Raw genomic sequence first — 144,179 nt, 5'->3', positions numbered from 1 at the left:
TTCACCGCCTGTAGCTAAAAGGAATGTATATTTAGGTACGTACGAAATTAAACAGTTCTTTTCAGCAGGAAAGAAGATAATCCATCCATTTGTAAAGTTTATGCCAGAATGTGACCTACAACTTTGTAAAAGCAAATGAGAGAGACATGAATGAATTTATGAAGTTTTTTCAAGTTTTTTTTACAACATTTAGTTTGCTTTACATCAAAAAGAAAACCTAAATGTGGAATATTATGTCCACGAATAATATGTTGTTTATGATCTGTTAAATTCGAAAAGGTGGACTCTGACTTTTCTCCTTTGAAAACGGCCAACAAAGCGCTAAGCCAGAATTTAATTAAATGAAATTCATATAAACGGTGAAAGTCTTGTGGTAGATGAAATTTGTAATTCAAATGAAGTGCAACAAAAATGAAGACGTGATAATATGGAAACCATACCTTGGTATATGAGTCAAGTCACATCCGCAAATGTAGTTGGAAGTAGTAGATTAGGTGATTCTTTCGAACATTTTAAATTGTTACATAAAAGGCAAAATAAATTTTCAAACGTAAGGTATTTTACCACTAAGCGAATTTTGTACGAAAACGTTTTCACGAGGTTCAAAAATTCATACAATGTGGGTTATCTGAAAAGCTTCCCGTACAATCGATTTTTTTTTAAATCAGAAAATGATCGCGTTTCCGCCCCATATCCAAAACAGTCAGAACATTTCGGGTACATCAACTTTCAACTAAATTTTATTTTAAGTTCATCGTGTTACAGCAAATAAAGTGAAAGATTTTGTTGTAAACAATAGCCGATAAACAAAAGGAGTAGTAGTTTGAATTGCGATGCATCTGCCGTTTGCAAGAGATTAACAGTAGGCTGTATCGATTTTCAAAAACATATGCATATCTTTGCAAAACATTGGTTTTTCTCGTATAAAACACACCTTATGGTCGTCAGAGTTCACATACAATCCATATAACTACATGACATTTAAATACATATGCAGTGGAATCGACCGTGTGGATTTTGTGGATTGGCACATCGTGAGCCTAATAAAGTACTTTGAAGTTGAAGTTGAATACAACCTTTAAAAAAAATCTTTTCTAGTGCCTGTCATTAGAGTGCGTTGCTGCATGAGAAAGTTGCCACATATCTGATTAATACTTTTTCATGGAAACAAATTTTTAAAAACTTTACAACAGAAACACGGTTCAATAAAAATAACTGAAAATTTCTCGGAAAACTTACATCATTTCATTCCACCGGGCTTAAGCTATACGAACACAGAATTTATAAAACATAACTAGCGGGAAATTTGCAGAATTGACAGATGATTTTGGCATTTGCTTCAATCGGTAAAAAAAATATGGAATAAGTCAAAGGTCAAAAGCATTCCTTGTGTTGAACGTTCAACAAACTGAATTCACGTACGTACATAAAGTGCTTTTATTTCAGGCCTTTTTCCAGAATACTTGTTATTTTGGATTGCATAGAGAATAAGCATAACATGGCGACGGTACTCATCATATGATTGTGTGAGTCATGCCGAAAAACTTTTTTTCATTCTTTAACCTTTTAGAAACGGCAATCGTATAGTGTAATAGAATCTGTTACTTCATTTATGTGTGATACAAAATCTGTTACTTCAATATTTTGTTGTACTATCCGCTTTAAAAGAGTACACTTGCCGAAGCTTATAGCTTATTCTGATCGTAATTGTCGATAACAGCTGACTAGAAGTTTCTGTACGGATATGTTGTTTCCCGCAGTGTCGCATCATCCGCATGTAAAACAAATGACACCCGATAATAGTTCTTTTTGCTGATCAAATTATCCGAAAAAATAGTTTGAGGAGTTTCACTTTCACTATGCTATAAGTTCAGTCTAAGATTCTTAAAGGCAGCTTAAATCACGATGACTGAAAAATGAATTCATAAACGGACCTCATAATAAGTTTTTACTTGGATAGCATTTTAATTGTTCCACATTGAACCACATGTTGTCAACAAATGAAACGTACGTGTGGAATTGAAGAGACGTAAAGACAAGCGCTATTTCTGCGTGGAAAAAATAAAACGAAAGAAACAAACGAAGCCCAACAAAATTAAATTCTTATAATGAGGTTTGAAATTTGAAAAAACTTTCTAACTCACTAGATCTCATGCTGTTCCACATACAAACTCAATTAAATAAGGTGTGTCTGATTTTGACATCATACTTAAAAACATCGCTAAAATTTATTGTTATCATGTGCATCCACACCAAGTACTGTTGACTTTCAAAAGTTCATTTTTTTCTTCTTGTTTAATTACGTCCGTAATTCACACTCCGTATAAATAAGAATTTAATCAACATAAATTATGCGCATCAATTTTTCGTACTATAAAAATCCGGCCAAGGAAAAAACAGAGATATCAACACAGGGCCGTAGCCAGACCTCCAAATGGGAGGGGGCGCGAGCCCCAAACATATGGTCTGCGAAAAAATCGTTTAGTTTTTTATTTTACAATGAGCAGTACATCCACGTCTACTACGAGTTCTAGTTTCGGTGATGGGTACACTCTACCTACAGACTTTTTTGTGAATCTGTGTAAATGTTACAAAATACGCGAGCGCAGCGAGTGAAATTTTTGTTATAATCTGTTGTTCGGCTGATGAAATTGGTTATTAGAGAAAATCTAATGGCTGCTCTGCGCCGCTTTTAAGTAAAACAGTACCAATCAGCGTAGCACTTAGGATTTTCAGGTTCACTGAATACCTTGACTGAAAAACAGGGTTCTTCAGCAAAAAATAGTGAAAAATGTGTGTCCACCGCTCCCCCAGTAGAGTATCAAAAATCAAAATCAAATTAAAGTTTTAATTCATGTTTCCGAACATGATCTTCAAATCAAATGTTATAATCAATTTTGGTACATAATGCTCAAATTACAAATTGAAGATCAAATTTTGATACCAGAAGATTTGAAGTTCACAATTTTACTACTTGATGATCAAACCCGGAAGTTTAAAATTTTCGGATCAAACCAAAAACGTGGACATCAATAATGTATAGTGGGAAAGACGTTTTAATGTAATTGATCACTGTATCGAAATTGCTGGGCTCATTTTTCCCCATCCAAGGTTCTTTTTTGAATGAAGTATTTCATAGAAAAGTGCCATCTTGCCAACTCTCGAGTGTAACTCTATGTTATTTTGTGTGTGCTAAGCATACGCAAAATTGGTTTACTTTAGTTGCAGTTTTACGATTATTGTCAGCCTAGTCTATCTCTGTTTCGTCTAAGAGACCACAAATGAAATCTTTGAAAAATTGACAATAAAAATTTGATTGATTGATGAATGGAAATCATTTTGATTATCAAATTTACGATAAGATCATCAATCTATTTTTTGATATTCAATTTTTTTTCAGGTTCAAACTTTGTTGAAGTTCAATTCTAAAGGTTAAGTTTGACCAAGCAGGTCTCTTTAATTGTTGCAATTTGCAATTTCTCTGACGAGATAAGATTATTGCCATAAAAATATCAGAGTTTTCATCGAAACATTTTTCCATTTACGCCGTGAATTTTCAGTCAAATTTTGATATGTCGATTGATTCCGTGCATTATTCGTTTGAGGACCAATCCGATCAGCAATAATAAGGTCGCTAAATTTGGTTGCTAAATTATTTAAAAGGTGTACTAATGTTATGTCAATAGCTTCAGCAGAAGTAATATTTTGATATTCTGTTCTTGTAACGTGTCTTTGTCGATTATACTATCTCCCTGTATTTTTTTATTTAATGAAAAGCTGGGAGGGGGCTCACGAAATGTGGGAGGGGGCTGAGCCCCCAATAGCCCCCCCATAGCTACGGGCCTGTATCAACAACAATACGACCGTACTTACATCTAGGTATATTACTTACGTACCTCGGTCTCAAGGAATGTTTTATATGATAAATCAAGTGTATTGTGTGAATGATAAAGTTTTTATGGCTCATTATAAATTTTCCTTTTTTTTTGAAAAATTGGCAAAAGAAAAATAATAAAAATCAAAACACCAATAAACCATTAAAAATTCATTTTTTTTTCTTATTTCACATTCTCATCGAAACTTTAACTTTCTTTATGCGTTCATCCGAAGATATGAACATGATGAGAGACAACCATTAAATTCCTCGTCAGAGTCGGTAAATATCGCAATATGGAAAACTTGGTAATTTTCGAAAATGTGTTTCGCATTCGAAAGTTTAATGTAAAGTTTGTGTAGATCGGAAATTTTGAGAAAATGCACTTAAGCTTTGATGTTGACCTACAAGTTGTTTCCGCGAGGTATGCTGGAGACGAAATTTGTAATTTTCAATTTATAAGTTTACTTCCTTATATATCCCCCCCATATACATTTTTACCGAAGCTACTGAACCATTCTCTTTTTTCGTCAAACGAACGAGTCGTAATAACTTAAAATTGTTAATTTCTAGAGTTTTACCAATTTCCTATTTACATTCGTAAATTCGATATTAAGAAGTCGGGTGCGGGATCCATGATCCATTTACTGAAGTTTAAATAGACAGACAAATCTATTTCTTTATTACTTCAGGTCGTGCGGTTTGACTCATTTCAGCCTCCTTACTTACTTGGTTGGTTATGTTTAGTAATAGGATGTCTTCTATGTTGATGTGCTTCAGGTGTCGTTTCTCTCGTGTTTAATGGCGCTATATCAAACGATAAGCATTAACGATTACATGATTGACATGGCTTTCAGAAACGGCTAATCATGTATTATCAACATCAATGAGAAAAATAAGCGACGATCTCCGGTTAATGTGATCTTATGTAGTGAAATATGTAAACGAATGAAGTAATTTTTTAATTCATTTTCTTAAACCTAAATTTGTATCAGAATATGAAGCAAATTCTACCCATGTAGTGGCTTCTATTCTTAACAAACGTTACCCCGATTTATTTATGCAGAACCATGGAAACTGACCTGATTCAGGAGAAACAGTAGAAAGATAACTTAGCTTAGCAAACTTAAACTAAATTAATCTCACACAAATACATTGAAGTAATAGATTTTCTTAGTGTATGCTTTGAACAAGAGATGTTGTTACAGTATAGGTTAATGATCTACATGTGGTAAATTCAATTTTTTTATGCAATCAAAATTTGCATATATTTTAGGCATCATAAAACTCAGAAACTGAAACTTCCTCATAACTCATTAGTGTCACTCGAAAAGTCTAACAGATTCACTGATATGATTTTTCTAAAGAATTGACGTGTAATGATTAATGGTATGTCATTTGTTCTCGACAAAAACGATATAAATAATTAGAATCTATTACTTCATTTATTTACGTTTGATAGAAAATCTAAAACTTCAATATTTTGTCACACTTTCCGCTTACACTTGAGAACACTTGCTGAAGCTTATAGCTTATTCGATAACATGACTAGCGGATAGGTTGTGTATCCTTAGCTGCAGACTCTATGAATATATTGGTGATATGGATGTTGAAACCATCTTCAAAAATAGGAATTAATGAAAATAGCAATCACAGTTCATTTATGTAGAATCGGTGGAAGTAGTTTAATATTCCAACAAGATTCCAGTTTTGCTCTGTCACATTCTGGAAACAGAATTTTTATCTAGAGCGGCAGTGTAGTGAGGCGCGAGGGGCAGATATTTGTAGATTTTGTTGACAAAGGATTTTCAAAACGATAATCCTGTATTAATTCTGAATGGGTTTTTAAAGGTTATTCTTCAATTTTCATAGTTTTTATCTTTTTTTGATTTTCTTCATTGAATGATTTTATAGGATTTTCTATGAATTTGAGGATTCTCTTTCGTAAAATTTTGAAGGATTTTCGTTTGTCTGACAAAGGAATTTCTATGAACATTTGCCCGAGGCCCAGACAGAAACTTTTTACGTTCCTAACTTTCTGCAGTTCTACTCGTTTCCACATCGTTTTCACTTGTACATGAGGAATGGATGAAATATAGAGAGTCAGTTGGTGCTTTCGTATGATAAAATACATGTGATGATGATCATTTTAAAGTCGGCGCTGAATACTGTCCGGAACTAATTTAATTATTAATACTGAACCGAAACCACTGTTACTTACTTAGATAATACTTTTTGTTATTTTTGAATATTATGGGTTGTGATGATGGGTACTCTCTTTGAATAGGTCGTAATTTAAAAAAAATATTTTTTCCGTTGTTTTATCTTCTTCCCAGACCCGTTATTCGTACAATAGAAATGTTAATTCCCATTCGGAGCACTACTGGCTGGCAGAAAGTAATAATAAAATGAAAATTAAATATTTTTTGTAGTTCAATTAAGACGAAGCATACTGTAACAACTATGCATAAGATTATTTTTTTGTAAAATTGAATTTTAAATGTGTCCTCTTAAAATCATAAAAAAAAATTATATTTCACTTGATGAATACAATAAAGGACCGAAAAACACAATGTAAAGTACACAACCTTCAGGTTAGTAGAGGAAATGAAATGTTCGAATAAAAATTTTATTTCCTTAAAAGCATTTTATGGTAAGATATTTTGTTCGAAAGAGAGATTAAAATTTTATATCCATCCCGTTGCTATAATGTATTATGGTAAGAAAGGAAGTTTGAATGAAAAACAGAATTACAGAAATTGAGTGAAACGATGAAATTCATTCATTTGTGAGTATATATTGAAACTTATTGCGGAAATGTTATTCAATTATAATAATTATCATAAATAAACTAAGGGAAACTTTTTAATCGCCCGATGGATATAAATGTATTTTCGATACATATAGGTCTATTTATATAAAATAATAAAAGAACCATCATCTACAACAAATGACAAAGTCGAAACAAAGTAACAAAATAACATTAAAAAATGACAACAAAAATGAGCACAATTTGAAAATTATCAGAGTAAAACTTGAGATTTATATAAATATATTTATGCAACAATAACTCAATAAATAAAGTTAGAAATAAAAACACAGAACTTCTACCAAAGTTAGAACATTAATGCAGTTTTAAAGGTCTTTGGTTTTAACATTGTACAGTCGATGTTTCACTCTTTTTCCTTTCTTCGACTGTACAATCCAAAGCTTTATCAATAGTTATTTACATGTTACTTGCGTCGAAAACGATTCTTTTCACAGTTCAAGCACTTCTTTCACAGTCTTCAGCATGCAGTAGAATATTATATATATCTTTACCCTAAAAATGCAGTTTATAGTGGAGTAAGCGAACGTGCAGTACCTAGACAAAAAACTATGATACTAAAACTGTAAAACGGTGTCTCGGTTCTCGATGAAGTAAACAAGGTTCTCGATTTCGCCTCGAGCCGTTTCCTACAACTCCAACGAGTGTCAAATTTAATATTCTGCAAAGGCGCATTTAATTTTCCTTTATCTATGATTCGCTAAACTTTTTGCAAAAAGGCATGACCTACCTACATCGTAGAGGCTGCTCAATTCTCATGACCTATTTAACAGGTCCTGTTGAGATGTGGTATTTTTGAACGGCATTATTAAATGCAAGGCATCGAAAGATGTTATTTTCGTTGCACAGGCCGAAACAGCACGTACACTACATTTGGTTTGGTTTTTATTGGAAAACATCGATTTGTCGTTTACAATCATATTACAATTAAATTTTCAAATACTGAAGAGCAAAATTGAACATTGATCGTATGAATAAACTATACAAATCAAAAACACTGAGGCCAGTCCTTGTTGGGCCCATTGTGTTATTTCTCCGTTTAAAAATTTTCAGATTAGCGAGTAGGCACTTGCTTCCTGTAATAAAAGAAAGCACGTTAGCCAGGCCTAGTTTTAACTGTTATTCAGGAGAGTCCTTAAACTCTTTCGAGCCGGGCAAGTGCATATATAATGTCTTGCTGCTTCCGGTTCTAGTCCACATCCTCCGCAAGTTGGATCATTTACGATACCCATCTTATTGAGGTGATAACACAAGCTGTTGTGTCCTGTTAGGATTCCAACCAGTCATCGCAACTTTTCTCTACCGAGATTTAACAGAAATTTGGTGTTATTTGCGTTGCACTATACAGTCATTTAGGGATAAAACATGAATAAAGTTCATGCTATAACTTGGAGCTTACGGCATCGAAATCTGTAATACCATTTTAGAATTCTTGTCTACATCACAAACAGGCTCGACATGTTACTGAAAGTTCGTCATCTCAAAACAACGAATTTCCAAGCAAGCACGTAATCTACCATAACTCGCTAAGCGCCTAGAACTATGAACTATAAGAAGTACCATTTCCGACGTACGTATCATGCAAAGGGATAATTCAAATACTGCGCACGCTGTCTTGGGAGGAATTTTAAATTGTTTCCTATGTACTTTAGCGTAGGGGTAAAAAAATTGTTTAGGTGTGCACATTTGAATGTCCCCTTATAGCCATTTACACGACAAGGGATAAAAATGTGATAAGGCCAGTTTTTGTGAGAATTTTGTTGATCCGATGCAAATCCCAGGTTGATAAATATGGGAAACCCATACTTTTCATTTTTATCCCGAGTTATGCAATGGATTTTACATGCTTTTGTTTTCCCTACGGTCGAAAGTGGCTTATTACACACCTAAGGAAAACAAGAAATTTGATTTAGGTTTCAAAAGCATGTAATAGTATTTTACATGAATAGGGATAAAAAGCTGAAAAATAGAGTTTTCGTGTGGATTTTGTTGATCTGAGGCGTAGCCGAGGTCAATAAACAAACACTCGAAATCGAGACTTTTCATTTTTATACCGAGTTATGTAATTGACTTTTCATGCTGATGGCGTCGAAAGTGGTGCTTGAAACATGAAAAGTACGGTTTTCGGCGCATGTGGCATGTAAAATATATTTTTTATTATAATGTAAGAATGTAAGCAAAAATAATTTCGTTAACTTAAAACATCGATTCTATGAATAACTAGTTTTTTTAAGCTTAAATATAAAATTTACGTAGCGCAGCGATATTAAAATTTAAAAATTTAAAAAATTTGGGCTTAGTAAACGTTTTCCCTTTTTTAACAGAATTCTTCTGATCCTTTTTAGCTAAAATGGTTCATGCAATTTAAATGTGTTTAATAAATATCCACATAGATTTTGAATTAATTATGTAAAGACTTCTTAGTAAGAAGTGACATACATATTGAGGACAGCATTTAAATGTTTCAATAAAATATTCAAAATGATTAAATGGATTTTGTTTTGATTTTTCATCGTACTTACTCAAGTTCATCCAACACTAGCATCTTCTTCCGCCTTTCCAGTCATGGGTCAAATTTACTCACTGCTAATTAAATACCTAAATCTGGTGACCATAGCTCAAAGCTCTTTATTTTCGTCTGCAATAAAAGCGAACAGTCTCACCTTTCCCAATTACATTCAACATTCAGCACTTTGATGAAATTAGAAATACTAGCGCTTTGTCTATGTAAATCTGACCCAGAACAGAACCTTTAATTTCATAGATTTTATTCCAATCTCTCCATTCCATAAAGTCACTTAAAGTTTCGTCGTTTTTCAGTTTTTGCTTCCATGAAATTTATCTCTTTGTAATTCGATTCGTAACTTGCCAATGTTTGACAAAGAGATAGCATTGAAAGACTAAAATTCAAACAGCCAGCGTTCAGCTTTTTGTTTACTTACTTAATTTGTATGTGACTGGATAACCGATGGCTAAACAAATCTATGCCTGAATTCTCTTTAACTCTGTAGACTTTGTTGATCAAATTATCAAAATTATCAAATTTCTAAAGCGATGGATTATATTTTTAGAAGTCCAGCACTGGTAATGATCAGAGTCAACAGTATTCGACCCGAGTTGCTATTTTATACTCGAGTATATAAATCATGTATATCCTGTAGAAGATAATATCCATCATATGGTGTATAAACAGAACGTTTCTTTAATTACATAAAAATTTTAGTTGATTGTAAACCCCATAGTGGTGTTTCACCTACACATTCTCATTCGAATCTGTAAATTTGATTATTGTTGAGCTAGCGGGAAACACTTTCTAGTTTTTTTTTTACTTATTTTTAAGTGTAATTCACTTAGCTGCAAGTGTTTTGAAGCTGGATATACATATTTTGCAGAAAAAGTCACTCTTGATAAGTTTTTCAGCTGATACCTTCGTAAAAATCTACCGATTCGAATGAACTACCATTAATTGATGAAATCATTGTGCTGGTTTCTTATATATAGTAAAACAAAGCCATGGCCACCGCAGTGTTAAAAAACGCGGGGTAATAGATTTCGTATCGAAAATTAATAAACTGTGTAAACAGTGGAAGTAATAGATTGAATGATAATGTCATGAGATAATTGATGTGTCGATAAGGGATAGAATGCTATGTAAACTTCAGTGCCGCTTAAAATAAAAGAGAAGAATATCGTCCATCAAGAAAAAACTTTATTTTTTGTTAGAGAGGAAATGCATCCCTTTGTTTAAAATATATATTTTTTATCATCATTTATTTATGTAGTTATAGGTGTTTGTATATTGTTTTACTATTATTTTCCATTTTTAGCTTTAAATTCTCTTTTCTAATATTTAATTTAACGTAGAATAAAACTTCTAAAAACTCGAAACATGGAAGATACAGTCAGAATAGTCTTCAACATGAGTTAATTTTTTATACTTTTTCTGGTTTTTGATTTGTACATTTAACATTTAAACTTACCATTACCAATTTTTGTCAAACATTAAATATTTTCATTTTTTTTTAATATACTGGCAAACATAGAATTTATTATTATTTTAAATGGTGTTACCTTATTTGGCTTCTTATTTTCTTTAAATTATTTTTCATTTAATTTTTTAAGTTTTTCTTAATTTAATTTCTACTGCTAAAATTTCACTCCATTTTCTTATTTGATTCAGCCAATTTATTGATTTTTTTTTGATAAATATTTATACGAGAGAATGTTCAAGCTTTTGATTTGAGTAACCAACGCATGATATACCAGTCTGGTGCGTACGAACGAAATTAGCTCGCTAATAACATTTTGAAATCTGATTGTAATGGTTTGGAGACAGCAAAAAGAGCTTTCACTACTTTCTAATACGATTATAAACGCCTATGGTAGAGCTCGGTCAAACCAGCTTGACCTGAAAATCCAAGCCAGGTCAGACAATAATTTCAGGAAATTTTTCGAGAATTTTAAAGATTTTTCAGGAGTTTTCCGTAACTTCAAGAGATTTAAATAACTTCTGGCATTTCGAGAATTTTCAAGAATTTTGAAAATTCTCAAAGTAAGTAAGTAAGGTAAGTGTAGAAAATGATCTGACCTAAAAATAACCAGCTCAAGGCAATGTCAAAAATACAAATTTTCCAGTCTCTCAAATCTAAAATTTCATTCGAACTGTGGTCAGTTCCAAATTTCTCAAAAGAAGCTCTGACCTAAACAGATTCAGTTATTCGGGTCAGGTTCAGATAAAGATAAATTTTACGATCTTGCAAGGTTTCTCAGTTTTTTACTGCAGATGTACCTAACAACACATCTGACCTGAAACCTGAAGTTACCTAAAGGATTTGAATGGAAATTTGGGGTCAAAAGGGTAGGGCTTGATTAGGGCTTGATTGACAGTTAATATTGAAAATTTCCATACATTTTGGGTGACAGGGGCAGAAAATCTTAAAAATCCTGAATTTCTCACTTATTTATGAACAGCGAGGTTCAGGGCCAGGTTCAGATCGGAGCAGATTTTTTAAGTGAACAGATTTTCGACGAAGTCTTGCCTATTATCACGTAGCTTATTTTTACTGAACAGAATAGCGATCACAATCAGCTTTCATAACATTATTTAATCGTTGATCACTGCAGATGCTAGGTCCCCGAACGCACTAGACTTTTGTTAGCGTTGTCTATGAATTCTCTCCATTAATTTTCTATTAAATAGATTGAGTGACGCGATTAACAAACGAAAAATGAAATCAACCGAAAAATTCAATTACCAGGAAAATGGATTTTCATATTTCATCAAAAAAGAAGATTTTCTATTTTTTTTTGTAGTAGAGAAACCATATAGTGTGCGTGAGGTAGGTATATTATACAATATTCTGTAATGATTATAAAATGCTAATTAAGAGCAAACGTCATAAGAACTGTAAAATTTATGTTGAAATGATTCTGTGTCACTAATTCTAACTAATTTTAATAATCTTCTACCCAGTATGTCCTTGTTTTTCATTATCTATTTTGGAGAAATGAGAAACTACGATCGCATGCTGTCATCAATGGGGTGTATAATGTTGATGGGTTTTTGAGGAAATTAGTTTGGTAACAGAGGATTCACATATTCGAATTAGCACCAACGAAATATCCGTATACTATACACACACTCAGTTCAATTATAGCAAAGAAAGGGGTTGTCCATAAATGTCGTAAGTTAGTTAGTTTGAGTGGCAGATCTCAAAAAATCCCGAAAAGCTGAACGTTATATTGAAAGCATTTCTAGAATCGGCGCACCCTTCTTATTCCGAGACAATGTAACTCTCTTGGTAAGCGATTTGAAAAGTAATCTCATTATAATTTGAGTCGCCCTTTGCATAAAAGTCGTTTATGGACATAGGGTTCAAAGTAAATTAACAGCATAGCACTCTAGCTGCAAGCATGAACACGTGATATGCCGAATTCGTAGAGTACACAATTGCATGTGTTGTGTGTTCAAACACCCACAAAGAAAACTTGCCTCCTGTTTACACGAATACGTTTGCACTAGACTCCAAATTGTTCTATGTTAGTATCTGGAAGCTAAAAGGTTTTCTTTGGAGATTTTTTTTTTCGTTCACGTATCGCCCCTTAATTAAACCTGTAAATAATGTATCACCCAACGTGCATCCAGTCAACGGATATATTTCCTGATAAAATGCTTTGCCTTCAATTTCATTTATCATTCAAGTTACAGAACCACTGATTCATTGTTGATGGCATCTTTTATTGAGAACAGGTCCGCACTGGCAAGAGGTCTTACTGGGCTACTGGGCATCACCCGATGGGCTTTTTCAATTTTTGTGAGAAAGTTTCAATTTGTCTCCCTTGTCCATTTTTGTGTGTGAAGACATCGCCCGGAGGGCCTTTTAGTAGCCAGTTCGGTCCTGAATAGGAATATTGTTTGCCTACTTTCTTAAACCAAATTTTGGACCATATACAAAGAAGTTTTGCTTCTACTTCAACTTTAGTTTTGATATTTTTACGGTCTTTGCTTTCAATAATTATTTTGTTCATAACACATTGCTGAGAAGTACAAGAAATCTGTTGTTAATGGGAACGACAAAATAAGCTATAGCAGCGTTGGCTAGAGGTCGGAACAGATCAGATTAATCTGAAAATCTTCAGATCAGATTGAGAAATTTTCAGATCAGATCTGAACTGAATCTGAAAAATTGTATCTGAAATTTTCAGATTCAGATCAGATTACTATTGAATTGAATCTGATCTGAATCTGAAATTTCAGATCGCGTGATTTCAGATTCAGCTCGGATAAAAACTGATTTGATCTTATTATCTGAAAAATTTGTATGAAAATTTCAGGAAATTGCAAAAGTTTTCAGATCAGATTGCAAAAATTTAGATTTTCAGATTTCAGTTTGAATTCAGATTTGATCTGAAATTGTCAGATTCAGACCAGATAAAAGTGATCTGTTCCGAACTTTAGCGTTGGCCTTTTCGGTTTTATATATCAAAGGAAGTAACAGATTTGATAAAAATAATACTCGTGAAAGTGTACGTACACTATTTTCCGTGGCGTTGTTTGTTATAAGAAACCTGTGGCCTATTGGCCAAGCAAGTATTGCAGTTTTTGCGTTCGATTTCTTTGATGGTAAATCACGGTGGTTGTCAAAACAGCTCAGATATAGTGGAACGGTTTTTCTGAGTCCTCTGAGGTCCCATCACTCCTACCAATACCAATTTAAAAAAAATGTTTTTTGCTTGAAAATCCATACAAAATTCGGAAAAAAGTCGAAATTCAAAAAATGCTGTATGAGAACGGATCAGCTCAGACATTGCAATGTGTTTTTTTTGTATACTCTAGGGTCCCTTTACTACTAGCAATGCTAATATTTTTGAGTAGCCTTTCATAAAACTTTTTCTCACTTGAGAGCCATCGTGACATATCCATGGAATGTCATTAGCAGTGACGTTCCCACAAAAACTGTAACTTTATGACAAAATGTACTAGCTGTACTAGAAGTACACACAAATCTATTACAATTAGGCTTTATTTTCCGAATGGCATTTCCATATTGATCTTCAGGTAAACCCACGATACCAATGCATAGGGATTTCATCGAATGGAAATACAATTTTTTAAGGTGTACAGGAAATGTACTAGATCTTTTAGAAATCATAAGTGGAATCAATCCCTATGGGTGTGAAATGTATGTACTAGATTTATTCGGTACATTTGTGGAATCCCATATACAGTAGACTTACCACAAATTCAAAGCCCTCAAACTAGGGTTCCGTGTGTATTTTTGTGGATTTGGATAACCTTAAGTGTTTACATAATTTGAGTCAATTGCCATCCACATAAGTCAGTACAACTACGGTAGTAGACCAGAATTATCAAAATAGGCCTCTTCGACGCATGGACATAAACAAAACAGAACAAAAGAAAAATCTCTTCTAGTGCCTCAGCTCACGATTTTGAGGTTGAATTTTGCACAATATTGTGCCCATTATAATAGGTAACATTCACCCCACAACATTCCAAACAAATTCCGAAATGGAACGTTAATTTAATGACGGTAATAAAATTGTTATGGACTTGAAAACGAAATGGGATACTGGATGGAAATGAATTAACGACCGTCGTCGACGACTTTGCATTACTTTTTAGCTGTTATCCCGGATTTTGTATCAATTCAATTTTGTTTTTAAATTTGAAATAAAAAATGAGAAAATAAAGAAAAAAAGAAAACTTTTCATTTCTCGATCACAATAATAATTAATTGTTTTAAGTTCAATACAAATTTTTTTATAGTCTTTGATTTTTTTTAAACACACGTTTCCTTCCTATAAATTTGCTAAATATAAAAATATTCACAGATGATTTGTTGCCCGTTCTATCCGGCAATGATTTATAAAGTTTCTTGCAAAATGTATTTTTTTTATTAATTTATTTAACTTAACTTAAGCCTAGTTTGATTCTTATGAATGAATGATTATCCGTTTCCAACTTTTATTTTATTTATTCTTAGTATCATCTTCTGCTTCTTAAATTTTCTCCTTCTTTTCAATATTAATTACATTTACTCTACGGTAAATTTAGGTGTCATATTAGACAGTTGTTTGTCATGTAGAATTAATAATTAAGAACCTGAACGAAAAGGTTTACATTATCTACTTAGTACACGGTTTGATTATTATTTTATATACCACACAAGTTCCCACACCAATCCTATACACGCAGTCTAATTTTTTTTTAAATAATTTTTTCTTTAAAAACGTTCAGATCCACAGCGAAATTCTATTCTCGATTTATTAAGAGAGAATGCAAGAATTCCGCTTGCCGCCAATACTTCGCTCCTGGATTTGTTGAAGATGTTGCAACTGAGCGGCTGATGGTACATGGGATGTGGATGGCGGTGCGCTAGATGGTGGAGCAGGTGAGCCTCCGCCTTGATTCGGCGGTAATGATTGTCGACGGCGTCGTCTTAATGCAGGACTTAGATTGTATGTGATTTTGGCTTGGACGAGAAGCTCCTTGAAAATCTATTCGAATAATACCAACGATATGAGCTACTCATACACCAAAACGTTTGCTCAATTTTACCTGGGTTACATTCTCATTGTTTTTGGCTGAAGCTTCCACGAAACCGTTTTCCCAGTCAACGTTTACCAGTGATTCGGTGGTATCGAAATCAAGCTTTACGAAAACGGTGCAAAAGAGGAAACGATAAACATAAAATCGAATAGGGAAGTCTGTTATACGAAAATTGTATTAGCTTAAAGCTTTCAGGATAAAAGCTTTCGAAACTTTGTCGGTTCGATAAACTTTACCATGAAATCTACGATGATGTTATTGGTAAATGACGATCCGTGTATTTATTTATCATTACCATATAGTGACGAAATGTGTAAAATACATCGTATACACAGTGTACATACATTTAGGGTTAAGTGTAGTAAATCATGACTGAATCAATATCTAATGTTCATAAAGCTTAATGTAACGAGTAATTGGTAGTTCGTATTTGGATAAACTGTTGAGAAGATTGGGATTATAAGCCACGTTCTTCGTGCATTTGAGTATAATGGGAATAAACGATGTACTTGGTGCTGTACGAAAGTCAGTAAAGGAATTAAGATTCCCTTTTTATTGCTTGGCTGGAGCGATATTTTCTTTTAATTAGTTCGATGCGTTTCATGGTGAAAAGATACGAAACGCGGAGGGTGATTCATTGTAGACGTGTTGAGATAGCATACAATGATTATTTCGAATTATGGTATTTACGATGTTAGTTTTAATTAAATAATTTCAAGCGTAAATGAACTCAGACCATGATGAATAGACAGTGCTTATTAAGCACATCCGTGAATTTTATCTTTTACCCACCAAATAGAATATTATTACAATTCGAATTGTCACTTTTTTTTAGTGCTGCTCGTCTAACTGATTGATTTGAAGTATTTGCCCCCGTTTTTCATCAATCAACAAATCAAAGAATTCCGAAATATATTTCTACGGTAAAATTACACGTTGAATATTTAACCCTCCGAACGATAATTGATTTATTCCGAATATTAAAGAGCAAAACAAACCTGTTGCAGGAATTGTTTGATTTCATTAAGTGCCGAAGAAAAAAATGTTTTCCACATTCCTTTGAATAGATAAGCCTCAATTTGTGGAAGTTTGTTCATCAATTATGAGAAAACAAATCATGAAGTAAAACGAAATTGGTAAAATAAAGTCATGGCAAAGCAGGGTAGTAGTTTGGCTTAGGTGCTAGGGGATAACATCCTTTAAATAATTCAGACGAGAAAAAAAATAGAAGAGAAAAAATATGGACGAACGATGCAAAATAAAGGTGTTAATGTCACATCAAAATAATGAAAGGGGAAGAATTTCGGGCATGTGGAATTTATAGATGATAAACCATTGAGAATATCATCAATCCATCAGGTCAATGAGAAGTGGGAGGTTCAAGTTATATCCATTTCAACATATCTTGACGAGTTCTTTCTAACGAACAAAAATCTGAACACTTTAAGATGAAATTTGAGGAAATTGTCATTCAAATTATTCATTTTTTGTAGTAGTTTACGCAGCGCTGCAGCGCAATTAAAATGATCGAATTTCATTTCAATGTTTAGAACTCATCGAAACCACCCTAACGAGCTATCTCATGTTACAATCGGTCAAGATGATGGTATGTTTTGAAAGAAATCGTGATTTTAGGAAATTTCCCTTTCCAACATAAGACATCCGACCGCCGTTTCGATCTGAGAGAAAATTTAAATACGTCCATCGACGTTTTGCATTAATATGCAGTTCAAAAATACCATTTATCATCAGGCCATGGTGACAGTGGTACTCAAGTGCTCTAAGAACACTATACCGATTTGCGCACCAACAAGTCTAGCGAATCATAGTCGAAATGAAATTTCAACTCATCACTAAATTTTCTAACTCGTGGCCAGTCCGTGGTTTCTTTTACCAAAAGCCACCACTTGAGTGAATCCAAGCAAAGGTTTGCATATATGTTTGAATGTGAAAAAATGAAAGAAGTTTTTTCGTATATGCCATGTCGCATAAGTCGCATATGTGTGGCTTATGATGGTTTGAAAAAACTTTCATTTGTTCACATTCAAACATATGTGCAAACCTTTACCTTTCCAACTTTCTACAACTTTCTTTCCTAGGACGCGATTAAAACTAAGAAATAGTATGATATTCAACCATTTTATAAAACGTTACAGAAAATGTTAAAGAGCGAAAATTTCCACATCTTAAAGTGGTCCGCTTTCAATAAATAGGGAAAGGTCTCGACGAGCTCTAGGAAATAGGATAAAATTTGCGGAAACTTGAAATCAGTGAAGACAAATATTTGCAAAAACAGCTAAAAATGACAGATATGTGGAAAAATATCCTAAAAGTGTTCGTCTATAAGTGATCACTTTTTTGTGTGTCAATGTTCGTTAGGGCTCGTTAGATTCGTCACGACATTGTGAAAATGGATAAAGCTAGAAGCGAAGCTAAATCGGAAATACAGTTTGTTCATTTCATTTTTACACAGTTTCTAAAGATTGTCGATATGTCAGAGTTTTTAATGTACCCAGTCAATTAAGTTCTTCCCAAATTGCGCAATATTTGAATTCGCGATAGAAATTTTAAATTTTGCGCCAAAAATTCATAATTTGGGAATAACTTAATTGACTGGGTACATTTAAAACTCTGACATATCTAAAACTGTGTAAAAATGAAATGAATTATGAAATTCACCAAGATATAGAATTTCATAAATAATAGGCTCTGGTGAAAGCCTACATAAGAAGATATTCAAATTCTCGTATAAGAATAGTCATTGAACCCTATGCATTCTTTTTTAGAAGGAGGAGCACCACATTCAAATAAAATATCCACTAAGGATTCTCCAGGCTTCAAATTGAAGAAACTATAATAAATTACGAATAATGGTCTAAAAGATAGTTTTCTTGGTCCATTCCCGCAGCTTCCATAAACCTAAAATCTAACTCATTGCGTGGCCCATGTATTATTGTCTTACTGTCTTATTGAGTTCTATCCGAAATCGCAATACACATTTCATTAATAAATTATTATTGAACAACATCCGTTAGCGACAACGACAATAATAAGCAATGAGGTCAGCCAAGGATTGACTTTTATAGACTGTAATGCTGTATGGTAAAACAAATGAAGTAAAAGATTTTCTTTTTGCTAATATTCAAACACTGAAAAATGTTTAATCAACAGAAGTGATAGATTGAATGACAGTGTCAGCATCATAGCAGTAAATGGGTGTGTACAGGTGATAAAATAGGTGGCCGAAATTGTAAAATGTATGACATGTCTGTGCCAAATCCCTTCACATAGAATTAATCTATTCGTAGCTGTACGTTGGTGGTACGTTTATTGTTTGACAAACAAAGGTTAAAGACAGACAAGAAAATTTTCAAGGAAAAAAGTTTTAAAAAAATTCACCGTTGAAACAACGTCGTATAAAAGTTCCCTGTGGTGCGTCGTGCTATAAACAATGCTAAATTGATTACAACGGGATCTGTTTCGAGCCTTAACATTGCTAGAAATTTCGACCAGAATACGGCCCTGTAGCCAAGCAAATAAATGTTTTCTATAGTTTAATTAGGTGGATAAAAGAATGGATGGTATGTAACTCAATCATGAATGAACTTAAAATACTCGAACGAAGCTTAGCAACGACTAATTTCATCCAAAGTAATAAAAAGGAAAATATTTTCCAAATTACCTCTCTTGCATCCGGTTTGTCTTCCAGTAAATCGATTTTATTACCAACAACGACAATGGGAACAGCAGTGGTAGCCTGTTATAGTTTTTGCTGAATCAATTAGCATTGAGGTCGAAAATTTCCAAACTTTTCCTTACCTTCGTTTCATGGATTTGATCTCTAATTACCCTGGCCTCATCAAACGTGGAAGAATCGGTAACGTCATAGACAAGAATAAACGCATCGGCGGAGGACATAGACAATGCTCTCATAGCTGGAAACTGCAATTACATATGGTAAATTAACTTAATTACAACAACAGATGCACGAACACTTTTGCTATAAGACGAGAGCGATATTTGAGATTCTGTGCACTGCGTCTCAACTGCAATTTACATGCGTTCAAACAACAAATCCAAATGTGTATATGATGCATCGTCAAGACCAGTTAAGTCCCAGCATTGTATACCTACTTGTTCATTCCGTATCTCATTTAAAATTTATGATATTCGAAATACAATACACAGACAACATAGCAGTCTCAACTGAATTGATGTATAATGTGGAAAAGGTTCTCCATCCATAAAGGGAATGCATTTGCCATTCGACTCGGAGATAGACGTTTTTTCCTCCAATTTTCTTGTTTTGCTGCAAGGGACATTTTTCCATAGAACGTTATAATGTGCATCATGTTCGTTCATGGTTTTGAAAAATAAATGGAGATGGAGATTTGAACACGAGATGCACATTTTGATTGGAGTCATCTGCACATGCACTATAAACGGAATACCACATAACGTGCTGATGCACTTTAAGCGGATTATATCACTGAATCACTCTTACGATGGCATACAAGGGAATTGTAATTTCTAAAATTTTGCTACATTTTCGATCAATTCGGTGTGATTGCAACGGATATCTAAAAAGGCCATATAAACCCCAATAGCATTTTCCACTTGTATCGCTGTAATTTACCTCATTCGCTCCAGATGTATCAAGAATGTCCAATGTTAGATTGACGCCTGATATGGAAAAAGCTCCCTGGTGCATTTCTTCGACTGTGCGTTTATATTTTGGCGAAAATCGGCTATACAAAAACTGGGTGATCAACGATGTTTTTCCCGTTCTGGCAGCTCCCATTACAACAATTTTATGGCGCACATTTGATGATGATAATGAGTCTTCGGTGTCGTGACGATGAACTCTGGATGGAAGAAACAAAAAGTTACATTTCTGTTGGTCTGAGGTCTCGCTGAGACCTTAAGTTCTAGCAGACAAAGAGAGACATTGCTTTCACGACGCTTTTTTGAGAATTAGTCCCGCAGACACGTTGACTTCTGTTTGAGTGCAGGGCATTCGAGACCAAAGTCCCTATTTTCTTTTACAAAGTGAAAATCTCGTTGGACTGTTGAAATACTTAAATGGAAAACAGGCATAGACTTCATGGTAGTATATGCTTTACGTCTGCAAAAGATTCAATGTGAGGGATTTTTGTTGAAAAACAAGCTTCCAAAATCGGACGCATTTTCCAGTGGACTTTTTTATCTGTGCCCAGAAGGTATTCGACCCTAGAAGCCAAAACCACTTTCAAATAAATACTTCGAAGCTTGTGTGGCTGGTGAAGGTGATCAAAAATCAAAAACTTGTACAGTAGAAAGGTAATCACATTTTCGGTTTTTGATCACCTTTCACCAGCCACACGAGTCCGATTTCTGTCTTTCAATGACTCTCTAAAATTCCCAAACTGCTAGTCATCTGTTTTCGACAGCAGTGACAAAATTATGCGATGAGCTTTGGGTAATGTTGACTTATATACTAAAATGAATGGTTCAACAAATGAAGTAAAAGATTTTGTATCAAATGCTAAAGAAAATCTTAAAACAGAAGACGCAGTAGAGTTATTGATTATGTCGAGATTCGCTTACAGTTTGGAAATGTTCAAAACACAGTTAAATGAAAAGACTGTATTTCGATTAAAAGGACCTCCAGTTTTCGCTTTTTGTGGATGCGATTTCAGCTTAATTTTCCCAATTTATTTTTTCAAACGAACTCATTTCACATTGTAATGATCGATCTTCGGATTTCCTTGCCTCTTTCAATACAAAATACGTTCAAATCCACACTTCATCATTTTCGCTACAGTACAAGCAAACTGAGAGGCCCTTTGTTCGTGATTTTAATTTCTTTCTGCGTTGATTGTACCAATTTTGCATATATTCGATCTGGTGGATACAAGTCCCTAAAGAGAAAGAAAGAAAAAAACCTTCTCCACCACACTTAAGGATTGAGGCTGTTATACAGTAAACAAGAGCCGTCTTTTGTAGCAACTGACTCGTATAAAATTGCTTTTAAAAGTGAGGAAATCCTTTCTTCACAACTGATATGGTTATACACACAAAGCTATCCATCCACTCTTCGTCTCTCTATTGCGACGATTTAATCCATAAAAGGTGTACTCATATAGGTATATACCACAAGACGAAGAGATATATTTGCACCATAATGGGCTGTTTCAATTCAATGTATTTGCCTAAGCAAAAGATTTTTTTTGCGGAATCGCTCACCTATAAATAAAAAATCAGGATAAATGGATGTGGCTGGCATTGTCAGTCACGTATCACACTCGATAACAGCAGAGATTTTCTTTCGACATACTTTGAGTGTGTTTGAATTAATTATTCGTTGTCTAGCTGGTTTGTTTATGCGATTTTTAAGTTATAAGGGATGGTAAAACTTCTTGTAAGTGCAAAGCAATAAGCAATAATGAATTTGGAAAACGGTAATGTGGACGGAGCTATTCGGTCCCCTTTGTAAGGTTAAGTTTTTTCTTTCACAGTTCTCACCCGGTTTGAATTAAATCGTATGGGCTAGAATGGACTCTTATTGCTTCATCTATCACTTCATCGTACTTCTTATCATACATTTCACTAGTGAAAACTTCCGTTGGCCTGTGAGGCGCCATAATTTTTTGTCGGTACTTCAATCTTTCCGTGCTTTTTTCTGGTGAAATATGATTTGAAATATGATATGAATTTTTGGGAATTTAATTCCTCTAAAGTAAGTCCTGATAAAATGTTATGTAAAATCTAAAATACTAGGTTCCACCTTATGGCTGGGTCAGGTCCCTCGTCTGATGAAGTTAGCAAAAGGCAAAAGAATAGAAAAATAATTGTAGTTTTAACCTTTTCACAGACTATAGGCTATTAATGCACTGGGCCTACTGATGTGAATTTTATTGCTCCACAAAGCGCTTCACAAAGCTTCAAACGCGCCAAAAAGAGTTAAAAACGACTGCAAAAAACAATAAAATTGAAGGCATAGATTAGGAGATTAGTACCAAAGGAAGTTTGGCACACTGTGCTAAAACAATGCATTTTTCAAATACGGAAAAGGTGAACTCGCACACGATTTTTCGATACCAAATGCGTTCTTTTGACACCGTGTGCCAGATTCCCCGATACCAATAATTCATAAATGATTTACCTTTGTAACTCTATCTTTAAACAGAAAAGTTGTGCGTTGTGGCTATGGATGTGCATTTGACGAAGTAAAATGTCGAAATTGATAACTAATTTAAAATCACTATTCAAGCAAGGTGAGGCCTAGGCATAGTCTGATTAGGTTTGGAAAGTTTCTGCTACAATCATTTTTGTCAGTGAGTTGTTTGGCAGATGTTATCGGTCCAAAAGTCTTCGAAAATCAGTACAGAATTATACGAACGTTACCCCAAAGGTTTTATTTCCCGTCGATTAAACCAAAAGTTTTCAAAATCGGTTCAGAATTGCTCAAGTTATCGGGCCATCAAAAAACCAGTCAAAAAATCTTTTGGGAATAACTGAGATTATATGAGAAAACTGAGAAATTTTACTTTTTAAAATCGGTTTTAGAAGTTTCATTAAATCGATAATAATGTTACTAACGTCATCATCATCATCATCTGCTATCGACAAAATCAAGTGATGAGTTCTAGTTAATGTTGGCTTATATAGCCAAATATGTGTTGAAACAAATGAAGTAAAAGATTTCAATTTGTATCGGATACATTTAGATCGAAAGAACTACCAGATTCTATTCAATTGAACTGGCTTGCCGTTTCGTAAATGGTATATATGAACAAATGTTCCCGAATAACCACTTGACTTCACTATATGTTCGAATACCGTGTCGTAGCTGTACTGGTAAGGGAACAAGAAAATATATATAATCAGCAGAAAATTTTGGGGCTCGGAGATTTATTATGTGATTTTTCTCTATTCTTCTTTTGTTGGCAGAAAAACAAAGCGCCTTTCCCGATCGTCGAAGTTGTATTATTAAAATGAGATTATGATTATGATGGTTGGTGGTGTGCTATCGTTGATTCTTTTTCTTTACGATTTTTTTTTCTCCTTTATTTATAAGTTGACATTTTATACCCCCTGTTTAAATTCGCATATCACCTGGATTTCAATTTTTTACGGCGCTTTTTCTACTCTCTCTCAATCTATACAATTACGACACAAACATGTTGATTCAGAGTAAATTTACGTCACGTAAATTTGACTTTCAAATCAATATTTAAATTAATTTTTTTTCCTACTCTTGCTCGTCGTACCAATAATATACAATTTTCATCTTGAATGAGTAATTCAAATCGAAATTCAAATTTCGCGAAACGAATTATCTAACATTTGCACAAAATATTTTTCGATTATTATCGAAACTCTCTGATGTAACTCATTCCGTGTGTACACTCTGTGTTACAATGCGTATTGTACACGGTTTATATATAGCCAGAGCAAAAAGATGTTTTCAAATTTAACATTGTTTTCAAAACAAAGACGAAGAAAAGAAAAAAAAAAGTTTACGATCGAGTTAGCAGCTTTGGAATAATACTGTTAAGCGTGAAAATAAATTGAAAGCGAAAATATCCGACGAAGAGATATACAATAGAATCTAAGGGCGTATATGAATAGTATAGAAAAGAAAACTGTTGCCTACAATTCTTCGAAACGAATCACATTTTACTTCCGAGAAAGGCATTCAACAAACCAAAGTACAACAAAAACAACAACAAAAAATCTCCCTTGTGATTTACCCGAAGCCAAGCCCAAAACTTTTGATGAAACCTCAAAAGATAAACGTTGGTCAAAATTAACCCTTATTTACCTGAAATTATTTAATAAGGCAATTCAATTGCCAACACAGGTGGACGTAGGAGTTACACGAGCTCGAACAAACATTTCAGTTTTTTTCTTTCTTTAATTCTTTGATTTCCATTTGTGAATGATAACCGTACATTGTATACACAGACCGTACAACGAAGGTATGAATCTTTGAAATTCGAATTTTTGTCCATTTAATTTGCCACAATGTTCAACAAACTTTAACATCATTTTCATTATAGACTAACTCAAACCCACAAAATACACAATGGACAGCACGCTGTTCAGCAGACAGAGAATGTAAACCGGGTATGTATATCTGTACTGTTAAGTTTACCGTACCTAAGCACAAAAAGCTGCTGAGAACAACATCAAAATTAATTCTGCGAAATAAATGCGAGCTAATTATCAGGGCCGTTTTATAGTGGTCCGTCCAGGATAATATGAAACTTTCGATATCATAAATTTTTGTAAGAGCCGCCGAAAATCGGTCGCAATTTCAAACGGTCTTTTACATGCGGCAAGCATATTATTAAATGGATTTAAATCGATTACTTGATTTGATAAACCTATTTTGAAAATATTGAATTAAGATCTCTTACTTCATTTGTTATATACAAGTAATTTGTTATATAAAAGAACGTTAGCTAGAGGTCTTTATCTATGTATGGTGTTGTTGTCGATAACAAATGATATAGCCGTCCATAAGAGACTTGACAGCGTCGTTTGATCTCGCACGTCCCTGGCCCACGTTGTCAATAGGCTGAGAATACACTGGTTGATGTGGTTAACGTTCCAACGATTGGCTGTTGGAAATGTAATAAATTCCACAAAATTTTAGCTCAGGCTTCTAATTATGTAAGTGTGGTTACATTGTGTAAATAGAGTATTTCGAATAAATTTTCTCTAATTCATATAGTGACCAAAGTGTCGCAGCGTTCCGTTTCACCCGTTTTTTACCTCAATTAATCATAATTATTGTACTACTTCCTTTCATTCTCTTTTTCTCGTTGAAATATGTCTGATTTTAAATTTAATTTGTTCATAAGTAAAGCCACAAATTAACTTTCCAAAAACGACAAGTGCTTCACCAAATATCGTTCAATCTGTTACTTCTTTTGTTGACTCAGTTGATTCTCTAACCGATCATAAAAATGTATCTCTAAGCTTTCGAGACTTCAAAATCTTTTACTCGAGTTTTTGGGGTAGGTACAATGGAATTTTTGAAAAAAAGAAATGGCATTTTTGGAATTGTATGAAATTTTTATAAATTTTTGAAATTTAGTGGAATTTGTGGAATGTAGTGGAATTTGTGGAATTTGTCGAATGTAGTGGAATTTGTGGATTGTAGTGGAATTTGTAGATTGTAGTGGATTTTTGCAATTTTTATTAGTGGAATTGAAATTGTTAGGACAGATTTTTTGTCACTGGTTACTTTATGAGCTTCTCAATAAAAGATAACATTGACCAGAGCTCATCGCTTATTTTCGTTGACGCTATCGATATCAGATGACAAACAGGTTTCTAATTCCGTTTTTTCCTAACTTGAAGGCATTTTAACTAACCAGCATTATATACCAGTCAGTAGGCGTAATGAGTACGCCTGAATAAATTATAAACCGAAATACGTTTGCACTTTTTAATATGTTTACACAGGATCTCAATTAGAAGATAAATTAAACTTTTTTTTTCTCGTAAAACCACATTTAAGCCGTGACCATACTGTAAATTAACATTCCGTCGGGAAATTTGTGGTCGGTTAGAGCCACTCGAAGTAATTAAGGCAAATAACACAAGACCATTACACTATCGTTAAGTTCCTCTAATTAAATTGTCGCTTTGAAATTTGAATATATCTGAAAATAACATGCAAACCAAATGAAATTTGTATGGACTTTGTGGACGCCGTTCCGATGCGGCATAGTTCATAAAATGTATTACACCTGGTTGATTATTTGCATCATTTTCCTTTTCATTATTCCCATCTGAAGTACACCAATCAGGAAACCTTTTCTGTAATCAATCCCTTTCTCGGTAGCCGAATCCAAACATGCGGAAATTATACAAAGCTTTTCTCTCGGTGACATGTTTTTCTATTATTATTTAAATGAAAAATCCCTAACATATTAAAGTCAAAGTTACAAGTATAATAAATAATAAAAAATCCTTCTTCATCCTCAAACAACAATAAAAAAAAATCCTTCCCCTCTTTCGTCGCCGTATAATATTATTGTAGGTTATACAGTAGCTCGAAAACGAGAGGTTTATTAATATTTCTTCGTCTTCTTTTTCACGTTTATTTTCTATGCATAAAACCCTAGAATAATGTGTGATATGCTATATAGCCCAACAAATACTTACTTATCTCTTTTATGTTTGTCCTCTGGACTGTCGTCCTTCATAAAAGAAGGCTGAAGGCTAAACCGTCTTCTTAGATTATGTCTTCCCTTCATATTTTTTTAGAGGTTCGTTTTCTTTTCCCTTTTTTTTGCTCTCTCTTCACTTGTCGGAGCAAAGGTCTATGCAAAGTCGATTGATTTTCTTATATGTGGTGATGATGTGATGACACCAGAGATAAAGGATGTGCGACCCAATATCTGGAAGTATAAAAAAAAAACTTTATTTAATAAATTGTGAATTGATTGACTTTGCCATTACTAGGCGGAAGCGCATAATAAGATATAAATTTGATTTTGGTATATATATTCAAATGCCAAAAGATCGAAAACGGTTTTTCCACTTTTCTTGGTACTCAATGTATCATTTTATCATCCAACAAAAACACATATTCCGCTGAAGACACTGAATTGGAAATATATCTCGCTTTCGAGACGGAAATCAGCAACGGGTTGATAATTTCCCATTAATCCCGAACAGTCATTTTTGCGTTTTACTCAATCAATATATATCTCTTGATGAAATGGATTTTCGTTCCGAGAATAGTGTTCATGTCATCAGTATCCTCTTCTTTACGCGCAGTAGAACGTCAATGATAAAATTTTTATTAGCAAAAAAATATTCGATTCCATTCTCGGAACGTGTATAAAATTTGAACTTTATTTCATCCGCTGTCAGTAGCTCATTTAGAGATAAGTTTTAGAGTAACGACACGATCATTATACTGGTCAATGGTTTCGATATCTTGTCGTGTTATAGCTGTGCTGTATCATTTGACTTATTTTAAGTCTTTTCAAATCAGTAAACTGTATTTTCATGGAAACCATTACTTTATTGGATAAGAGATATTTAATAACGATATTTCGGAGAAGTATGTCTCTGTGAGTAATGGAAAATAGTGTCGGTTTTCGTAAACGAAGTTTATAAATAGATTGTAGAAATTGTTATCGTCACTACCGCAAATATCAACGATGGCACAGCCTGAAAGTTGGTCTTTTAAGCTCCAAAATTCAAAAAACATGAAAATATTGACCGACTTTCCGACAGCGCCAACCATTCATAGTCCTGTGAAATTTTCTTCGAAAAAGTTTATTGAGAACGTTCTCAGTTCTTGAGTCGCTTAAAAAACCAATGGCCTAACGCTTACGTTTCCTATTTTTTAATACACTCCAGGGTCTCAAAGAACTTATGCAACGCGAGATTGGTTTGAAGAAATGAAGTTCAAAAGATATAAAGAGGAAAAGTCCAGTTCTCGTCTAAATAATTACACGAAACAAACGATTTTCGTCCATTGTTCCAAATGATATAGACCGACCTGTCAAAATAAAAATTTGGAACAACGTACGTACTGTGCTTTACGTGATTACTTACAAAATGACTGATATCGCTGAGGGTGACGCATTGTGCGCCGTACGCAAAAGTTTTATCAACAAAAAATTGACTAAAAAAAATTGTGAAAGAAAATTTTACAAAAATTAATTCTCGTCACAAATGGCAGATGATTCGGTTTTCTTCCGTTTACATTCTTCCAGTACATTTTTTAACCATTTTCCTAACAATAGGTTCCTCAACATCTGCCACTATCTCGGCCAATTTTGAAGCTGCAGTAACGTGTGATAGCTCGTTGAATTCGTACGGATTGGAGCCAAGAGTGAGATTCAAAAAGTTATTGTAAATACGCTCCGCCGTCCCCATTTTTTTAAACTTTTCTAGTAGTGGACTTGCGTCACGCCCGCTTACTAACGTGCGGGCATGATAATCTCTTACTTCATTTAGTTTCATAGTACAGTCCCTTGTGTCAAAGAAATTGGCTCCGATGGCGTTTCTTTTCGTTATCTTATATGATTGAGCATGATAAAATGCGGATTTTTTTTGAAAATGAAAAATTGTTTGAAAAATGTTGGTTCTCGATTAGAGTACGAGATATGTGGCGCTTAAATTTTTCATACACGGGACAGGATTCTCAACGTACATTTTGTGTAAAGGGCAGTTTTTGTCAGATTTCTAGGATTCGAGAAGCTTCCAAAACAATAATTTAGTTACAAACATGTGTTCTCGGAAGGAAAATTTAATTTAGAATGAATATTTGACGACCACTAAATTATAGAACTGTGGCTGGGAACTATTTTCATTTCAAATTGATATTTTAATCGGTTTTGTCTCTCACGTCGATAACAGATGACAACTGCTTCTGGAACGTTTTATCTTAACGACCCTTTGGTTCCATTTCATATGCCTTAAAATCAAAAAATTAAAAAAAAGTTTAAAAAGAAAGTTTTCCAAGAAGCGTAACAAAACAGTGAAGGGCAATCAAATTTCAGTCGAAATTCGCTTCAGCTGATTTTCCGCTGATTCACTAATACAAACAAAACTGACTATGCTTGTTTATTTGGTACTACCACTACCAAGCGCGTGTGTGTACTGTTAAATTCGTATAAACCCTTATAACCAGTTTGGTTTGGATGAGTGAATCAGCTGAAAATCAGCTGAAGCAAATTTCGACTGAAATTTGATTGCCCTTCACTGTATTGTTACGCTTCTTGGAAAACTTTATTTTTTAACTTTTTTTAAAACTTTTTTGCCGTTAATTGGTTCTCAAACGGCTTCTTTTAATTACTCAAATTTGCTGCCCATTTCCATTAAAGCAAATTTTATCTGAAACTTTGCAATTTGTTTAAAATCTCAGTTTAATATCTGGTCTTCACCTCTCCAATTTCGATAGGAATATCTACGGTGTGCACGTGAAAGTTTTGTAAATCAATCTATCTAAAAATGAGTCGTTTTCGGTTAATTTATAGGTAAGTGGTCGGGTACACCAGCACAAATAACTTTTATCGGACAAATTCAGTTAGAAAATTTTGAAAATTTATAGCAAAACACAAAGTTAATTACAACCTGACTCGGTGAACTGTATCTAAATCGATTTTACTTGATACTTGAAATGTTATACTTTAACGTATAAAATTTCCCGTTCACCACCTCATCCAATGTAACAATAACCAAAAATGATATATAATCTGATACAGTTCCATCAATTTAACACAATTTCCTTATAATATTATTTATTGTCTGTTCATTTTCCACATTAAAATCTGTATCTCTATATATAAACGCGCTTCATCTGCAACCCGACCAATCTTCCATTCATGGATGATTTTCATAAGAAAATGTGGAGAAACGATAACAAATCACTAAGCCGAAAACAAAATGCAGAGAGTAATAAAAATAGGTTTTCGTTTCTCGTCCTAAAAAGGATATTATTCTTGGGTTGCTGTCGGGTGGCTGTGTGCGTGTGTGTCCGGCACGGTATTATTATCCTTAGCTTACAGAAAAAGAAAATCACGGTCTGCGAAAAATCATCTCCTTCGTGTACGCACTCAGAAAATGTATTGGATAAGAATGGATGGGTAAGGGAAAATATATTTTTATTATCACGAAATGAGTAATGGGCGGATGGGGCGTAGAAGGGTAAAAATGTATAATATTGAATTGGCTTGACGTGTACATAACGTTGTTTAGGCGAAAATTAATGTAATTGTATATTACATTGCTGTGTGTTATTAGAGATGCTTTCAAATTATTGTTGTGGTGTAAGTAATTCGCTTGTTCATTCATTAAGTTGAATTCTGAATTATAAATTAATTTAAAATGCCAGCAGCGCGCAAGGAAATGGAATCCTTTTGAGAAATAAATTGTAACGGCATTACTTTACAAAAAGCATTCCGAATAGGTATACTCTAAAGGCATTTGTAATTTGCATTTAAAATAGGTTTACACTTAAAATAGACTCATTAATTATTGACAATTTTTCGGCAATTGTTGAAAATGAAGCAAGCACGGTAAAGCGGGTATTATGTACGGTGCACATAATATAGGGTTTCTTTTGAAGCTTGCAGAAATTGCGAATGAAATGAATGCATCGTCGCACTTAAGCTGATGTCTACATTACTCGTTTCCTTGTTCTTTAGTAAAGGCATTTTCGGAAACAAAGAAACCAATTCTTGTGGCATCACATCCCTGAATGAAATGAAGGTATAATTTTTCAGCCTATACCAGGGGCGCCAACTTCCCGTACATTCATAAATATATTAGTGAGCTCCTCTGGTTAAGAGGGAAACTTTTTTTATGAAGTAATACATATAGAAACAGGTGTGGTACAGCTAGGCTTAGTCTTTGAATATTTCAGGCGAGCTGGTAGTAATTACACATGTTTACTTGAGTAGTTTTTATCTGACTTTCAAGATTTTTACTTGAGTCAACAAGTGTCGATTTGTCCATTTAACATAACAACCGGATTTAAAAATGTTAAGAGGTTCCGAGTCTTCAGTTTTGATACAAACCAAATACTATGTCGCCATCTCGTTTCATTCGAATGAAACGCTTGTGATTATTCTTAATAATATTATGGGTTATCCTATGACAATAAAAATTCGAACATTTGTTTTGTGGCTCCCAGTTCCATCTATGTATTTCGAAGTTTAAAACTTTGCGCGGATAGTTTCGAATAATAAGCCATTGAAAGGAATTTAAAAAATTATTAGATTAATTACAATGCGTTCAATCTATATAACAATGCTAGTTAGATTATTACGAAAATGAATAGGTATTTCGAGCCTCACTTTATATACGGGACAACTGACTAAAATAAAATTGGTAACATGGCCTTCATGGATTGATTAATATATCCATGCTAAAGAACAATTTAGCAATTTTGGATAATTATGGACTTAAGATGGTTAGACCACGCTAACCTCTGTCCGTGACTGTATCCGGAGGTCGAAACAGCATTATATCTCCACTCTCGCTTCACGCGATCCATGGGAAAGGGAAGAGTAACTATGCTCTTTACTCTGTTTGTTTGGCTTGGTTTATTCGTTTTAACTTAATTTTTGCTGCATGTTAGATAACACCACCTCTGGAATTAGTATGTTTTCCAGGTAAAATAAAGTTCTGTATCTTCGGAATATTGTAGTAATGTTAGTTACGAACGAAGAATCGGTAACATGGCCTTCATGCAAGTGAATAGGGAAGAAGAAAATAGTTGATTGCAAGTAGACTAATGCGAGTTCATTCTCTGAACCTCGCCCAATATATGGTTCAGATCAACAATATATGCGGACCGGAAATTGTAAACGAGGAATATTCTGTGTCGTGCTCATATGTCTTTATTGTCTTTATTAGGATTTCTAGAAATTTTAACAATTTTTACGGTTGTTTAAGCGAAAACTCGGAAGCATAAATTAATATCACCGCACATTCATCCGTCGTACGTTTGAAACATGAGATTTTATGTATTTCTTTGTTGTCATTTTCAAATTTTTATTTTTCCGTTTTTCTTCTTAAAAGTACGGTTAGTTTTCACGTTTCGAAGTTTTAATATGTCATCAAGCATTCACGAAATTTTTCGAAGTGAACAAGGACGCGGTGTCGAAATTGAAAAATGGCTGATTTTAACACAATAAACAGTTTTTAAATTTAATAGTGACGGTAAATGCTCAAATTTTAAGAATGTCGAACCAAATTTCAGTGAAAAATGTGTGCAACAACGTATTAGTGTTACTAGTTTGTGAATTTTTTAATTAAATGCATAGAAGTGTGTACCTAAAGTTTAAATTCTGTACTCTTGCAGAGGTGATTTAAATAGCAAAATTAATTGAATAGAACTCTAAAAAGTGATAATGTGAGACCACATTTCGGTAAAGTAATGCCAAATTAAGTATTTCCCCTCATCAGAATGTGTTTTCCTACTTTAGTCGTACAGATTGATGTTCCTAAATATTGCTATTTTTTCTTCAATTTTTGGTTTGTGTCTGAGCTGAACGCTCGGAGCCTCTTAAACTCTAAGGACTCAATTCAGAAAATGAAGTGGATGGGATTAAATGTAAAGATAGTTGCTACTCCTATGTATGTGGTACGAATGGAAAAACAAAACTCACGTTTTACAGTCCCTTTACTGTTAAATATTCAAATACATTTTGAAAAATTTTGTGTCAAGGGACCTGACCAGCCCAATTCTTGTGGACCAGACATGTATGTCATCCTTTTTCAGATAGCTACTATGTCATCTGTTATCGACAGCGATATCAACAGCAAGCTATGAAGTCTTTAATCTTTATATAAGAAAATGTGTTTCAGAAAAGAAGTAATAGATTTTGTCTATCAAAAAATTGATAGAATATGGAGTCTGGTCTTGGTAACAGATTGCAACCTGGTAGTTTGCTTTTTAAGAATTGCTTCCCCTCATACCGTGATCTCTTGATCATCCCGTGAATACATTCAATTAAAAAAATAAAATGAAAACCAATCCACTAAATGTTCGTTTATCAGCATAAAACGTTTGGTAGATAAAACTTTCACTCTCATAAAAATAAATTGCTTACAATTTGTATGCGAAAAGTTTACAGTAAACGATCACGAAATGAAAGTTTATTGAATTGCTCAACTATAATCGGAATAAAATGATGATAAGAAACAACGAAGTGCGTTGTAAGAAAGTATAATACGACAACTGTTCCATCCTATGTGAATCAAAGTTTAGTTTCTATCCGATATTATATTGCTCATACTATTCAGGACTCAGTCCATTTAGCCTTATCCAGTTCACTAATCCGTCTCTGCCGCATTTAAAATATTGTATTTTAAACTAGACTGCCTCGTCTATGTGAAGACTTACGAAGGTCGTATACCTTTTTAGGCAGACAAAGAAAATCCAACGTTGCTCATTTTACATTAAGTCATTTTGTCGATACCAGCAACAAAATATTTCTTCATATTTTCAATAAACTTGTGATAAGCACGTACGTCTGGAGCACGTTAGCCCCCGTTATCATCATCATGAGGAAAGGCATTTGAAAGTCGTGTGGAGTGGCAACTTTTTTTTTGTGATACATACAGGTCGGATACATGTGTATCGCTTAAAAAAATTTGACGGTCCAGCATTTTATTTTATGCGTCTACAATAGACGAACAAACATTCGTTTTAGTTTTTGCTAACGTCTTAAAGTCATATCGAAACACCCATGAATTTAACGATGAATTTAACGTACTACTATAACAATGAAAAATGGTGGATTTTGACTATATTTTCTGTACAATTTTTAATTTTGGATCAGGCAATCAACGTTCGCTCAACTGTACATTTATACAGCTGTGCTGTAAATATTACTGCTACGTTAACATAATGTACTTGTCGCGAATTTGTACAGTACATTCGTACAAAGACTACAGTTGAGCTGGACAAGATTTTTTTAGGTGTATGTTTGAGACTAGTGGACAGTACTGACGTAGAATTATAGTGTCAATCACCGTGTGCAAATTCACTCCACATGAGATATCAATGTTAATGCGTGATGCGGTGGTAATACCACACGTGAAATTAATAGCAACAATTGGATCGATGGAACTCTCTAAACATTAAACACCTCATTCAGATTGTTTCGGTATATTAGAATAGTGTGTTCAAACAAACAAACGCACGCAAACACGTTACATACAGGTTCCACACATGATTAATATCGATCTATAAAATCGAAGGTGCATTTTCGAGGTATAGTGTCGAACCATTTTTGGCTTAAAATATCATTCTGAATCGACTAAACGTATTTCCGAGAGTATGCTATTGGTGCCATACCGTAATACGTAATGGATATTTGCACATAGAACTTCAAGACTCTTTCGAGTGGTTCAAATCTTCCCCAACCTTTGAGGTTACGATTGGTCAAGTCTCTATTCTCTCCTTATTTACAAGTTTCTTGGCTCGATATTCTCGGTGTTATAGTTGAATATGAATAGGGAAGAAAAGATATGCTACCGACGACTGGATCACCTGTTATCGACAGCTGCAAAAAAAGTGCAATGAGCTGTGGTTCGAATTGTCTTATTATAGTAAAATGTATGTTACTAATGAAGTACAAGATTGTAGATCGATTCACATGGATTCGATAACTATGAATTTTATATTTGTCGTCTTTAGAAGGTTATTTTTCTTTCGTTAAAATTTGAGGTCCGTGTGGGATTACATTAGATTTTTTAGGGATTAAAATGCATATTAAAGTCTTAGTACGATTTTTTTTTCTTGGTAATAACTGTTCGAAATGAACTCCAACGAAATAAAGAACACAAAATAGATCAGTGGTAAGATTCTCGGCTGGTTTGCAACTTCCGTGTGCAACTGACAAAAAAGATTTGAAAATCTCACCTGTTTTGGATAACTCTGACTCCAGGTAATCTAGAATGACTACCCCAGATGTAGGGTCTCATAAGAAAAGTACAGCTGTGACAGTCATTGTAGATAATCTTGGAAACAAAGTTACGCAAAACAGGAGAGGGATTACGACAACAGTTCTCTTTTCTCTATTCAATCAAAACTCTACCGATAGAGAACTATTCACCATTTCACTGAAAGATGTCGCTGTAACAAAAACAATGTCAACAGAAAAATAATTAATTTCTTGCTCGACGGATTTTAGTCAAATAAAATGCCATCGTGTATCACATGATCTCAGGACTCCGGAATCAGTTTTTCAACCGGTCCTATATCGGCTTGGGTATGAAGAAACGTTTGCTGCCGTTTCATTACATCCTTTTTTAAGACTCTTATCGCCAAGCCGATATAGGACCGATTTAAAAAATAATTGCTGTTCCAGAGTCCTGAGGTCATGTGCTACACGATGGCATTTTATTTGACAAAAATCCGTCGAGCAAAAAATTAATTATTTTTCTGATGACATTGGTTTTGTTGCAGCGACATCTTTTAATGAGATAGTGAATTGTTCTCTATCGGTAGAGTTTTAATTGAAAAGAGAAAAGAGAACTGATGTCGTAATCCCTCTCCAGGTGAGACTTTCAAGCGTTTTTTGTCAGTGTAACTCTTTTTTTCTGCATGCAATTAGATCGATTAGTTCTAACGGATATTTTGTGGAGCTGACTTTTTAACTAGAACGAAAATGCCTCAATATTGCCATATTCTAGCTAAAACAAGAGAGTATACTCTCGTCAACTTTAATATAAGGGATGATGGAGTTTCCAAAACCAAACCAAACCACAATATTTTCACATTCTTTCCACCTAAATTCTCTATAATCTTCCGTTTTTGAGTGGCAAACCTGCAGGATATCTATTGAACGTGAAAAAGAATAAGAAAATCCGTCTAGAAAACTTCCGCACCAACTGTTTATGCTTTTCCTTTTAAACGTTTGCTCGAAATCCTTGCATCATGCTCAAAGAATTCTCACCGGGGTGTCACAGCTTGACTGAAAAATATGATAAGCACTAGGTAAATCATGATTCGAATGCCACATACTCCTTGAAAAAAAAATATCGCCTTTCCCGAGCCCTTCCCACTGCGACTATTTAATATAATTACGCGTTCAGCGAAAACATTCAAAATGGTTAGTAAACAAAACATTTAACATTGTCTACGTGTAAAATTGAATCGATTTTGGAAAATGTTCATGAATCATCTATACCCGGTATACCGCATACACGACACGAATAAATAACGAAATTATTTTACCTTTCATCAAGTTGTGCGTATTTGAGTAAAACGTTTACACTATTTACAATTTTGGTTGCTTATCAAATGAATGAACCCCCCACATAAACACATAGATACAATTTTTCCACTGTGCTTACCTATTTGCTGATTAATTTGTATTTTGTTTGCTTTATTAATATTGTAATTTATGTAAATTTGCATGAAAACTGTTACACTGAATATTAGATAAGGACGTCGCGCGATGGTTGATTGTGTTCAACGGAATACACACAATTTAATTAGACTTTCGGGTTAATGAAAAATGTTGTGCGAACGAACCAACAAACCATTTTCATTTTCAAAAAAAAGATAACGGGTGTGTCACTAAATCAATTAAAATCCTATTCCCCTGCAGTAAGCGTTCACACACCGATAATCTTTCGGTGAAAATGCAATACAAAATACAACGAATGATGAATGGAAAACTGAACTGGAAAATTCTATTAAATCTTTGAATAATGAACGCATTTCCAGTATTTCAAAAGGTATTTTAACAACCATTTGCGAGTGAACATGCAATTTAAATTCCATTGGGATTGAGTATTTTGATGTTATACAAATTTTTGTGTTGAAAATGTAAATAATTCTGGATATTGCATGATTGCAAACAATAAAAAATTGATATTTTTAATTAAAAAGCTCGTTAAAGGCAACGCTGTTTATTAACAGAATTGACCGAAGTTACGTTTCAATATATAGGTACTAATCAATTGTAAATTGTTTCAATTGTCTGTTGTGTTAATTATTTAATGAAAGATGCTATTTTGTAGGATGGATCCGAGGTGTGTGAACAATTAGAGCTCCGCCAAAATTAAATAAAAATTCCCCTGAAATTATGGTTAAACTGAATTCAAAATTATTTGTTTTTACTCCTCATGAATCAACAGTTTTCTAAGTTGAATTTCAAAGCTTTCAAAACTGCACAAACTTCAAGTGTTGGTTGTAACATAGCACTAGCTCCTAGCAGTAACACTGAATTAACTAACGTCAAAGTTGAATTGTATGATTGCAATTTCAGTGCTATAATGTCAGAGGAACCGAGTTTATACCGAAATGTTGGAGAATTTGGAGGTTTGCTTGTAGAAGAAAGAGGTTCATTTATGCGTTGAAATTATAAAATTATTGGAATAAATAGAATTTCAGAGACTATTTTTGGGAAAACATTTTCCCAAATTTTATAGAATTTTTCCACATTTTCCATAATTTTCCCAAAAATTATTTTCGGAAAAGTTTGGAAAAATATAGAAAAATTCGGGAAAATGCGGGAAAAATTGGAAACTATGGGAAAACGTTTTATCAAAAAAGTGATAGAAATAATACGCAACACGCAAGAGAAAGTGAACTCAACTTACTACTACTACTTTCTCGGTTTCAAGCGATCTTGTGACTTCCATATCGACTTTTATATCTAAGACCAGAGCACTACGCATACCAATAACATAGAAAATATTTGAAGACTGATGGTATCAGAATAGCCTTTGCATTTCTTTCGTTAAGACAGTAGTTATCCTTTCTTTTTGACGTTTCACATACGAGTGTTATTGCTAGGTGTGTCTGTATTAGTACCTCGAACTATCCATTTATTAAGCTTAAGTATGCTTAGAAATGTAATTTTCATAAAATACGTTGAAGAAAAATCCTGGTCCTAGACGCAATAAGTCCACATCAAGGTACGACCTCAGGCACTTTTTAGTGAGACGTGCGTAATCGCATAGTTAACCCGTTCCATTGTGCAGTGATGATACAGTTTCAAATTTGATTCCTTTGTGCATAGCTAGAGCTAGAGTTCCAAGCATTAACTTAAAAAAACGGCCTGTGATGTCATTAGACTGGAAACGTTTTTTTTATGTTAGTGCTTGGAATCTAGAGTGCTATAGTTTGGTGCTGTGTAAAATAATATCGGACTCGTAGCGCAACAAGTTCCAACCAATGGTTTTATTCATGTCCTATCGCATAATGTAATATTTCCACAGAATACGTGAGATTTTCACGTTTAATTTAAGTTTTCAAGTGAAAATAGAATGTGGCTTGTGATGTGAACATGAAACTTATATCTATACGCTAAATACATCCGACGGGAAAACCTACTGCCAACCATCACCACACCATGAAAGAGAATTTGACTGAAAATTGACGGAAAAAAAAAGTTTATGGAAAATGGATTTTATGCTCCGGCACTATGCGGGCTGCACCAATTTTAATGCTGTCGGTATAGCGAAATGCATAACTTTTAACTTTAATAAAAATCAAAATGCGAAGAGCCGCACTCGATTTTTACTTCATTTTCGACACTAAATGTCGAGCAACGTTTCGTATGGAAACTTAATAGTACATAGAGAGGGAGCCGAAGGCAAGGGCTATAATCCCTCGTGACAAAATAACAATCGCCAAACAATCAATCAAACCTGTCACATATGGCTATTCATCTGTTATCGATAACGACGACAAAAAAAAATGACATGCTCAGGGCAATATGGTGCTTTATAGAGTAAAATACATGTTAAAAAAATTGAAGTACAAGATTTTAACAGATTAAAAATACTTTGATCGATGGAAGTAATAGACCAAAATCATAATACTGGTCATATGCTTGCCGTCTGTAACAGGTTCACGGAAAACTCATATATGCACCCCAGACGAAGAAATCGGGAACAGCTTCACGATTATAGAACATTAGTTGTGTGCTGCATATTGATCTGAGGATCATACAATGCCCGCCTAATGAATATTGTTGTTGTGTGCTGGATATTATTTTTCAACGTGCAGGTCTTAGCTGTATGCCTGTTTTATAATATAAAATGACGCCATTTTTTTCAATTCAATAAACAACCTAATTTATCGTTTAATAGAAGAAATTGATTTAATTAACTTTATCAATTTTATTTGCGTTAGCAAAAAAAAACAAAAAAACTTTTTCAAATTTTTTTTTTATTTTCAATTTTATTATTATTATTTGTTATTAGCCGTAGATTTATATTTAAATTCATCATATTAAATTGCTAACAGAATTTTTTTTTGCTTACGTTTTTTCCGGTCACCCACCCAAGTACGGACCGCGACCATCGATGCTTAACCTCAGTTTCTGACTGCCAACGACTTTACCACTGCTGCTATACTGCTTGCATATAGTGACAGTCTTATTTCGAACCGTTGTTACTTTGCTTTATGCAGCACACAGGCATATTTATACCTGCATGCTGAATATTGACTAAATGAATAAAGTCGTCCGTATTTGGAATGGGTTATGCAACAACATTTAATTGAATTTATTTTCTATGAAATGTAGTACTTCTCCCCACTAAGCAATGTCAGCGGATATTATTATTTTAATTCTGAGCCTGGTTCTGAATTAGAGGTTTTTTCAATCATTCTACAAAAAAACTGTTCACATTAATAGTGAGCATCTATTACGCGAATTAATAAATTAAGATTGGCTCACCTAGTTTGTGTATATTACGTAGGTGGAAGCACGGGGTTTCGAACATTTAGTTTTTTCATGTTGCAGATATTGCAGTGTCAAATTCTGTCCAAGATGTGACATATTTGCAAGGTATTGGCCTTTTTCACAAAGTATAATCAGCGTAACCTTCGTAAAAATAATCTTGAATCTGACAAGAGCACGTGTGCCAACGTGTAAAAAACAAATGTTCAAAACCCCCTGCTGAACCGTGGCGATCCTCTTGTCAAACGGACAGTACATAAACAAATTCCATCATTTATTGCTGAATACAACCAACTATTTCTGTTAACATTTCAAAAGCCTTTAACACCGAAAATGGATTTAAAAGTTCGTTCGTCAAAATTTCTATTGAAATACATAAATGTAACATTATCATTGCATATTAATTCGGTAAAAATAGAAATAACTTTAAATGAAGGAATAAAATTAGATTTGATAATCATCTTTATGCGTATGTTCTTGAGATCTTCCTTTTATTTTATTAAAACAATAAATTTATTGTTGCATAGTCCATTCTAAATACAGACGACTTTATTCATTTAGTCAATATTCAGCATGCAGGTATAGTTCGATAGTACCATTTAGTCAATATTCGGCATGCAGGTAAAGTTAAGTAATACATCCCACAACTAATTTGAAGATATAATTCAGCACACAGCAAATATATACCTGGGAACCTCACAATATTCCTACGAGCTGAATAATATTGTTGCCGGAACTATATTTTGAAAATATTCATATTACATGTTTATTGTAATACAACACACGGGAACATTATTCAGTCTGCAGCAAATATATGCAGCACACAACAAATGTCGAATTTGCCGAATTTTCCGTGTTGAGTAAGGTAAAATGAAAATTATCGCAAGTGTCAACAATGTGCCCAGCCCATTGTGAAAAATTTCATTTTTGCAGAGTGCTGCAAGTAAACTTCCTTTACGATCAAATTATAAAGCTGAAAAAAATGTCACCAAATGAAATTGATTTTTTTCACACCAACTACGTTCTCATGAATGGAATTTTCACATTTCGAGAAATTTATGCGGCAGGTATCATCTAGTATTACGTAAACAAACCAGACCGGCTTTACTGTAAAATTGGGGATTATTTCCAGAAACCAAATCTTAAATTTCATAATCTTCTTTTCCCTTTTCTTTTCTCCTTTTTTATTAAATCTTAAATCGCCTGTTGAGTGGAGAAGTTTATGATGTTGGCATCGTAGAGGTAAGAAAAAACGGAAAGTATCTTTCGCTGGTGTATGATGTTAGAAATGTATAGCGAGTGAAACAAGTTCGTTTGTTTTGGTTTTATATTACAAAGTTGCACAAAGAGATTGTTAACATGCAAAATGTTGTGCAATAATATTAAAACAAAAATCTGACTCTTTGTTTTATGCAACATCCACTCATTGCAGGATTTTCATTTGTTTTAAACTAGATGAAACGTTGTGCAATGTGTTTGTACTAAAACCAGTTTTTATAGTCAGTCAAAGTGCATTTTAATGACACATTGTTATGGAACGAAAATACTGAAGGGAAAAAAAGTTTCGTTTTATGATTGCAGTGCTGCAAGATTATATTACCCAATCAAAACTTGAAATAAAAATGTTCTCGTTGTTGTAAATGTTATACTGTTATAAACAGAGTTTTAGTTTGCAGAGAACATTGCATTTGATACATTTCTAGTCTAGTCTAGTCTGTAACAATAGCAAAGTTGTGATATCTGATTATAATAGCTTGTGAGGAATACAGTGAGGAATGAAGTAGTTCTTTCATAGAAAACTAAATCTGCTAACGATGCGACAGCGACAATATGAATTAAACTAACATCAGATTTTAATCAAGTTTCGGGCTCTAATCTGTTAACAACAATTCTATCCAAAGAAATAATAAACTAAAAGAATTGTGCCTTTGGGAAAATATTTTCTTGAAATTTCACAATTTTAATGACATTTCTCGAGTTATCTTCAACTTGAAAGTGCTTTTCAAGAAATTTCGAGAAAATCAATATAAAAAAAAATAAAAGTGTCGATGAAGTCGGCGGACCCCGCGGAAAACAAAACGTAATGGCCTTCTGATAAAAAATTTTATATAGGGCCGGTGAGGTAATAGAGGTTTGTTTTACACGGGGTCTGCCAACTTCATAGACACTTTTATTTTCCCATACGAATTTGGACTCCCCAGCTCTGGTGTAGTAGATTTCCACTAAGCCTTATGAAAATAAGTTGCAGAGTATGAAGTACTACAACCACACAAAGTTGACTCACCACGAGTAGCCTTTTGCAAACCACGAGATCTGTTATCGATAGCGACGACAAAAAAAGTGTGATGGGCACTGCTTATTGTAATTTTGTATAGCGAATTGTGCGCTAAAACTAATGAAGTAAAAGATTTTTTATGAAACATCAGGTGATGCTTTTAACAACAGAAGTAACAGATCTAGTAATTATATCTCAAATGTCATTTACTAGGCCACACCTTTTGGGTGGTTCTGTGGTTCAGGTCCCTTGTAACAAATTGTAACAAAAATATCATCTTGCTCAAAGCAGCTCTTGTCTTATTTTGTCACAGATTGTTCACTCCTTTTATTTTATTGAAAATCAATTTTCGTACCTAGGACCGAAAGGTCCAACATGAAAAATACTATTCGTAACCACGGACTAAAAGCCTTAGCGTATTCGATTCAAGAACTCGCCTTCGGCTCGCCCTGGATGCCTCTCACACGCTAAGAAAGACTTTTAGTCCTAGGTACAAAATGTACTATTTCAGAATAGATAAATGGAACTTATTTCTACATTTTCAAACAAAAGATGTTTTAGTATATTGTCTGCAAAAAGACGCTGTAAAGACGTATTTCTTGCCCTCCTCTTGAATAAAATTAAACTCGTGTGAATACGGGCATCACTTCGCTCTGACCGTTCAAAAGAAAAATTTCGCGTCTGTCACTTTCGCATCGCTTTGTGAACGTACAGACAGTCTTTTTTAGCAAATAAATCTACTGAAAATTGGCCCTATTTGTTCATGAATAGGGTATGCAACTCGTGTGATTACAGCCCTCGCTTCACACGAGTTGATTTTTTTTCTAGCACAGACATACAAGAAATCACATAAAAGTCTTTTCGGATTAAATCACAGATTATTACCCCGGTATTTTCCGTTTTGGGAAAGCTGTCACAAATTACTCCGTATTATAAGGAGACTATTATATAGACAAATAATCTGGCTATTTTTTGGACATCTGTTGAGGAACACTCAAGTTATCAAGTAATGAACAAAGTGTGACATTCATGCATTTTCCATCATAGTAGTGAACATTGTGTGTCAAACACTTTAGAGTGTTTATCATCCGTTAGACCCATGACTTTCAGTCAAGGAAACAAAAAGTAGAGTAAATGAACTAGGTTCCAAACATGTACATTGAATTTCGTGTTGAATTTTATTCAATTTGTCACTTTGTCATTTTTTGAAATGTGACTGAGCTATGTAGAGGTACAGACTTATCAAAGAGAAGTTGTAGGTTTGAATGCCAGTACGAGTACACCGAAATTGTTTTATTTCATTCATTCACATTCGTTCAGCAATCCATACAAAATAACTTTTTTCATATCATGAATTCGAAAATCATATTGGAAGACAAGGAGCGTATCCTCTCAAAAGAGTTGACGATATTTTAATTTAAAACTAAAACGGAAAGTTTGTGCTGTTGAAAGTTTTCCTAGCTGATGTGTTTGTTATTAGTTTCTTACCTTACAATTCCGCACGAAAGATCGGTCTTTGTATTTGTTTATGACATAACTTTCCAGCGACGAGACTACTTGTTATTGGAAAACTTATTTATTGTTTACCGCTCTTGATGAATACTCTCAACGGTCGTCCAAAGAACCCATAGCTCATTACACAAATTTAATAGTTTCTGTTTTACTAATAATAATTAATTCATAAAAACTTGCCAACATAAAAGTTAACTTGCATCTAATAAATAGTTTCTCCAATTAAAATTTGATTACCACGTTAAAAGTGGCGATGTCAAACTCTATAGCCTCCGCTCTATACACTAAAACTTTCCCCATAAAACTTGTAAAATCTCTTTTTTACGCGTTACAGATGATAAAAAAAACCTTATACCGTGATTATACCCACAGTGTGGAATGAGAACTAATTCGATTTATACAACCAGTCCATTTACGTTTTTTTTTATATCATGAAATAGCTTTAACACATGGTATCAAGGACGTTTATGTGGCTATAAATGGAACTACGGATTCAGAAATCGTCAGCTGCATATAACTATGACCTTGATGGATGTAGGAAATGGTTTCATGTGCAGCAGTTATATCAATTGTCTTGCCGATGCAACAGTAAAACTAATTTTGCAACTTTACCACAGTACCGTTTTTCATTAGACAATATTGAACGGATTCGTTGTTTTATTCGGATTTACCATTATATTTAATGGAGGTACCGTTATATTTTCCCGATATTAGTGGTCGTCAGGTTAGATATTCGTCGAAATTGAGTGAAACACCGTCAGTGTCCAAAAATATTTGCAAAAGAAAATTCAATTCGGAAACCCAGAAATTTGATTGCTGCAATCTATTTTTGAGGAAGTCGGACCATGGAGCTCCCGAATGAGAAACCGTATTTTTAATGGACGCTTTTCAAGCTAATTCATTTGTGACAAATGGTCTTTGACAATGGGCTTTACCTGCTGATTATTGCAAAAATCTCGTACGGAAAACTGAGTTCAACCGGGGAAAATAGCAGCGCCTATCGGAAACGATGGAGTGCGAAAAGCTTTGGAAGAAATCCTGTTGCATACGTTGTTAAATGTTGATAGCGGGAAAAGAATGCAATATTATTCCAAGGCAGTACACAACAGTTTGAGGCTTTTTAGACGAAAGATCTGACTAGAGCCTAACAATACTTTCTCGAATGTCGAGTTTTCAGTCAAATAGATTTGTATCTTGCGAGAAAAACCCCTTGAAAAATATAAAAGTTCAGTTTTTGGAGTGTGAATGCATTTATTTGTAGTTTAGTTCCTTAATACTCGAACAGAAATAATATGAAACAAAATTCTAAGGGTGTTACACAAGACATACAGAGAACAAATAGTTGACCCTTTTCCAGACGTAAAACTTAATGAGGTAAAGTTTGGTTCTTTGACCAAATTCACGTATACGTAACACAAAATCTCGTTAAATTTGCTAAATAATTTTGTTTTTGGGTTGAGATAGCCGACAAAATTCCATTTTGTTGCCATTTCGAAATCTTTAATTCGATCGACCAATAAATTTGCAAAAGGGTCAACCAAACCTTTAAAGTCTTGTTTTGTGCCACATGCTTGTCCGTTTCCATTCATACATTCTTTTCATGGCGAAATTCGATGATAAGTTGCAGTGGTTGGACTGGGTATATATGTTATTTTTCCATGAAAAATAAAGGACGGAAATTTGAAATGGAAATTTCGAAGGAATTTATGGAAAAGTTTGTTTTTATAATTCACTTGTACAACGTTTAACGTTTCTTTTCCCCACCAATTGGTAGATTGGAATGCTGAACATGAAACATGGTTTTGTGTTACATTTTTTGAATTGTAAGTAGCGATTGCATGTTAAATGTCGAGATTGTATGGACTACATTTTTGTTGACTGGTTTAAAAAAAAATCGGAAAATAGTAAAGATATTGTCGTTAATCACGAGGCTAATCATCAAATCTGTTAAATCTTTTATTAAGAGATTAGCTACCGTATCAAACACTATACAAAATCTCCTACTTCACACATTTTAACATTTACTTTTTTCCAATAAAAGGCACCACAAACCTGAGGTCATGGTTTATTTTACATTGTCAATAACAGATGATGATTTACAATACCAATCTGTATCGATCTTTATATTTCTTCTAGTCTCTTCTCTAACTTGGTACATCATCTATGAACAAGATATTTTTCGACACATCTTTCGAATTCCGAAAATTTTCATGAAACTGTTGAGTTTCATTGTCATTTCACTGTCAATTGGTGACAATTTTTATACTTTTATACTGGAAAAAATTGTTGTCTTCTTGGCTTCATTTTAGAACTCACGGGTTGAACCTTAGAGCCAGAGAAATGGTAAATTGGTACGGTGACCCGTAGCGAGATAGAGCGAACAATCAATGACAGCTTGTACATATGATAGAGAATAGATGCAATTTTATATTCAATTCTTTCGCGTTCTCTCCAATAGGTGCCAGCTGTAATTCACTTGTTCTATCTACACACAGTTAAGTCATGCCAACTTATCATTTCTCTGCTTCAGAGAGATTATAACAGAAGCCGATACATTTGTTATCAACTCTCTGCTCTGCTTAGAGTCTTTTAACCGCTCGCAGATTATTCATTACTTTTACATAAATGTGATGGCCACAGGGCTTTTCGATTTTTGTGTGAATGAAGGACTTTTTCTTCATAAAACGCCGAAGAGCTTTTTCGAGCCAGGGTGGCACTGCCTATTACTCAGGACTGTTTTTTTTGTGCTTTAAGTTCCACAATTTAGAAAAACTTTGCGCAACCTTGGCATTTTATCTAATAGTATGCTCTTAGAGTTCTAGAAGAAGTTCCATCCGAGAATATTAAATACTTATTTGCATTATAAACCATCCAAATTTTTTGAAAAGGGAAAAAGTTCAATTTCCTATTCAAAAAACAGAGTAAATTGAATTGTGCAAATTATGTGTACCGAGAATGTTCAAATAAAAAACTTCAATGGACTTTCTTTCCAACTTTCTCCCCCTCACAATGGAAACATTGCCTTTGCTGCATAACATAATTTTTGTTAGAAAAAACAGGGATATCGGTCATGAATCTTTGGTTGATTAAAGTTCCGTATCTAAATTGTTCATTACGCTGTGTAACTTTATATATACAACAATTATACGTGACCCCTTTTGTCCAAATTAATTGTTTGACCGAAAAACTCTCCAACTCTCCGATGGATTGTCTATCCCATACTTAAAATTGTCTCATAATTCGACTTAATGATCAAAGTTTTCGAAAGAATATTTATTCCTGCAAACTGGTCCCGAAGAAGCGCAATAAATCGACAAATGTGTATAAATGTACAGCAACGAACAGTTATCTGTGTTGTAATATAACATTTTTTAGATGAATATAATTGTTCGTCTGTTTGTTGAACGGATAAAATAATAAAGAAAGAAAATATATTGAAGAAACTTTGCGGATACTTTGTGTGTTATCCTGCTTTTATTGTACAAGAACTCCGTACAGCACGTAACCAATTCGCATCGCACAATTTTTTTTTTAAATATATAAATCTCGCCTCCAAAATAGATTTACATTCAGCTAAACAATCAAAATAACATTTCCACATTTTATTTGTTTTGCTTTCCTTTTCGTATTTACATACTTTATATTCATAATTCTTGGGGATATATATACCTACGTGTTGAATATGGAATGAGCTAATAATCCAATTGTGTTTTTATTCTGTGTCGTCTTTCGTATCTAGTCTGATGTTGTTTGGCGACTAATAAAATTTCCAAATTGATTTAATATTATATTTTGTACACTTTACACACGGTCACATAAAATTTCTCACACGTTCGTCAACATTCTAAAAATAAATTTGCTTTATGGAAAGGATTTTCTTTTAATTAAAAATTGAACACCAATCACCATAATCGAATAAAAAATGGGAAAGAAGATACAATTTCATAATTTTTCCATTTTTTTTTGCTCTCTTCTTTTTCTATTATGTTCCACTGGCAAAAAGATGTACAATATTGTATCTCGACGAGCGCCCGGGGAAAACTGTTGAAGCCTTAAATTCAATGCCACAGCAAGTTGTTGTATTACCGAACGGAGTATACTTTTTCATATGTTTTCTCCAATCATGCGTACTGTTTATTCGTTGTGTATATATTTAATGCTGTATAGGGGGGTATAACAGGCAGCATGTAAGTTCGTTAGAATATATACGAAGCGAAGCAGCAACACAAAAAACGTGTATACCATTTTGATGTTAAGAAGAATAATATGGGGAAAAAAATGCTCCCAGAGTGAATGGCTACATGTGGTTGTTTCTGTTATATTATACTTACTGTAACAGCGTGTGTAAACAAATTGTGGTTTTTACTATCGCAAAAATATTTATGTTTTGCTCGTCAAAAATGTTCCTAAGGAATACCTATGCTATATTCCGTTGAGAGAGCACACTTTGGATATTGCCACGGTTAATTGTTGTTGGAAAAAGTTTTGTGGTGTTTTTTCTTACTCTGGGAAACATGAAAGAAAAAACAGTAAGTTCAAGTAGCATATAGAAGACAACTCTGTTCTCGTCTCTGTTCATGTTAAATTGTTAGAATTAAACTTGAAATTTATCACACAGAACCAACGTACTCGAAACGTGTATTCATCCGTAAATTGAAAAAGAGTTCCGTCCGACCATTAAATCTCGCTCAAGTTAATATGAGTGATAAAAGTAATGGGAAAATGAATGAACGGTAAGTGAATTGAAGAATTAACGTAGATTGAGATTTCCTGTAGTGGAGCGAACCCTACACCTAATCCTCCTCTTGGCCTTTTGTCCTTTTACAAACGACAACCGTAATAGGTACAATCAGTAAACCTACTACTTCAATTGTTTATAGAACATTACTCATCAATGGAACAAATGATGGAAATGGCTCGGCTACGCCTCGATCGGTAAATTTCACACAAGAAGTACCATTTCCATCATTTGCCTTATTGCCAAGTAAGGTATTTTATTCAAAAACTTGAGGTAAAGTTTTGGCTCCGTGAAGTAAAGTTTACGTTACCTCACGTTTTTGAATAAATGTTTTTAACATAATTAACAAAATCTTTACAAAAACATTTCTTTAATGACATACTGTCAAATCCAGAGGGTGTGCATCCTAATATGTGAACAAAGTATTATAATCGTCATCAAGGATCTCAAGCTTCTCTACTCTTTTCCCATTATGATAACGCGTACTATCGAACTCTTTCGGCCTGAAGTTTTTGTAGTGGCCGTAGGTCTACAACAACTTCGCAATACAAAGCGGCAGGCACACCATTTTCCAATTTCTTTCAAAATGTCCCTCGACATTTTCCAACAGGAAACAAGTTTGGGAAAATTAATAAAATGTTCGAGAAAAGTGTGAAAAGTATGGAAACGTTAGAAAACGTTTTTTCAAATATAGTCCATGCAAAGTAGTGTTGTCTCATCATGAGAGGGCCTGCCCTTAAAGAATTTTTTCAAAAATCCGCACACAAAAAAGTGTAACCGAAAACTAAAGGCTATTACAAAGATTCTCTTTACACACCATGATTGGGCCGATAAATACATCTTGCTTCTTGAAACTTTGAAAATTTAAAATCTTTGATAATCGTGAAACAAACGTTTTAAAGTTTTTTCAAGCAAATCTTTTACTTCGTTTGTTTGAACAATCATTTTGCTATAAAGGGAATTCTTGCTGGAGTGCATCGCTTATTTTTGTCATCGTTGTGCATAGCCGATGGTGAACCGTTTCTGATATCGCTTCATACACTTCCCTTTTTAATTCGTTTGATTCAATAATCCTAAGTCCTACAACATACAAATCTCATTTTCTGCATTATATAAACAATAAATCATATAAACCTTGTAACTTGTGATAATAAATTCTACTTAACTGCTAACACACATGAAGTGATTAAAATATTTGAAATTTATACAAAACTCGGGCCGATAGAACACCTCCAATAATTCGGGTATACCCTCAGAATAAAATCTGCGAAAAACCCTAAATTGTACACAACGGAATATCCTAAATCACTTAATACGTACAAGGATGTGCTGTAAAACGCTTTTCGACCGAAAAGAGAAAACGATGTGCCTTTGAGCGGTATACGGAAAAATGCTAAATTTACGCACAGAATTTTGTATAGAAATACGAGGATTACCAACGACTATAAGTTGAGTATTCAAAAGTTAAAAACAAATCACAAGCGAAGAGTATAGGTAGACGATATCTACAGTTTCTTTGCTAGACAATATCCGCCAATGGGGTAAATGGGCATCGGAGTAGTATGTGAAAATAAAAGTTCTGAAAATTCCATATCATTGCCAATGTTTTGCCAACTTAACCTTTCACATTTCACTACGACTACAGCCTACAGCTTATGTAAAACAGTACACTCATTGAATCTGTTACTTCTTTTGTTAACAGATCTTGAACAAAATCTTTTAGTTCATTTAGTTTTAACATATTTTTGTTTATAAAGAGATGGCTCATTCGCTCATTGCTTACTTATGTCGCCGATTTTGATAACAGATGAATAATATTTTTGTTATTCGCATTTCAACAAATTCCCCTAGAATTTCATAGAAAAGAAAAGTTTTCAATTCAAAGGGCATACGAACAAATGCCAGACTGGCTTTACGGATATTCACATAACATCCGCTATAAATTTCAAACAGAGAGCAATATTGAGAAAAATAGGGTCTTGTGAATGTGAGGCAGCCAATTTTTCTTCCCTTTTTCATTATAATATACACTCTTTGAGTATTTTGCAACAAGAAAATGTTCCAAGCGGACCACTAAACTGTATTAGCATTTTATTCAACAAAAATTGCAGGCTTGTATAATGTAGAAGCTTATGATAAAATCCTTGGCATTCCTCAAGTGTTTGTGTATATAAGGGTTGTGTCAGCGTCTGCATATTTATTCATTCATTCATCTATCCATTCATTCATTTGGCTCGGCTTGAAACGATGTATAAAGAAGCCTCTTTTTTAATTAACTTCGCCTTGAAACATTTCGGAATTCCGGAATAATGTCGGAAAAACTGTTTTTATTAACATATTTTCGGTGCGTATGCTAAGGTAGGCGTTTGATTACATAGTTACTTCATATTTACCGCGTTACGTCAGCAATTCTGTACATTTATATTGAAGAGAAGAATTTTGCCCCATGGCCAGTTTATTTCGCATGCGGTGGTCAAAATAGCTGTTACAGAGGGCAAGCATATGACCAGTATTATTGTCGGGTATATGACTTCCATCGATCAAAGTATTTTCAATCGGTTGATTTCAAATCTTCTACTTCAATTTTTTAAAATGCATTTATAATAAACCCAGAGCTTGCATTATTTTTGTCGTCGTTATTGATAACTGATGAATAGCATTCAGCTCAAAGCTTGGAACAGCCCAGCTCAGATTTAACATACTGAGGACCTGTGACCTGAAATTGAATTTTCCTTCCAAATTTAAAAAAAGTTTTTTGCGGAAATTAGGAAAAATATGGGCAAATCTAGGAAAATATTTGCCCAGAAATATTCCCTGGCTCTGATTCTGGTCAGATTCAGATTAAGAGAGCAATCATCTCTTTGCAAACTCCACGTTGAGTAACTTTCACGTCCTTTCAATTTTTCGATCCAGGAAAGTAAATTATTTCCACCTCCTCCCACTCCCATTCGTAAGATGAAAACTCAATATTTTCCAAACAATAAAATTTTCTTCTATTTTCACACAGAGTTTTCGCACAACAAGTTTTTCCACGCAATAATGATTCCAATTTAATAAATTCCGTTATTCCTTTGTGAATTCTGGGCCCATAACCTCTTGAAATACCAGAACTAGGTCAGTAGAAATGATGAGACGTCTTTACAGATTAAGGCATAGGTTATTTGGATCTTGGATGGGATAATCTAACATTACTGAAGCAGATAATGCCCTGAATTTCCCTGGATTGGAATTTTTGTTTAACAACTTTACACCTTACGCTAGACTACACATTACAAAGTACATACTGAATATATTTGCATAAAATATTCATGTATGCACATTTGCAACGCTATAAATCTGCTATCATTGTGTAGTGAATGTAAGTCAATTTCAGCTAGACGAGAGGCGACAAAAAATAGAAAAAAGTTTAGCTTAAAGGCAAACGAATAACAGATATAATATACAACATGTTTACAGACAAGCAATTAATTCCTTGTTCCCATTCATTGAAAACACTTCTAGTCTATTGTAGTATATACAATACATCCACCGAACACTCAGTCGCTTATATTATAAGGAAGGAACAAGTTTTGTATGTCTCACTCGTATATTATATGGAAAAAATATTGCTCCGAAAGCTGTCATCTGCACCAGGTACATAGAGCCCTCCACCGAATACAGTTACATGAATAAATGAAACATTTATCTAAAATTTATGAATAAACTTTTATTTGTCATAAAGTGTATGAGTGAACAGATTTTGCTTCGTTTTTTTTATCGCGAACTGGTAAAAATATTATGAACAAAAAAAGGAAAGATTCGCTTTGTGTACACCAGAAACGGAACAACAAAAAAAATATCGCTTAATATATCCAACGATGCTGTACCCTCCACAACCAATTCCCTGAAGCGTGAATATATGGAAGAGCCGGTGTGCGTTATACCGTACGGATATAATAGAACTGTGTGTAATATATGGCCCAATGAGAATATTAGGTATAATAGCAACATTAAATTTGAATTTCCAAAATTTCATTTCTCTTATCGGCAGTTAAGTTGGGGCTTTTTGTTTTTGTGAGGGTTTTCTATGTCTATATGTCTTAATGACTCTAAGCACATTTTTCGACCCAGGGATTACACAAAAACGGAGGAGACATGGTTTGAGGTAATTTATGATTTTTTAATATAATTTAAAGGACCAGATAAGAGAATTCCGTTATGTTTGTTCTGTCATTGTTTTATTTTCGTTTCGTTCATATTTTTCCTTCGTGTGTTATATATTCGGAGTGTTCGCAAAAAAAAAACGGCTCCTTAAGATAATATCCACTTGAAATGAGATGTAGATGTCTTGATGTCTATAATTTAGATTTATTATTAGAATGAAATCTAATTACCATAATGTATAAAGAGAGCTACTTGGGATTGTTCAGTTCGTTTGCTGATTAATTAATATTTACGTTTTGATGTTTTAAATAAAACGTTCCATTGTATAATTTCCATCCGAAAGAGACGAAAGAGAAACGTAAACAGAATTAAATTTTTTAACCGTGGTGCTTCATAAATTAATCATGATTTCACAGTAGAATATCATATACTACAGTGTTGTAGACAGCCCACTATACTGTGTTGTAGACAACCTAATACAGTGTTGTGGCAAGATCACTATACACACAGTGTTGTAGACAACCCACAGTATACAGTGTTGTAGACAGCCCACAGTATACAGTGTTGTAGACAACCCACAGTATACAGCGTTGTAGACAACCCACAGTATACAGTGTTGTAGACAACGTACTACAATTGTAGACAGCATACTACAGTTGTACAATGCAGTGGTGTTGTGTACCGGAATATCTGGTGGAACAGACAGGAAGAATGGTGAAATGCATGGAAGAAACCTACGCGGCAGAAACGACTTCAGACTTTCAACAGTAAACAAAAAAGCGACTAGAAATATGATGTTGTACGTTGGTCTGAAACAATTTAACAAGATGCCTTTTGAAATAAAAAGTGAAAAAATATCGAAACGATTCGAAATAAAATTAAGTGAATTTGTGATCGATAAGATTGAATTAAGATATTTAGAACGACGATTAAAACAAATGTAAATAAATAAAGAACTTAAAGTTAAAGTGTGACTATGATAAATGGATAAACAAATGATCGCAGAGATAGGAAATTGTAAATGAAAGGGAAAAATGGTTGTAAAGAATTGAAGTGAAAATAGACACGGCTAAATAAACGAATTATTATTATACTGTATAAGGTTCACAGTATCAGTACTTTAAATTTTGGTGAGGCCACGCAGATCGCCATTTTATTAAATAAGCCGTAGCACAAGACTTTTCATACAAAAAGCACCCGTGAAGTCACTTGATAGATCAAACACTTTACACAAATGAAGTAGCAGATTTAATGATTTTGTCGTACCGGACTTAAAGGCCGATTATTGCAAGGATTCTTCTCAGCACTTTTAACATTTCAAAATAAATTGCGTTTTTAATCGCTTTCCGCAAACTGAAATAACTAAAATTATGAAGATTATATGGAAAGTGGTACTTATACCCATTTTCCATTGTAATGTCATAAGCGTAAGACACTATGATTAGATTACGTATCGTGTCAAGAGGTTTTTATATCAAAACAAATTATTAATTTATCGATTTATGACTCGGTCATCAGGTTTATTAAGCTTTGAGGAAGATGAAACGGAAATGATTTTATTATCATAAGAATTCAATGTCTTGATTTTTCCGCAGATTATTGAAAATCAAACAAATTTAAATTTCAGATAATGGTTTGTTTTGAGTTAAATGGGTTAACTGACGCCTTAAGTACGGAGAGAATTCTAAACTAAAAGTTTCAAAACTATTACACTTAAAATTACAAAATCATAAAGATAATGCATGACGAAAAGCGCCATTATGTGTTGATGCATTGATAATTACGAAAAATCAGTCGAGAAAATGAAACAGAAGCTACGAAAATAATGTTTGTTTTAGTACTGAATTTGAACGTTTATTGACTTGAAGTCTATGGTTTTACAAACAAATAGCTATTTTCATAATAAGGTAGTAAATGGGATTGTTTTGCGCACATCGTGTGCGCAAAACAATCCCATTTACTACCGTGTTAGGAACAAGGTTTTATCTCCTGTAATGTCATAATCACCATAAAAAACAAATTTCAAAAATCTAACTGAAACATAAACACGCCATGACTCTGTCACTCATTCATATTCCCCACAAATAAAACACACATCTAGTATACTGTCAAGAATTTGTCAATTTTCAGTGAATAAATGACAAATTATCGAAATTTTCCGTGAATAAATGTGAAATTATCGAAGTTAGCCGTGCGCAAATAACCATTTATCGAAATTTTCAGTTAAGAAGGCAGACTAGGTGACAAAGAGCCCTCTGTTGAAAGCTTCATGTAAACACTCACTTTTGTATGAAAAATATTTGGAAAACAACTCATTTTGGGAATCCATTTTTACATGTAATTTACGTTGGGGCACTTGGCGGCTTAAATAGTCTTAAAGTTTGGACCTTTATCTACAAAATTGCAAAATCTAATAATAAAAAGTTGAAGGCAGTGTTGTTAGATGTGTAAATAAAGTGAAATTCTTCATGTTTTGTGTCCAGTGAAGCGATGTTTTAAAACCGTAATGTCTTTCGTTTGATGCAATTTTTAAAACATTTTTTTCAGCAATTTTGTAGATAAAGGTCCAAACTTTAAGACTATTTAAGCCGCCAAGTGCCCCAACGTAAATTACACGTAAAAATGGATTCCCAAAATGAGTTATTTTCCAAATATTTTTCATACGAAAGTGAGTGTTTACATGAAGCTTTCAACAGAGGGCTCTTTGTAACCTAGTCTGCCCTCTTAATAAACGTACGTTCTGTGAATGACGTGTTTAAATCTAGCCCATTTTGATTCTAAAAGTGACACTCAAATTGTGAATATTATGACATTACAGGAGATAAAAGTTAGAATTGTTGTCCTCGCCATGTGTATCTCCACATAAAGTAGTGTAGTATCCCTTTTCTGTATCAGGACAGTGTGGGAAAGGATCACGACAGAAACTGTTACTTATTGTCTGGTGTAGCTGGTCGTAAAATTCCTGTTGATAACCTTGATTGTATCTACTGCAGCAGTGCGGCTGACCCCTATATGTACAAGTGTGAGAAATATTGTTCTTTGAACATGTAATAGTAAATGTTCTTTTGCCGGGACCAATATCGGCTATCTCTAATCCTCTACATTCGCAGATGTTATTCGGATTGTAATCAGTATGGATGCATCTCCTCCTTGTAGGAATGCGAGCTCCTTCGGCTTCACAAGACTCTGGAATACCGCACTCTTGGGCCAAACAATGTTCAAAAAAGTAACCTGATAAAATGACTATTGTAAAGTGACATTCAACTAGAACTACTATACTATTGATGTTTTGTACCATTCTACTGCAGACACTCGGTGTTAAATGTCTCCATTCTCATACTCATCTTCAACAGTTGAGTGAGTATGAAGATTATTTAACATCGAGTCCGATGATTCGTTTATATCGTCGAGGAACAACAATTTTTTCGACAAGTATTTGAATATCGGTGCTCAAAACGGACGCTTTTTTATTATTTTTTTTTGTTCTTAAGAAATTTACTTACACGCCACAAGTATTACCACGGCGACGAAATATATTCTTCCCATTCTGAGGTTTTTTGTAAAACTAACATTAAATCCTTTACAACTGACCGTATTTTATATATCTGTTCGATTGGCGAAATTGACTCATTTCATTGCGTTTATCACTTCAGTCTTATCAATTCAATTAAACTTATTGTAACAATCGAATCCTAATCAGGGCATCCAGGAAATGTTTTATCACGCCCAGTAGCGATATCTGCTCTAAAATACAAATATATCAAAAATTTCACAAATTATGTAGTATATGTACCGATTACTTAAATTAATGTACCTAATGTAATTGGAGTGAGACGATTATTTAGGTTTCTTGCTGGCGAAAGATGAAAATTATTTTACAGTGGTACTATATCACCGACAATCGAGAAATGCTTTTATTGCATGAATTCTCATTAACAATTGTCAGATCGTATAGTATACGTCGCATACCTACCTAATTTTCATAATCTCATCACGAAATTACATTTTTCAAACCACTATTACTTCCATTAATTTACCTCAGTGCTGCCAGTGAGTTCCATTTCATAAGGAAAGGTTTTGGGATTTTTTTTCTTTAGAAATCACTAGAAATCACAAATCATCGCTCGCAACAACTCATGTTATCACGAAATATTGTTATTGGCGGCGACGATAAACTTAAGCGATGATTCTTACGTATAAAGACAATGAAGTAATAGATTTTGTATGAAACGCTAAACGATGCTTTGAACAAAAGACGTAACGTATTATAGTGACTTTACTCATGCGCTTGAAAAGAATGCAACGTCTGACTGAACATAGTCTCTCATTCACTTTCAATGGAACCAAGTTCATTTTCTAACTGTAATGTTACAAGCGTGAATTAATGAATCTTTGTCAAACTAAGAAACTTATTCATCTTTTTCAGCCTGTTTGTATCCACTGCTGGATGTAGGTGTATCTGCTTCCATTTCGTACAGACCATATTGCCACTTGTTGCGAAGAAACACTTTGCTAAAAGGCCAGAAGAGGCTTGCAGATAATGTTAGAGCGTTTCATTTTCTCTTTTGTGTTTCCTTTTGTCAAGATATTAACAAAGATCCTTGCACCTTGCATATCATTCAACTTCAACCCTTCATTTTGATTAAACCAAATCTTTGTTTTAGTAAATGTAAATTCTGTGTCATTATAACTTATCCCGCTCTCAGTCTTAATCTGTTACAGACGGCTGTCATCTGTTATCGACAACGGCAGCAAAAATAAACGACACGCTCTGACTCATTAGGGGTTATATAGCCAAAATTATGTTCAAAACAAACGAAGTAAAAGATTTCTGAAAATCTTCGATCAAATGAAGTAGTAGTTTGCTTTGTAAAACTCTTAATATACTTTCCGTGTGTGACAGGTTAAACTACGACTAGCTGAAGCACTAGCTGAAGTACCAACCCTCTACGTTGTATTTCTAATGTAATGACCGTTATATCGTTTTCAAACTTTGTGGTGAGAGGTGTGTTTTGCAAGAAAATAACAGTGTAGTGGCAGTAAAGAAGTTTGACACATTCTTCCTACAGATCCCACCACCACAAATGTATTCCTATTGGAATAGGACAGCGCAAACGCAACAGATGAAGCAAAACATAACCTAAGGCACGTAAAACAAATGTTTTGTTTTGGATTTTCGATCCTCTTAAATCAGTGAAACAATGTCGTTTCCTTACACTTAAATCCGTGCCACCGGCACTATACGAATTTTGTGATATACTCATAGAGTGGACCAAAGAATAAACAGGAGAAAAAAAAACATGGCGAAAATATTGATTATCGAAGCGTTTTACGGGGGCTCGCACAAACAGCTCTTGGATACAATTTTAGAAAGTAAATGACTTCGCTGAGTGGATGTGATATACAACAGTCCCCATGTTCACAGTCACACTTTTTACAGATATCAACAGCATGGAATATGAACTGTTTACGTTGCCAGCAAAAAAGTGGCACTGGAGAGCACGAATGAGTGCTCTACATTTCGCACAAACGATACCAACGGATCATCAGTACAATATTCTCTTCACTTCCTCCGTTTTGAATTTAGCTGAACTGTTAGGTGTACGTCCCGACCTAGCAAAATGTCGGAAAATCGTTTACTTCCATGAAAATCAATTGGTTTATCCGGTCAGGGAGATCAAAGACCGTGACTGTCAGTATGGATTGAATCAAGTGATGACCTGGTTTGTATCGGAACTCTTTTCGGTTCACGAGCAAAAAATTAATGATTTGTCCAATTGCTTGTAGTCTCTCAGCTGATGTACTGATTTTCAACTCCAATTTCAATCGAACGTCATTCCTCAACAGCATAAATCCCTTTCTGAACATTCAGCCGGACTTTAAATTGAAACAAATTCGGGAAAAAATCGAACCAAAATGTGAGGTGCTCTACTTCCCCATCAAATTTCAACAGATGGCCAAACGCATGGAAGAAAACTACAATACCGTGCTGCATCTGATCTGGCCCCATCGTTGGGAACATGACAAAAATCCTCAACTGCTGACCGAAACATTGCTGGAGCTGGACAAAAGAAAAGTTCCGTTTAAGGCTTCGATAATTGGCGAGAGTTTCCAGACCCGGCCTGAGTGTTTCGATGGCATTCAAGAGAAGCTCGGCGATAAATTGATCAATTTCGGTTTTCTCAGCCGTGAGGATTACATTCGGTGTTTATTGAATGGAGACGTTGTGATTAGCACTGCTGGTCATGAATTTTACGGAGTTTCAATGTGAGAAGAATTTTTGGATCGCCGAGACATTGAGAGATGAAAAATTCTAATTTTCTCTTTTACACACAGGCTTGAAGCAACGTATTGCGGCTGTATGCCAATAGCTCCGAATAAACTCGTCTATCCCGAAATCTATCCGGCTGACAATTTGTACAACACATCAAATCAACTCATCAAAACGCTGTACAATTGGTGCAGAAATCCGTCGGTGTTCCGGAAGCATCGGGAAAAGTTTTTCGAATGTTTCTCGTTTGAGCGTTTCAGTGCGTCGAATTTGATACCGAATTATTTGGACAAGTTCAAAATTCAATAAGTCAATTCGAACGGAACGCTAGACCACAAAATGTTTTCAATTTTTTGTCGAGATGTTTCGTACATTCGATTCCAACTGCCATTGATTGTTTTGTAAAGGAAGTTGTTTTTGTTTGACTTTCGATCTGTGTTTTACTGATTTGGTTCTTCCGTTTCAAATTTGTTTTTTAATGATAAAAATCAACGTGCAATGGGACAGCCAATGTAAATTTTAGTGTTTCAAGAGTAAAAATATTCAATTAGTCAAAAAAAATGTTCGTTTAATTTGACAAATTTCCCTAAAAAATCCCTAAAGTGTCCAGTAGAAACAAATCCTTTCAATACTTACAAGCAGAGCGATCGAATCACTGAGCAACACGGGTTTTATGCACAAAGGGTGTGGTGGCATAGTGCGTTGGATAGATGATAGGTCTCGGTGCTTTGAGTATGGAACACGCATCCGTTGGTCTCATCTACGTCTGTGGTTCTACTGCAGCCGCTTCACAAAAAAGGTAATGGGAACGGGACAGTTATTGGTGCAGTATGTATCTATGGTGCCGTGAGTTCATTGAACTCCACCACTTATCGTTAGTACAATATCGAAGGCATATATACGTACTGCACCAGTAACCGTGTCGTTTTCATTACTTTTTTTTTAGTGAAGCGGCTGCAGTAGAACCACATACGTCATTAGAACCAATGGATTCGTGTTCCGTAATCAGGGCACCGAAACCTATCTCACGCACAAAGTCACCATTGGTGCACATTCCGAAAGTATCAAATTGTTGCCTATCTTAATCCATTGAACAATTGAATTGAAACCCTGCGCCATCTTAGTACCATCGAATAAAATTCATCGCTTCCAGTGTTGGCTATTTTATTCAATAAAATCGTGTCGACCAAGCGATTCAAGCGATTAAAAAACAAACTCAATAACCCAAGCAGGTGCATTGACACACGCCAAACAAAAGCCATTGCTGACGAGAAAGGTCTGTTCGCCGTTTTGCTGATTCCATAATAATAATCGTTGTCTTTCATTGAGCGTCATTTCACACCAATCTGCAAACGATGAATCAATTTCATTTCTGTGTTAGACTATTAAGGGTACGAACTCAAGTCCCCCCCAAACAAATGTACGGACCCTTACTCCTTACTCTGACGAATATTCAATGTTACGAATGGTGCAGTATGCCAAAGTTTACGGATTTAAGAGACTTACCACTGCAATTCTAACTGTATCTCTTCACACACTTCAAAGAACACAGTGTTCCATCGGCAAAGGCTGTCACTAGACTTGTTTTAACGGTGCTGCTGGAATTTATTGGCGCTTCACGCCATCGCTCAATGATCGGTGTTGCAAAGCAAATGGTTCCACACGAACAAAGTGGCGTTTCATCCAGTACATCTATTAAACTACGTGGTAGTGTGGCTGAGGTGTATGGTAATCTTTTCCGGGAATCATTTGCAAATTAATCGCCAGACCGGATTCACCTCATTTTATATCCAACTTACCTGCATTCGACGACACGCCGCAAACAGATTTCAGTCAAATTAATGTTTTGTCTAACACAGATACGATTCACCATTTCTTCCCTCGACACCACGTTGATGCCTTGAAACGGATTGTCCGAAATGTCCACGACATCGAAGAATATCCAACGTAGCGCGTCTGGAAGGGATGCCAATTTATTTCGGTTGATGTGGAGCTCTCTGTATGGAGGTAACAACATAAATTAGAACGTTGGGTCGATTATCGTTATGAGAAACAGAGATTCACTCTACCTAAGGTTCTTTAACGCCCTGATTGCGAACGGAACCCGTTCTATTTCATTGTTGCTTAGTTTGATCACTTTTAGTTTCGGGAGTTTAAGAAAGCACCTAGGGAAATGACGAATCTGTAACGATCACAAAGCAATAGAATTATCATCAACGAGGTCGTGTACCCATTGGATGTACCTTGTTCTCGCTCAGGTTAATCGATGTCAGCGACTTCCGAATTGTGTCCTGCTTCAACCAAGCGAAATTTGAGTTTTCCAGTTTATTTTGGGCGAAATTAATGTCTCGCAATGGCAACGATCCGAAACCAGCAGGGAGTTCCGTTAAACTATTTTCGCTCAAATTTATCGCCGACAAATTTTGAAGCCGCAAAATGTTCGATGGAAAACGGTGCAGTCCCAAATCCGATATCTGCAATGGAAAATGTGTACTCGATTAGTCAGTCCAGTAGCTGCCCGCATCCAAGCATACAGTCAAATCCTCAACAGTTCGTGGTATCCCTTTGTCTAATTCACTTCGCTTTTTTATGGCCATTTTACGCGTCACATGGTTCTTCAACGTAAACGGAGTGTCCTTCAGCAGAGGTAACTTCTTACCATGTAATTTAGGCTGTGCCAACGATTGAGTCGTCTGTGACTTGTTGAAATTCGGATCACCACTCAAGCCCATCCGCAGTGAACTCATGAAAGCCATTAACCGGACTTTGTCGCACTGAATGAGCAGATCATGTGACGGTTCCTTGAACGAAATGGTTGCCTTTCCTTCATTCAGGAATTTTGTGAACACTTTGTCTATGTTCAGTGCCACTCTGTACCGTTGACCAGACTTTTTCAGTTGATTTTCGTGAAGCAAAAACATTTCGGTATTTTGTTGGTCACTTGAGTGATATCCTAGGCTGATTATAGATTTGATTAAACGACACTTTGGTTGAGGCTGCACAGTCCGATCGATCACGGCTGCTTCACAGGTTACTCTCATTTTTGAATTGGTATTTTACTTCGATCCGGATGAAACACATTCGTAATGTCGTTTTATTTGTTGTTATTGTTGTGTTTTGTCCCGGCGCCAATGTCACATTATTCACCAAACAGATACTGAGGTGAATTGTCACAGTTTTTACGCGGAAACTTTCGAAAATTCGGTGTAATAAGGAAAATGGTTCGGTTTTGCGGTTCGGTTCTTTATGTCAAAAATCTCGAAGTTCATGGGTTCGGTTCGGTCTTGCAGTAGTGACGAAATAATCCGCTTCTGTGATCGCTGCAAAGTAGAATTTTACAATTTTTTTTTTTTTTTCTTTCATATGCATTTATTTCGAACATTTATTTAAATCAAAGATTATTGATTGCTTCGAACGTGCCAATAGATCTCAGCAAAGAATTCTTCTTCTTCTAGATTTTCAATATTTTCCCTGAAACCACGGAGGTTGTTACATTCTAGGAGATGTTCCGAAGTTTGCTCTGAATGATTACATAATCTGCACAGAGGTGAATCTTTCACTCCAATTCTTGCAAGGTGTTTATATAACAGATCGTGCCCCGTTTGTTTTCTGAAGTTGGCTACGTAGATTTTTCGACTTACTGATCGGATAGATGATGGGTTTATGTCCTGCCAGGTTTTACCGTTTGAATCATTTTGCTGTTCCAATTGTAGTTCTTTTATAATCGATGTTTGGATATTTTGTTTAGTTAAACGGAACTTTCTTACTCTTGAAAATTTCTTTCTGTAACAGAACCTTCGTACTTTTTCGTTTAGTGGTATAGAGTGTTTGTCGTATAGTGCTCGTACTCGGTGAACAAACGATATTTTAGATTTGAGGCGATTTTCTATACAATTGTGATTTTTCCAGATACTATTCGGTGTTCTCAGGATACGTTCTCTTTCTCTAGAATACTTGAGCGGTCTGATACCAGAAAACATTTCCATCGCCATTATCGGTGTTGATTTCGTTCCGCCGGTGATGATTCTCAGTGCTTGGTTTTGTACGACATCAAGTTTGTTGCAATTTGATTTGCTGGCACATATTAACAACTCTTCGCCAAAACGTAATATCGGTAGGATGTAAGTTGTATAAGTTAACTTAAGTGTATCCATCGACGCTCCCCAAGCTGTGCCAGTGAACCGTTTTAAGATTTTTATACGATTGCTTGCTTTTTCGCATGTTTCAATTATATGAGGTCGAAATGTGAGTCTCTGATCTAAGATGACTCCCAGATATCTTTGAGCTGTTGTTTCTTTAACGTCGATGTTTTTATAGAATAATCTTGGTTTCCTCAAATTGTTTTTCATTTTGAACAGTTGATAATTTGTTTTTTGAAGATTGACAGTCATTTTACAGAATTTTACAATAAATTTTTTCCTTCATACAGGATGCTTCGAGTAGAGGAACTGAGCGTCATATTAACAGGAAAACAAAAGAAAAAATTGAATAAGGTACAAGACAGATTCGACATCCTACATAGAAGGAATGTGAGGTCAAAAACTGTGTGTGGCATGGAAGAGAATTGCATATAAATTCTCTCAAGAGAGAGGCAGTGAGGGTCTAAAAAAACCGTCCACAACAGATGCGTATATAACTTTTCATGCTGAGGGCCTAAATTACGAGAAAAATGGGCATAAGGCATGATAAAGGATTATTTTTGTCAATCGTATCAATTGTATCTGTAAAACAATGAGAGAAAAGTTTTTCTTACTACGCAAAAGTAACCATATGATGCGGGCTTGCGGGCATCAACTCTCGCACACGGTTGATTGTTTTATTTGCGCCCCTTGTCATGCAAATAACTATTTATCGAACAAATAATATAATGTTGAGGAAAAACTCGTTTTACCACGTCTATAAAACTAAAAGGGAAAAACTAAACATAGAATTCGTTGCAAAATTTTTCATTCAATATAATTGTAACGAAAGAAAAATTCACTTTGATTTTCACTCTTAGGTAGTATCTAGTCGAAGGAGAGTCTCGCTGACTGGAATAAGGAAAATTCGTCATCTACAATTTCTAGTCCATTTTTATATTTTTGTAGGATCCAGAGAAGGATCAGAGAGAATTCAGATCAGTTTAATTCAGCGAAATCGGTACCAAATTGGATTTCATAGAGCCCTAACAAATTTTCAGCGGCATCGTGTCTAAAGACCAAACTACCGCGTTTTAGGCTGAGCAACCTAGAGAACTGAATTCTACGTATTAACAACAATAATGAACAATAAAATCGTTTTTCAAATCTAATAGGTCTGTTCCAAGGCCAAACGAATTGTCAAATTTCATCCATAGACAACATAACCTAAACAATTTCTCATGAAAAATGAGCTGCCGAAATTAGCGCGAAGCTGCTTCAATACGTAAAATTTTTTGAAAGCTGTCACTATAAGTATACGGCGCCTCAAAATTTTTGCAAAAAACATAGGTTATGTCGTCTGTGGATGAGATCGTCGTGGTTCGGGTTGTCAAAGTTCGCGTTTACAGTTATTTGGAACAAACCTATATGAGCGTAACGGTTTTTTTTGGACAATTCGCAACTGACTACATATGAAATACTTCCGGGATATAGACATTCTCAGGTTAAGGTGGCTTATTTTCAGGAAAGCGGTAACTTTGATTGGTAACGGTTATTGTAATGTTCTGATTGGATTTTTGAGGCGATGGACAACGTCATTGTATTTTATCTCTTGTTATTTTTTTTCGAAAAATTGATTTATTATAATAATGGACTAGTCTAAAACAGCTCAAGCTTTAACATGACTAGCACTGTATCTACACTCTGACTCAGTAAAGGAAAAACGGCTAAAAATTTCAATTCAGTTTTGATTGCGACACCGAAACGAAAACTGAACCTATTAACCGTATCCGAATCAGGTTTCATTTAAAGTCGATCGATTTACAACATTTTATATAAAGTGATCGTTTACTTATAGCGACTATAAAATATCAGTGGCGTCATCATCACCACATTTTTATGTAATATCATGTCCGGAGCGATAGCGGAAGACTTGACGCAGTCAGGGTATGTTGGGCAGCTGGAAAAATTTGGTAACTTTCAGGGTATGTTCGACAGCTGGAAATATTTGGTCACTTTCAGGGTAGCTGATTTTCGTCAAATTTTCGATTTTCGTCAAATTTTCAATTTTTGTTAAATTTTCAATTTTTGTTAAATTTTCAATTTTTGTTAAATTTTCAATTTTTGTTAAATTTTCAATTTTTGTTAAATTTTCAATTTTTGTTAAATTTTCAATTTTTGTTAAATTTTCAATTTTTGTTAAATTTTCAATTTTTGTTAAATTTTCAATTTTTGTTAAATTTTCAATTTTTGTTAAATTTTCAATTTTTGTTAAATTTTCAATTTTTGTTAAATTTTCAAATTTTGTCACTGACCTGACACTATTTACGCTATTCTTAATTTTTTAAATGCATAGAGTGTCCAGCCCGTGAATTTCGCCAAATTTTCGTTTTTTCGTAAAATTTTCTAATTTCGTCAAATTTTCAAATTTCGTTAAATTTTCAAATTTTGTCAAATTTTGCATGTTCTTTTTCTTGCAGGTCTGTTCCTGAACATCTTCCACTTTGCGACTCAGATTTTTTTGGTAAAATTTTTGTTGTTTCCAGTCAAATTTTTGTTAAAAATTATTTGGCAGATGATGAGATAAAACTAAGCCAGCTTGTTTGAACTAATTGGGTGTAAAATTTAATTTTTGCGTAACGAAGCTGAAAGCGTCAACTCTAGCGTTATCATTCATTTTAGAAATTGTACTTCATAGACTGCGTCACACTTTTCTCGAAGAGATTTTTGTTGGGATGTTATTTAAAAGACATTCGATGTTATGTTCCACAAACCCACTCAGAACTCTATAGTATCGTCTTCAGTTTCTTTTTTTTACATTCGTCATTGGGCTATCGGTGTTGGTGGTTTTAGTGATTTTGTTAGAAAAATTTATTCGTCAAAACGTGAATTTGTGACCCTAACAATGAGATACGTTATTGCTTCAATGATATGCCTCGGCTGTGTTTTAAACAACGTTCTCCGGGGTAATATGACAATCAATATTTTAGCGATGACTGAACCACTTTACAACACTACAACGAAGGCGCCGCCAGATGTAAATAAAATTCCAAAATAAACAGTAGAATGAATGCGTGTGAAACATATGGTCGTAAATATAAATTCTCAAAATATACTCAGGGAGTTGCGGGAAGAAGAACAACTACGCGAATAGTAAGACTTAAATTGTTTGCCGCAGCATTTACGTGTACCGATTGTTCAATATTCAATTATAACCAAATCCATACAATAGTACCGAATTGGCAATATACTCACCGAAATTCGTTATTTTACTATATTTCAGCCAAAATAAGAAACATTTTTTTCACGATCCTGAATACAGCGCGTAACTCGATTTTAAACACATTTTGGTTAAAACCTAAGTACTATGAGTGCCATTCAAGAATGTTAAGAACTTCCTGAATTCATTGTTTTCCCAGCAATTTGTTACTGATCGATCGATCGATCCGAAAGAAGACAAATTTTGTTGGGATAAAACATGGAAAACGCGGAAATAATGATTATAAAAAACACACTCCACTACAATGAATGTCGGATAATTTCTTTTAAAAACGCCTTTTTTTATTAAATATGACCCGACCTGACAGTATTTCAAATTTGTTGAATCACAAATTTGCATCTGACAAAAGCATCTACAAATTTACAGAACAGCAAAACAAAATCAAATTCATCGTATGCGAAATCCGAAATAAAATATGAAAACTAGTAATTGGTGTATCCGAACATCACAACAATAAAATTCATCACTTAGGAATTTAAAACATTGAGCACCACCCGATAATTACTTTCAGAAGAAAAGAAAATTCTTTGATTTTAATTTCGCACAAAAACCATTCGCTCATGCTCATTCAATACCATCAATTACCACAAGTTTTTGATTTACACTTAACTGAACTTAAGGAAAAATGCCGAAAAAACGAGACATTTGAGCGAAAAGATTTGAAACAAATTTGCTTTTTTTTACTTATAATGTCGTAGAACAAATGGCTTTGCCACCGAATGGTTAAGTGGCAAATTTAAGGAAAATAGGAAATGATTCAATATTTTCTGGGCAAATCTCCATATTTCAAGGATGCGAGAATACAAATCCACCATCAGATTAAGCAAATCATTGTGGGAAGTCCGCAAATTTGCCGAGCAAAGGTTGGCAAATTTGTCTTTTTCAGTACAAATTTGCAATATTTGATCGGCAAATTTGCGTAATTTCTGAATTAACTTGATCACTTTCTTTGCAAATCTCGGCAATTTTCCAAACACACTTCACAGATTTGAACACTTTTATAAAGAAAAACACTGATAAGTTCGCAAATTTGCGTTTTTAAAATTTTCAGAGCAAATCTTTGAAACAAATAATTTGTTTTCAACTTGATAAATCAAAACAACTTCGACATGATTTATACACGCATTTGACGGTTTACGTTGGCAACTTTGATGTCATTATGTACTAAATTTGCGTATTTTTGTCAGTACGGCGCGGCGGGCTGGATTCGAATATTTGATTATTGACTGTGCGAAATTAATGTTAAAGAATTTTTGTTTTCTTTCGAAAATAATTATCGGGTGGTGCTCAATGTTATAAATTCCAATGTGATGAATTATTGTTGTGATGTTACGATACACCAATTACTAGTTTTCATATTTTATTTCGGATTTCGCATACGATGAATTTGATTTTGTTTTTCTGTTCTGTAAATTTTTACATTCTCAGATGCAAATTTCTGATTCAACAAATTTGAATTGATACTGTCAGGTCGGGTCATACTTAATAAAAAAAAGGCGTTTTTAAAAGAAATTATCCGACATTCATTGTAGTGGAGTGTATTTTTTATAATCATTATTTCCGCGTTTTCCATGTTTTATCCCAACAAAATTTGTCTTCTTTCGGAACGATCGATCGATCAGTAACAAATTGCTGGGAAAACAATGAATTCAGGAAGTTCTTAACATTCTTGAATGGCACTCATAGTGCTTACGTTTTAAGCAAAATGAGTTTAAAATCGAGTTACGCGCTGTATTCAGGATCGTGAAAAAAGGTTTCTTATTTTGGCTGAAATATAGTAAAATAACGAATTTCGGTGATTATATTGCCAATTCGGTACTATTGTATGGATTTGGTTATAATTGAATATTGAACAATCGGTACACGTAAATGCTACGGCAAATAATTTAAGTCTTACTACTCATGTAGTTGTTCTTCTTCCCGCAACTCCCAGTACGGTCCCCGATATGCGTGGTCAGCCTATGAGCAAAGTTTAGTAATTGGATCGTATTTTTGGGGAGTTGTCGTAACCACGTTCATTGCTGGAGTACTTGCTGAACGTTATGGTGCGCGAAAAGTGGTTGGCGTTGGTTTAACAGCTGCCGCAATACTATCTGGAGTAACACCAGTAGCAGCAAATTATCTATGGCTCTCGATTGGTGTTCGTTTTGGCAGTGGAATGGCAATGGCAACGATTTCCCCGTCAATGCAATCTCTAATTTCGAACTGGGCACCACCAAACGAAAAGGGCAAGTTTCTGTCTGCGTATATGGCCAATGGTCTTGGTACAGTCATAGATTGGTCCATGTCTGGTTTCATAATCGAATACTATGGATGGCATTACGGATTTTATGTGGTCGTTCTCATACTCGGTGTATATGCAGCAGCATGGCACTATATTGTCTACGATTCGCCAAAGGTTCACCCTCGGATATCAACAGAAGAGAAGGAATTTATTTTAAGCAAAGTGATCGTCGCACCAACGAAGGTATACAAAGCCGTACATCGGGAAAATAATTTAGTAAATTTCGAAATTTTCATACAGAAACCCTGGCCGCCAATTAAGTCTATGATGCTCTCAGTACCATTTTGGGCTCTGACCATATTCCATTTTGGGCTTTTATTTTCACTGTACGTCTTCCTCACAGCAGCACCGAAATACTTGAGTGACGTATGCAATTTTCGCTATTTAACGAGTTCAAATTTCATTTTCGCGCCAATTCAAGGTTCATCATTTCGATATAGCAGCAACGGGCGTTTTAAGTAGCATTCCGTACATCGCAAGATTCATCTTCGCGATTGGCTTCGGATTTCTTGGGGACTTTATGTTTAAAAGGAAATTGATGAGTGCAAATTTCATACGGAAGGGTTTCGCAGTGTGCTGTAAGCCCCCAAACGTTTATCGGTCTTTATTACGCATAAATCTTCGCAAAATTTTCAGCTCATATTATACCGGCATGCTTCCTCATTGGTCTTATGTTTGTTGGCAATCGACCATATGTCTGCATTACGTTTATATCATTGGCACTCGGTTTTTCTGGCGCAATATCCATCACTTCGTTGCAAAATCCTCATGATCTTTCACCTAACTTTGCTACAACCATTTTTGCCTTCATTCACACATTCGGATCGACACAGGGGTGCGTATAGTTTTTGCTCTTACTTAAAACTTGATAAAGCTATAATTCATAATCATTATCAGCTTCATCGCTCCGTTGGTCATCGCTCATTTTACGAAGACAAAGGTAAAAAAGGTGGATGACAAACGTGCGACAAAGTAGAATATTCGTAGGGCAAAAAAGCGTCAGTTGGTCAAACGGGTCACACTGCTTTTGAACTAGTAATGCCAAAATTTTATTAATCGATGCAGCGTTTACAGTACTACAACGCAACGCTACATCATCGTCCCATAGACTGTTATGATCAGAGCGAGAAAACCAAAGACTAGTTATTATAACTTGCCTTGGGGTACTTGTCAAAGTATTTACTTCTCTTTCACGACCGAAGACCAGTTTATTATAACTGGCCTTGCGATACTTGTCAAAATATCTCTTTCTCTTTCATCATAACACTCTAAAATAGGATTTCGCCATACCAATAGTTCGAAATCAGTGTGACCAACTGAGGTTTTTTATGTCCCACCAATATTCTACTTTGTCAGAACTGAGCGTTGGATGTTTTAGTTTTCAATATGATAAAATTTTAGAGTTCCGACGAAGAGTGGCAATACGTTTTTCTGATTGGGGCCGCTATGCTCATAGCCAGTGCCATAATTTTTATTGTGTTTGGTAGTGTCGAAATACAGAAATGGAACAAAATCCATGGTGAAAAGACGGAGATGAAACTACTAAATGTATCCGCGCCATTGGCTGAATTCGAAAAGGCTGAACTGTAGTTCAGTCGTATGGGATTCAGTTTCCAGTCCGAAAGGCTGTATACATAATAGAAAATGTAAGATTAGCGTTATACCCTCAAAAGTAGTTATCTTACTTATGTCGAAATAAAAGAGAGAAGAAACAGGAAACGTTCGTCTTAATTTTTATATAAAAATGTTTTAAATCTTCTTTCGTTCGAAGCTCAACCGACAAGTTCACACGCCATTTTAAAATTAATAGATTAGATCCACCCTAAGTGTAACTTGTTCACGTACACACGTTGATAAGGCCAACAATAATATTTATTAAGCCGAGTGTCGTCATACATATTTAAATCGGAAAGGGTTTGATAATTGAAAAATGCGCGCCTTCCTACTGGAGTTAAACAAAATCGATTCTGAATCTGAGCACCGAATTCTCTCACCAAGGGAATCGATAGTGCGGAAAACGAACGGGTTTCAGCAAACACATAATTCAGACTGATGCCGCGAAACGACTGTAACAAGTTATCGAGAAACTCGTTTTAAGAAATTATTTTGTTTTTATTTGAAACATACACCATTGAATTGATATCCGGACTCCGCACAAACCCATCTACTACACTCAGTTGCTGTTCGTAAATAAAGCAAGAGAATGTGGAAAATTACCATAATACGACACCTCAGAATACTCGTTTAGAATTTACTATAATCTTCAGTTCTCTTCTGCAGAATTTTTAATGTAGAAATTTTGCCAAGTTTCAAATTATAACGAACCACCAAACCAGACTCACAGCCAAGTTGCTAATGTTTCGTTTCAAGATATTTGCTGTTCTGAATCATAGTGTATTGTGATCATTATGAGACTCTAATTTACAGCAAGTAATTAGCAACATGGCTTCTACTGTCCCTCCATCATTACCTGGTGATTTTCCATTACTGCTGCCTTGACCTCTTCCGAAGTTACATCAGGTAGTTGGTAGTTCTTCGGATCCCGCATTCGTAATTTCGCATTCGTCTATCCGGTTGTATTCCGTCGGTCGTTGTAATTGGCTTCGGTCGTCTTGATGAAAACCAATCTTCATAAAATTCCTTTGCAACATTTAGTATTGCATTCCGGTCCGATTGCATCGCTCCATTTTTGTACTGTAGTTTGAAGATTGCCGTAATGGAAAGGATAGCATCTCTGAAGTAGAATTGGGCAGGACACGACTTATGGGCAGACCGCCAGAACGATGGACGAACAGCATCAAACGCACAACACTAACGAATTGGCAACAAGTGGTAATGGATCGATCGAGATGGAAGGAGCTAGGGGAGGCCTACATCCACCAGTGGATAACATAAAGGCTGAAAAAGAAGAATGACAAATGGTTTTGTTAAACTGATATTTGTTCATCAGAACAATGAATTTTGGATAGGGTGTACTACCAATGGTAGTTTACCATCTATCGATATTAAAGTTGAGTGAGTTTGTAACAAAAGTTTGCTGGTAATCAAATAACATTTATGCAGTTTAGTGATATTTGCAACTCATGCCGCCTGTGTACAATGTCGTATGAACGTATTTTTCCACACCAGTGCAATAAAGGATTTGCAGGGGTTTTTATCGCACTAGTTCGTAAAAACCAGTAAAACGTCACACTACTCGACTTTCGATTTTTATTCTATTTTCCTTGTTGCTCAAAACGTTGAATGTAACACGAATCATATACTGGTATATTATCGCACACTATGCCTTGCCAACCTCGGCTTCGCCTCGTCTGACGTCTAACCCGAAAATAAGTCTTTGGCTGTTTCCAAAATAATGTCAAAAAGAAGCGTGGTGGATAGTCTTTTAAAGCAAAGTGTAGGTTTTAAATAATGAAGTAGAAGATTTTACGTCGAAGAATTTACTCAGATCAAACGAAGTAATATACCAGATAATAAACCCTAATGACGCTAATGACATAGTGTTAAAATGTACTTGTTTTCGGTGTTACGTTGAACTAACGCCAATTTCTATTTGTTTCTGATGCATGTCATAATGGCATAACACTCATAGTAGAAGTTTTGGTTAGATTTTCACCATAAAAACGCATTTCACCTTTATGTGTGCATGAGAATATTTTTCGTTCTTGTTACTGTCCATTCGTTAGAGTCTTCAAGATTCGTGGCTATCGGCATTATTATTCAGACCTCAGATGATCAGATTATCTGAATCTGATTGGAACTGAACCTGGATTTTACCTGACTTGAATTTACCTGAAATCTGAAAATTAGTGAAAGTTGAGGTAAATAATCAGGCCAGGTTTCAGTTTGTATGGAACTTTTATTGATTTTCAGATTACAGAAAAATTCAGGTCAGTTCACTCATATATGTTCAGGTCGATTTCAGGCTCAGGTAAAGGGAGTTACGATTTTATCTAAAGTTATTGGAAGTTGTGAAACAGGTGAAAATCTATGTGTGACAGGATGAATTTATGCAGAGGATTGATTCTGATTTTCCATGCAGGGATTTCCAAGTGTAGTTTACCCCTCCGACGGCATAATTATCTGCCATAATAAATAACCTCCACACACAAATGAAACACACTCCCAGAAGTGTGAGTTATCTGGACATGAATGGAGGCTATTTAACCGACAGCGATATCGCGATGTAAACAAACTTGGAATGTCCACACTGCGATCGCTCTTGGTGTTATTACTTCATTTGTGATTAAACAATCACTTTATTATTGTAAATTATCGGGCAGCTATGAAAATGAAATTTATCAGATACTTGAATTCATTGCGTCCACCAATGTAATCCAATTTCTTGATGATATACTCGATAGATTCGACAGTCTATTGATTTAGTAGAATTTTATCTCATGGAATATTATAAATGAAACTGGTAAGATGATTAAACAATAGAAAAACGTTCCACTATCGAAATTACAAAGTGTTTACCGGTAATAACGTGACTGCTTTGTGTACGTGTAGAGAATAAAAATATTCAGTCAGAATTGGCAGTTGTAAAAATTAGAGAAATTATGCCGCCGTGGTGACACAGATATCGATTGTGAAGACGTAACTCGACTGTCAGGACTTAGGACGAACATTTCTTTAAAAAAAATTCAGCATTAAGATTGCAACTGAAGGATGCTGTAACGAGAAAGGATTCTCCAGCAAGAAAGAATTCTTTGACGGGAAAGGATTCTCTAACCAGGATGCATTCTTTAATGAGAATGGATTCTCTAACGAGAATGGATTCTCTAACAAGAAATGATTCTTCAACAAGAATCACTCAGACTTCATTCTTTTCGTGAGAGAGAAGCCGACGCCAGCTGAAACTAAATGATTGATCCGCTTTCATTTTATTGCAATTTATTGCTTGATTACCACAATTTCAATGAGATAACACCGAGATAGTGTTAATCAAATGATGAATGATCTATCATGCGTCTGTGTCTCAACAAGACAGTGATAGGCTTTCGTTCCAATCAATGGATGTCGTAAGTGTCTTTGATAAGGATAACGAGAATCAGCTCCAGCGATACCAAAATTCAGATATTTTCATCAGTTCCACTTCTTCATTGGTAATGAAAAGTCGACCTGCGTAAAATGTGCGACCAATTACCTTGCCTTCCTGACGGGACGGAAATCGTTGTCGATTTTTCCAAAACGCTCGACTGGTATGAGTATCTGATTTTCGGTGGTGTTTTAGCTCTGTCGATGGCAATAGGAATTTATTATGGCTGCTTCGGTACAAAGAGTAAAACCAATGAAGAGTTTCTTATGGCTGGTCGGTCAATGTCAATTTTACCAGTAAGTGTTTCGCATCCAACAGCAATTACGATTTGACTCGATTCAACCCATTTTTTTTGCAGGTGACATTATCTTTGGTGTGCAGTTTTGTCTCAGCGAGTATAGAGTGCTTCATTTCTAGCTGTTGAATCAATTTAATTAATTCCCATTTGTAGTAACACTACTCGGCAATCCTGTTGAGGTCTATTTCTATGGTCAGCAATACACTGTGATTTTCATCTCATTCATACCAATGACTCTGGTCTTGGCTTATCTTTATGTCCCCGTGTACTTTGATTTACAGCTCACGTCTGCCTATCAGGTAAGGAATCACCATAAAAATGCTCTCAATCTTTTCAAGGTTTTAACTTCACTCTTAGTATTTCGAGTGGAGATTCAGTCGACCGGTTCGGACGATGTGCAGTGTTTTTGCGATAATACATTTGGTATGTGTGATGATACTGTCGCGATAAGATGAAACCCAAGATGAATATATCTAAATTGACATAGGTCGTTTACATGCCGATCACTGTTCTTGGTCCCTCATTAGCGTTGGATCAAGTTGCTGGTTTTAGTTACATAGCTTCGTCTGCTGCAATATTTCTAGTCTGCATTGCCTATTCATCTCTCGTAAGTAAAGGTTTCGCTACATAAACAGTTACAAAAATCCATTCGGCGTGACTATTTAGGGTGGACTTAAAGCGGTTTTATGGACTGATGCATTACAAGCTGGCGTAATGATCGTGGCTTTGGCGGCGTTAGCAATTTGTGGTATTATAGAAGTAGGTGGACTGCCTGAGGCGTGGGAACGATCACTGGAATCCGGCAGGATAAACTTTTTCAAGTAAAAATTGTCGTGTTAACATTTTGAAATGGTTCTGTGACCACAAACTTTTCTACTCCATAGCTTTGACCCAGATCCCAGGGGCAGACATACTTTTTGGTAATTTACGAAATGAAGTTCATTTCAGTTACAGAACAAGACGAACATTTACGGTCTTCTCTCTCATAGGTCGGGTACAATAGGTGGATTCTTTGTCTGGTTGCCATTGTTTGGTGCGACGCAAGCTCAAATTCAGAGATATAATTCCGTGCCGACACTAAGACAATCTAGAAAGTATGTTCGATTAAGTTTTCAATTTTACCATCAGACGATTGTTTAACACAATTTTCCCAATTAAGATGCCTGGTATTCAATATGTTTGGCATGATTCTCATTATATTTGTGTGCTCACTGATGGGTATGTTGATATTCGGCAAATATCATGATTGTGATCCCGTTGGAGCAAAGATAGTTAGTTCAGGTATTACCGAAAAATCAAACTGAAATTTCTTTGTAATTCAATCCTTTCTATCTACCATCTGATTAGCTGATCAACTATTGCCATTGTTTGTGGTTGACGCATTACGTAATTATCCCACACTACCTGGTAAACGATAACAATATTGCCGTTTGTTGAAAGCTTGTTGAACAATAAATTTTTTTATTTATTTTCATTGTAGGTCTTCTAGTGGCTGGCTTAACGTGTGGTACATTGAGGTAATAAAATTCTTATCTTTTTATGACACGTGAAAATTATTATCGGTAATTTCAGCACTGTGTCGAGTGCACTTAATTCGCTAACGGCTCTGATCACTGAAGATTTCGTGAAACGTTATCGGCCAGAATGGGACGAAATAAAACTCGGCTACACATCAAAAATAATATCAACAGTCACGGGTAAATATAAATGCTGTTTATTGTGGATGCACAATGCCCATAAGGGGAAAAAAAATAATTCCAACTCTGGATTTTTGTTGGAATTTCCTATTTTGATCACTCCATTGGCAAGATAACTATTTTTGACCGTTACCAACGCATAAACAGGCAGCAGACCAGATTTTTTAACGGTCAAAAACCACTTATCTTCGGCCCCACAGTGGCTTTGGCGCCAGAGCTCTCGACTCATAATCGAGAGGTCTCGTGTTCAAATCCGCGGCTGGGCAAGATAAATTTTCTTTCATTTGTGTCTATGTAATACATTCGTCCACTTCTCAATTATGGGTAGAGAGCCTTTTCAGATTACAAAAAGTACGTAAATAGTTTATTACGCACTTGCTTGGACATTTTCTGTTTTGGCTAGTGGGAGATTTGTAGCCCGAGTGGAAGACAAGTTTTAAGAGCCAATAGTCAAAGGGACAACATCCAAGCAGGAACGTGAGTAAGGTTGACTTCACGACGCTAAAACTTTATCTCAAGTTTTTGAGTACTTGGTCAGGGGGAAAATGATACTTCTTGTGTGTTTACTCCATTCCATCCTTTGCCCATTCGTAAGAAATGTAAATAAGAATTACCATTCAGGTTGGCCTGACAGGCTTGAAGTAACAACCTGAATTCCAGTTGTGTCAGGTAAAGTTTCTTATCAGGTCGACCTGACCTGACGTGATCTATAAAGCTATACATCTGACCTATTACGGCTCTTTCAATTACATTCTTTCAATTACCACCTTTAAGTCGACAAATTTTGTATATAAATTGTCTCCGTACCACTAGTGTCGGACCATCAAAGTGAATTAATATTCAGATGTAAGAAAATTGATTTAAAGAAATTCAAAGATGAGTCTCGAGTCCCATTCCCATTCCGAACGTGCGTGTACATGGCAAACTTTTAATTTGATCAAAGGCTCTATACCTATATATAGAGCCTTTGATTTGATACATATCAGGTTAACCATGCCGTCTGTAACAGGAAATCATATGACCAGTATTATTATCAGGTCTATTACTTCCATCGATCAAAGTATCTTTAATCTGTAGATTTCAAATCTTGTACTTCAATTTTTTTAACATGCATTTTACTTTATAAAGGACCATATTACCCAGAGCTTGTCATTATTTTTGTCGTCGTTATCGATAACAGATACATAGCCATATGTGACAGGTCAAACATTTCGGGGAAATTCGGCTTCGGGGAAATTGGCAAACGGCGTAAAAATAGACAAATTTCGAAATCTTTCTTGCAGAGTAGCACGTGAATTGTTGATGTAACAAATACCTTTTGGCATAGTTCTGTACTTAAAGTTTCTCCTTTTACAAAATGTGACGTGATGAAATGTGTCCGAATTATCTTTTTAAGAAGTTTGATCAATGTTGACGCCGTGTGCCAGATTACCATACGCCTAGTTAATATGTAACCGATATTGTAATCTTTCAACAGGACTGATATCCTTCGCATTGGTATTCGTTGTTCGCATTCTAAATCGCACCATTAATATTTCACCCGTAAGTAGCATCCAGGTTTTATAAAAAATCGAGTTTTTCGAGCAAACGAATGAATATTTTTCAACATTGGTAATGTGATTTCAATCTGGTCAAAGCACCTAGCAGGGTAATAGAAAAAAATAAAGTAGTACTTTAATCGAAGTATGCGAATATTTCCATACCTTTTTTTTCATAATGTCATTGCAAAATTACCATTAAGGCTGCTAATCTTATTATTGGTAACAAAAAACTACTCTATTTGACGTGTAAAAACCTCTATTACCCTGCTAGGTGCATTGATCTGGTTCATTCAAAACATACATTATGGTGGCAGTACCGGGTGCAGTGCCACTGGTCAGACTGGGAATTCGGGCTATTCCCGAAGAGCCCTTTGCATTTCTATCTAAAGTAAGGGCCTTCTTCGAATTTTACGGGTTTTCTTACGATTTCCCCGAAGGGCCTTTTGGTAGCCAGCTCAGCACTGAATGGCCGTATCAATGATACGAATATGATTGAAATCAGATGCAATGATGGAAATTTGTTTGCTGTATTTCGAATTTAAAAATTCTTTCAGTTTTCAACGTTGATTCATGGTTCGCTAATCGGGCCGATTTTAGGCGCATTTACTTTAGGTATGTTTCTGCCTTGGGTAAATAATATGGTAAGTTCCTCACACTTCGTCCCCTCCGTCAAAATTCAATCAATTTCTGTTCCATCCAGGGCATTTTGTTAGGAATGTTCGCCTCAATTTTGTTCTCGGGATTTATTGGTCTCGGAAATATTGTAGCCGGTATACAGGATCTATTGCCGAATCAACGGTTAAATTTGACAGTGCAGGGCTGTACCTGCAGTAATGGAGTGGAAGAGCAATTTTGCAGAGATTTTCCGGACAACCAATATCTCGATTTAGCCGACAACAGTCACTGGAAAGAAAACGATGACTCAGTTCTCGTTCGTATGTTCAGCATTTCGTACATATGGCAGCCAGGTGTTGGTACACTGTCTACAATAGTATTTGGTATCTTCTTCAGTGCTCTCATAATTCTTATCGATAAGAGCAAAAGGAAGAAGGTACATGCCAAACTTCTCAGTAAACCGTTCATTAGATTATGGAATAAAATCTTTGGGAAATCACGAATGGACAAGTGGATCGATTACGACGACAAAATTCTATTCGTAGCGGGCAAATCAGATTAAAGTCATTGTTAATTGTTCCATCCGTTCCACCCACGACGTGTGAAAAAATTGATTTGTTAAATCATGACCCTAGGAACTAATTTTTAATTATTATTATGCTAGAGTTAAGTGTTTATAATGAAGGCTTTACGACACAAATAAAGAATATGATCAAAGCGTCTACGTCATATTTCATACATACCTACTTATGGTTGGCTGACCTCGAGCATCTGGAAGACTTTTGTCTAGAATTTTTACTTTTACTTTATTCGTTTTCTCAGAGATCATTCTTGAGACAAAACATTGGAATTGTATACGAAGATCTTCTTTTGTCTCATGTTTTTGAGACCTCTGTGCTACGATTTCGGGGAATGAATCTATAGAGATGTAGACCTTCTCATATGAAAATAGTGTGTTTGGTAGAAGAGGAGATACTTCCTTGCACCAGTATTCCAAGTGGCAAAATTAGAAATGTCATCAATACATTGTAATGTACTCAGCTTTTGTTGAACACTATTTCACTCCTAAGAAGCTTTTCTCTACTTAGCCTGTCACAGACGGCATTTGATCGAAGATTTTCAGAAATTATTTTCAGAAATCTTCTACTTCATTTGTTTTGAACATGCTTTTTGCTATATAAGACTTTATTAGTCAGAACGCGTCGTTTATTATTTCTGTCGTTGTCGATAACAGATGACATCCGTCTGTAACAGGGTATTGACCTTTTATGTTTCATGCAAAAGCAACACAGTTTACAGTCATACGACAACCAACGCCACGATACACAGGCAAATTCAACCAACGGTTTTTTTTGACATAGGAATTTTAAAGCATATTATACGCTTTGCGAGCTTTGTTCTTCTTCTCAATGAGAGTAAACTCTATAGGGGTTTGTATTTCATTGCTTCTTCTGTAACACTTGTCATTGTTATAAGAAAAATCTAACCTGACAAAAACACATAATTTTCGTCAAGTTAGATTTTCTTGTAAAAAACCAAAGCACTCTCAAGCACCGAAGCTATAAAAAAAACCATTCGTCCCAGAAGTTGATAGTTCCACGAAATGCCTTATATCAGTCTTTGCTTAGAAAAATAGTCTAACGATTTTCGAGAGCTGTTTATTTCTTTTTACTCTTCAATGAATTTCATTGTATTTTCAACACATTGAAATAAAATCTTTCACTTCGTTTGTTTTAACATTCATTTTGCATTGCTATAAGTGAACGTCGTCAGCTCATCATTTATTTATGTCATCGTTGATAATTGATTCCACTCATGATCAACTCAGAGTTGTCTTAACCTGTTCTTTCAGAACCTAAGGTGGTCAATGAAAGTAGATAAGTAGGTATGGCCAGTCCATACAAGTCGGAGCACATACGAATTTGCATGGCGCCCCCTCAAACGAACTCATTTCTAGTGGAAATTTGCACTAGAAATGAATTCGTTTGAGGTGGCGCCATGCAAATCCGTATGTGCTCCGGCTAGAACAAATTTGAACGTTTGGCCATACCTATCTATTTACTTTCATTGAAGGTGGTCACCGTCAGAACTTTTTTCCAAGGTTGTGAAAGAACAGGTTAAGATAAAAACTATTTTTTTCTTCAACAAAATGTATCAATTTGTAAAAATTTCTGTATCTACAGCCTTCGTGTCGTAACATGGTCTTAGACGAACTATATAATTCGTCTAAGAACCTAGTCTTCCAGAACCTTGTTTTTTTTCAAGGTTCTGAAAGAACAGGTTAAGACACTTACGAAGACGGGTGAAACACAAATCTTGACAATTCAAGCATGTATATTGTTTGAAAAGTCAACTTGAAAACAAAATTGCTTTTTGTTAAGTTGGAATCGTCATATAAAATTTTCCAAACCTAGTTAGCGCTACAGAAAAATTTTGATGACACCGCCTTCGTGATCAACTCGAAAGTGTCTTAACCTGTTCTTTCAGAACCTTGGTTTTTTTCCTTTGGTTTGGTTGGCTATATGGAATAGGAATATGGTTACGTTTCTGTGCAAACTCAAGTAAGAAGCAATCGAATGTCAAAAGTGGTCGTCAAAATAACATATTTTGATCGGTCTGTTGTAAACAACATTAACATTGCAAAATGCAGTCAGTTGACTGTAAGGAAAAGGATACGCAATTCCCGTAGTGTCAGTTAGGTGTCCATTCTCTGTTAACCGAAAATGTGTTTACGAGCAATTTTTCCTCGCTTCAAACAAATGTGTTACATAAACAGAACGTCTTTGCTCGCCGGAGTGAGGAACTCCAGCTCCAGACTCACATCAGGTTACAGATCCAAATATGAAAAACGTTTGTCTATGGAGCGTTTACCGAATCACAAATTACCGCAAGACTTCATCGAATACGAGTCTGGCCGAAGTACGTCGATTGAACTCCAAGGAGAAATTGAGTGAGCAGAACATTGAAATTAAGATTTTCTGAACATTGGAGCTTACGTTTCGTTGTTTCGAATGTCATAGCAAATGGAAGAACGATAAGGAATCGATGAGAGCTTCCGAAGCGAATTATATCGATTCGTCGCGATTGATGATCCATTTGGAGGAGGCCAGCGAGGAGGCCCGAGTGCAAAAATGCAATCAGTACAATGTGAAGCTGCATCCTGTCAGTGGCAGCGAAAGTGAATTCTTCTTTTTCGTGGAGGTAATGGAAGTATTTCAGTTGGCAGTAGGTGTTCCTTAAGCTCAGGAACGTAGCCAGACAGGATATTCAAGGCGTTGAATCCGAAGGAAAAAAATCGGTGGACATTTTGATGTCTCAAGAACTCCACTTTCTGTGAGACATGTCTTGGGCATCAGTCATGAAATATGTCATGCGTGAAGACTATTTCACTCTCCTTCTACCACGTTCTCAACAACATCTTGCATCTCCATCTGAATGATCCGTTGTTGATCGTTGACCCTTGTTGAAAGGTACGATTAATTGAGAATGACCTACTGAAGCTCTGACTACTCTTGATCGTAAGGAATACTCATACCATTAAGAGTTGCTTCGATCCCATCAGAGACTAATGTTCTGAGAACGAACGCAATTCTCGAAAGATTTCTGTTAACTCCAATTTCATCACAATCATAGACACAGAGTGTGAACATTTCCGAAACTTTCTATTTTCAGTCGGCTGAAATGAAGGACCTCTACGCAACGGTCAAACAATTCACCGAATTTACTCTCGTATCGAAACAAGGAAAACGTACCAGTGATGGCCAGATCATTTTCAAAGAAGACAACAAAATTTTTGTCGAACTGAACACCGTGGACGATTGGCATCCCGACCATCTATACGACATAGTGTTCCGATATAATCGAAACTATTATTTGGTGCAACACCAAGCCCTAGATTTCGTGCGACGCCACAAACTTTTCGATCTTCTGATAAATAATCCAAAATATTATTCAGCCACAGTGGAAAGTCGTACCGATGATGATCGGAAGTACCATCTGCCGGACGTACTAGATAATTTCTATTTGAACGAAGAGCAGAACGACGCAATAGTGAATATGATCCGAGGCGACTACTTCCCTCTACCGTATCTGTTGTACGGTCCCGCTGGAACTGGCAAGACTAAGACACTTGTCGCGGCAATCTTAAGCATTTTGGAGACTAGTGATGACAACATTTTAGTCTGTACACAGTCCAATGATGCATGTGACGAAATTACTGTTCGCCTAATGGAGTACACAAAGGCTGACATATTTCGGATGTACACACCGTCGAGAGAGACAGATGAGATACCAAAGTCCGTGTTAACATGCGCCAATTACTATGATGGAGAGTTAAAGTTACCGCCATTGCATTACATACGCAGACATCGTGTAGTTATTTGTACACTAGCCATGGCTGGTTGTTTGACTAGAGCCCATTGCAGTCCCAATCACTTCAGTTATGTGATGATCGACGAATGTGCCAGTGCTCTGGAAACAATGGCTTTGGTGCCCATCGCTGGATTATGTACGACAGAGAATAACCTGTGCGCAAAGATTATCTTAGCTGGGGATCCCAAGCAACTTGATGCTCTAGCGATATCTCAAACAGCTGAAGAGCTGGGATACAGCACGTCGTTTCTGGAACATTTATTCAATTGTCCACTGTACAGACGTGATGCTGCGAGTGGGAAATTTAATGCGAGATTCATAACTCAATTGGTAAAAAATTATCGTTCTCATCCAGCGATATTGCACGTTCCGAATCAATTGTTTTATGAAGGTGCCTTAGTAGCAGAAGTAACACCGCAGATATCCGATTTGGATGTCGATCTACCTGAGTTGAATCCAGATTTTCCAGTTATTTTCAAGTCGGTTCAAGGACAATGCATTCAGCCAGATGATGATACCAGGTTTTCTCTCAAATTTTGCCAATTTTACCAGCGAAAATGAAAACCTACAATTTTCACTTGACTTCAGTTCGTACAACATCGAAGAAATCACGGAAGTCATGGCGTACATACGAGCCATCCTGCATAACAACGACCAACTGGATCAATCGGATGTTGGAGTGATATCACCTTACCGATTACAATGCGAATTTATTCGAGCTCTGTGCAAACGGAACGGCTATCCGGAGATTACAGTTGGTACTGCGGAAAGATTTCAAGGTCAGGAGAGAAAAATCGTTATTGCATCGACAGTGTGTTCACGTAATGACACCGTTGGCAGTTTTGTGAGCGATCCGCAGGTAAATTTTTTGTTAATATTATTAACTCAGGTTGGGGACAGGGACTGTTTTTGGGAAAACATTTTTCCGAATTTTCCTAAATATTCTCAAAAATCACCTAAATGAACCTGAACCCGAAATGTTTTGTTTGTGGTCAACTTCGGGTCCGGTCCAAATCAGGTTCAGGTTAACCGTTAACCAGAAATTATCAGGTTACCCTGAGCCTGAAATGACAAAGCCTAGTCCAGGTCGACTGGGGTCTTATGTGAACGACGTACACCATGGAATTTATCGGAGAGATTGAAAGTTTTCTTACTCACCCTATTTCAGAGACTAAACGTTATGCTAACGCGAGCGCAGTATCTTTTAATCGTTATCGGTGACCCGCATACGTTAAATACGAATCCACATTGGCATGAGTTCATCAAATATTGTTACTCAAATGGGAGTTTAATTCAAGGCGACAATCAGTTCACCTTAAGCAATGACAGTGTAGAAATTTGATTTTGATTGAAATGACAAAAATAAAGGTGTAAATAGTTAACCATAGTTTTCACCTGTTTTAGATACTTATATTGCCTGTGGTTCAATAGATTCCCTGGTGAGACCAAGAGACTACCGATTTCGAGCTTTCGAGACTTTTATTTTCACCCGAGCCTTTCTGATTATTGCATTTTATTTCCAATTTGTTGATACCGGGCTTTATGCATGGGAGAGCAAATTAGTTTAAGTGTCAATCGCAAAAGGACACGCCACATTGGACTGTATTTGGTTACTTTAATCTCATTGTAACGATAAAATCTGCTCCTCCATTTGTTAAAAAACAGCCTACCAAAATCGGACCGATTTTTTTAGTGGAATCACTTTTATTTGCCGAGACAGATTTGAACTACAGGATCCGAAAACCACTTTCACAATTTTTCCCGGTCCCTGTGTCGTCAAAAGATTGTTTTTCAAAGTACCGTCCCATAGTTTTATACGAAATCTTTTACTTCATTGGTTTTAACATTCGCTTTGGTATATAAAGGAAGGCTAGAGCTTAATGCTCGTTTTTTGCATCGTTATCGATAACAGATCAGTGACCTCCTAACAGCCACTATGTCATTGGTAAATAATCTTACATTTCGAATAAATACAAGTAAAGTTAATAGCTCACCCCACGCGTTGATCGGGGTGCTGGTTATTTTTTGTTACATTGTGAGCCGTCCTTGCATTCGAATTTATACCGCATCTTATGTCTCTTGTGTGAAAGTTTTCAATCAAATAACTGAAAGCACTGAAAGTAAATAAAGTTCAAAATTAGGCCGCGCGATGTATTGTCACCCTATCGGATGTTGACAGCTCTGTCTACCTGATGCCGCATTCACCATATTCACCTCATCTATCATCATCTTCCAGCAAATGTCAAAATATTAAAATTTTATTTTTGGTTGCTTGGTGTGAAGTATAGCTTTAAACAACTTCTAAAACAAATTAGGTGAGTGATGAGTGCTAGTTTATTAGCAACTATTCGGACAGCGCAAATTATTTACCAACGAAAATGAGTGAAGACAGTCAACTAACAGAGCCGAAGAACTCTGTGTCGTTACCTGAGATTCCACTGAGTTCAGTGAAAATAAAGCAGGAAAAAATCACTCCACCAGCATCTCCAGTACGCAATCCAGCAACACAATTGCTGAATGTGAAGCGGGAAAAAGAGGCTGTTTCTTCCAACGAGCACACCATAAGTGAAAGTGTTTTTGCGACATTCTTACCGCCTAGTGACGATAAGAAAGCGGTCGCATTGACAAAATCGTCGGAAGAATTACTTGCCGAATTATTTCAGTCGTTTAATAGTGCACCACCAACTACATTGCTGATCGATGATGGAAAGACGTCGAAAAAGCCGAAAAAGAAACACAAGAAAGATAAGAAAAAGAAACACAAAAAGAAGGGTCGGAGCAGCAGTGATGAGGAGGATGGGCAGGATGGCGACAAGGCGGAGAAGAAGTTAAAATTGAAGAAAGTGAAAAAGGAGAAGAGGGACAAACTATTGGACGGGAAGGACATTAAAAGTGAGAAAGAAAAATCGAAGAAAAGAAAATCGGACGATCCGCTCGCAACGAGCAAACATAAAAAGAAGAAAAAAGAAAAGGATAAGGATGAGGAGCGCAAGGAAGAGCTGGATATCGACGAATATGAGAAGCAACTGCTGGAGAAGGTTCACCGTGAGGAAAACGCGAAATCAGATCCAAAAATGAAGTCAAAAATTTTCATCAAAAGCTTCAAACACAGTGCGGTCTTCGAAGAAAATGTGAAACAAGCGGAACAACGGAAGAAGGAGAAAGAAAAAGAGCGTAAACGTGACAAACACAATGTTGAAAGCGAAAGTGATCAGTCAAAGTCGTCGGAAATATCATTATCCGACGAGGAAACGTATGAGAGAAATCGATCCCGTTTCTACGAACGCGACTCCTATTACGGTAATAATCGGTCCAGAGATGATCGCCACAGAGATCGGTCACCCCGAAACAGATCTCGAGATCGGTATGAATCGCGTGAATCGTCATACTACGGGCACGGTTACAGAGGACTTGGTAGCAGATATGATGATCGGGATAGGGATAGACGAAGGTATGCTTCCACTTTCATTTCGGTTATAACGATTCCAGTGACCTTATAAAACGTCATTGGTTCTAGGCGACGTTCTCGTTCGAGGTCTCTTCATTCGGCCGATCGTATTGACAAGAAACGTTTACTGGAAATCGCCCGGAAGAATGCCATATCGATGCTGAAGAATGGAACATTACCGGGAACGCAGAATTTGGCACCGGAGGCTAAGGAGAAAGTATTAGCAAAGATGCGTTTCGGTGGTGAGTTTAAACTGTCTGTGGTGATTGGTTCATTGTTTATAGCACTTACATCGATCCAGTACTTACACCAGTCCGTAGAGTCCTTTCAAATCAAATTGTTTCAAATTTACAGGAAAATCGGTCGACGAACTCACGGAATTCTGCAAAAAACTATCAAATGGTGAATCGAGCGGTTACTTATCCGATGTGTCTGATGACAGTGATCATGACGAGGACGGCAATGACAGACCGTTCAATCATCCATTCATGCTAAAAGAACGCAACGAACCAATTGTTATGAATATCAAGGTAACGCACGCCGGTGTCAATTTATTGCTCTACGAAAATGAAAACCGAGCCATTTTCTCTCTCCTTCGTAGAATGCAACGCCAATCCCACCGAAAACCGCTGAACAAACGAAAGCCATTTTGATGCAATTTCCGGTTTCGTCTGGCCAGCATCATAGATTAAACGAGAGTGAATGGGTACCTGTGCCGCCCGCACCGAAGAAACCGGCAGTGAAAGGTAGCACACAGATTCTTTCAACGATTCTAAGACATTTCAAGTTTTATGTGTCTACCACAGCCCCAGCAAAAGTTGAGAAAACAGTCAAACAAGCTCCAGCAGCTATCATGCCAGCACCTCCTAATCCAGAACCAGTTCCTGCACCGGAAACAAATATTTTCCCAGATGCCAATGTCGGAACTGTATGTCTTTCTGTCGATTTATGCTTTGATTTGCAGCTGTAAATCCAACCTCTTGTTTTTACGTAGAACCTGGACGTGACGACCATTATAACAAAGAGGTTAAATGCTATGAGGAAGTTACAGGATAATCCATTGGATCAGGAAGCCATCAAATTGATGTACAATACACAGAAGGATGTGAGTGTGAATGGAGGATTGAGTGTGTTCAGACTCAAATGGTGTGTTTTTACAGATGTCGGCTTGGGCTAACTCAAAATTTATACCAGGACAATTCACAGGCAGCACTGGTGCTAACATTCTTTCTGCGAGGGAACTGACATCCGGTTTTCAAGCCTGGGCGAAAAGAGTGAGTGATTTTGATTGTTTCGATAAAAACCGAACATTTCTTAAATATTTGACTATCGAGTCTTTGGGGTAGATGAAACTAATCCGACTGAGTGATAGAGTAGTACGGACACAACAGAGAATCGACCGTCAAATATTTGGATTTATTTTTAGGATTTGACAGGTGACCCTTTTACTCATTGACCATTGACAAAGAAGTTTTGAATGTTTTCTCGGTCCCTTTGCGGGAATGGGAGAACATTCAAAATTTTCTGTGTTTTTTTCTGTTAAACAAAACTAATGAAAATTTCGACGTTTCGTGCAAATTTTTATTCGATTTCGACATCGAAATGAATAAACTATTTTGCTTAGCGAAACGAATGGTATTCTCATGGAACCTTCATTCTATCAGACCAGATCCGAGGTGTAAACAGTTTCCCAGCGTGACAGGATTTCCAGGATAAAGATTTTGATTTTCAACTTTGTAACAGAACTTGCAGGAAATGTTTACACCTCGGACGGGAACCTGGAAGTGGTTAATTTGGTTCATCCATAAGCCATGACTGTCCCGTAATTTTTTGGTCTGATAAAGTGAAGTGTTATCCGTTAATCTTTTTGAAACGGCCACTGTATCGGCACCTGACGATTTAGTTGGTTATGTTGTTCAAACACTAGCCAGAGCTCATCATCTATCTTCACGTCCATGACAGATGAGACTGGGCCGTTTCTAAAAGATTAACTACCAGGTCTACTTGGCATTAGCGTTCTTTTACAAGTCGAAAATGTGTCCTGAATGGCTTACTGAAATACTTGCAACTCAAATTTCATTCGGCCACCAAGGCAGCTTTATCAAAAGTCATAAATTTTTAGTGCACCAGTCTCTGGACATGCACCAGTGATCAAACACATATTGTTCTCTCATTCGTAAAAAAATATTTGATCAATGAAAGAACAATAGTTGTCCAACTACTCGTACATGTTCGGGGACTGGTGCTCACTGAATTAATATTTTAAACTGAAGTTAAACGTTGACGCAAGTGTTTTATCCTTGAATTGAAATAAAGGAATTTGATCAATTCTTGCGTTAACTGGGACAATATGGCTTCCAACATTTTGGTTGGCCTTTGAAACATTTTCGAATTCTAATTGAACCGGTTTTCTGCTCACGTGCGAATGAAATCGTTATAAATTCCATGCTTGATGGCCGACAATGATTGGACCTCGAAATCGGGACATGGTCGTTGCTTTTAATGCCAAGTGTAGCTGGGTAAATCACATTGAATTTACAACGGTTTTTGGAAATGCATTATGATTGAGCGAACAGAAATTGCATTCGACTAATTATTTAAATGGCGATGTTGACCTAGGTTTGGAAAGAGCAGGTTAACACACTTCTGATCTGATCACGAAGACTGTGGCGCCTCCACTTTTTATAAATTTTATAAAATGAGTCTTCGAACGTGGAGGACAATATAGACTAATGTGAGAACAATAAACCGTTTAAATTTAGGTAGGAGATGCCTTCGTACATGTCTTAACCTGTTCTTCCAAATCCTACATGTTGACTGACTTTAAAATGCAATTTCCGATCATAATGTTAGGATGTTGTATTGAGTGTCGGTGTTGATTTTGCTGTTACGCTTTATTCTCTCTTCCTCGAGCTATTTCCTTAAATTTCTGAAATTCTTGAAAATTTCCCAAATTGAAAATTGAGGAAATTTCAAGGGAAATTTAGTAAAATGTCAACTAACTTCAATCAAGGGGTGAGTTATTTGTTGAAAATAGACTCTAAAATGAGCCTTTACTTTGGGAAAAATTTAAATTTCCATTCAACGATAGTGAAAGGCTTTGTATGACAAGAAAGGAGAAACTCAATTGTTTGAATAGGGGTAAAACCAGTGCTTGGGCTGTTTGGTAAAAAGACTTCGTAAACTTAACACGCTACTTCGTAAGATTAAATTTAGTTCTGCATTAGACAGTTGTACAAACTGCGTAAAATTTGATTTTATGACGTCATTTTACGAAATATCTTAGCTACGGGCTTACCCCTAATGAATCGGTTGGTTCGGATTCATCAGCTGAATTTACCGAACAAATGGGCGGCATAGAAAAATTAACACCGACAACAATACTACTTCCTTCCAGATATATTTAGCTTAGAGTTCCAGCCATAAATAAAAACGAATGGTTAATGAAAATGAACCAACAATGATCCTGAGTGTACGTAAGTATGTAAGGTAGTGCACAATTTGTTTTCCATACGAGTTCAATGTCCAATAAAAGTTTTCGAAATGTTGTTTTCGCTAAGTCGAACGAAAGATATCGTCAAAACTTTTATCTTTTATCGTTATTACAATAGATCAACTTCAACTTGGTCTTGTTACTAGACCAAGTTTTACCATGTCTGTGATTACATGTACTCGGAATCAGTTCCAACTAATTATACCAATTTCTCATTGCTTTCTATTAAAATTCCATTTTATTGTTCAACTCTCCTAGAACTTTATTTTAAAACAAATAATTTCGTGTTCATCAAACCAATTTTATTCGATTTTCTATTTTCGTACCACAATCTTCAATTCCAAATTTTCTATTCCAATTTTCTCAAACAGGATCAATTAATTACGGCCACACCGCTATCTTCTGGAATGGGAATGCATCTGCTACAGAAAATGGTAAGACACATACATGACAAGAACTCAATTTCACATTTAGTTATTCTTTTACTTCTCCTCACTATTGTAAGTTTGTTTGATTGGATAGTATCCGTCTTGCCTAGATATTTGATGTTTTGTTTGAAGTGAACGTAGTTCGAGCAGAAGGCGAGGACTCTAATCCTTACTTCAAAGCAACAAACATCGACAACATTAATGTATCACCGATTGCATAAAACGTTTTTGAGAAACTCATTGATTCACAAAACCTTCTAGGTAGCTAGCTAGAAGGCACTTCTCAAAGTGCATCTACTGCGTGCCTAAAAAAGTAGTTATCACTCGGTAGCATAAATACCTTCTCAATAAAGGCGATAAATGTTTTGTTTCTCGCCACAGAGTTGAGAAATAGTTATTTATGTAACTCAGTGCTATAAAGTCAATGATGAAATTGATGTTGCTGTTTGGCAAAAGTTGGGAACAAGATTTTATGCACGAGGCACGAGTCCTCATTTTTAGAAACGTCACTTTAACACACTAGTGCATAAACGTGAAAATACATGTACGCACTACTGTACATGAAATTAATTGCACAGGTGGGTCGCTTGGAAACTCTACATCTAAAACAATTCCTCTAACTAGGTTTCCAATTAACGGTTTTGTTAGAAAGAAATTCTCGTACTCTGTGACCTAGCATTCGGTTCGCTACATCTTCCAAGATGTACACCAAATTCTACACGTTTTCTGCACCTAATTCACACATTGACGGTGGTCCTAAACCTTCTATTCTGAAATTCAAAATAAACGAACAAGACTCTGGTGATCAGAGTCACAGCAGTAAAATCAATGCTCCCAATTTAATCCTCAAAACTTTCTTCAATAAAAATCCTACCAAAATCATGTACAAACTTCTCCTCTGCCGAGAAGTGACTCTCTGCCAATCGACTAAAATTTGATCTGCAGGTCTACTAAAGCGTTTGCAGGAACATTTATTGATGTTTCCATGAAGCTCCATTGATCTTCTTTACAATAATTTTCCGAAACATTTACCTCTAGGGATGGCGACCAGGCGAAGGATTGGGTAAAGAAAAGAATGGATCTCTGCAACCACTATTGTTGGAAGTGAAACTCGACAAGAAGGGCTTGGTAGCGAACGAAGATGTATGTAAAATTTGTGTTACTTAGGACAGACACACGAAAATTAAAATTTTCTACCATTTAATTCAGAATTCGGGAGCAAATAATCAGCCTAAACGCCGTAAGCCTATGAACGTGGCACAGGCAACACAAAATATGGAAAGCAAGCATCCTGTATCGTTGCTGGGTGAATTGTCAGCGAAACGTAAATGGCAGATGCCGAAATACGATCTGGTATGCGAGGACGGACCACACCATAATCGTCAGTTTTTATTTACGGTAACTTTGTGGCTGTTTGAATCACTCTTACGATATGGAAATGTTACTAAATAAACGCTTCTCTTGTTAGGTCGAGATGAATGGTATGGTATATCGGCCACCGAATGCCAGCAACAATAAAAAGGAGGCCAAGGCTGTGGCTGCAAAGTTTGCATTGCAGCAGATGGGAGTATTACATTAGAATAAGATCAGAACGAAGTGAAACGAAATAAATTTGTTTTTCGATAAAAATTTATGGATTTCCTAGAATCACCCACCTCCCTTCATACCCATTTTTACAATCAGATCAGAAATGATTGAACAATCAGATCGAATACCAGATCAATGTTCAGATCCACAAATCAATTGACCACATTTTACTTAAGCTCGTTGCATTGCTTCGGTAATAAGTGACTTCGCAATGATAAGTCTTTGAATTTGAGATGTGCCCTCGTAGATTTGGTAGATCTTAGCGTCTCGCATCAACTTCTCGACCTGAAAACAATTATCGTCGAATTATTGTCAGGACGGGCTACAAACAATCAATGTCTCCACTTACGGGATATTCCGAATTAAAACCAGCGCCACCAAACACTTGCACAGCATCCGAAGCGACACGATTGCACATATCGGCAGCATAGCACTTAGCGACTGAAGCGTGATAACTCCTATTCTGAGCGCCATTATCCACTTCCCATGCGGCTCTCATCCAAGACAAACGTCCCGTTTCCACACCAATTGCCATGTCAGCTAGCAGCGCTGAAACGGCTTGATGTTGAGCAATTGGCACACCAAACGTTGTTCGTTGCAACGAATAATTGGTGGCTTCATAAAGTGCTCGCTTTGCAAGACCAGTGGCACCGGCAGCCACAGGTGGACGAGTCTTATCGAAAGTCATCATTGCAATTTTGAAACCGGCTCCTTCGCCCATCACAACATTTTCTTTCGGCACTCGAACGTCTTCGAATGTGATTCCACGCGTGTCAGAACAACGTTGTCCCATGTTCAGTTCCTTTCGGCCGGGAGTTACACCTGGTGTGTTAGCTTCGACAATGAAGCCAGTGAACGCTTTGTTAGCCGGAGCTTTTGGATCGGGATTCGTTCTGGCCAGTACAAAGTACCAATTGGCGATGCCTGTGTTGTGAAAGTGGTTTTAATTTTGAGTTGAAGTTTATGCCGGCAAGACAAGCTATCAAGCATACCTCCGTTAGTGATCCACATTTTTTGACCGTTAATCACCCACTCGTCTCCCTTCTTTACAGCTTTCGTTTTCACACCATTTACGTCTGATCCTGCTCCAGGTTCAGTCACAGCATACGCCTAAGTGAACATTTATTTAGAATTCTTACATCCGAACCGATCGAATTGGAACTTACAGCTACAATTGGCTCCTCAATAAGTCTTCCCAAATATTTCTTTTTCTGTTCCTCATTGCCAGCCATAATCACCGGTGTTTGACCCAAGCCCGTTCCTTCGATCGCTAACAAAATTCCAGTACATCCAAACGCCAATTCCTCAGTAACTAAACACGATTCAAATACTCCAAGTCCAAGACCACCTTTTGGAGAAAAAACATTTAAAATTTTCCGAAAACTGGCCCCTCTAACTACTCCAAGAATTCAACCTACCACAGTCTTGTGGAATGTGGCCATTCATCAGACCAACGGCATGGGCTTTCTTCACAATTTCAATTGGATATTCACCGGTCCTATCGAAATGCGCTGCATTCGGAATGATTTCCTCCTTCGTGAATTTCCTTGCCAATTCTTGCATTTCTCGTTGTTCTTTGAAAAGAAGAATTTGAATTTGAAGAAATTAAACCTTCAAGAAGTCATGTGCTGAACATTGTTTTTAGGTAACAGAACATCTAAGACACCGGCTTATATGTTCCGCTGATAACAGACATTAGGTCGGCTTACATACCATCTGTTAAGCTGACACTAAAGCCACCTGACGCCCGGACACTTGTCGTTGAAAATGCCCTGCGACTTATCGGCGCCAAAGATTTAAGTGCCTGAAAAGTAAACGATTATAGGTCAACACACTCAATTCAATTTTAAAGTGAAAAATTTCCGAATAATTGCTGTAATTAGAGAGCTTTATCAGTCTTTGTTTGCATTTCAATCCGATCATCAATCAATCAATTGAAACTGATTGCTACCACGCAAACTACTTGAAACGTACCTACGCAGACAACAAGGAAATCCATGCACTTTACTCTTGATGACTCAACGAGACGATAGCGAAGTAATGTTTTTGAATTCTCGCTGTATTGATTAAGATCTGGGACTAGCACAGGCACATAGGGTAAAACTGCCGAACACGGACACGTACTGTAATACAAGCCCTCTACTGTCTCTTCCGTTGTTTGTTCGAACGAACAAAAGAAAAGACAATATATGACCTGTATTGCAGTAGGTGCTCGTGTGTGGTAGCTTTACCCTATATCAAGTTTTCGGCCAATTTTTCAATAGCAACTGCATTTGTTGTATGATACAAGTTCGCACTGGCATTCCACATTGAAAATTTGATTGAACTACACTCGGGTTCGAATTTACTGTGGTCTAGAAACTGGCTGAAAAAAATTCGTAAAAATGGGCACCCCTATTTCTGTCGAAACCGGAGCTAATACTTTAGTGACTTCGTTGTTTTGCCACTTAATGTTGTGCCTGACAATAAATAAGACAACCGAAGTCATTCATGAATTGCAATGAATTGCAAAAATCATCACAGTTCTGCTGAATTCGACCTTAAACAATAATTTAAAATCTCTGGGATAATGTATGTATTCTCTCTCAATAGCAGGTTATCACTTGAAGCGATGGCTGCGATTTGGTGGACTTTACACTCTATTCAAAAACAAAACAATGTTATGAACCACCTAACACAACTTGTGAATATTGAGTAACAATGACACAAATCTATTTAGACTCGGAAAGGCAAATAAACCGACACTTTCAATTAATTGCGGAATCATTTACCTTGTACATTTTGGAGTCTCAAATTAACGAAAAAATTGGATTTTTGGTGAGTTTCTATTTTTAGCGAAAAAAAAAAGTTTAACGAAACGAAAAGGTATAAAATTGACTAAAAGATCGACTTAACTAAAAACTATAAGATTATTATGAATCGACTGACAATGTTGGACTGAATCAATTTCCTTTTATATTCAGTCAACAACGTCAACAGTCGCAATCGGTTTTGATCGGTTTATATACAGTAAAAATTGAATTGTTCATCGTATTCATTCAGTTAAAAGGGGCGGCATTGTTTGAATGACCGTATCTTTACTCAATACGATTGTGGTTCTCAGTGCTCACCTGGAGAATCTCCAGTGGAGAATCACAACTACACCTTCAACTAAATTCACCTTTTTAATATCTATATAGCGCCTTCTTTTATTCAATTATCCAACTGCTTCTTTTGAAAGCCAGATAGACCCTGAGTGTTTATGTTGTTTGTGAGTTCACACCATAAGTGCGCTTCAGAATTTGAATTTTCGATGAATCGATATATGAACCAATGACCAACCATTTGGTTGTTGTCCGTTTCATTTTGAATTTACAGCGAACTTACGGTGTGAGCACGGCAGAGTAAAGTAAACCAGGCAGGAGCGCTTGGTCCCTTATTTGACGTTTCAAAAATGAACCGCTCCTGCTAGGTTGTTTTTACTCTGCCGTGGTGTGAGTTATCAATTATTTTAAGTGCTGCTCGATATTATTTGGTGAATCTTTAGAATTTTTTAAAATTTTAAATGACAATATTGAGTTGAATCGGGGGGTAGGTCCATTCTCTATACACTGCAAAGTTTGTAAGAATAAAAATCTCATACCGCTCCATGATTCTCCTAAACCACAGTTTAATGAAAATGGTTCGTCATCTGGATGGTGAAACAATCCAGGAGTTCCAGTAAGGTATCGGTAGGTGTTGGTCGAGCTGCATGTAAAAGCAAGGTATTTTACAAGAACTGTGTGTTTCTATTTTCTTTCAAACATACAGACGAGCCTCCCCTTTCATTCTAAGGGTAAGTAATTCATATTGATTTTCAATTTTATTTTTTAATTTCATTCTTCGTTTGGGTTCCAATTTTAAAAAAATGAAAATTTTTATGCAAAGCTTATCTAGCTTGAAGCGTTAAAGACGACAAAAAATAAGCGATTAACTTTGGGGAATGTCTTTTGATGCCTATATCATGACTACATGATAAAACAATTGAAGTAGAAGATTTTCTATCAATCTGTTGAAATTATTTAGAACAATGGAAGTACCAGATTCGGTAATCATTACTTGGTGCGCTGTTTTGCCGTCCTTCATATTTATCGTGCCAGAAAAAATTCTATTTCAAAAATTCCTCCTGGGCTTTCTACATCTTCAGAACAACTAAGACCCAAAATTTACAAGCCCTCTTTTATCACAAAGTTTATGGCTGCAATGTTATCTCACTGTTGTCACAATTTAATTACCATAATTGAAACGAAATACCAGACTCATGTATAACAAGTGCTTACATCACTTCTACTGTATTGTGTTTATGCGCGAAACGTAAAGAGCCTCAATGTTTTCAACAAACTCAAGATTTCAGTTTACATTAACTTTTTTAAATAATAAAACTACTGAGACAAGTTGAAGTTGCGTGCTTTTTGGGCTGTTAGAGGAGACTGTATTTTTAAGAAGAACGAATAAAGTTCTATTCAGGCGAATATTCCTTTAAAGTTCCTAGATGGAATAGAATTATTGAAATAAATCGAGATCCCCGCAACCATAGCACTGGTCCTCGCATTAACTCCAGTAAGTCAGATGTCAAAAAGCCTCCAACTTTTGTATGCGTGTAAGCTAAGCCTGCACGTGTTGCGTGTTTTACCTAATACGAACAAAGCAGGTCTCCAGTCTGTACAAAAGAAATGCAAAGCCTACTTTTATATCATCTGCCTCCAAATATTGTCTATGTTAATGCTAGAAACAGTGCTATGTCCTAACACAATCCACCACCGTACTTCAATTTGTATTATAAATTGTAGGAAAAATTAGACAATGTTTGCTGTGGAGCTTGCAGTCAACCACAAATTTATTTTTATTTAAACACAGTTCTTGTACAACAGATGATAAAAAGTCGATCTTCACTGCTATGCTCTCTCCATTGCATCGGCAATCAAAGACTTCGCAATTATGAGCCTTTGGATTTGGGATGTGCCTTCATATATTTGAAGTATCTTAGCGTCACGCATCAATTTCTCCACCTAGAAACAATGTTATCTTTAAGTGAACAAGCTAGGAACAACATCGCAAGTGAATGTAACAACTTACAGGATACTCCGAGTTAAAACCTGCGCCACCAAACACTTGTACAGCATCGGAAGCGACACGATTGCACATATCCGATGCATAACACTTGGCTATTGCAGCGTGATAACCCCTATTTTGAGCGTTATTATCCACTTCCCATGCAGCTCTCATCCAAGACAAGCGCCCCGTTTCAACACCAATTGCCATGTCAGCTAGTAACGCTGAAACAGCCTGATGATTAGCGATTGGCACACCAAATGTTGTCCTTTGCAGTGAATAATTTGTGGCTTCATAAAAGGCTCTCTTTGCAAGTCCAACGGAAGCGGCAGCCACGGAAGAACGAGTCTTATCAAAAGTCATCATTGCAATTTTGAAGCCAGCTCCTTCGCCCATCACAACATTTTCTTTCGGCACTCGAACGTCTTCGAATGTGATTCCACGCGTGTCAGAGCAACGTTGTCCCATGTTCAGTTCCTTTCGGCCAGGAGTTACACCAGATGTGTTAGCTTCGACAATGAAGCCAGTGAACGCTTTGTTAGCCGGAGCTTTTGGATCGGAATTCGTTCTGGCCAGTACAAAGTACCAATTAGCGATGCCTCCGTTAGTAATCCACATTTTTTGACCGTTAATTACCCACTCGTCTCCCTTCTTTTCGGCTTTCGTTTTTATGCCATTCACGTCTGATCCGGCTCCAGGTTCAGTCACAGCATATGCCTAAGCGAAAGATTTTTGTACAAACTTTTATTCAGAAACCACAACTAGAATGACTCACAGTATGGATTGGCTCTTCGATAAGTCTTCCTAGGTATTTCTTTTTCTGTTCGGCATTTCCGGCTAAAATCAGCGGTGTTTGAGCTAAAGCCGTACCTTCAATCGCTAACAAAATGCCAGTGCAACCGAAAGCTAACTCCTCCGTAATTAAACATGATTCAAAAACGCTAAGTCCGAGACCACCTAACATACGACAAGTAACCGTCGAATTTTAGAAACATATTTTAGGTTTTGGTTCGCGATTTATAGTAAATGCTTTGGGTTCATTCATGGCAGTTTACTTACCATAGTCTTGTGGAATGTGGCGATTCATCAAACCGAGGGCATGGGCTTTTTTCACAATGTTATGTGGATGTTCACCAGTTTTATCGAAGTACGCTGCCATCGGAATTATTTCCTCTTTAGTGAATTTTCTAGCCGATTCTTGCATTTCTCGTTGATCTTTTAAGAAATTTGGGTTTAGTGACTTATTAAAATCAAATCAAGTTTCGAATAGTTCTGTACCATCGCTTAATTTTACGTTAAATCCACCCGTTGATACTGAACGGCCGATGAATTTCGTAGGAATTAGTGAGCGATTTATTCGAGGAATATAGGACAGTGTCTGTAATGAGAATATTAAAAGAGAAAAGTTCCATTATTTACATCAGGACCATTGATGAAAACATTTGTGGGATGATTTGGTTTACAGTGAACCCGAGAGCGGTACTCTGTTTTTTTTTCTTTGGCGGTACTCTGTTTTCAAAAACAACAGCGATGACGCAATCGGCCAACAAAATAATTAATTGTAGCAACGCTCTTCAAGCATGAGTGGTACTCTAAATAGGGTACTGAAACCTGACAGTGTGTCACTTCAGTCAATGGAATGTGTAGACATCAGAACATCATTTTGGCTCATCATCTGCCATTGACAACAACGAGGACAAAAATTATTAATGAGTTTTGGCTAACGTCAGTCTTATATAGTAAAATTTATGTCAAAACCAATGAAGGAATAGATTCAATCCGTGGAAAATATTTAGATCAACTTGACTAGAAGTTGAACTGTTTAAGTGACCATATTTCATCGCATATGCATCCAAACCACATAACCACACGACCATGTACGTTTTGTGTACCTCGCGAAATTTCTGTAAGAACAGTGTAAGTCTTCTGTTGAAAACTTCAACTGCACATATTTTAGTGAAAATGAATTTTAAACCTAATAAGACCCTATTTGGCCCGAAAGTATATGCAATAACCTTTCTAATGACATCCCAAACGACCCTGTACGGCTCGTGTAACTGGAGAAATTTTAGTAAGAAAAGTTCAAGTTTTCGGTTTTTGATCACCTTTCACCAGCCACACAAGCTTCGAAGAATTTTTTTGAAAGTGGTTTTGGCTTCTAGGGTCGAAATCCTTTCTAGGTACCTTTCGGTAGGCTGTTTTTCAAAAGAATCTCTCGCTAGAAGGGCTAGAACGAGAGTAACGCCAGTGTATATCCCCGATATCCCCGCAACAACTCATTGCAGAAAATCCAAATTAGTGTCAAAATGAAGGTATTGGAGCCAAATGAAGAATGGAATTGAAAAATAAAAATTATCTTGGTAAGTTGAGCGTGGTTCCTAACAAGATGAAAATTCGAAAATTTTACTTTTCAGTCACGCCAAGACCGTCAACGATTTTTTTAAATTTCATTCTTCATTTTGCTTCAATAACGTCATTTTGCCACCAATTTAGATGAGTAGATGCCAAGATTATACATTATGACTACCCTCATATGAGAATGATCTAAACTTCTTTCAACTTTAATAGCGCGACACGAAAAATAAGTTTGTATGTCTTTTTCGTGTGATACCGGCAAATGAAGACACCTCACAAAACAACCTCGTCTGTAGAGTTAGAAGTGTATGGTAGTGGTGGTATTTATTACAATAAGGTTTATGATGGATGATTAAGTTGTTTCATTACAATTGATAAGAAATTTTACAAACCTTGTGCATGGTGAGATATTTTTGTGGAATTTTTTTTAGTTTTCTTTAATTAAGAAAACAGCTATAGCTATAGTTTAACATTAAAGAGACAATAAGTAAGTGCACTCAATACCACAGTATAATAACTAGCAACTTGTTAAAAGTCATCCGAAATGAATGTCAACTTTTTTGCCAAAAAGTTTCCTCTTAATCGATTTTGTTGTACTCGATACGACAGATCGAATTACACTGAATGTTTATAGTCAATCGAATCTTTATGATTATTAATCCCATAACAAACATTCTATTAGACGTTTTAGTTGTTTTACTAAGTCGTTATTTTTGAATAATGAATATGTGAATGTATGTGGCAAACTTAGTGGAACTTTGTAGTAAACAATTCATAAGTCTGCTACACACAGTGCACTTGCTAGAATGATGCCTGTGTGTGCTATGTACGTATCACTGTGAAGCTTGTGTTTTGTTTGTTCATTAAGGCATTTGTGTTTGCCGACCAGCTATTAGATCTATCAGATTCAGGTAGGGGTTTACGTGGAAGCAGAGATCGGCTGCGATTTGAATTTATTTACTGGCTATGACTAATCCGATCTTAAAAAGTACCTGGTACCGATATTAATCAGAAATTACCAGTCACCCGTACCGACAACAACATTAACGAAAAGGCGATGAGTCTGTCTGTAGTACATACCTTGTATTGACTTTTACTGTGAAATTTATCTTATAATGTGCTTCATTGCTCCATCTTCAAACAATAGAAATGACAAAAGAATCGTTCCAGTTTGTCATTTTGTATGACGTAGATCGATTTAGAGTAAATAATTTCTTATCAAACACTTTGCGGAACGGTAGATAAAAGAACCTCGAAGAAACAACCTACCGATTTAGTGCTCGGACCTCAACCCAAACTGAAAATACCTGTTTTGATCTGAAACTGATCAATTTTGACCTGACCTGAATTTACCTGAAACCTGGACTTCAAATTTTGAGCTTCTAAGACACGCCTACGAAAATTTATTTTTCAATTTGGCTATAATACCGTCACATTACACTACCGACACTACCAATTCGGTTTCTGTACACATGACTTACGTCCAATAGTAAACATAAATTGATCTAGGCTTAAGACCGAACCGTAAGACCGAACCGTAATACCTCGCGTAAGAGCGAAATACCTGAAACTGCTGATGTTTCATCTGTTAACTACAAAGACGGCAAACAATAAGCAATTAACTTTGGGTAATGTGGTAGTAAACTTATATTATACAACAATTGAAGTAGAAGATGCTCTTGTAACCTGATGAAAATATTTAAAATAAGTGAAGTACCGAATTCGGTAATTATGTGTGTTATGCTTACTTACATATTTGTTGTGTTCAAAAAAATGACAAGATGTCTGGACTAACTTAATTCGACTATAATAAAACGACACTTTATGCGGATGTCTCTAAAATTATCAGCTCAAGACATAACTTTACATGCTAGCCGATGCAATTTGGCAACAACCTGATTGGTCGTATCATTTGAATACCTTTGTATCGTGAATCGGTTAATTATGTATAAATTCTGGGCGTATTGACCGATAAAAGTAACGTCACCGAAATGAAAATCTTGCACAAAAATAAATTTTATTCAGTTACGGCGTGAGCGTGTTACTATATTACCCGTGTAAAGACGTATAGGGTTAGTTGTGTTACAAATTTCGCCATTTCTGAGGCATAAAGTGAGCTGTGTTGGCTATGTTTTGCAGTAACAAAATAAATTTTCTAATGCTCAGGAGACCCAGTGCTTTCATGCCAACAAAAAATGAAATTTTTAGCCTGCGAAGTGTGACTTCTGCGATTAAAAAAGTCGGCGGTTAGTTGCGTTACACGTTTGTGAGTTTTCGAAATATTTTCACCAAATAAAAACTGATTTCGGTATTTTTTTTACCTGAAAGCTATGGTCAAGAGTCTTGACTCAAGACGCGCAATTTAAGCCCAATATGAGGTCCAAAGCCCAAAATTTGTGGGTCTATAAAAATGATAATTTTCTGTGGTCATTAATAGCCAGAATTTTTTTTTTCGAAATTGGTTGTTGCCCCACAGAATAGGTTGCTTTGGCTCAAAACCGTTTAAAAAAATGGTTACAAATTTTTTCGAGATAGCCTCGACGAGTTAAAATTCGAGGATGACACTTAGGATGACACCCAGGATGACTGGGAAGCTGATTTCACCTACTTTACTCCCCCAACTAACCTTGACTCAAAGTTATTTTTCTCGTGAAGTCATATGCTGTAGCTTTCGAATGACACCGATCTTCAGTTTTTATTTGAAAAAATGTAATTTCGACAACGCTTGCGTCGAAGTGATTTTACCTTACTTTAAAGCAGAATGAATCAAACGTCTTCTAAACATTTTATTTCGTGTCATTTTTTGCAATTGTGGAATTGTAGCGTTCGTTTCTACAGGGAAACAAGTTTACAGAAATCATTTGAGATTTATTGAGAATATCTTGGAAAGTCGAATACAAACAAACCATTTTTGGTCATATCTCCCCGAGACGTTATTCCAATGACCTCATATTGGTATCAAACTACGCGTCTTGTCAATAGCTTTCAGCAACAAAAAAGTTTAGTGAAATCGGTTCAAGTTTCGTGAAATAAAAAATTTGCTAAAAACAAGCATAAGACTTTTGGCCACCGACCTAATATGGGGCTTAAACGATGCGTCTGATCAACAGCTTTCAAGGAAAAAAACGTTTACTGAAATCGGTTCTCATTTGGTGAAATTATTTCGAAAAGTCTCAAATTAGCTGGAGTTACCCATAAATAGTAGGGGTGATCGATTTCGCAGGACGCGAAAGAAACCGGTCCACAAAAATTCTCAATTTCCTTTTTCTCTTCGTTTTGTGTTGTGATTCGTATTTTTTGCACCTGGATGTGTGCTATAGTCCAAGATATAATAATAAAATAAAAAGAAAATAAAAAAAGTGAAAACCTGACTTTGGCATGTAGCCAAAGTTCGCCGACGTCGATTATTGACACAGAGATATTCCTTTGATTGGTAAATTCAAGAATCAAACTTACTAAAACTTACCGAAAATCTACCGAATTAGCTGTTTGTCTATTGGTTCCCATTAAAATTGTATGCTGTCTTACGCTAAAGCTAAAATAGAATGCTGAAGATTAACAGCAAATAGTTGTTGATAGAATTGAAAAGCCTTTAAAAAGACAACTCTTAGCTCGCTAACCCTGCAGATTCTCTCGTTTTTAGCCCCATATTTCGCGATGTTAATTTCGCATGTCTGATGATAGCAATAATGCAATGTTCGGGAGGCGAGCGAAGTAAGTTCTCCAAACAGCTACATATTATACGTTGTAGATTCTCCCTACAACAGTACAGCAGAAAGGTCAATCCAATGAAAAAACTTTTTTTTATTTATTTTTAAAATAACTTTTCTATTTCACTCTAAACTCTATGATATAATCAACTTTAATAATTAATATTTACATTGTCTCCATAATGCTAGTATAACTTCTTCAATAATTTCTTCATTATTTTTCACTTTTGTATCTTTAACAGGTCCATATATCAATGCGGTAAAATATTTCTTACATCGAAAATGCTCTCTCTAACATCGAAAATTTTATTTCATCATTTAAGGCCGGCTATTGGTTTCTTCATCGACACAAAGAGGTGTCCGTTGAAATATAAATTATTATTTTCGATCAAATAAAAGGAAAGTATTTCTCTTTGTAGAACTCGTAGAATTTGAAACAATTAACAGTTTGGATTCTAATTTTTATCAAAAAATATTTTGTCACTTTGGGTGTCTATTATAATGGGTTGTATAATGGAAGAAATTTTAGTTCTTAGCTCTTGACTTAATATTAGATTTTTATATTAAAATTATCATTAGGTTGGAGTGTTTGCATATTAATATGTTTTACGGAAATATCGTCGAAACCCATCGTCGTATATAATCTTAAATGAATCTTCATTTAGCCATTCCCTTTCAAAGATTTCCATTTCAATTTTCGTTTTATTTTGAAATATTTTCTTTGATCCGTACGGTTTTAACGGCAGAATTTATTTTTACAACAAACGTGCCACCCTAATGTTTCACTTCTTTGATTTTTTATTATTATTATTTTTAGTTACCCTAAATTGGTCTAACATCACAGAATCACTTTAAAAACGAAAATTTATGCTCTTTTTCATAGTTTCATGTTTATTATATTGCAGCATTGCATTCTCTATAATGACTAGTTGAATTTATGTTTGTAACAACAATTTATGTGCATTATGTCGTCACGAAAACGATCAAAAATGTTCTTCAGTTGCACATCTTATTGTTAAAAATAAATTTTTAGGATTTTCTCGCTTCTTGTTTTATCGCTTTTCGCTTAAATGTCGATTGAATTATTGTGTTGAACGAAAGATCATTCCATTGGTGTAGATGGTCGTTTGGTTTCGTTGGCAGTAAAATTGGAACGAAACGATTTACGTATTCTTTACACCAGATTCTCTGGATTCACAGTTGGAACGGAACAAAAATTCGAGAAAATTGTTGTAATCGTCATATCACATTATGCAGCAATTTTTCGCTTTGCCTTTAATTTCGTTTTTGATGTGTGGCTTATTTGGTAGTGGACTCTGGCTGCCACCGAATTTTTTCTGTGGAAAAATGGAAAAATTATATTAATTTTAGTTTGATGTCACGCTACGAATATTTGATTGGTACAACATACATCAGATAAACAAACATTCAAATAACAGGATTGTACGCTAAGTGAGGGACAGATATTTGCAAATTTCGTTGACGAAGAATTTTAAAAAAGAAAACCCTCTGAGATCTTGATATGATTTTAAGAGATTTTCGATGCCGTTTTTGGTGGATTTTGTAGTATTTCTATCACTATATAACCTATTATAAATGGCAAGCGTAAAATGTTCACCAAATCTGTTAATTCCTTTGTTCAAAGACTTTTGAACAGACTAGTGTTTGATAGAAAATCTATTACTTCATTTGTCATATCATAAAATTCACTATATAGGAGAGCACACGGCAGAGCTCATTGCTTATTTTTGTAGTTGACCTGAAGATTTTTGAGGATTTTTTTTTGAAAACTTTTGTCTACTTCGAGGACTTTCTGACTTTTCTAGTTTTCATCGCATTCTTTAAGGATTTTCCTCGGCTGACCGAGAACGTTTTAGTTTATCCGCTCATCACGCTCGAGTCTATTGAGTTAGGGAATTGGGAGAGTTTGCAAAAACGGGATGATCTTTGGACAACTCTAAGATGAATTGAGAAGATTGCGAAGATTTAACGTGAACGTCATGTAAGATTTTTTTTCTTTTCTATTTTTAAGAGATTAGCAGCTAGATCCGAGACAGAGTTGCGGGACACAAGCAAAAACCATTTCTTCCAAACCAAGAAAAAAATTTCCTCACCTTTTTCGGCGGATTCTTTTTACTATTCAGCAGACCCAACGCTGCCTGAGCGGCCAATTCAAACGCTTCAGGCACGGCTTTGCTCACATACGCACTGGCCGTTTCCACATACGCAACCGCCGACACATGTTTCGATGCCATCAGAGCCTGCTCTGCGGTTACAGGCATTTTGTGTGCATGTGCCAAATATGTGATTGTTTCTTTATCGTTACGGGCATCAGCTCGGCATCCGCACAGAATGACCGGGGCACTGGCGCAATGATTTCGAATTTCCAGATACCACTGTAAAATGTTAAATAGATTTATTTAGTAAAAATGTTCCTTCGGTGAGACGGGTGGTGAGGCAGGACTTACCTTATTCACTGCCAAGTCTAACGACTCCGGATCGCCAATGTTGAAACATAATAAGAAAACGTTGGCGTCTTGATAGGCTAATGGGCGAATTGTATCATAAGCGCCGCTTCCTGATGTATCCCAAATGGAAAAATCAACGGAGAATTCACCGATTTTGCATCGGGTTGAGTATTTTTCGAAACCGGTTGGAGTATATGACTGTAAGAAAAGAGGTAAAAGTGTCGTTAGTCTAAAATGCATTGAATCTTACAACTAAATGCTGTTTTGAACTTGGTGTTCCACAATCGATTATTTTTACACATGTCTTAAAATACGCTAAATGGCTACACTAAGAGTGAACATGTGGAAGCAAATTCCCATAAATCGTTTACATCACTCAACAACTGGTTGTGTTAAAAGTCAAAACTCTGGAAAACCTCTTATACGCAATAACTCGAATGTAAACATTATTTCCAAAACATTCTCCATGTAAACTACTGCCGGCTATTATTAAGTGCATATCATCTCTGCGTGTGAGCTCTACGCTTCGGAAAAAGATCCAAAAAACGATAAATTAGAAAGAATCTTTGTTTTGATACAAAAATAGAGAAGATCTACGCGCGTTATGCCATCCACTAATGACACGATATTTTCTTCTTCTTTTTCGAAATAATAAATGCAACCGAAATGCATAACGGAGCTTCTTAAACCAAGAGATTTCCCAATGTGTCATCGGTAAAATTAGATGTGACTTTACGAGAAAGATTAATTGATTTGATTGTACCGAAGTGTAACATTGTGTAGAGCATCATGCAACGACACAATTAACAGATGTTAATAGAGGGGGGCATGTAGTTGCATTGCTATATCGTTCATCGCCAATTAAATTTCCAATTTGTGGTTTTGTAAATTGAATTTGGTTGGTAAGAAATTGAATCAACGTGCGTGATTAAACGATTTTCATGTTACTTCTAATTGATTGAGCCATCAATAGACGGCTCTAATATTCTATTCTTTAGCTTCAGTTGCTTGGAATAATTTTTTTTATTTAAATTAGAATTTCAAGATATTTTCTTCTCCATTCAAGATAATCCAAGTTGAAATCCAAAGATGACTTGTGTAACTTAGATAATTTCTGTGTTTTTAGGTTTGCCCATGCTCTGTTCATTGTGCAAGGACTAAGAAAACACCTTAGAAACGATTAGCGATTTGTTATCGACAGAAATAAGCAATGTGTTCTGTTTGTTAAAACTAATGAAGTAAAAGATTTTCTATCAAATCCAAATCCTAGGTGTAGCTGATTTTTAATGGTCGTGTCGCGATAGGCTTTCCGGTTACACAATTTTCATAGAATCAGGGCACGACTGCACGTGAGTTTAAATTATTGTTTGAATTCCTTACATGTAATTTGAGTAGATTTTTAACGACGAGACCGAAAAGTTACGTTTTTAGACCAAGAGTTTTTGGTAGTAACTGTTTTTTGAAAAAAAACATTTTCCTAAATTTTCCCAAATTTTCATGAATTTTCCTACATTTTTCCAAATTTTCTCAAAAACAGTGTTTAGGAAAATTAAGTCAAATTTGGAAAACTCTAGGAAAATGTAGACGAATTCGAAAAAATCTGAAAAAATTTAGGAAAATGTTTTTCCAAAAATGTAACCCGGTTTTAAATGTGTGGAAATGTAAGGCTTGTTAGAGTCAAGACCCAAGGAACTTAAATAACTGAGGACACAGGATATTCCATCAGTTATTTACGTTCTTCAAGGCGCGTAATACAGTAGGTGCTCGTATCTGGTAGTTTCACCCTATCGTATCTGAACGGCTTGTTATAACATTGCTTATTTTATTCCGCTAAAACAATAAGTCAGTCCAATAAAATGTCTCTTTAATAAGTCCTCTCCAACCTAACATGTTTATGAAAAGATTTTTATTTTATTTTCGTAATAAACAAGAGTGGCCCACGCTCATTACTAATTCTTTTTTAGAAATTAGTTTCGTTATTTTTTGTAGCTAACAATAATAATTTGTTCTGTCAGATTTAAATAATGAAAGTGGAACCAGAAAGGATCATGAAAATGTTTTTTTTATTTCTCCATCAATGTTTTCGATAACATAATATTTTACATGGTAATATCAGTATACATACACGACGCTATAAACTATAAACCAATTCCAAATGTATCATCCTCTCATCTTCTACAAAATAACACAACAAGCACTTAAGTTTGTCATAAATTTACGGTATTTGGCATGGATGAAGAAAGAAGAAAAAAAAGTTTTCGAACAATGTTTTATGTCATCTAATGAAGTTGTATGCTCTTGAATATTTGAATTTTGTGTTAAATGTAAGGGATGACGATATATGGTGAGAAACCATTAAAGAAATAATTTTTTTCTTCTTCTCTTGCTGAAACCTGGAAGACAATTTATCAAATTTCTATGCGATATGACATTATGTGATATACGAAGCACTTAAGAAGTATAGGAATTAGGTCGAAAATTTGTATACCATGTAAAGCGTACGGGGTACGAATAAATAAATAAAGAAAGAAACTCAAGTGGGGATCGAGGGACAATTCTTTCCCACAAAAAATAAATTTTAACTAAAAGGGGCACGAATCGATGAAATTCGCAATGATACAAAAATGGCAAAACGAAACATGATCGACTTGCTCGAAACTAAGATATTTTACCATGAAAATAATTGTGTGTTCAGTTCCAGTTAAAAACGTGTCGCAATCGTACAGTTAGCTTGTTAAAACAATAAATAAATTTATGTCGAGAAAAAGGCCTTGCTTGCACACGAATGATATTCATTTGAGATGAAATATGAACGGGAACATTCTCATAAAAACGGAGCTGAGGCCGAAGTAATTGAACGCAGCTGATGCTTTTGATACTGTTACATCCACCGATTGATAAATTTCGTTCCGTTCTTTTCCTTTCTTTCTTTGCTTTTATTCTTTTGCTACAATCTTGTATGTATGGGCTGTGCGTGCAGTTACAAAATTTGTATTATTTACCAGACTCCCCTCACAGAGTTCATTCAGGGTTTTGATTAATAATTTCATTGATAAAATTACCAAGAGAATCAGAAATTAATTCATGAAAGTTGGATGGAAACATAGTACTGTCCCTAGCATTATCATTGAATTACCAAGCATCAAGTTTGAAGGATTTAGGGATAAAAGCTTCCGCTTAAGACTGTTTTGTATGTATTCTATGGTCTCATCAGCCTCCTAATATTTTCCATGTTTAAGTGACTAACATTCTAAAACCAGCCACTGTATGGAATGCAATTGTAATCTCTCAATGTTTTTGATATTTCCCATGCCAACACACTGCTCCTAGCATGAACACTCCTTTGACAAATATGCAATTTGGAGGCTTTTGTGATGAGAGCTACCGCTTAAGATTGATTGTATCGTGTGTTTTAACTCATGCAACGAAAACAAGTCATCTATCTTTACGAAAGAAACGCAGTGCCTACTGTGACTTCATCAGCCTCCAAATATTTCTTATGTTCATGCTAAATCTCAAATGACAGTTGAATGTTTTCCTACTACTGTCGCGCATGTGACAAGAACAGCCGTATTCAATTAATGTGCTATGACGTTTTGAACACTGGTCAAATGTCAAAATTATCGAAAAGCAGAAATGTCTTTGATTGACTAGTTTTAGAATGTTACTCCATGTAGTGCTAGGAACAGTGCTATGGTAGAAACTATAACCAACTGAAAATGAATTAGTAGCACACATATGGAAGGACAGAGCTTCTATAATTATCCAATGAAATACGACCAAAGTTTACCAAAAAGAAAAAATTCTTAAAATGTATGGCTGGTGCGATGCTAATTAGGCTGCTAATTAATTTTTAATCCGCGCCATGCATCGTCATTTCGTGTCGCTCTTAGAATTCCTTCCATCCTACAACATTATTAAATAAATTGCTGATTTGCTGACGACTTTATTACATCGGACTAATGTGAAATGACACCGTTACGTTCCCATTCTGGTGTTTATAATCATGTCAGTACGGATTATGGTAGATGTATTCGGATAACATAACACTTTTTTTCGGGGCAACGATAGCAGAGAGAAGACGAAAAAAAAACCATTCAGATGCGATAAATTAAACGAGGGAAAAAAATGCGAGATTTATATTTGAAGCCCGTGTATCCATCCTCCAGCAAAAAGTGTATGTTCGTTGTTGTTATTTTTACTAATTCAATTTGTGCGTGATGGACGTTTTAAACATTTTTCTCATTATATCCATTTCAATAAATCTCTTGGAATTAAGGAGCTGAGTTAGAGAGAGACGAGCAACAACCGAAAAAAACGACACACAATAAATTCTACTACAATGCCTCTGTGAACGTATACGACACACCGCAATATATGCCCAAAACCATTTGCAAAATAAAAATAAAAGAAGAATTAAAAGCCCCCCAACCGAGTGCAATCCTATAAATCAATTACGCATGCGCGTTCTAAATTAATGCGACATTTATTTATTATTTCTCAAAAGTTTAAACTTATCAGAAAATTCAAAACAAACCAATTTATCCAGCACACACTGCAATAATGTACGGTGTAAGACGTACTTGGTGCAGGAAATAAATTTTAATCCATCAAAACAAAAATACACTTAATCCGTATGACAAATTGCTACTTGGCAACGCATCTCATGTGGTCTGTAGTGGTGAGGAGAGAGAAAAAAAACCTGAATTTTTTATTGAGTATCTAGACAGTATGTCCGTCAGTTCATCCGCCCCCGTGTTTATGATTTTAATTTGAAAATTGTTTTGAAGCAAGACAACAAAAAAATTGGAAATTTTTTTAGAGTGTCGAGTGTCCAGTAGGGTGGTCCAAAATACACTTTGTTGTGATTCCATAGGTTTCCACTAGCAATTCTGAAAGCCCTTGACGAGAAACGAAAATTGACAAAAAAAGAGTTGAAGAAAATGCGCTTGTAAAATCAGGCTTCGCCAAATCAGACCTAAATTTTCGAGGAAATTTGCTCTGCCAACAAAATTTGGAGTGTAAGGTAGTGGTAGTTGTGGATCTAACTGGACTTAATAGAGGCTCACAGCTTACTAGATCTTACCAGACCTGAACCTGAAAATCAAAAACCTGACCTGACCTTGTTTAAATTTAAACTGGGCTGACCTGACCAGTTTCAGATTTAATTTGAAGTAAACTGAATTGACCTGCTTCATTTGGATATTTCTTATCAGTTTTCGTTGCCGCGTGTTTTTCATCCCTATGCAGGTTGTCGTAATCAAAGTAACACATTTGTCAAGATGTTGTTATAATAATTGATGAAACAGGTCAGGTCAGGTCAGGTAAAATAAAATTCAGGTCTGGTTAGGTTTTCGATTTTCAGGTTCAGATCAAATCAGGTCAGGTCAAAATCTATCAGATCAGGTTTGAGTTCAATCAGGTTTTAGGTTACTCAGTTTAGGATGACCTGTTCCGAGCCCTAAAAAAGTAAGTTCCGAAAATGGTTCATGCAAATTTGAACCACCCTAGTGTCCAGTCACCTTAATAAAACCAAGTCAATTTTTGGCAGAATGTAATTGCTTGTTGGTAGTCTTTGAGCCGAAGTGAAAAATTGGATCAAACAATTAATTTAACTTTTGAGCGCACCGGCATTCAGTATATTATCCGTGGTATAAATAATCTTTAACTACGGTGGAAGCACAGATATTATAAGTGTCTTACACTTTAAATAGATATCCTCTCTCGACTCTATGAATGCCGCCTGTATTAATAGTGGGCAGGAAATGATGTAAACAACTATATAAAATATAACTCAAGACTTTTGAGATGAGAAAACGTATAAAAAGAAAAAATCGAGAAAAATGTTGTATGGAACTCGAATATTTATATGTTTTTTCATCTGTTGCATGCCAATTTTAATTTAAAACTTAAGAGACCAGTTAAATGCTTATACTTCTTCTTCGTCGATTTTCTTTTTTTTAAATATCAGATGGCTACGGGTTATATGGCATTTCCGTAGGTTTTAATTACGATTGGTGGAAGTGTGCGTCTTGGTAAAAAGTATTTTAATGATGAAATGCTTGATTCCATGGAATTAAAACCTGACTGTCTAGTCAGAAAAGCCAAAAAATAAAAAAAAAATCATTTTCAGCATAATGTTTTACGACTCTGTGTACACACGTCTTTTCGAACTTTCCATCTCCAAGTTTTTTTTTCCTAAAGTTTGATTTTACGGTCGTTTGGATTCGAAATGTAACGAAAAGTGTGGAAATGTTGCGTGTATTTTATTATTGTAATAAATTGGACGGAATCAAATGAGCCCCAGACAGCCGTGTGTGCTTATGTTTAGTCTTTGAACATTTTCCATTCATAAAAAAGAATTAAATTTGAATTCGGGAAGGTTAATGAATTTACGATCTTTAATTAAAACGTCATAGACATCGTCTACGACAAATTAAATCGAAATTAGTCAGAAAATAGACTAATAACGTTCGTGATTGAAAACTTTTATGGACAGACACACGCTATATATACACCCAGCCCCAGCTACTGTATTCGTTTCAACTTTAAATTGCCCATGTCCATTCATTAGTCGAACTATACCAATTATGGACACATTGGAAAGATTTTGCGCTTAGATTCGTACAAATATAAAAACAATTTGCGTTTACCTTGGCTACGATCATGCATGCACATACCAAACATGTTTACAAAACAATTTGTGGAACACACCGCCTATATTTTCCAATTAATTGAACTCGAACCGAGAGCACAATTTAATCGTTTGAATTGTCTAAGTAGACCGAATACAGAGGAGCCGTATTCCGAACATACATTAGATTCGACTCAAGTCCATTTTCGGTGAGCTGATGAGGTCAATTAAAAAGTCGTTTGAAGAAATTTATAACAAGAAACCGCTCGGTGTGTGTACTATAGATGGATGTTTTGAACGTAAAACGTTTCTATAATTGCTATATTTCCGAGCAATCAAACAATTAAATAAACCGCGCGTTGATCATTGATCATCATAATTGCATTCTCAATGTCTAGGTGAATGTAAAAGCGTTAGAGTGTAATTGCGTGTGTGCTGTATGCACATACTAATCATAAAGTGAAAGGATTTCATGTAAATTTATTTTTACTGTTCGACGAATCTACATCTATAATCGAAGAGAAAAATCAGTTAGCACACACGGTAATAATAATAATTAAATAACACAGCGGAAAAAAATGCAGCATAAAGCACTGGCATCACAAAAACAAACAAACCGAAAAAAACAAATTTTTAAACGAGAGAGAAAAAAGCAGTTTTTTAATGATGAAAAAGTCTGTTGTTGTGTCTTTGTTGAGTTGTGTGATGAATGTTTGTAATAAAAAAAAAGTTTTGAAAAATTTTCAAATCGAGTCGAAGAATGTTGTCGCTGTGTTTTATGGTTTCAGAAAGAAATGTAGACGACAAATATTTTTTCAACAAATATACGAAAAAAAAAGATTTTTAAAAATTTAGATGATAGCCAAGATTTTGTGTGTGTTTTACCATTAATAAATGATCATTTACCAGCGTGTCTGAATGCCTGTGGAAACTGGTTTCGGCGTTCTGATAACGCTAAAGTTATGATTAATAACACGGCACGATATATTTCAACATCTTCAGCAGCAAAAATTTGTTAAGGCAACTCTGTAATAACTTTATCGATGACCTTTCGGGTTAATATCCGTCCGTAATATTTACATGTATATGTTTTCGTCGAATGAATTTTATTAGATGAGACAATGAACGGTGGTTAAATTAAGTGCTGTCATAAAATGGAGAGATAAGACATTTTTGAGAATTTAAATAATTTCGGTCGAGTTACACTTAGCATTTGTTGAAGAACAGCGTGTCACGTTGTTATGACTAACTCTGTATATTCGTTTGTTTAAAATATGTCGTCTAGTGATAAATATAAAATCTATTACTTCATCCATTTTAACATTTATTTTGCCAAAAAGGACAAAACATGAGAAATTTCATCTGATGTGTTTGTCGATAACAGATGACTAATTGAAGAACAGAGTGCCATGTCTTTCTATATTGTCTATTATCTTCATTTGTTTGAACGTCGCCCTTTACAAAATCTTGTACTTCACCAACTTTAACCTTATTTGTCACCGCTGAGATAATTCAGATTCAGACTGAGTGATTCTTCTGTATCCAGAAACTGTCCCAACTAAAGCAAGTTCTCACGCATCAAATTGCTGGATCCATTGTTTCTCTTCCGTACAATGCTTGTAACTGTTCATGCTCCGGCCTATTCTGCTATCTAAGGTATTTTCATTTTTCTTGTTACTCTCAGAAAACCATGTGATAATAATTGTATTCCCCCCATTAAAATGTCCAATTTGCATGGGAAGGTACAGTCTATTATAATGAACGGCTGGTGCAAAAACAGCAGAAAAACATGAAGAAGTAAAAGGAAATATTATTTATTGCATGCTGCTTCAATTATTGTAATGAAATATCATCCCCATTCTTTAAACGAATTTAATATTTTCATTTTACAATAGCGAAGTGAAGCGAAGTTATTTTATTGCACGAGAATAATGTACGTTTTAACAACACAACAAAATTACGTGTATGCTTCTGCCTGCATGAATGATGTTCGCAGAACTTTTTTCTTCTTCTTCTTAAATTAAAATACCTTTCGTACTAATGTACAGCATGCATACGCGGTCTTACGAAAATTATCGTTATTATGTTAGCATAATGTCTAATTACTTGTTCTCTGATCACTTGAATGGGTAGCTGTGTGTAAAATTATCCAACTCACAGCTCACACCGAGTCATTATAATTCCCTTGGCTGAAAGTCAGGGTCTTATGACAGAAAATCGCTTGAAAAACGTTAAATACAGAAAAGGCCCGGAACGCTTGCTACTACGATAACTTGTGTTCAGTTGAGGATGATTTACAAAATTTTTGTTTTAATCGACGAAGAATACAATTCCTGATGTTGAGTTCTTTCATGGATAATATTGGAGAAGTGAGGTGTGGGAGTATTTTGGAGTGGTATAAATGTAAAGAGAGTCGCTACTCTTATGTATGTGGGACACATAGAGCGAACAGAACGAACAAAACTCACGGTCTGCTGTCAAATATAATTTTTGTAAATTTAAAAATTTACTGAAAAGAATATCCCGTGAAGGAAGCTGACCCACCCAAGTGATGGGACCTAGTTTTATCTATATAAATGTAGTCAGTGTGAAGAGTAATAAAATTATTATTTAAGCAAAAATACAACGCAATACAGCAATTTTTAATACGTTTATTAATTTGTAACGGTATTAATCCAACAGAATTAGAAGAAAATAAAAATGTTCCCACGTTAAGAATTTTCTCAAGGCAGAGAGGAGGAACGTATAGCAATAAGAATGTGGAATGCAAAGAGCAAAAAAAAAATCCATTAAACTGCACGGCATAACTAATAGCAACATCGAAAACAAATCACATCTCTAATTCACATCTAATTGTACCTAATGAATAGATCTAACAAGAGCTCAGGTACATGAAATTCTATTAGGAAAAATGAAAACGAACAATCTCTCTCACTCGATCGACGAATATTAATTATTTTCCATTGAACTTTCAATAAATTTGCAATTTTCGTTCGTTTACTCGTGTTGTTACATAGAAGGAAACTTCTATCACAGCATCTTATAAGTACATTAACCGTGCAAATTTCATTATGTATATGAACTCTTATATTCAGTCACTTGTAAACCAGTTATTTGAGTCCCACTCCCCCTTTTTACTTGAAACTTTACAAAAGGGAAAATTATGTCGACTCAAAGCAAAAATCTATTTACACCTCGGCATAAACGAATTAGATTGTATATTGAAAGGCTTTAAATGGAAAAAAAAAGATGTACGAAGAACAGGTGCGAATGTCGAAAAGTGAAATTCAGAACTATGTTCGCAAAGTGGGCCGCCGCAAATTTTAGACTCGCAAGAAATATCGAGACTTATATAGTGTGGCTGGTTTAGACCGTCATAAGTTTGATCTTAAAGATTCGAGATCGTAGCGATTAGACTGCTCAACTGCAATACTTAAGCAATACTTTGAACACAAGAAGTAACAGATTTGACGACTAGATCGTTTTCCATTTGTTACCGTTTCTCAGTTTTCGTCCAATCTATCTTTTCGAATTTTAAACCTGACTTTCTACTTACAATAAAATGTAGGTATACGGTAAAGGTATCACATACCCTCGTCTGATTTCTCATTGAATTCTGTTCGGTTTTTATTTGTTTTCAATTATTTATGTGTGTCGTTTTATAAGCTGCAGTATGGGTAGCGTAGTAATGTTTTGAATGAAATTTTTATTCTCAAATAATAAACGACGCGGTAAAACGAAACCGGTACACAATTGAAGAAAGGAATGAATCAATGATAGCTAACTGAAAATTCAGTCAAACAATTACTGTCAAACGAAAAGGTAATCGCAATCAATTGAGATGGGTGTGTGTTCCTATAAATTATCTATCATCTTGTATTCAAGACTGTTGAGACTATAAATGAAGTATTATGATGGAAAAGATGAGGACGCAGGGGAGATGGGAATTATTTTTTCTTTTCATTGAATGGAGTTTATTTAAAATAGAAAGGTGGGAAAAAATTGTTTTTGGAAATTATTGTAATACTTTGAATGAAATTATAACACAAAATAACAACAATTTGTTTCCCTAAGGTACACAGTCCTCAGGGTCTGGGTAACCAACAACAAAATAAACGATAAATTGAATTACCTAAACTCTCAACGGAAACATCCAAACAAGGACATTTCAACTGTGTTGATTCAATGTTCTATTATCAACAACTTTCAAGTGGTAAATTAATCATTTCGACTGTTTCAATATACCGAAAAGACTCACTGCATTATGACGAAACAACAAAAGCTACGCAACCTTATCTTAAGATAGCAATCTGCTTCAATGATTGAATGAATATCTGCAGATATATGTCTGAAATATAGCTCTAGCACACCATTGTTTCATGAACAATCGATTTAATTGACATGGAAATTATTCTCGAGATGATTAGACAAAATTGAAAAAGTTGCACTGCTGAATGTGGTGGTGTGAAAGGAATATTGAAATTATGCAACGAAAGAATCAAAAGTTCCAACAATTTCAATCCAATTCAATTTTATTCATTCCGCATTTACGTGAATACAAAATTACGGTATGCTTATGTTCGGTAACGTCACTGCCACAAGTGAATGAATTGTTTTGAAATGACGTTTTATCCGGTAAGCATAGTCATCTGTTATTGACAACTGCGACAAAAATAACGGTGTTCACTTAAATAGTAGCTGCTATTGTAGATCACGAACAACGTGAAGTAAAACTAAAGAACTAAAAGATTTTCATCAAACTTCAAACGCTAGACGCTAGACGAAAAACTTGTAACAAAAAGAAGTAGCAGATTTGTTAGTCATTCATTAGTGGAGTACGTTGTCAACAAGGGAAACGTAAAGACAGTAGGCATGTGGAACGAATGGATTGAGTTTCATTTATTGTATGATGGTAAACAGTGGGCGTTTATAAACCGTTAAAATGTAACTAGTGGTTGGGGAATGGTGCTTTCTTAATGGAGAATTGGAAGATTTTCATCTCTTCCCACCATTTAACACAAAAGGTCAGATTTTCAAAATCCAATTTCAAAAAATACAAACATCTGATTAGATCTTCTGAATCACTCTATAATCTTACAGCTTGACAATAGAAGACTCAGAAGACTTCTATTACTTTGACTTCTAAATAGAATATCAGTCCCGATTTCCCACGGTAATTTAATGCCCTCACACATAAAAGTCCAAGTCATTGATTTTGTTTTACATTTCAACAAATCTAAGAACAACTCGGAGAAAAAAAATGGCAAACAAATAGAATGTAACATTATAATTAAAGCCATCCACCACGACATATTTAATGACAGTTTACGTTGATAGGTTAATGGAGATAATGATATGGTGCCTCGGTTTTTATTTTATTTTGTTCATTGTTCGTCTTTTCGGATGATGAATTATTTTATCGTTTAAAGACACCGCACGATCTTCGCATAAAAACATGATCTTCGCATAAATAGATCATTACCGAGCCCAGTCATGTGAGAAACGCTTTTTTATTCGGTTATGGAATTTATTTGGATGAAACAATGAATAAAATTGCATGTCAATCGGCTTAGAACATTATTTGTAACGTAAAGATAATAACATTGATTTCAATGTCCATTAAAATGGAAATATTAAAAAAGTCATCAAAATGTTCAGCCTATAAGAGGCAATCAGAGTTTTCTTGTTTTCGGTAGTCACACTATTTCAATTATAATATTTTTGAAATGACTCAATCATAAATACAAAACAATATTGGATTAGGTTCAATGGTGTGTAGAAGCGTTCATATCAATACAGTTATTGTTGATCTTAGTGTCTTTATGTAATGCTCTTGTCCGAGTCAAGTTTATTCAACTTTCTATAGTTGGGTAGTAAACGAGTGGATTAATTAGATTTGTGTTCTGATTATTAGTAATTGGCAGAGACTATTTTGGAAAAACATTTTCCTAAATTTTTCTCGAAATGACTTCAGTTTTCCATCATTTTCTCTAATATTAAACATAATGGGTAAATTATTTTCGAAAAATAGTCTCTGGTAGTTAGTCTTTATTGAACGTGTTATATTAAATATTAGTCTTAACAGACCCCGACAATACGACAAACATAAACGTTAACCTTCGATTTTGTCAAAGTCTTTACGACACTATCATAAACAAAAGAAGTACAAGACCTAGTGATTATATTGCGATCATTTCTTGAACGTTTAAGGCTGTCATTTATAGTATATAAAGACCTTGCGATCTTCCTTAATTTACTTAAGTACCGTCGAATTGTGTTTAGTTTTCCATACACAGAGGAAGCTACTTGACGGAAAATCTATATTTACTTCCACGAAAGTCATCCAGAATTTTGCCCTTTGCTTCCTGCCTTTGAGAAAAATTTTCTTGATTTTCTCAAATTCATGAATTTTCTTGAAATCGTCAAAATTAAGAAAATTTGTTGAAACAATTTAAATTTTCCAGATCTTCCTGATTTTTCTAATTTTCTCGATTTTCTCAAACTCAAAAATAATCAAAGAAATCGAACAATTTAAAGAAAATTTGCTTGACTTTCCCAAAGACAGGCAGTGACTCGAACTTATATAGTTCGATTACTTAGGTGATCCCTCTTTCAGCTAAACAGGCATCATACGTTTTAACTGATAACATTTCTCATTTGAAACTTTCGATTTACAAATTGACCGAATGAACATCTCGCTCTCATTACTGCTAGCAACGCAATAAAGAAACAATTTAATTCTCCGTAATTTAGTTCAATCTGTTTGAGAGTGCGTCAAACAACTTTTTAATCTTTCTTCGATCGTTCACACGAAAATTGTTTTCGTCTAAATATTCTCCACCAACACGCACAGAATTATTAGTAAAATTTAGTTAATTTACTTACATCATAAAATGTATCATTAACAAATCGTTGAACCAACGCCGTTTTGCCGCATTTGGCCGGTCCCACCATCACTACCTTAACGTCTTTCAATACACCAGGTCGTTCCAGTGACGAGTCATTTATATCTCGATTTCCCATTTTAATTGTCTGAAAAGAATTTTGTAAAAGAAAAAAATTATTTTTTTGAAATTAAAGTAAATATTTAAATGTATGCACGCGTGCATTTTGGGTCTCTGTCTGTATGTTTTGTATATTTTTCTAATTTTATTTTACGTAATATTTTGTAAAATATTTATACGGTGTTAGGTTGGCGTTAATTACTCATGCATTTCGATGTACAATTTGTTAAATGAATAAAAATTAATTTATTTAGTGGCACAGCAGTAGTCTTTTTCATCAATATTTTATTCACCTTTACACATTGAATGGATTTCTAATTTGATCTTTTTAAACTTTAGTATTTAAATAAAAATTTAAAAAAATCATTTCTTCCAAGCTACACACACTTATGAATAGACAATAACACAACAGCAATTATTATTTTAATGAGCAGCACAAATAATGTGTGTTAAGCGTTTTTCTTGAATAAACGACCTGAAGGAAACCATTTACAGAATTGTGCGACAAGTTCGTATGATTCACCGTATTTGGCATCATATATGTTAAAAAAAAGAGTTGATGTAATTTAGGTGTTTTGCCATTGAAATGTCTTGACACTATCGCATAATGTTGACAATTTACAATTTTTTCTTCGCAACATTTCACTACAAAAACTTAATTATTTTTGGATCCATCTATGGAAAATCATTGAACTGAAATTGGGCACGTCGTTGACGAAAGGAAAAAAAAGAACGACAACGAAGAATCACAAAATGTTCAAATTAATTTAAATTTAAATTCATTTGCCCCACACAGTTAACCGTTATTATACGAATTTTAATTGACATCAACTTTGAATGCATATGGAAGGAAGACAAAAATTTGTCCAAATGTGGTCTCTTGCGGCGGGTTAACAATGTGTATTAATTTAAAGTTGACTTTCATGAACTGTACAAGACGATGTTGTCGTGCATTGAACGATTCGTGTATACGGTATAATAATTTGGCCTGCATTTATGAATTTGCTCCACGATTGTTTGAACGAAACAATTTTTTTTTTGTAAATTAATTATCGAACCATTGTATACCGACGGTACAAAACGATACCTTCATAAAATATTATAAATCATTTTTAGGTTGATTTAATGGAGATATTCCATCTGAAATTATTGTGAAATAGAATTTATGGTAATTTTGAATCGAAATATTTGACCGATGAGAATGCTACAAATATTTTATAAATTATCTTCAGTCAGCATTCGAATGAGAATAAATTAATTTAATTGTCGTGTCCGACTTTCAGATAGAAAAGGTTCCGAAACAGAGGTCAGATTTTGTAGGCGGACACCACTAAAACGCTTTGGTAAATTAAAGAGGCCAAAGGAACGATTTTTTGCAAACATGAAAGGAGATGCAAGGACATTTCTTCCTCATTTTATTATAGAAACTTTATATAGAGGAAAGACGCTTACAGCCATGTCTCACAATGAAAATGTTAATCGATTTTTTTTGTATTCAAAGGATGTTATAGGGAAAACACACAGCAGAACGTTGCGTTAACGTTAATTTATTTATGAGGTCAATTTCCCATTTTACTGACGTACAATTGTAAGTCCTGAAAGCTCCAAATCAGTGAAAAAATATTTTTGGGAAAGTTAAGGAAAATCTGTCAAAATGTGGAAAAACTCAAGAAAATATTGGAAAATGGTTTTCCATTCTCCAAACCTTCCAAGTGTGTGCAGGATTCAAAATCACCGAAAAGATGTACCCACAGAGAATACATAAGGTTCGGTAGGGAGAACCAGCTCTCGCTTTTTGCTATGGGAACTGATGTTATGAGAACTGTTACCATGCATAATGCAGATACCCTCACCGTTTCCATAAAGTAACTATGTTCTTAACGGTCTAGAGCTAAAATATAGAGTACAGAGCAACAGTAAAATGCCGGGTAGTGAACAAAGAGTAAAACTGCCATTACATTATGGACATCTGTTATCGACAATTACTACATAGATAAGTGTTAAACTCCAACTAATTAGATCTCATATGACAAACAATTTAGTTGAAACTAATGAAGTAAAAGATTTTACATTACATTACAGGCAATACTTTAAACAACTGAAGTAACAGATTTTATTATTTCGTGATACGATTTTTGTCTGCGAAATAATGCGAAAGAGTCATTCACTTTCAAGAACACCATCAAACCGAACTTTCAAATGACCAAAAATTTTATTGTAGAAATTTGTTCGCAAGAACGATAAAATATTAGATCAGTTTTTCATGCACAATAAAAAGGAAAATAATTGTCGTAAAATTGTGGTATGAATTCAAAACTTTTTTTTATGTGTCTCTATACGATGACACTGTGTGCTCCTTTCGTGTTAAAATATTTTCAAATATCCGAATGATCCAAATTGATACGGATGATCCCTTACGTATATTATGTGCGCCATAAGAAAACGGCTTATATTTCACAATATGGAATAAATTCCAACAGAACCATAACAAATCACGAGAGAGCGAGAAACATAACATTGATAAATATTGATTAGTTTCTGATTTATATTTTCTATAAACATTTTTTTTATTATTTTATTTAACGTTTTTATTGGTATTGTGTGCACAACCGCATTATATCGATTTCGCAATAACCTTCAACTGTTTATTGCTATTTAAAGTTGTATCTTCCACTTATTATTATCTCATCTTTTTTTATTTCATTTTTTTATATTTTTTTGCTAAATTCCGATGGGTACATCCATGCATCAGAATAATAATAATATCGATTGTGCGGTTATAGAAACTTCGTTGTTTTTTCTGTCTTCATTTCGTATATTTCGTGCAATCCAACATAGAGCTACACGGCATATCAATATGAAATATACAAGAAACAAATATTGGAAAAAGTTTCCGATCGGACTGCCCACAGGGATTTGTGTCACGTTTATGTTGTTTCTTCAGAAACAATTATTACAGCACCGAATTGAATGAAGAATTTTGATTTTCATATTTGCAGTCAGAAACCGTATTAAAGTTCAGTTAGGTATTAAGAGATGGAGGAGGTGAAGTTTATTAAAATTCATCGGCAATTTGAATTTCAACACCATGTAATGTAATGCGCTTCTGTTTAACGATAAAGCAGAATTTAATAAAAAAAAATCGAATTTCACTTTACTCATTAACACGAGTAGGATGTCTGTAGAAACGGAAGCAGCTATCACAACCCTTTACTGCTTGATTTTTAAGGAAAGAGCTTTAACCTGTTTGGAAAAAATTAAATGGGTAAGGAAAGGAACATGTCAATGTGCATTCCGACGCTTTTTTACAGAAAAATTTCCGAAGGAAGTTTTTTTTGCTATTGAAATTGATCTATAAACAGTGAGTCCGTCGCTCTGCCGATTGAGCTAGAAAGGCCTTTCACTAAACTTGTTACGGACGGCTTTCATCTGTTATCGATTAAGACTTCACAAATAAACGACAAACTCTGAGTAATGCGATAATTCATATCAAAAGAATATGTAAAAAAAATGAGGTAAAAGATGCGAAATCAATCTCTTGAAAATACATGGATCAAATGAAGTAATAGATGCAATAGCAAAACTAATAAAATTTCAAATGAAGTGCAATTAGTGACTATTTTTCGTGAAATTCGTGAAAGTTGTGAAATTTCGTAAATTTAATGTAGTTCATGAAATAAATTTTGAAAATAGGCCCTGAGTGCAATAGTAAAACGATTTCATTGCCGTCTGTAAAAGACTAACGTAATTTCTCTACCATTACTCGGGGATTAACTTTACAATTTCAATCGCTTAAACTCTGATAGCAATACTTTTCTTGCAACCTATGGGTGGTGGTAGGTTTTTCCATTGTCACTTGGCCTGAATTCGAAAAATGAAGTATGAAGGAGTTTCAAGCGATTATCAAAAAATGTCCTGTTGAGTCCAATTTTCTGGAATGGAGCTCATTCAGTACGTTGACAACAAGTCAATAGCGAAAGTCGAACATCAGAAGCTTTCGCATTATTGCAGCAATCAATTTTATGATTTTATTTACAGAAGCATTGAAAGCATTACATCATCAAAAAAATCGGATTCATACCATTCAGTCTGTGTGTACCTTCTGGCACACAAAAATATATATTCAATTGCTTAGCATAAAGCATTGAATGCAAATATCACTTTTGGAAGAAAAAGAAATGTTTTCAAAATCAAGTAACATTCAATATTATGATGATGTTTTTGCTGGGAGAACACGAAAAACATGCCCGTTTCAAAAACTGTTAACCACATATCTTTACATCTTTGAGTAATACTTGAGTTTTTGGTATAGGAGAACCAAAAAAAATGAATGTATGCTCAACGTGTACACAGACAAACAAAATTGATGATTCAACCTCATTCAAGAAAACATAGGCAAAGTTTTTTTTCCCCCGGAATGTTTAGCCCAACTTAGCACAGCTATAGATATTATGCTCGTAAATACACATGGCGAGCAGACAGATAACGTATTTTTTTTCGGTGTATTCGTAATGATTGTTAATATACCACCATCATCATTAGTTAAACATTAGAATTATCTATATACCGACCCATAACAGACCATATAAGTATATATTCTGACTATTTTATATAAACAAGAATTTCCCGATAAAATAGTTAATTTGTTTGAATGATAAGGAATCAAAATTTATTGAAGATCTCATATTCAGTTAATGTGAGTATATTAGAGAAAGTTTTTTTTCTCTCTTATTATTTCGCTGTCTACCATACACATTTCTATATGTCCATAATGTATAGGCACTTAGTTGATTTATGAATTTATTTCCTATACTCTAGAGAAAAAAAGAACCGAAAATAATGTCGAAAAGCGAAAGGGAATGTCTTGCTTTATATAAAAAAAACAACAACATCAAGACAATGTTGTAGCAATGTTATATATAGTCACACTTGTAAAAGTCATTACAAGAGTTACTGACCCATGAAATAGATGTTAATAAGAAAAAGAAAAAGAAAACCTTCGAAATTGTACGTAGATGTTTTCTGTGCGGAATGTCATTTTAAATTCACATTAATTTTGCATCTGAGATGGGATGGGTAAATAAATAAGATCGTGCAGACGAAAGATTAGTAATTAGAGGCTTCAGTAACCGTACTAAGTGGTCCTGATGAAGATTTGTGATGAATAATTACCGGGCATTGTATTCTCGCAAATATTTCTAAGGTGTCGTTCCCAAAGCCGTAAGCTGTGGGCGGATATTTGTGAATTGTTCGATGTGGTCGAATAAATACCAGAAAAGTAATGATAATCTCGATCCAATCTCGATTTAGTTTTAATAAAAACAACCAGACGAGTCGTCAAATCGTGAATAAATAGAATCGGAAAATCGAGCTAAATCGGATTCATGACCCAGATTTCCCGTACCTTCCTTAGGAAACATTTTCTGAAGATTTTCTATGATTCTTGAGGATTTTCTATGATTTTGAAGGTTTTTTGAGGAAGTCTTAAGGATTTTTGTTGAATTTCGAAGGATTTTTTGAGGAATTTCTGATGAAAGAATTCTAAAGTTTTCAAAATTTTTCAAAAGAGTTTTCTTTTGGTGACAGAGGATTTTGTACTTTATCAACGGGGAACGTTCAGCATCAACTGATTTTACACGAATTTCAAAACGTTTTAGTCTGAAAAGAAATCACCCGCAGCGAATTGACAACAGTTTCTAACGAAAGTATTGTTTTTCGGATTTTAACTTTTAACGTTTTGACTCATTTGGTTTTATTAGAAAACTAATGAGGTAACAAATTTGGTATCGACCTCTTGAAAATACTCAAAAGAAGTAACAGATCCGACAAGTTTGCTAATTTATTATTCGGCAAACATTAGTAAGTCAAATTCAATCCAATTATCAAATTCTGCTAATCTCACAAAGTCGCATTCACCTTGTTAACCGGAACCGGAAACGAGTTATCAAATTTAAAATGATTCAAAAACAGCCACTTCCTCTAGCCTATAATTTTCATTTCATTTCATAAATTGATTCAGCTAATTTTATCATTTTCGAACTTTTCACAATGAAAGTGGAACAAAAATATCAATTACGAACGCAGAGTTTGCGAATTTGTTTTAAATAAATAAAAGGTTATCACTGTAGGTCAATACATCATTATCCGTACATTATTCCTAATAGTTAAAGCTCGAGACGGCGCCACATAATTATTACGAATAAGAATTTTTTCTGTTTTGTTTCAACTTTATAAAAAAAACCACGTCACAGATAATATTTTGGCGACTATTGCATGTGTACGGAATAATGAATATCTAAGTTAAGAGAAAAATACAAATTGATAACGATTAATCATCAGGCGAAAAAATATTTCAGATATGAATTATTCTCGAATTTAACTCAACTGATTAACATAAATAAGACATTTGTTTCTCAGTCAGTGTGATGTTTCGTTACACTAAATGGCTGGGTGAGATTAAACCCCGAAAAAAATGTGCCACAGATGCTCATGATTCATAGAAATAATGTAATCCACTTTGATGCTAGAAACTGCCATGGACATGTTACCGTTTTCTCATCATACAAATTCCTTAAGCATCAACCGAATAGCTCGCATTACGTGCAAGTTAGTAAGCTGTTGCCATTACGCGTGTACCATTTTTCAGACTTATTACGTGATCGTTTATCGAATATGTTTTCGGTTAGCATTGTTGGCTTCGTAAGGATACAATCCTCATTTACGCTAATTATCAATATTCTTAACATTTATAAAAACCGACAAGCGTATTGCAACAAAATTGGTAAATCTATTACTTCAATAGTGCCTCCTATTGTTTGATACAAAATCTATTACTTCTATTGCTTTGTCCCACTCTTCTATGTATAAGACAACACTGGCGAGTGCTCGTTTATTCTTGTCTTTGTCGATATCAGATGATGTGTAGCCGTTTGTCTTAGACTCTCTTCTAAAGTTGGGTCAATCCTTCACGTTTTTCGATTGTGAATACATATCGTATGAAAAATGGTAACGACCACCTTGAATCGGCCTGGTCACCTTATCAATTTCCCTTAACGAATATAGAGAACCCAAGCCAGGAGAAAAAAATGTTTGTGTGAAATATTGTGGCAGAAAAAACATAAATTAGACATAAGAAAACGGCATATCCAAAATAATGGTTGTAATAGATGAGGAAGGATGTTACACTCCAGTTTCATATGCTTTTTTATGTGTGAAATGTAGATAAAGATAATAATCCGAACCAGTGTGTTATGTGCGTGTGTAGAATTTGATGGAAACACATACGTACAGGCCCTTGATAGTCAAGTGGTTAATTCTATGTAATTTAATTTGGCGCTTTCTATGTCGCTCTGATTAGTCTAATACTAAAATTAGACTAACATAGACATGCTGGCACTTTTGACGATGTAATTAGAGGCCAGTCAGATACTCGAATGGCCTTTTGTGTGTGATATGAAAAATTACCTTTTTGACAAATTGCCCTCTCTCACACACATAAATCACGGACTTCTATCAGAACTAAAAGGTTAATTAACTAATTTATCCTTTCTTTGTGCTATTACATTGTAGTACAATAATGGTTTGTCTTCCCTTTAATAGCGGAATTTCCGTACGACACAGGCCAGCTTTTAATTGACAATATTGAAGAGAATTCATTCAGAAATTAAACCAAACAATGAAGAGAACATAACTTTGAAAAGTTCAATAAAATACAAAAAGAGAGAAGAAGTTGAATGCACAACAGAAACATCTGTATTACAATTGAACGTGATGATGAATAAGATATGCAAACCACAATTCAAAGAAAGTTTATCCGGTGATGGTAAAGGAGGAGAATGTTCAATTGTTCATGGGTACAATCACACAACACACAAAGTGCAAAGTTTTCCAACATCTGTCGATGTTAACTTTATTCGCTCTGTGTAAAGTTGCACGTACCCAGAAAAAAGTGAAGCAGAGGTACAAGTCAAAGTTATATATACGAAACCGATTACATCGTCCTTTTACAGACACAATAAATCATAAGTATGATTGCGTTGGTAACGTCAGGCGTAGATTTTATGTGTCAATAAATTTTTTTTTGGAACAATTCAATGCTGACTAAACTCAAGTCACTTATCTGGCCGAAATTTTATTTTTTGTTTTATTAAAACAACAAGTAACAAGATTATGATTAATTACCACAAAAGATGTGAGAACAGAAAGAAATATATAAATGGTTCGCGAAGCCAGACAGACATTGTGTCGGACGATAATAACACTGGAAAAAAAATGCTCTTTCTATGTTTTCTATTTATGTAATTAAGAGAATGAAACAAAGAGATGGAAATGCTGGAGTAGATAAATACCACAAAAAAAAGAAGGAATTTAAGCTAAAATGGGATATGTTTGAGAAACCTTTTTCAAACGATAATATTCTCAACGTAGTGTAGGTCCTACACGGTGTAGATATATAATATGCACACAACGCACATAATAACACATTCGACATTCGTTTCCATTCACTTTGGAAATAATAAATTCTGATTTAAAAAATCGAACACGCATTTCGGTTACTGATATTTGTAGGGTTGATTCTCGTAATGTACTGTTTACGTGTACATACATTTACACTCAGGTTTACAACCAGCGCTACAGCACGCCATTGTAAAAAATGTTTCAAAGAAACGGAAATTTGAAGTACATTAGCGAATGCCAACTTAATGAATTTGTGCCGAGGGGGAAATCGTGTGACAGCATTTGCCCATTTACCCAATTCACTTGCTACACATTTTGTGTACATTTTCCTACCTGTTCGCACTGGTATTTTCACAGCTTACTCGTAGTTACCATCAATTATTTCGCATTACCCATATTTACAGGAATTTATCCATTAGCATTTAATCGGCATTTACATTACCCTGTGGCAGCATTTAACCGAGTTGTGTACCTCTCGATTTGTGCGTAACATTTTCTTATTATTTATCTTGGGACATTTTATACGGCTAGAGTGGTAGAGATGAACGGATTACCCGAAATTTAAAAAAATACCGACTCAAACCGAACCCGTCGGGTTCGGGTCAGGTTGACTTTTCAATTAATTTTTTTCGGGGTCGCGTATTAGTCGAAAAAGTGGCTCCGTGCGCCTTAAGTTCTTTTAGATTTTTCTTTGTTCAATGTTGTTTGCCATGAAAAGTTGTAGAACAACATTGTTTCCCGGAAAATGTTAAATTCGATATGGAAGAACTGTTGTTGGTCTAGTCAGAACGGGGTCTGTTTGAGTTTTCCCTCGAAAAGTGTCCCGGAAAATTCGTCAACTCTGAAACCATTTCCGAAGAATTATGTCCGGTTTCAAGTATTTCGGGTTTAGGGTTCCGGGTCTTTGTGCATTTTTCATACGAAATTAAATAATCGTAAATTATGAGTTGATCCTGCAATAATATGAAAATTCTTGCGTGTCGAAATTTTCGCATAATTTCTTAATAACTGCTAACACCGAATGAATTTAATAATGACGCAAGTAGAATGGATGAATGGCATATTTCTTTAAAAAAAGGCAAAAAATATAAATATGCAAAACATACCACGAAAAGTGTAAAGCTCACCATAAAGTATGCGAAAGTCCAACTTGGAAAAATCAACAAAAATGCGTGAAAATATAATTTCTCTCACTCTATATAACTTTATCCATAAAGAAGCAAACAAAAATGGATCTATACTTTAAGAAAGACGAGAGCAGGAAAAAAAATGGATGAAAGAAAAATAATAATAAAAGTTTACGTCACGACGATACACAATTCAGACCGACCATTTTTCTGGGATCGGTCTTTTGCGTAATTGACTGAATGAGAAGAATGTTTATAGCGCGTTGCAAATGAAATTAACTTTTTTTTTCTTTCCTTCAATCATGTTGCTGCTGTCATATAATAATAATGCTCATAATCACACAAAATATAACTCTACTTCTCCAACATGCGAACAAAGGGAAATGAAAATAGGAAAAAAGTTAATGAATTAAACGAAATGAGCGTTTTTATGATGCAAAATAAAATTGCTAAGTACAAGTCATTTTTGGTAGTGAGTATTGTAATGTTCAAGCACTTTCTTATGTGAAATGCTGCTGTCGCACTTTGAATGCTAAAGTGCTTTAATGAATCGAATCACGGAACGCTACAACAATTACACCTGAACAAACAGCAATAAAACTCATTAAAAACTTAATCATGTGTAACGCCGTTTGTGGTAATTAGCGGTAAGAAATCGGTTTAACATAATCGAACTAATTAACGAAGAGAGCTAACGATCCACAACTTTTTCTGTTGCTGTTTCAATTTTACATAATTTCGTCTTGCAACAAATCAAGCGTACATTCACATTAAAAAGGGATATTTTATTCGAAATTTGATATACGTTAGGTTATAGCGGATAATGTCGAGCATATGGAAAGTATAATCATGGAATTGAAACTGTAGATTCCTGGGAAATGTGACTTTGTAACGAAATCTGATAATCAGTTTATTGATAGGGATGACCGAATTATTATTCCCATGAATTTGGCAAAAGTTTACTCATTTTGCAAGAAATATTCAGGGTCATATGTAACGTCAGGTACGTCTTATAATTACGAATAGTCGTGCCCAAGAGACGTTTCATTCATCGTGTTGTAATGGAACTAGCGCTCAGTACCTTCAAAGCCTCGCATGTTCATAGAAGTGCGTATCCCTGATGAAGGCTCAGGTTCCAATAGTTGTTTACATTATAAAATGCTTTGAAATTAGAGATTTTGTCCCTTTGTCTCTAGGTCCATCCATCTAATCCAACCCAAGATCGACCCGAACCTAACTCAATTCCCATTTATATTGGTCTTTTGGGCTATCGGGTTTCAAACTTTTCATTCGGGTTGGGTTCGTATTTTCGGTTGGCCAGGTCGGGTTGTGTTTTCAACAAATTATGATTTAACATAAAATCAATTGAGACGTAGATAGAACACCTTGAACACCTATGGCTGCCGCTGTTTCCATAGGAAAATCGATGAAACGTCGGGTTTTAAAAATGTAATTCAGGTTGGGTCCGAATCAGGTGAGGTTTCAGTTTCCTCAGGTTTTGGTTTTCGGTTATAAAAAATAAAATTTTATTTAGGCCGGGTTTCAAAAACCGTTGACCCGGTCATCTCTACTTTGAATTAGAGCACGCATCTGCTATTGACCTACAGCCTTATGTTTTGTGTCAAATACAGCTCAGCAAAATACCTTATTTGAAACGTAATTTAGCTCCTAATTGAAAATTCTAAGTAATTGTTTGTATGGAAATGCGGGTACTGGGTATATAAATGATGTTACAGTCAATAAAACAGAAGCAATAAATTGATTTTACAAATATATTCAAAGCCATAAAATCACGAAATCAAATATTATTGGAAGTCCAATGTTTGGTTCAGTTTCCGTAATTCCATGAATTGAAAACCAGAACCCAGTGTTATACACGGTTAAACATTAAAATGTTTCAATTAGCATTTTGTAGCAATTTTATCAAAATATACAACAAATTAGAAATCCATTTCGAAATTATGTTTTTTTCTCAACACAAAACCAAAACTACAAAATTTTTACAACTTCCATGCTGTGAAATTTCATTTTATGCGTCGCTATTAAAATCGTTGTGAAAATGGACCGTATAGTAAACATTTCAAGCTTCCATATATTTACGTTAAAATGGGAAAATTATCAAAGAAGTTAAAAATGCTTCTCACTACACACATCTCAATCATCGCATTACAAATATCATCGTTTATACGAGAAAAAAAACGCACCAGACGAGTAAATATTGCAACACATCCGAAATTTACGAGTTCATTCAAATCATCAAAAGAAATTCTTAAAATTATTCACCTTTACGTCTATAAAATCTATCGGGTATCGACGACGGCGTATAATATTCGTTATTGTATAGAAATAAACCCGTCTCAGTACTGTATGCTGTAGGATCTTATGCATTGAATTCATTATTTCTGGTGATACTATGAGTTAACATATTGACTATAGTGAATTGACCAGACACAGACGATAAAAATGTCTATGAATGTATATGCCATGCCACATCAAAAATATTTAACTTGGCGTGCGTGAGTAAATTGTAATTTTATTTTTAACACACATCGCACATCATCCACACGGGCTTGGCACACAATAGATGATCCATCATCAAAAAAAAATATGAAGAAACGACGAGTATCTGTTCACTATAACACAGAGATTTCAAATAAATCGCTTGTCGTCTGGGTCTGACGATGATGATGATGATTATCTTCTTCTTCTTTTTTTTGATTCTGTTTAACTTGGTTGATATTTTCAAATGGTGTACCAGCGTTAAAAAGCGCTGTTCAAACACCCCAAATTTTATAATAATGATCCGAGCGACATCAAAATTTGTTATTTTTTTTCTATCTGTTGGTCTTGTGCTTTTTCTGCCACACTCATCTAATGCATGTTAAATGAGTGTATCAACATAAAACAATGCTAAATCACAATTTGACAAGTCTTTAATTTGAATTTAAATGTAACATTTTTTGTCAGAATTTTTTTTTTTCTCTCTCTCGTATATTATGAATGGGTTGGTGCGCATTTTATTAATGAATTTTACGGACATGGTATAAAGGAGAGATCATTCTACTCGGAATATCACAAAATTTATTTGTTCAGTTTCGCTTTTATGTGCTTTATGCTAATATCCCTAATGACCTATAATGTTGAATTTATGTTCTCTTATACACAGTTCCAACAAAGATTTTTTTTATCGACGCTACTTATGTTTTGTGTTCAATGAATTAACACTCACATAAAATTATGTTTATATTTCTCGGAGAATGTAGCATTATCAAGCAGTTTATTTCTATTGTTATAATTTCTGGCTATTAGACCGCCTATCGCATATTACACTACTAATGCTACAGTCGATGGAAAGAAGGTAGAGCGAAATGAGTGCGTTGTTAAACATTATAATATATAAAAACGAAAAGAAAGGAAAAATGCAAATCATTAAATTAATATTTTCGTTGCCGAAAGAATTTTGAAACGAACATTTTGGTTCGGAGTAATTTCAGATGGACATATTTGGGTTAGGTAATGTGTCGAAATGAGCTAGAACTTTTGCTTTCATAATTTATGTTAAATTCGATTGTTCAATACAACAAAAATGGACTTGAATGCTGTTATGTGTGTATTTTCAGACATAACATTTAAACGTAATATATTACGGTTATAAAGTTTGGACAACTATTCGAAGTTTGTGCAAAGTTACACAACTCAACCCTTTATGGGGTATATTCGATGTAATGCCGGAAAGCAGCAAGAAATGTATAAATGTATCAAGTTCAGTGTCGCATTGATGGGGATGCGTATATGGTTTTCCTATATAATTATGTGTTAGGTATGTGTGGTATTGTGCGAGTATTCACTGATCTGACTAAAGTATTTGCCTATCTTTCGTACAAAGGTCAAGGAAAGGAGAATTTGGCAATACAAAACCTCATTCGATCGGAAGAGATCGATAAATCGATAGGTAGCGTCCATAAAGAACGTCAACTGTCTAGAGGGGGAGTGGTCTAGAAGAAGCGAACAGGTATTAGAAAAGTGCGGAAAAGTGCCATTGATTTTCAGGGATTAAAATTTAAAGTATTTTCTTTTAAGGTTATTAAACCTGTCTCATACGGCTGTTTATCTGTTATCTATAACGACAACAAAAATAATGACAAGCTCTGGATAATATGGTCATTTACTAAAATGCGTGTTAAAAAAATTGAAGTACAAGATTTGAAATCAACCAATCAAAAATACTTTGATCCATGGAAGTAATAGACCCGATATAAATACTGGTCATATGCTTGCCACCTGTAACAGGTTAAAAAGAAAATCTTCAAAGGATTTTTCTGCCAATTTCAAAGGATTTTCTCTGGATTCCCAAAAATTTAAAAGATTTTTTTTTTGACTTTTTTCGACGAATTAGAGGATTTTCTTAACAAAGAGTTTTGTTTTGAGTAGAAAAGAATTTTCTAAAATGGAATCCTCATTTTGTAGGAATCAAAGGATTTTCTTAAGATTTTCTTTTAGAATTGTTTTTGAGAATTTGTTTTAACAAAGAAGCTGCTTTTCAATGCAAAAGAATTTTGTATGCTTATCTACCCATCGTTGGGACAAGGTGACAATAATTCAAAACATCAAATTAGATTTTCAATCTCCAAGCGAAATAAACTGAAAACCCTGTACCTACCCCAATACAATAAAGTCGGCAGTCCCTCTGCTAGATATTTTTTCTCAAATCCACTCTCGTAACTTTGTTATCAACTTTTTTATTTACCAACAAAATAAAGAAAAGTTTAGAAACTGCCATGTTACTCAACATTATTCAGTTGAATTTACCCAGTTTTATCAGAATAAAGAAGCGAAACAAAAAAAAAACGATGTGCGTTGATGTATACCGGGGGCACTATTCAATCAGTGGTAAAAATTCTTTCCAAGTTGCAATTTATTTTAATAAAACGAAATTCTTCCTGCTTTACACACACACTGAAAGTCATACAAATCTTCGTCAAAAACTTAATAAAATATTCCATTATGCCCATCATCACCCACACCGTAACCGTTTCAACTTTAATAAACACTTCGAATGAATGATGTACAACTCCAGCGTATAATAATTTTTATCTGTCTAACGTGCCGTTACTTTTTATGGCTCTTTGCCTCATAGCTTTCACGTATTATATTTTTTGTATATATACCAAGTCTTGTGCACTGTACAGCTTTTCCGACATGATAAAGCTCTAATATTCTACATTCGAGCAGGCATTAATTTTAATGTTTTTCCCCTTTTTTTTGTTTTATTGTCTGTTAAGTAAAATAAATTGACATTTCATCGTTCGATATTTTATTTTTACATTTTTATCGTTTGGAATTCAATTGATTTTCGTTTTTCGTGTTTTTTCAATATTTTGAGATTCTTTTTTATTCAGCGACACGTGTAATCGTGTCTTTCGGATTGTGGGAGTCAGTTTATTCAGCTATAATGCCATAGCTTGCATATATAATTCGAAAATGTATGCATAATGTCCGTGATGACCTGTTGAGAATTTTATTTTATTTTTTTTTTCGTTTCACTTAGAATCGAGGCACTTGAGTCATTGACATTTTTATTGATAGAACAGAGTTTATGATTGAAACAAATTCCACGACAAAACAGTCTCATCGTTAAAATTGTCATTCATCTATTCAATGTTATAAATTCAATTATTTTACTCAAGCCATATGCTCTCGCTGTTCTTTTGTCAGTTACGATGCATGTGCCCGTCAGACGTATATAAGAAAGAAAACAATAAATTCAATAAGGAAAATCTTCCACAACCCATAGTATGCGACAAAATTGTCCCAGTTCCAACCACTATCCATATATATGATTTTGAGTAGCTTGTATGGCATGCACAAGGAAGAAAGAAAAAAAAAACGGCATGTACGATATCCAGTACTAGGTGAGGGAGAGAATGTTATAATATTGCTGTAAACCATATATGATTATGCGATGCAATATTATACAAAGATGACATAATAACGTTTTTATATGTGAACCAGATAAAAAGTGAATTTATGTTGGCTTGGCATGAATATAATACACCTCTGACATGATTCAAAATATATATTGTGTATATGTACGCGCTGAAAAGTTATTGTATGGAAGCAAGCAATATATGAAATACAAACGAGTGAACTTATCACTATGTGGTACAAGTAACCGACATAAATGTCAATGTGGTTTCATGTACGGGATATTACACATGGACATAAATTGAAAGTGAAAATTATTTTTGGAACGAAATAATAATAATAAAAAAATGGAAAATAAAAGGTGGAAGGTCATGCCACATTTTATTTCAGAAATTGTGTAATGAAGATCTGAGGTTTATTCAATTTAATTTTTAGGTCTTTTAGGTATTTCATATAAATAATGTCATCTTATCAGTGACTAGTATGGTTTCGACATTTAATTTTTAAAGTTAAATGAACGGCATTAGCTAGTGCCTTTCACACCCTCCTGAAGTTGTTGCAAAAGAAGTTGCAAAATTTGTAAAAGGAAAATGTTTCTTGCAACAACTTTCGCAACTACTTCAGCCGGCTCCCAGCCTTTCGAAAGGCTGGGAGCCGGCTGAAGTAGTTGCAAAATCTGTAAAATGAAAATGTTTTTTGCAACTACTTCTAAAGGCTGCCTTTCACACAAGCCTAATCATCTGTTATTGAAAACTATTACAAAATAAATGACCAGCGGGTAACAAGGTCTTATATAGTGAAACATATGTTAAAACGAATGAAGTAATAGATTTTGTGAAGCGATACAGTGAACAAAGGAAGTAACAGATTCAATCATTGTTTTAAAACGCCAGCCGTAAATAATATGCGAACCTTGCGAACCCAAACCTGAACTGGTTCGGCCCGAAACGTTTAGGTCAAAACCGAAAGAAAAAGTTCAAATTCGGGTGCGGTTCGGGTTGAGCCCGAAATCGAAAATTTCTGGTTCAGTTGAAGTTCGGGTCGAATCTAAAATCTTAGTTCATGTTCGGGTCGAAATCAGATTTTGGTTCCGGTTAGACTAAAGACCTTAAGTAATTTACGTTCGATGGTTCTAAAGTTGCACTTTCTCTAACCGACCAATAGAGTAATAACGCCTTACTAAGCTAGTGAAACCGCTGTATTTTATTCAATGAAAAAAATTCTACTCCCAAGATGTCTATGACTGGCATGAGATTAATCTTCATCCATTACTTCTCGATCTGGGATTATTATTTCACCTTCTAATGACCAAGAGGATTACCAAATTTGATTTGCTGTATGGTTGCGATTTATTCGTTATTTCGTTGCTAATACATTTTTGAATGTCATCAAGACAACTACTCTCAACTCGAAGAATTAAAATTTATGAATTATTAAATGCCACACGTTAAATGCCGCAATTTTTCACATTTTATCACATCAATTCAATGGTCCCGAGCTTCATTCATCCGTCCAATTCCATTACAAAAACCATATAATCAAATTCAATGATGATGATTCGGGGAATATGTTCTCAGACGCTATTATCACATGCTTAACGAAAGTGAATTGATTTATTCAGTCAGTATAATAATGTGCTCTTCATTACGTAATTCATTCTCATTGAATCAAACTAAAATCTTGTTTAACAAAATGGAAAAACTCCATTTCATCAATTTAATCCATTTCAATGAATACAGAAATGATCTGGATTTTTATTCCAAGTGTGTCGTTTTGAAGAATTTCTTACTCTTAATTCCTTAACGGATTCCTTAATTTTTCACTCGAGCACAAAAAGTGGGACAAACTTCTAAGCTACTTATACTGGCATATAATAACATGCGATACTAACAACTATATGTCTTCGGATCGTTGCCATCACAGTTGCTACAGCCTTCTTTCATTAGAATATTAAATGCAATGTAACATGAAACTTTTGCTTCAAAATGTATTTCCTTTACTCGATCGTATATTACGTATAATGCAACTGGTTATGCATTTATGTTAACAATTATGGATGCGCAACGTAGAAAATTGTATCGTACAAGTTTCAGACGAGCTATATAAAACCGGAGTAGAAAAATGTACGTGTAAGATATGCATATTGATTATAAACAACGAATGTGAAGTAGCAATTATGTCAATCAAATCTTATTTTTCCACATTATATTCGAACACACTTGTTGTGTAGAACCATTTTTGTTTTGCACTGCGTTTATATTGATTTTAGCCGGGATGTGCACACCTACTTGTAAGCTCAATTTTTCATCGTGTACAAGGTCAAGAAAGATGCAGAATGAGAACTTTAAACCGCAATGTTTGCTAAGGCTCGTAAAAAGTTAGTGGTTTTGCTTGATCTACTATCTAAACTCTAACACGAAAACTACGAAATTAACAACAACCGGATTCGAATTGCATACAAAGTGCATCGTTGTACATACACACGAGTATATACCACACGATATAGCCGTATACACCTCCACCAATAAAAGTTCCATTTGAAAACAACTTTGCTCAATTTTACAACGTAATTAAAATGTTCACTCGAAGTGCAGCACTACCAGCACTGACATTCTTTAAATTGTTTTTCATTCACATGCAAATGGGAATTTGCATTAAATGTATAAAACGCAACAATAAAGCTAAACCTCTCGTTAAATGTGTTGTCAATACGGTCGTCTGATTAAAATGCAAATTTCTTAATTGTTATTTTGCACAATTTTCTGCAAATTATGCGCATACCTTCATTATGCAACCGGAGACTAATTTCATGTGTTCTGTTTATACTATCCTGCTGATCAAATTTAAATTCCAAAACAAATTGTATTAGACGTCTACATTGCAACAATGTGTAATTATACTGAGTACTATTACGTTCGGTTACATGTTATAAAGTTAACTGGCACGACTTAGTTGTTCAAAGCTTTTTCGAATTATTCATGATTCTACGGAATTAAGTTTGTGTATCAAAAACGTTTATTGAATTAGATCCATGCTGACTGCTGACGACGGTATTAGGAACGCAAAAAAGAATTCAGATTCCACCAATTTTCGCAGAAGTCACCAGCAAAATACATTTTCAACGGGCGATACAAATATGTGGCAACCACATTTAATAAAGACAAAAATATAATCCACGGAGATTTATTCATATGGCGAGAGGATATAATATAATCAAATAACTGGCGCCACTGTATACGGTTACAAGGTAAGAAGCATTGAACTACTTTTTCGTAAATTGATTGGGTTGTTGGATCGGTAAGATTTGTTTTAATTATTTTGTGTGTGGATGCGAGAGAGAGAGAGAGAGAGAAGTTAGTTAATCAATAATATTATTTTGGAGAAGTAAATTTCAGAAGCATGCTGGTTATTATAGTTGTAAATTGTATGAAGTACCGGTCGTAGGTGCGCTAAATTCTTATAAATAGATTTTCAAACTTGGAATCATAAAATATATCGAATTTTGTTATCTCCATCAGTTCTTATTATAACAGTGCAAATTGTCTTGCCACATCTTCGGCAACATAAAATTGAAGAGAAAAATTAAAAAGAGGAATGGGTTATGGATTAACTAAAAGTTTCTATAACGACGAGACGTTCCATCCATGAATAATTTGTCACAATTTCATTAAATTGGAAAAGTTCAACTCAAAGTTCATTCATAGGATTCAACAAAATTAAAATTTTAAATTTAGATTTCGATGACACTGTCACTTTGCTATGTCGACAGACTTTTGTATTTTTCTAGCCGAATTTCATTTTTTTTTTTCATATGTGCGCTGTGATTAGCCTTGTTTTCTCCAGTCAAAATGCTGAGAGAAAATTATGCTTTTTTGTCAGTTTGTCTGATGACAGTTCAGGGTGGTAAATGTCTGTTTTCTACCCTCTTGTTTTGACAGGTAAGAAAAAAGATATTTTGTCTCCCGAACTGTCACCTTTGTTTTTGTTTTAGAAATTATTTAACAAATTGCTGTCTTTGTTTCACGGAGAAAACCGGTTAAAATGTAAAAACTTTGTTCTTGGTGCAATTTCCCATTTTCTTCCCTCGGTAAACAAATAACTATTTCAATACCGAGATGTATTTCGCGAAAATTTTCTTGCACCACAAACATATTTTGAGTGAGTATACAAAATAACCACCGGGCGAGCTCGTGTGCCAATATAATTTACGCTTCTTAAGAATGCTAACGATTGAAGGAAAAATTTCCATTTTCGATTTTTCGTTTCATTTTTGTTTTTTTCCCCGCTGTCAATTTCAAAACAATAATATAATTCTCTCATCGCTGTTTTCTGCTGAAAAGAACCCGTCGACTATTAAAAATTCGGAACACATTGAAGTGCACGTCAAAATTTCCACTCGCTTGAGACATATAATTTCTTATTTGATTGTCCAACAGAACAATGAAAGGAATTTCTTGTTTTCCTTATACAGAATTGTATAGAATAATTGGCGCAACTTTTTTTTTTATTTACCCAGAGAAAATCATGCACATCACAGGTTTTAAAACTTGTTCAGACATGGTTCGACAGAAGATTTAGATATTTTTTTTTGGTTTACAAAAGGATGAAGATACAAAAGAGATTACAAAAAAGAGAAGAGAAAAAAAATCAAATTCCGAAATTTGATATTTCTAGTCCTGCCTTTTAAGGTGCTGCAAGTGCACTTGATTCTCATCGAGTTTTTGAATTGAAAATAACATTTTTAGACGAGTTTTTCACATGCACTTTTGAATTGGAAACATGTCAGTTGTAGACCCTGGTAATAGGAATAGGAATTTTTTTGATTTTAAGCGATCACCACCAAGCCAGTTCGTTAACTCAATCGCTGTGCGGCACGAATTGGTCATTCGATTGATATGCATTTTTATACAAAATTCCGATCAACAAATTTATTAACTTTTTTAGTTTTCAATTAACTTCCCATTCTCATTTCTTTCCTCTTATCGCAAAATTTTTTATGGGACCTGTTTTTAACCTTGTATGGAATATCATTAAACGAATCGAAAATTAATTTTACAACAATCATACTGCTGTTGGGTATCCGGTATATTATATTGTATGGTTATGTTGTTGCGGTTCGTTAAAAACATGATGTTAAGTGAGTCTGTAATTATTCGCAACAATTGCGTATATATGCGGCAAGTAAACTGAGGAAATATAAATTTGAATTCGAAACTATTATTAACCATGGTCAGCAATTCAAACTGATATTGGATGCTGATGCACTACATTCAATTGATGGAAACAATGAATTATACGGAATGGAAAATGATTGTAAATTTGCGAGATTATTTTCTTATTGAACAAATGATCCAAGAGCACTTGAAGCACAGATAGGCATATTATTGGTAAAGTCATTTTGTAAAATTTACCATAATTTAACGAAACTTTCCAAAATTTACCGACAGAAACTTACCAAAATTTACCGACAGAAATTTACCAAAATTTACCGACAGAAATTTACCAAAATTTATCGACAGAAATTTACCAAAATTTACCGACAGAAATTTACCAAAATTTACCGACTGAAATTTACCGAAATAAATGTTTGGTAAATTTCGATAAATTTAGATAAATTCAGTAAATATTTGGTAAAATATGTGTAGATGCTAAAAAGCCTTCGCATCTTCAGAAATTTAATTACAAGAGACAAGGATCTGTTACATAATATTTAACAACCGAAAACATTAAAAATCAAATACGGAAGTCATCACCAAAGTGGCTTATATCAATACCGCATCCAAATGATTTTATCGAGACTTTATTTGATATTGTTTTTGTCGCTATTTTAATTAAAACGCAAACACTGTTTTGCATGTGTAAAAATTTTTACTTTTACTTTTATTTTCACATTACTTAGCTTCTATTTATAGGCTTCAAATTGTAGCGAATTGTAAATACTGGACACGCTTGAATATCACGGTTAAGTTTGAACAAATTGAACGAGTGTAGAGTTGTGAAATTTTTATTATAAATTATACATGACCAGCATGACGAAGCGTTTAGATGTAATCGGTATATAATACGAATAGGAAAAAAAAAATTGTGATAAAAAATCGTGTAGAATGTATGGTCATAATATACCACGTCCATTTTTTCTGGTTTGAGTGGATTTTTTGATGTCCGGAAAGAATTCCGCAAAAAACACGTTTTCTTAGTTGAGCTAAAGGTCGGGTCACATTATTTAGCCCCTGTGAATTACAGTTTAACGAGCGATATGGGAACATTCATAAGTAAATCACGGAAATCGGTCAAAAATTGAGTATTTTACCTGAAATTTCTGATATAGTCAGGTGATTTTATAAAAAAAAACGCGACTTGATGTGAACCTGGTTTCGATCAAACATGTTGGGTCAGGCTTCAGATAAACTGAATTTTTCACACAAATTTTCATGTCAACCTGTTACGTGTGTCATTAATGTCGGGGTGTACATGAAATTAGAATCACACCTCTTATAAGGCTGGGAAAAGGCCAAGTTTATTTGCACCTGAACTGAAAATACCTGAACGTGTTTTGACTTGAACCTGATTCAATCAATTTTGACTTGAGCAAATTTTACGTAAAAACTGATTACAGTGATTAGGTTTGACCTGATCTGGAACCAGGGACCAGGGACTATTTTTGGAATAACATTTTCCTGGCTACAGACCAGGTCAGACCTAATCACTGTAATACAGTGAACGACATCTCAAATGTCTTACTGTCATTTTTTTCAGAGAATGTCATTGTGAATTTGCAATGACACAATAAAATTCTCAGAAAAATTTGACAGTGAGACATTTGAGATGTCGTTCACTGTAAGTTTTTACGTAAAATTTGTTAAAGTCAAAATTGATTGAATCAGGTTCAGGTCGAAACAGATTCACGTTTTTTCAGTTCAGATTCAAATAATCCTGGCCTCTTTCCCGGCCTTATAAGAGATATGATTCTAATTTCCTGAATTCGTAGACATTTTGTCTACACCCCCATATTAATGACTCACTTTGCATGTTAAACGGACCGGAATGCAATAAAAAAAAGTTGATTACTTTCAACAATGCGTGTTTAGCAATGCAACAAGAAGGGATTGCAAACAGCCACAAAACGAACGGATTGTAAATATGTCTCGCAGAAAGGAGCAATGAATTGTAAAATGTTTTTTTTATTATTATTTTATCATTGGCTCATTCGTATGCATATCTTTCAAGTGTCGAAGTAAATAAACCCGTGTTCAATATGTAAATAGCCCATTCAAAAATATTTACATTACAGGCACGGACATAATCATCGTATAGAATTGCGTTCGTACACAATAATATTGTGCACACAATTACAAATAAAAAATATTATCAAAATGAGTAAATACACAAAAAAAAATTGTTCAAGAGATACACCAGCCACTATAGAACGTCCTACACGATATAAATATTTTATGATTGTAAATATATATAAAATGTTCGCTTAAATATTATTATACGAGAATGGTCATCGACGAAACTAGACGCGTATTATAGTCTTGAATAGAATGAATGACGACAACCGTGGTATTGGTTTGAGTTATTTAAAATATCTCAACCATGATGTAAATAAATATGTTAAATTAAGAACCTTGGCAAAGAATAATTTTTGTATTTATTATAAAGAAAAAATTGAAATTGAACAAGTACAAGGGCAAACAAGGGAATGAGCTCAATACGGTGACTCGGGTGACTCGTATGAAAAGAAAAATCATCTATTTTTTACAGACCATATGACACACACGCACACATATCCACTCTTTCGAGTGCTTTTCCAACGTCGTCGCTTCATGCACAAGACATGATAAGACTTGTTGACTGTTTCACATAACATTCATCCGAAAAATATGTTCTCGACATTCTATTTTTACCAGCGATATACCATCTCGTTGTTGGCAGGATAAATCAAAATGAAACTGAAATGACAACCGGTATCACCGTTTTAAAAACGATTTTTCTTTCTTCCATCATCCACAAAGTTATTGTTAAGCCATTTTTTGGTTAAAGTGCGATGAGAGATCTGAGATTCGATTTCATGCAGAAGTGCTATTTCAAGGACCTATTATTATGTCCACCAAGCCTCTTCGTTTATACGTCGTCTTCCATGCGAACATTGATTTTCAGTTTATCTGAATAAATGAAATTTAATCACGTAATCGGTTCGATAGTTTGTTTATTGGATGTTCATGACTAACGATTTTCGTTTTTGTCGTCACCTCCAACATTCGATCGAATGTTTGACAACGATTGTTGTTAAGCTGTACTTAGAGAGATTATTACCGAACTGAATGTGTATATAACAATTCCGTATAGATAAGAAACTATTACACGTGTTGCTGCTGCTTCTGCCTCAGTAATTTATCGGTCATCAAATAAAATTAGAAATTTAATCGTTTGGTGTGTGTATGGTACTTAGTTACCTCGTTTATCATTTTTATTTGACCGGCTTGGTCAAGTCTGATGTATGGGTCTTGATTCGAATGGAAAGTTATTCATCTAAGTTCTCTCTTTTGAAGGGCTTGTTAAATTAATTGAACGAAAATTGAATTTTAAACTGCCTCCCCTATTGCATCATCCAGTTATTGAAAGGAAAATTTCATTCTACGGGAAATTAAGATAATTTTACTAATCCAGAAAGTGTGGCATTTGATAGGGCAACCATTGAGTTCATAAACATGTGAATGGTTAGTCTGTTGCAGATATTAAAACTAACGACTTGGTATGACTTGTTGATGCCATCTAGCGATACGCTTGCCGCTCGTGGCCAATATTCAATTACAAAACATATAAAGAGCAAAAGGGTGTACATGGTAAAGGGCTAATGTAGGATGGAGTCAGGGAAGTACTCTATGAATGATCAGTGAGCAAGGAATTTTTAAGGGCCAGCCTATGCAACATCATGCATTTTCAACCGATTTTATACAAATTGAAAAACTCAACAGTCGGAATGAATATGAAAGGTAAACTGCTTTCGAATTCGAATTCCGGGGACAGGGAAGAAGAAAGAAATTTAAACGGTTAAAGAGAGCCAGGCATTCCTATTTAACAATCATTTTGAAGTACAAGAGGTAGAGAGGGTAAGATATCCCCTATCTATTAAGTCCAGACTTATGCTCAGACCAGACAAATGCATAAAAATGCAGCAGACGACACGAACTACACATTTCTTCGTCTGGTCAAACGGATAAAATTCGAATTAAAGAATATCTTGGCCAAGAATAAGTCGCTAAGTCTTACGACTCTTTTTTTGTAAATAATTGAAATCATGCGTAACCTTATGCCTAGAAATTTCTATCATTCCGATTTAAGTAACCACTTATTATCTATACGCCGGTGCGGCGTACTTATCAATATGTATGCATTATTATCGCAATCGTGTTGCGCAACTAATACTTCGACATATTTTTGATTAAAAAATTAACTCAATGCACTTACGATTTATGTTATTTATTTCGGCTGGCCTCAATTATACTCTTCCACGAACGAATGTTTCAATCCAATTTTGTGTATAAAAAACGAATCCAATTTCACCACAAAAAAATAATAATTTTTTCGACTTAGTCACAAAAATAGACCGAAAATTCGTCTATAAATAATAATCACACGTACAACTCTTAAACGTTTCGTTTATTATTTTTGTAAACAAAAAAAAAACCGACCAACAAAAGTTAGTTAACCAGTCAGTGCTATGATATCAACCTCTCAATTCAATGATTTATTTTTAATCCGAAAAATATTTTTCCACTGAGTGCAAAAATTTGCTAGGTGATTCGCGCAGATAAAATTCGTATAATTATTTCATCATCACAATGAAAACATCAAACACACGTTTTCTGGAAAGTTTTTCTTCCATAATTTTTTCTCCGTTCGTTTAATTATACAATTCGTTCAGCAAATGAACTTATGCTTTCCGTATTATCAATGAGAACAACTTGCTATCGAATATAACATTCACTCGATTATATTTTAAATATGAAACCACACACATTCAGTGCATATCAACACTTTTTGCCTTCGTAATAACCGAGGTTAAATAGATAAACCGACCACATGAGAGGCTAAACTTCGACTGAATGGATACAAATGCAAAAGCATTTCAACACATTGGAAGGGGAAAGAAGAGAAAAGTCAGAATCCATCTCCAACAAAAATGTCAAAATGTGCAGAATCCGTCTACCGTATAATATTAACCAACATGAACATTTGTATGGTTTGCTGGTAGTTAGTCTCTTTATGAATGAATGTAAGAAGCATGGTTATATGGAAACGGTGTTGAGTTTAAGAGTACCGAACGTAAATTATGAAT

The 144,179-nt window shown here is 35.0% G+C and overlaps 10 protein-coding genes and 1 long non-coding RNA gene across 16 annotated transcripts; 6 read left to right on the top strand and 5 right to left on the bottom strand.

Moving 5' to 3' along the window:
• Window positions 1–15,426: 15,426 nt before the first annotated feature.
• Window positions 15,427–48,226, bottom strand: LOC119071041 (ras-related protein Rap1). Of its 2 annotated transcripts, none has more exons than XM_037175642.1 (9): window positions 48,066–48,226; window positions 47,641–47,893; window positions 47,404–47,578; window positions 26,935–27,170; window positions 20,408–20,636; window positions 19,591–19,713; window positions 19,454–19,528; window positions 15,781–15,873; window positions 15,427–15,719 (listed from the first exon to the last, which is right to left on the bottom strand). In XM_037175642.1, exons 4-9 carry the CDS (start codon window positions 27,024–27,026, stop codon window positions 15,489–15,491), a joined length of 843 nt encoding a protein of 280 aa, XP_037031537.1. In that variant the 5' UTR covers window positions 27,027–27,170; window positions 47,404–47,578; window positions 47,641–47,893; window positions 48,066–48,226; the 3' UTR covers window positions 15,427–15,488. The 2 variants fall into 2 exon arrangements, with proteins under 2 accessions (XP_037031537.1, XP_037031536.1); XM_037175641.1 differs by having other exon boundaries at window positions 47,408–47,578.
• Window positions 48,227–57,691: 9,465 nt separating this feature from the next.
• On the top strand, window positions 57,692–59,441 carry LOC119071039 (glycosyltransferase-like domain-containing protein 1-like). Of its 2 annotated transcripts, none has more exons than XM_037175637.1 (4): window positions 57,692–57,988; window positions 58,056–58,338; window positions 58,403–58,882; window positions 58,952–59,441. In XM_037175637.1, exons 1-4 carry the CDS (start codon window positions 57,916–57,918, stop codon window positions 59,193–59,195), a joined length of 1,080 nt encoding a protein of 359 aa, XP_037031532.1. In that variant the 5' UTR covers window positions 57,692–57,915; the 3' UTR covers window positions 59,196–59,441. The 2 variants fall into 2 exon arrangements, with proteins under 2 accessions (XP_037031532.1, XP_037031534.1); XM_037175639.1 differs by having other exon boundaries at window positions 57,724–57,988; window positions 58,463–58,882.
• Window positions 59,442–60,033: 592 nt separating this feature from the next.
• LOC119071038 (leucine-rich repeat protein 1) lies at window positions 60,034–62,006 on the bottom strand. Its single transcript, XM_037175636.1, has 6 exons — window positions 61,421–62,006; window positions 61,130–61,360; window positions 60,956–61,068; window positions 60,686–60,883; window positions 60,393–60,619; window positions 60,034–60,232 (listed from the first exon to the last, which is right to left on the bottom strand). The coding sequence occupies exons 1-5, from the start codon at window positions 61,925–61,927 to the stop codon at window positions 60,403–60,405; spliced, it is 1,266 nt and encodes a 421-aa protein (XP_037031531.1). The 5' UTR covers window positions 61,928–62,006; the 3' UTR covers window positions 60,034–60,232; window positions 60,393–60,402.
• Window positions 62,007–67,036: 5,030 nt separating this feature from the next.
• Window positions 67,037–69,115, top strand: LOC119070711 (sialin-like; the record flags this gene model as incomplete). Its single annotated transcript, XM_037175164.1, has 4 exons — window positions 67,037–67,147; window positions 68,176–68,751; window positions 68,809–68,934; window positions 68,990–69,115. Coding segments are annotated over exons 1-4 (939 nt in total), but the record flags the coding sequence as incomplete, so codon positions are not given.
• Window positions 69,116–69,220: 105 nt separating this feature from the next.
• Window positions 69,221–70,279, top strand: LOC119071037. The gene is made up of 3 exons (XR_005086587.1): window positions 69,221–69,403; window positions 69,466–69,508; window positions 69,970–70,279. It is a non-coding gene; the product is annotated as an uncharacterized LOC119071037 (long non-coding RNA).
• Window positions 70,280–73,649: 3,370 nt separating this feature from the next.
• LOC119071036 (sodium-coupled monocarboxylate transporter 1-like) lies at window positions 73,650–78,362 on the top strand. Its single transcript, XM_037175635.1, has 15 exons — window positions 73,650–73,905; window positions 73,968–74,004; window positions 74,061–74,206; window positions 74,265–74,330; window positions 74,395–74,514; window positions 74,574–74,728; window positions 74,792–74,827; window positions 74,897–75,001; window positions 75,067–75,188; window positions 75,255–75,314; window positions 75,388–75,424; window positions 75,480–75,604; window positions 77,082–77,146; window positions 77,700–77,786; window positions 77,846–78,362. The coding sequence occupies exons 1-15, from the start codon at window positions 73,702–73,704 to the stop codon at window positions 78,320–78,322; spliced, it is 1,842 nt and encodes a 613-aa protein (XP_037031530.1). The 5' UTR covers window positions 73,650–73,701; the 3' UTR covers window positions 78,323–78,362.
• Window positions 78,363–80,364: 2,002 nt separating this feature from the next.
• On the top strand, window positions 80,365–83,499 carry LOC119071035 (putative helicase MOV-10). Its single transcript, XM_037175634.1, has 5 exons — window positions 80,365–80,710; window positions 80,781–80,961; window positions 81,433–82,652; window positions 82,720–82,990; window positions 83,300–83,499. The coding sequence occupies exons 1-5, from the start codon at window positions 80,484–80,486 to the stop codon at window positions 83,471–83,473; spliced, it is 2,073 nt and encodes a 690-aa protein (XP_037031529.1). The 5' UTR covers window positions 80,365–80,483; the 3' UTR covers window positions 83,474–83,499.
• An 863-nt stretch (window positions 83,500–84,362) lies between these two features.
• LOC119071032 (protein SON) lies at window positions 84,363–91,129 on the top strand. 4 transcript variants are annotated; one of them, XM_037175627.1, is made up of 11 exons: window positions 84,364–85,582; window positions 85,649–85,821; window positions 85,934–86,109; window positions 86,181–86,325; window positions 86,386–86,507; window positions 86,574–86,684; window positions 86,740–86,853; window positions 89,444–89,506; window positions 90,539–90,643; window positions 90,710–90,898; window positions 90,969–91,129. In XM_037175627.1, exons 1-11 carry the CDS (start codon window positions 84,510–84,512, stop codon window positions 91,077–91,079), a joined length of 2,382 nt encoding a protein of 793 aa, XP_037031522.1. In that variant the 5' UTR covers window positions 84,364–84,509; the 3' UTR covers window positions 91,080–91,129. The 4 variants fall into 4 exon arrangements, with proteins under 4 accessions (XP_037031524.1, XP_037031525.1, XP_037031523.1 ...); XM_037175629.1 differs by lacking the exons at window positions 89,444–89,506; window positions 90,539–90,643; window positions 90,710–90,898; window positions 90,969–91,129 and adding exons at window positions 86,926–87,015; window positions 88,977–89,005 and having other exon boundaries at window positions 84,363–85,582; XM_037175630.1 differs by lacking the exons at window positions 89,444–89,506; window positions 90,539–90,643; window positions 90,710–90,898; window positions 90,969–91,129 and adding an exon at window positions 88,977–89,005 and having other exon boundaries at window positions 84,363–85,582.
• Window positions 91,110–94,047, bottom strand: LOC119071034 (probable medium-chain specific acyl-CoA dehydrogenase, mitochondrial). The gene is made up of 7 exons (XM_037175633.1): window positions 93,859–94,047; window positions 92,801–92,891; window positions 92,506–92,661; window positions 92,254–92,435; window positions 92,080–92,197; window positions 91,437–92,011; window positions 91,110–91,372 (listed from the first exon to the last, which is right to left on the bottom strand). Exons 1-7 carry the CDS (start codon window positions 93,865–93,867, stop codon window positions 91,259–91,261), a joined length of 1,245 nt encoding a protein of 414 aa, XP_037031528.1. The 5' UTR covers window positions 93,868–94,047; the 3' UTR covers window positions 91,110–91,258.
• A 1,864-nt stretch (window positions 94,048–95,911) lies between these two features.
• On the bottom strand, window positions 95,912–99,008 carry LOC119071033 (probable medium-chain specific acyl-CoA dehydrogenase, mitochondrial). The gene is made up of 6 exons (XM_037175632.1): window positions 98,905–99,008; window positions 97,436–97,535; window positions 97,217–97,372; window positions 96,933–97,114; window positions 96,182–96,874; window positions 95,912–96,114 (listed from the first exon to the last, which is right to left on the bottom strand). The coding sequence occupies exons 1-6, from the start codon at window positions 98,911–98,913 to the stop codon at window positions 96,001–96,003; spliced, it is 1,254 nt and encodes a 417-aa protein (XP_037031527.1). The 5' UTR covers window positions 98,914–99,008; the 3' UTR covers window positions 95,912–96,000.
• Window positions 99,009–102,608: 3,600 nt separating this feature from the next.
• Window positions 102,609–143,953, bottom strand: LOC119071031 (ras-like GTP-binding protein rhoA). Its single transcript, XM_037175626.1, has 5 exons — window positions 143,309–143,953; window positions 118,210–118,356; window positions 104,691–104,888; window positions 104,337–104,618; window positions 102,609–103,559 (listed from the first exon to the last, which is right to left on the bottom strand). The coding sequence occupies exons 2-5, from the start codon at window positions 118,345–118,347 to the stop codon at window positions 103,467–103,469; spliced, it is 711 nt and encodes a 236-aa protein (XP_037031521.1). The 5' UTR covers window positions 118,348–118,356; window positions 143,309–143,953; the 3' UTR covers window positions 102,609–103,466.
• Between the last annotated feature and the right edge of the window lie 226 nt (window positions 143,954–144,179).

The sequence above is a fragment of the Bradysia coprophila genome, assembly GCF_014529535.1.
Source record: "Bradysia coprophila strain Holo2 chromosome IV unlocalized genomic scaffold, BU_Bcop_v1 contig_106, whole genome shotgun sequence".
Lineage (NCBI taxonomy): Eukaryota > Metazoa > Arthropoda > Insecta > Diptera > Sciaridae > Bradysia > Bradysia coprophila.
This window is presented reverse-complemented; position numbering and strand designations above follow the sequence as displayed.

Coding starts and splice junctions, on each gene's coding strand:
- LOC119071036 (XM_037175635.1), top strand. CDS start 73,702: ATGTGCGACCAATTACCTTGCCTTCCTGACGGGACGGAAATCGTTGTC. Junction 74,331..74,394: donor TTTTTGCGATAATACATTTG/GTATGTGTGATG, acceptor AAATTGACATAG/GTCGTTTACATGCCGATCAC. Junction 74,828..74,896: donor AGGGGCAGACATACTTTTTG/GTAATTTACGAA, acceptor TCTCTCTCATAG/GTCGGGTACAATAGGTGGAT.
- LOC119071032 (XM_037175627.1), top strand. CDS start 84,510: ATGAGTGAAGACAGTCAACTAACAGAGCCGAAGAACTCTGTGTCGTTA. Junction 85,822..85,933: donor AGCAAAGATGCGTTTCGGTG/GTGAGTTTAAAC, acceptor TCAAATTTACAG/GAAAATCGGTCGACGAACTC. Junction 90,899..90,968: donor ATCGTCAGTTTTTATTTACG/GTAACTTTGTGG, acceptor TTCTCTTGTTAG/GTCGAGATGAATGGTATGGT.
- LOC119071034 (XM_037175633.1), bottom strand. Junction 92,662..92,800: donor TAGTGTCAGCTTAACAGATG/GTATGTAAGCCG, acceptor TTCTTTTCAAAG/AACAACGAGAAATGCAAGAA. Junction 92,012..92,079: donor AATGTGGATCACTAACGGAG/GTATGCTTGATA, acceptor TTCACAACACAG/GCATCGCCAATTGGTACTTT.
- LOC119071031 (XM_037175626.1), bottom strand. CDS start 118,347: ATGGGAAATCGAGATATAAATGACTCGTCACTGGAACGACCTGGTGTA. Junction 104,889..118,209: donor TTAATGATACATTTTATGAT/GTAAGTAAATTA, acceptor CTTTTCTTACAG/TCATATACTCCAACCGGTTT. Junction 103,560..104,336: donor AAAAGAATCCGCCGAAAAAG/GTGAGGAAATTT, acceptor ATTTTTCCACAG/AAAAAATTCGGTGGCAGCCA.
- LOC119071039 (XM_037175637.1), top strand. CDS start 57,916: ATGGCGAAAATATTGATTATCGAAGCGTTTTACGGGGGCTCGCACAAA. Junction 57,989..58,055: donor CTTGGATACAATTTTAGAAA/GTAAATGACTTC, acceptor CACTTTTTACAG/ATATCAACAGCATGGAATAT. Junction 58,339..58,402: donor TTGAATCAAGTGATGACCTG/GTTTGTATCGGA, acceptor AATTGCTTGTAG/TCTCTCAGCTGATGTACTGA.
- LOC119071033 (XM_037175632.1), bottom strand. Junction 97,115..97,216: donor CCACATTCCACAAGACTATG/GTAAGTAAACTG, acceptor GTCGTATGTTAG/GTGGTCTCGGACTTAGCGTT. Junction 96,875..96,932: donor TCGAAGAGCCAATCCATACT/GTGAGTCATTCT, acceptor TCTTTCGCTTAG/GCATATGCTGTGACTGAACC.
- LOC119071041 (XM_037175642.1), bottom strand. CDS start 27,026: ATGAAGGGAAGACATAATCTAAGAAGACGGTTTAGCCTTCAGCCTTCT. Junction 19,714..20,407: donor ATACATCTGGAGCGAATGAG/GTAAATTACAGC, acceptor ATGTAATTGCAG/TTTCCAGCTATGAGAGCATT. Junction 15,874..19,453: donor ACAAACCGGATGCAAGAGAG/GTAATTTGGAAA, acceptor GTTTTCGTAAAG/CTTGATTTCGATACCACCGA.
- LOC119071035 (XM_037175634.1), top strand. CDS start 80,484: ATGTGTTTACGAGCAATTTTTCCTCGCTTCAAACAAATGTGTTACATA. Junction 80,711..80,780: donor GAACTCCAAGGAGAAATTGA/GTGAGCAGAACA, acceptor CGAATGTCATAG/CAAATGGAAGAACGATAAGG. Junction 82,653..82,719: donor CAGCCAGATGATGATACCAG/GTTTTCTCTCAA, acceptor ACTTGACTTCAG/TTCGTACAACATCGAAGAAA.
- LOC119071038 (XM_037175636.1), bottom strand. CDS start 61,927: ATGAGAGTAACCTGTGAAGCAGCCGTGATCGATCGGACTGTGCAGCCT. Junction 61,069..61,129: donor TTAACCTGAGCGAGAACAAG/GTACATCCAATG, acceptor TGATCGTTACAG/ATTCGTCATTTCCCTAGGTG. Junction 60,884..60,955: donor AGGGCGTTAAAGAACCTTAG/GTAGAGTGAATC, acceptor ACCTCCATACAG/AGAGCTCCACATCAACCGAA.